Consider the following 144,179-nt stretch of genomic DNA (forward strand, 5'->3'; position numbering starts at 1 on the left):
TGTTGATCTTCTCAAAGAACCAGCTCTTGGTTTCATTGACTCTTTGAATTGTAATCTTTGTTTTCATCTTACTGATTTCAGCCTTGAGTTTATTTCTAACCCTCTACTCCTCTTGGATGTGTCTGATTCTTTTTATTCTAGAGAATTCATCTGTGCTGTTAAGTTGCTAGTATCAGATCTCTCCAATTTCTTTTTGAAGGTACTTAGTGCTATGAACTTTCCTCTTAGCACTGCATTCATTGTGTCCTGTAAGTTAGGGAAATTTTGTGCCTTCATTTTCACTGAATTCTATGCAACCTTTAATATGTTTTATATTTTTTTGTTTGTTTCTTTTTCTGTTTGTTTGATTTTGGTTTTTTTGGGTTTTTTTTTTTTTTTTTTGTCCCTGACCCAGAGTTCTTTGAGTAGGGATTTGTTCAGTTTCTATGAGTTTGTAGGCCATCTCTTGTTTTTGTTGTTGCGTTCCAGCTTTAATCCATGGAGGTCTGATTAGATGTAAGTAATTATTTCAAACTTCGTGTATCTGTTTAGGTAAGCTTTTTGACCAAGTATATGATCAATTTTGGAGAAGGTGCTAAGCATCATGAGGTGCTAAGAAGAAGGTATATTTTTTTGTTTTGGGGTAAAATATTCTGTAGACATCCATTAAATCCTTTTGATTTATGATGCCTATTGATTTTATTGTTTCTCCATTTAGAGTCTATCTTGATGATATGTCTATTGGTGAGGGTGGTGTGTTGAACACTCTCACTATTAATGTGTGGTTTTCAATAAGAATTTAAGCTTTAGTAATTTTTTTTTACGAATGTGGATGCTCGTGCCTTTAGGGCACACATGTTCAAGATTGAAACATCATCTTTGTGAATTTTTTATTGGTGTGTCTGAAATTCTGAATATAAATCAATCTCTATCACATCTTGTCATTATCAACTTAAAACATCTGTCTAGACTTAAAAATATCTTTAACCCTAAACACTTAAGTTTCATTGTAAAACTAAGCTACCTGGTCTTCAACTCCATCAGAGACTTGAGAAAGAATAAACTTGATTATCTGAGTATACTGGGAGTGCAGGTTCATACCTTTCCAAATGAAAAGATGACAGAGACAATTTTCTACCTGAATAGTCACCCAAAATTCCTTATAACTTTGGAGCATCTTCTTCAGCCTTCTGGCCCAATATATCTGACAGACATATTTGTGAAGTAGGAACTATTGAGGACTTGCTTACCCTGTCTTTGCAGAGTTTGGCCTTCGACTCTGCCTGCATCCAAGCTTGTCCTTTTTTACGCAGAATTCTGTCTGTGGTAGAAATGACGACCTTTTTCCCAGTGACTAGTTTGCCCCATTTGAAATAATCTCCATAAGAAGGTTCTTTGATGTTCATCATCATCATCATCTTTGAGGTAGGCTGAGTGTTGCCAGGAGTTAACCTGTCTCATTGTCAATGAATCTTTAAAGTAATAAAAAAACATTTTAAATGTCATATTCTGAATTTCTCTGGGGTTATTGAATGAAGACCTTATCTTTCTATAGTGTCATATATATCTGCTGCACCTAAGATGTATATTCTTGTGATAAAAGTAGACTAGCAATTGACATGACCATGATTTAATCTACTAAAATTTAATTTGTATAACTTATTTCTCCTAAACAGCTTGCTCTAGCACTTTAAAAGCATTGGAAGTAAACCTTGTATTATGATTGAGTTATATGGGCACACTAACTCATATTAGAGTAGAAATATGTATATATATGTAGTATGTGAATAATAAATAAATATATATATTGTTTGTGAAGAATAATCTTACATTTGAATTCTATACCACTATATTTAGAATTTATTTTGCATCTATATCCCAATTTCTATATCAGTGAATTAAAAATATCTTATGAGTGAGAGTTGAGGCATTAAGTTGAGGAGTAGATTCACTAATCTACTTCTTGTTTTATCTTCCCTCTACATTTCTATATTCCTCTTCTTTCTTTTCAACCACTTTCTCCAAACGGGATGTCAATGTCCAGTATGCTGCTAGGAATGCATCCTGTCAGGTCTGATCCAATGTCAGTGTATGGTTCTTTTATTCTAAAAGCATATAATTTCTCACAAGCATTATACAGTCTTAAAATCATAAGTGTATAAAAGGTGTGCGTGATGCAGGGAACAAATAAGGATGGATTTCTGCTCTTTGTATGGGCAGGAAAAGAAGACATCTGTAAATCTTGATGCCCTATGAAGAATGACACCTAATAGTAATTCAAAGAGGTTCTTTAGTCAACAAGAATCATTGTCTGCCTAGACATTCACATTTCAGCCAGGCTCAGAGCTAGTCCTATAAGCTGGGATTTGCAATATAAGTTACCTGCTTGTTCTGCAGTTTAAATCCTTCACATGCTGATTGTAGCCCTTCCCTCTTTCCCTCCTCATCCCCCCTTCCTCCCTTACACCCTCTCTCTCCCTCCCTCCCTCTCTCCCTCCCTCCCTCCCTCCCTTCCTCCCTCCCTCCCTTAACACTCAGACAGTGGAGCCCTCTTCCCTAATATCAGCATGTGTTTTGTTTATTGCTTCTAATTCCCTTTTTAGGTCTTGAATTTATTTATTTATTTATTCATTTATTTATTTATTTATTCATTTATTTATTTATCTTGTTTGACTTTATTTTTCTGAAATTGTTTATAAGATTTTTTTTACAATTCCTTTATCTGTTTAAATGTATTTTCCTGTATTTCCTTGAGATACTGTTTCCCCCTTCAATCTTTTTCATCATCTCAGATTTAAAAGCTTCTTCTTGCACTTCAGGGGTGTTAATATCTCCAGGGCATGCTATTGTAGGACCACTTGTTTCTAGTGCTGTCATATGGCTCTGAGTTTTGTTGATTGTGTTCTTACACTGGCCTCTAGCCATCTGGTTGTCTCTGGTGTTCATACACCTAGAGGTTCCTCCCATGGGGTTACTGTCTATGTTACAAGTGGTCCAGGAAGGTTGGGCACAGGCAAAAAGAGCTCCAACCTGAAGCGTGCTTGCTAGGGTTCCCCAGAGGCCTCTTTAGTATGGTGCACAATGGATGTTGGAGCCTGCACCCAGCTCATCTCTGATGGGTTCTCTGTCTCTTTCCCACTTGGGTCAGACAGGAGAAGAATAGTTCTGAGAGAGCTTCAAGACAAAAGCTGCTTGGGTGCCCTCTCAGATCTCCTCCATATGGTGAACAATGTGGGTTGTGGTCAGCACCTGACTCGCAATGCTAGTTTGCAGTCTGTGCCCCAGATGGGCCAGGCCAGTGAGGCAGAGAGATATCCAAGCCCAAAGATGTTTGGGTGTCCTACAGTCTTTCTTGGTATGGTAGTTAATGTGGGTTGTGGCTCATGTTAAACTCACCTCTGCTGGTTCAAACTGTGTGTCTCAGATGGGCCAGGCCTGAGAGGAATGGATGGAGAGAGGTCCAAGCCCCAAACTGCTCATGTGTCCCATATGTTTATTTTCTATTTGCCTTCTTTGGAAAACAGTCTATATATTTTAAGAGTTCTTAGTATGTTTTTATACTAGTCTTTACTTGGATATCTTTTTCACAAATGTATATTTCCAGTCTGTTGTCTTTCTATTCTCTTAATGTACTTGACAAAGCACAAAATTTCGCTTGAAGAAAATATAATTAATATATCCATGGATCATACTATCAGTATTGTTGTCAGAATTGTAGTTTAAATTTTATTAAGCTAAATACATGTATTTTCTTTTATATATTTTCCAAAATTTTTTATTTTGACTTTTATTTGGGTGTTTTATATTTATACATCTACCTTTATGTATGTATGTATGTATGTATGTATGTATGTATGTATGTATGTATGTATGTATCTGTACCTATATCTATATGTGCATGTTTCTCAGTGTTTGCATGTGTATGTGTGTGTATACATGCATATGGAGACCAGGGATTTATGTTGAGCATTTTTATCTCTGGCATTCATTTATTTTACTTTATTTTGTTATTTTATTTCATTCAGACTGAGTTTTTCAACTTGAAGTTCCCTACTGAGTAAGACTAGCTGTGGAGGAAACATGAAACACTTTTCTGTTTTGATTTTCTCAATGCCAAGATCAAATGGACATGATAACAGACATAGTTTTTTGGGTGTGTGCTAGGGATCTAAATGATTTGATTTGAAGCTCTCATGATTTGATGCTAACACTTTACCTACTCAGCAATCTCCTTCTTTCCTTGGGCCGCTTTTATAATTATACTTATCCTGTGATCTAATCTCTCTCTACACACTCATCCTGGGTAATAAGGACATAAGCATTTCAACATATGAACTTGTGAGAGATATAAACATTAAAATATGGAGTCTCTAGTCTATCTTGGTGATGTACTGTCTTCATTATTGCAATACCACTAGAAATCTTTAAACTGGATAGAGACGATTCTTCAGCATTTTACATTCTATCTCTATTATAATTGTTCCCCTCAAGTTTTTCATTTTGAGTTTACATTGTAATAACTTTATCAATATCTATTCAATATTTTAGTAGGGTTTTAATGAATCCATAGATGAAGCTGAAAACAATTCTCACTTAAAAATATTACATCTAAAGTCTCCATTTATTAAGATTCTTGATTTTTTTCCTACTACTTTATACTTTTCCTATTCATATATTAGATCTGTGCCCATTTCATGTTTGAATGATGCTTTTAATGTTTATGAATTGGAAATACCATTTTTTTTTGCTGATATAGTGGAAATCAATTGACTTTGTAAATTTACCTGTATCCTGTAACTTTTAAAATCTATTAGTTTTAACACCCTTTTGGTATGATTCCTTGGTATGTTCTACACGATATTCAACTGTGAAAAAAGTCTTACTTTTTTTCCTTTTATACCATCATGACTGTTCTTGTGTCTGAAAGGCTGACTCTCCATAGAGTATATAGTAGATTCTGAGAGAAGATATTCTTGTCTTGTTCTGAGTTTAGCAAATAGTTTATAATTTCTTGCTGTTAGAAAACTAAACGCAGAAGAGAGATTGCAGAGTTTAAATGTCAAATTAGAGATGTTCATATATTTATATTTATTTATATGTAGGTTTTAGTCATAAATTGATACAGTATTTTGACAAGTGAGATGATTACATGTTTTTTTTCTTTTTTTTTTAAGCTATGATGCAGTGATAGGTTAAGGTGATTCATTTTGGGATGTTTTGTGAACCTTCTGGATGTGTGCTATTCTTTACATGAAATGCTGGTTTTGACTTACTGGTATTTTAAGGATTTATATAGTATCATGGAGGAAAGTTATTGACCTATAGCTTGCATTTCCTGTATCTTCTTCCTCTGGGATCAGTGTTTCAGTGAGGTTTAGGATTAGGTTCATTACTTAAAGATGTATATTTCTGATAAAATTTGTTTATTCAAAAGTATTTATAAATAGAAAACTGAATTGAATTAAAAGCAGATTAATCAATCATTCATTAAAAACCATGAAATGATCTATGCATGTCTGACTTAGCAATCAAAACCACAGTGTTGGACTTAAGCTGACAACAAAATTTGCTGCAGCAAATCACAGAGAAGTCTGGACTTACAATAAAAAGTTTCTAATTTTCACTAATCTTTTTAGATATGTACTTTTATAAAACATATGAATAGATTTCATCTGTAGGAAAATATTATATTATTCCTTGACAAATATTAACATGTCTCCCAATATAGTCATTCTTAAGTTCTAGACAGTTAAAATATACCCAAAAGTAAATAAAACAAGGTCATTAAGTTAAGCTGATGTGCAGTAATGGAGAGTAGAGAAGCAAAATCAGGACAGTAAAGTAGCTGAGTAAGAGTACTGGAGAGAGCTGGAGTAGTAAATAATCTCAGGCAATTCTGAACTTGTTTTAAACTACACATTTTCTAAGAAGACATACAATTTCTGCCTTTAGTCCCAGTACTTGGGAGGCAGAGGCAGAGGCAGGTGGATCTCTGGGGGTTCGAAGCCAGCCTCGTCTATTAATGATCCTTTTTACAATAAAAGACATTGTAAAATTTTAAAGTTTATTACAAAGCCTCTTCCTATCAAGTATCTTATAATTTAGATATAAATCATAGTATTCAGCAACTCTTGCAGTGGTTTTTAGTATTAGAATTAGGTCATTTAATTGTGTAATGTGTAGCAGAAACATATACTCTTTTGTTGTTTGCTTGATGTTTAAATTTTAGTTTTTCAGGGTAAAAGTTTCTATAAAAATTGAAATAACTGACTCTAAGAAGAAATAAACTGATCAAATTGAGACTGAGCTAGTACCAAAAATAACAAGTTTTCTCTCACGTAGTGACTAGAAATGAAGTCATCATGCTCTCAGCTAAAGATATTTTTTTTCCCTAGCATTAACCTTTGTGAAAGTACCCGGAGGTCCAAATGTATGGAATATATTTTCTTAAAATCCTTAACCAAAACAACACACACACACACACACACACACACACACACGGCAGGGCATGGGGGAAGGGAGCACTCACAATTTCCAAATAGTAAAAACTATCCAAACTGACAGTTTAGACAGCTAGGAATTACATCCTTAACTTTCAGACTGATTCAGCATTGAAAGGTATACTATTGTCATTCCAGAAAGAATGCAGAATAGAGGGAACAAGGAGAATCAGCCACGCATCTCACCTCCTTCCTTCTCTGCTGTACATGTAACTCACAGTGAAATTATGGTTTTTTTCTTTGTTTTGCTAACATTAACTGGAAGATATTAATATAAAATTAGTATAATATTTTGGAATATAAGTGACCAACTTATTTAAAATTATGCAAATAATACTAATAGAATAGTAAATACGGCCAGGAATTCCAAGGCTACTAGTTCCCTGGTTAGTCACTGATAGCTTTCTCTTGAATATGTGCAGAAAATTCATGAATGCTAAATTTAGGAATCACCGAACTACCTCCATTTCTGTAGATTCTACACCTCACACTCTTTAAGTATGCTGTTTATCATCATCATAATGTAAGTAAGAGTTCTGAAGGCTATATGATGGTATGAAGTTAATTTTTGGAATGTCCTTTAGTAGATTATAGTTGTAATTAGGTGTGTTATGTTTTGCACAACATTAAGACCAAGAATTTTGAAAAATGGTTCTGCAATGTGACAGCTTATATTTCATCTAATCCTATTGCTTATTCTCTATAACTCTGTCCTATTAAATGTGTCATAAAATATATAACCAGAACTAAAAACAGAAAATGTAAACATGATTTAATTTCTTTCATATGCATTAATAAGAAAGTAGGCTAGGTTTTTCTCTGTTTTCCTTTTATTTTTAATATGTGAAAAGAAGAGAAAAAAATGAAGTTGAAGTTACACTAGTTCATCCATTCCTTGACATCCACTAATGTATGTTTAACTCTCCATGTTAAGGCATCATGCTGCTGATGTTTGTGAAAGTTGATTGGGAAGAGACATAATTCAGCTTCCTCTGGAAATCACATACGCTGATGCAGAAATCTAATCTTTCCCTCGGGGATCTCATCTTAATGTCATCTCTTGCCTATGATTTTTTTCCTCAGTGCCTGGCATTAAAATATATAGTTAATATTGATAATTCTGCCATATTTTAGAGTGTATTTACCACATGTAATTTGTGAACTTAATTTTTCCATTTGGATGATTTTTGGATGAAGTTTCAGTTTAACTCTGCAAGCTCAACCCAGGTCCTATGCTGGGAGTAAAAGCCAGTCATTTAACAGGTAAAAAAAGGGGGTCAAGGGCATGATTTAAGGAGAGGACAGCCTTTTAATAGGTAAACAAGGTAGGGTATGGGCATTATGTTAGCAGTTCTGGCAGCCCCAACTTCCTCATATAATAATGCAGTTTGTTAATGGCTAAAATTAAATTCCTGGATATCATAACTTTTTAAGATGAAAAAAATATGAGCTAGTAGTTAAGAAAGATCCTTAATGGCCATTTATCTTTTCTAGAAACATCCAAGCACCTTTGCAGAGAGAAACTTTCCATTCACAGTGGAATAGTTATTTGCAGCTGATAGCTATGGTGCAAGAAGACTTTATTTTCTTTCAGAGTGTGACCCTCCTAGTGATTTAATATGCTCAGGTGGATGGCTCCACACACATAATTATATGGGCAGCACTAACTGAATTTAGTGATTCATAACATAAAAGCAGGATGCAAAGCTGGAAGGGGTGGGGGGGATGGAAGGACAAATCTCCAAAGAGTTTAGGGGAGGAATATGATAAACATTATGAATATTTGCAATATTATAAAGTAATCAAATCATTAATAAAAATATTATATTTTTAGAAGCCCAAAGATAGATATAAAAGCTTTAGGAAGGATGTCAACATAAAATTATGGCTGAATATGGTCCTACACACTTGTAGTCCTATCACTTGATAAACTCAGGCGGTAGGAATGTCATGAGTTTAAGGCCAGCCAGAGATACATAGTAAGACACTGTGTCAAAATCAACAATAACAGTAACAATAGCAACAACAACAGCAAAATTAAAACCAAAAGTTTGTACTCTGGTACAGCGCTATTCACATTAGCCTACTTATGGACCCAATGTAGGTGGCAAGAATAGATTAGTGGGTAACAAGGTGTGCTGCAGATTTTTAATGAAATATCACCTGGCCACACAATAGAATTATACTCTGCTCAATTTTCTAACAAAGTGTATAAGACTGGAACATTTTTAATAAGTGAAATAAGTCAGGAACAGAAAGAAAAATATCACATAGTTCAACTTCCATATAATCTAAAAGAGATGATTCAGTTGAACCAAAGAGCAGAACAACAGTTACCAGATATTGTTGAGTGTGGACAAAGGAGGAGGAGGAGATAATGATTTCTCAGTGGCCAGTCAGCAAAAGTTTGGGAAATAAGCTCTGCTCTCTTTTACATAGCAGAGTGGCTATGCTAAAAACAAAAGAACAAACAAACAAATGAACAAACACTGGGCTGAATTTCCCATACAAATGGAAGAGAAGATTTTTGAGGTTATTACCAAAATAATTGATAAATTGATAAATTCATCTGTTGCTTTTCTCTCTCTCTCTCTGCCTTTCCCTCCTTCCCTCTGCCTCTCTCTCCTTATCCCCCACTCTTTCACTTTTCATAATACTATATATTATATAATAAATTATATATTTATATATATTAAAAATCTTATGGTGCAAAATTTTAAAAAGCATCTTATAAAACAGATAACAAACTACTTAAACGCTCTTAGAAATGTTTCAGGACACACAGCTCCTGGGTCTTATATGTTCAGCTATGGTCCTGAGCATCACTCTCTAATCAGTCCTTCTGTGCCCTGCATTTAAAGAATATAATAGGGATCAACACTCAGTGGAAATTACTTTTGTGAATGATGTAGTTCTCTTATCTGAAGGAAATCCAATGGCAAGTGCATGGTAAGGGGGAAAGCGAGAGAATATTAGTCCAACAGAAATAGCCTGTGCCATGTCAAGAAAATGCAGTAGTTATTGTCTCTAGCCTGCATAGACACAGTCACAGAAGGGCTTGTATCGTAGAAAAAAAGAAGGCTAATGTCATTTGTCATACTCTTAAAAACATAAGAATTTTTAAAAGCAAAATTCACATCCATTCTTTAGTTTTCCCAATACATAATCATGTGAGGCATTTGCTGTCTGATCAGATGTCTCCAATACTTCCTCTCTCTTTTCCCTTCCCTATCTGTTTCCCTCGCTTCCTCTCTATTTCTTCCTTTCTCTTGTTTTCCTTGCTATCTACCTTTGTACCAAGACCACAATACTTTGGTTATTTTTTTCTTACTACTATTGTCTCACAAAATACTTTTCTTCTCAGATTTTCAAGGGTATCTTTCTCTTTATCTATCTATCTATCTATCTATCTATCTATCTATCTATCTATCTACCTATCATTATCTATCTGTTTATTTATTAGTTTGTTCTAGTATAGGGTCTGATTTTTAGCCTAGGCTGTCCTAGAACTCTCTATGTAGACTAGGCTGATCTCACTTATAGAGATCCCTCTGCCTCTTCCTCCCTACTGCTGAGATTAACTACATGTGATACTATGCCTGGCTCAGCTTTATTCTTTTAAATTAAATAAAATTATTTTTAGTATTAAATATTACTATGATTTTTATTGGAATTATTTGAAATTTACACTAGGGAAAATTTATATGTGTAAAATAATTTTCTTTTCATTTTTATATGGTGTTTCTCCCTTAATTGAGTGAAGTGATTTGCAAAAGACAGTAAGGATTATTCTTGTATTCACAGTTAAGTTGCAAAATATTCTATAATAGAAACTGTTCTAGAATTGTTTTGACTATCAGCATCTAAGTGGAGAATAGATTATTAAAAATCCATTATAAACTTGTCACAAGGAAGTGCTTAAGGTATGTCTTGATCCTTCTCAATGGGCACAGTTTTATGTCCTAACTTGATAAAGGATTCAATAAAGAATCATAACAAAGTATTATCTCTTCCCAATTCTCACTTTATTTTATTTTTGTTACCAGAATGATCATTGACTCAAAATCTAATGATAGTTTGATAGCTTATCTTCAAATATTTTGTTCCTTTGAACTTCTTCATATACATTATGACTTCAATTAGGCAAAATCTGACATTTCTTCTGCCCAAATCTTCAATTGCTCTTCAGATCATATAAACTGAATGTCCCATAACACAATCTTCCAAGGGCACCATCTCTGCCCCTCTCAGTTCTAAAGTGTAGGGATGCCCACTGTTATGTATAGGGCTGTCCAGAGTGATATGTGTGGGACTATTGAAAGTGGCATGTGCAATATTATGTATAAAGACAGAACCCATAGGAAGTTTTTATACTTTATTCATGGGATGTATCATGTTAGGATGCCTTGGAAATTACCTTAAAACTATGAAAAAGAGGGTAATAAAAATTCTAGAAATTAAGTCATGTTAAAAAAAAATAAAACAAGCTGGAATTGTTTTCAAACGGACAGTAATGTGATACTGTAAACTATATTTCTCACAATTAAATCCATCTTTCAAATTTCTACCACATATATTTATGTATTTATATATTTTACCTCTTGATCGTTCTTAAAGGTTGCACAAGAAAGATACTTCATCAAAATAGAAAAACTCTCAATTAGCCCATTGGTTAACAGGTAGAATGTATGTGAATTTGTGCCACTCCCCCTCCCCACCTCACGTCCCAGGTCCAGATCCACTAGCCTTGATGGTTTTGTTACGGGGCTCTTGAACCTTCTGGGACCTTCCACCCCCCAATTCTTCCATACCACTTTCACCCTGAGTCCAGTAGAGAGTCACAGCATCTGACCCAATACCCCACTGGGTGGAGTCTCTCAGAGGACATTGCTGTTGGGCTAATACCCATGTAAAAGTGATTAAATACCAGTGTGCCTTTCTTTGTCTGGGTTACCTCACTCAGAATGATCATCACTATTTCCATCAATTTGCCTGAAATTTTAAAGATGTCCTCATTTTTAATAGGGAGTAGTATTCCATTGTGTAAATGTACCAGTTTCTTTATCCGTTCTTTGGTTGAGGGACATCTAGGTTGTTTCCAGATTCTGGCTATTATGAATAAAGCTGCTGTAAACATAGTTGAGCATATGTCCTTGTTATATGGTGGAACATCTTCTGGATATATGCCCAGGAGTGACATAGCTGGGTCTTGTGGTAGCACTGCTCTTAATTTTCTGAGAAAGCACCAGATTGATTTCCAAAGTGGTTGTCCAAGTTTGCACTCACACCAGCAATGGAGGAGAGATCCCCTTTCTACCTATCCTTGCCAGCATGTGCTGTCACCTGAGTTTTTTTATTTCAGCCATTTTGATGGGTGAACATGAGTTTATTCGCATTACTTTGCAAAAATGTATGAGGCTCAACAAAAATCATAAAATATAAAATCATAGAACATCACATAAAAAGATATACCAGGGTATTTAATTAATGTCAAATAAATTGTGATCATAGAGATAAATAGAAAACTTACATATACAACTAAAATCAATGTAGTTTGATTAATGGAACATTAAAGAAAATATTAGCTTTTACCCATTTAAACAATCAGTTAAAATAGCTTTAATCTTATAAGACTTAAAAGTTGCTCCACTTTCTTTTTATAGTTCCATTTCATAAATTCACTCAAGTTCTTGCAAGTAAGAGTTGAAGGAGAATTTTGGTCCACATTGGATTCTCACAAAGATATGTGGAAACTAAGCTTCTGGAGGCACTCAAACATCCTCAGCTGCTTTGCCTAAGTAGCAAGCATCGTCAGTCAGCAGCCATTGTGGGATATAAAGTTCAACTTTCCTTGGTGATTTCTGAAACTGTGTACACAATAAGGAAGCAACTCATTTACTTAGAGACATTGGATCACAAATGTTTAAAAACAGGAGGAAGGGCATGGTTTGCCTCTTTAACATCAGGTACTTTACAAAGGGAACATTATTTAATGAAAGCAGTATGCAGGAAATGATGTACCCTTATATTTTTTATTGTTAGCCCAGCCTTTAGTGGCTGAGCCACCGGGAGGAGAGACTCCCCTTTTCTGAGGAGAAAGGGAAGAGGGATGGGAGAAGAAGATGGAGGAAGAGAATGGAAGAAAAGGAGAGAGGGGCTTGCAATTGGAATGTAAAATGAATGAACAAATAAATTTAATAAAATAAAAACAAAAGAAATTATGTACTTTGCCAATGACTTGGAGTAGAGCATAGTAGGGAGAAAACAAAAAAATAAGATGAAACTTAGGAGAATGTCTGAGTAATTGAGATGTGATTAAAGAAAATAATTATCAGAGAGAGAAGTAAAGGAAATAGCAAGGGCAGGGGGCATATGAATAATGAACCTATGAGATATAGGGAAGAAATCAAATAGTTCTAAAATTTTTCAGTCTACAGTTAAAATATGTAAGTAAATTGATAACATTAATGAGGAGAGGAAAATTTGGTAATAAACATATTCTTCCCTAAACAGCTCCAAAAGTACAGAGAGAACCTACAAAGGCCAGCCTAGTTTACAAAGAGAGTCTAGGACAGCCAAGGCTATACAGAGAAACCCTCTCTTCAAAACCCAATAAACAAACAAACTAACTAACAAACAACATAAAATGGTTTATGTATTCCTCCCATATCCAAAACTGGCAGTATTTATATTTTGTTGATATAATTTAACAGTCTTTGCTTTAAGCACTGATATTCAAAAGAAAATGCTTAGAGTGTGCTGTTGACCTTTTAGATTTTCATTAAGTATACAAGGCATAATTTGTTATTTTCCAAGCTCCCTTGTTTTGAAGGCACTAATAGTTCAGCTATGATTAAGTGTACAAACTTATAGGAATATCATGTTTAGAATGAAAATAACAATGAATATACACAGAGGTGTGCAAGATTTTCAGAACTGATAATGATGGTAAACTTTTTTGAAAATATGACATTGAAAAATCTATATTCACCATTTAAATGTTTCATCTAAGATGTGTCAAAACTTTACCTTGTCACTTCATATTCTGTTTCTTTTCTTTCTTTTTAAATTATTATTTATTCTCTCCTACATTGCATTCCAACTGCAGTTTCCTATTCCTCCACTCCTTCTAGGCTCCTACCTCCAACTCTCCTCTTACTCAGACCTATTCCTCAGTTTTCATTCAGAAACCCTCGACAAACCTCCTAGAAATATCAACTCAGCATGGAGTAACAAGTTACAATAAGACTAGGCACAGACCCTCATAGGCATTTGTCTTTCTTAATCAGGACTCCTATTCCAGTCACCTGAGAGGCAGATATGAAGGCTGTTTATACAGTCAAGGCAGGTTGAAGACTCAGGAGGAGGACAGAGTGATAGTCCTGTAAACAGGCAATACAGAATAAGGCGTCTTTCTGCACTAAGCACACAAATTGTTCTGAAACACATCAATTGATTTGCTTTGCTTTGGAGGAATTTTTTTATGCTGAGGTTAATATCATTTTTGGTGTCCATATGCCAAGTGTCATGGTTGTTATACTACAGCCTATCCAAGAATTCTCTGCTTAGGAGAAGTTGTGTGGAAGCTAATTGATGGATGGAACAGAATGGAGTTCATTCTATAGCACCAGGGGTGCAGGTTTATAAAAACACACTATATACGGAAGATTGTAAGATTGCTAGCTCTTTTACAACAGTAACCAGTTCTTTTCATTCCTTGCCAATCCTCCTTCTAGTTTCTGGGTCCCTAACCATCTTCTCAAACAGACCATTATCCCAGTTTTCACAAAACTAGCAGCTCCAAACTATAACAGCTTTCCTATCCCATCTGTTCAGCTCAATTTCTCCTGAGTCAACTGTCTCCTGATATCTTCTCCACCAATTGTATGCTTTTCTCACTCTGCTAGCCTCCATCCTTTAACCCCCACAGCCCAAACTGGCTTTTTAGAAATGCTCTTTTTATTGGAGAATTGAGGATAGGTACTGTTTAAACCCCTACCCAGATCTAGCCAATGGACGGAACACTCTCCACAGTAGAGTGGAGAGTGGGATATTACTTTCTCACATACTCTGGTGCCTCACCTTTGACCATGTCCCCTGCAGGGGGAGACCTGATGGCACTCAGAGGAAGGACAGCAGGTTACCAAGAGGAGACTTGATACCCTATGAACATATAGAGGGGGAGGTAATCCCCCTCAGGAACAGTCATAGGGGAGGGGAGTAAGGGGAAAATGGGAGGGAGGGAATAACGGGAGGATACAAGGGAGGGGATAACCATTGAGATGTAACAAGAATAAATTAATTAAAAAAAAAAAAAAAGAAATGCTCTTATCCTTTTACCAGAAATCCAAGAGGCACCCAGCACCGAAGGTCGTAAGGTTAAGCAGTTCTAGCAGGTAAAAATTCTTGAGACAGGGTTTCTGTGTAGCCTTGGCTGTCCTGGACTCACTTTGTAGACCGGGCTGGCCTCGAACTCACATCCTTTATTCATTTAATTATAATAAGCCATATGCAGTAAGAACAGTTGTGAAACAAACAGAAAAAGCACATGTAAAGGTTACATTTAAAATGTTTAGCTCATTTGTATTTGGCAACCTTGAAGAAAACACTATCTATCATCTCTAAGTAAGTCTAAAGTTTTGTACCTAATTCATTATATCATATCTTGTATTTATCAACTTAAAAACATCTTTTCAGAACTTAAAACATTTTCCCTACAACCTAAAAATATGTAAGAATAACTGTGAAACTATAAATATTCAGTCTTGAACCTCATCAGAGGCTTGAGAAGGAATGAAATTATTATTTAAGTAAGAAGTGCAGGCAAACGGCTTCCAAAACACAGAGAAGACAGAGACAGTTTACTACCTGGTCAGTCAACCATTCATGCTCTATTATGTTGGAGATGTTTTTATTAATTTAAGGCCTTGAGACGTGTCAGCTCCTGGCAACACTCATAGAGTACCTCAATGAAGATGATGAGCATCATAAAATCTCATTTTGGAGATAGCGTCATTAATAGATGACTAGCCACTGGGCAAAAATACCCTAGCTCTCTCGACATAGGAGACAGTCTCCCTGTTCTCATTTCTAGAGGACCCACGTGAAGTCTGAGCTGATAATACCGAGACCGATCCATGGGGGCCGAGAACCAACGCACGCAGGGATCGTGATTGGTGCTTCTGTCTTAGAAAGTCGCTCTGGTTCCTGGTTAGTTGGCTCTGTTGGTAATTCTTGTGAAGATCTTGTCATCTTCACATTCTTTTCTCTGTCCCCTCACTTTTCCACAAGACTCTTGTGTCTCCCAAGTTTTGGCTGTGAGTCTCATCATCTGTGTTGCAGTGCTGCTGGGTGAAGCCTCTCAGAGGACAACTCTGCTAGGATCCTGACTGCAATCATAGCAAAGTATCTTTAATAGTTTCAGGGTATGTACTCACTTAGAAGTGGATTTTCGCCATATAGGACAGGATTAACATACTACAATGCACAGAACCAAAGAAGGTAAGTAACAGGAAAGGTACAAGGGAGGATGCTTAAATCTCACCCAGAAGGAGAAGTAGAATTGACAGAGGCAGTGGTTGAAGAGAGGGAGCAAGATAGAGGGAGCAGGGACATCTCTGTGAGAAGCTGGTGACTTAAGTCAAGGTAGGCTCTTGAGAGGATATGAGGGGGACCCTAGCAGAGACTCCAAGTAGTAGGGACCATAGAAACTGAAGAGGTAAGACTCTTAGTACAGGGAGGGGAACCCCAAACCCCCACAAAAACTTCAGCTCAAGTTTACACTGCTTACAAGATGTGCAGAGATAAAGATAGAGCAGATAGAGCAGAGACTGAAGGAACTTCCAACTAATGCTGACCAACTAAAGTTTCTTTGCAGCAGTTACTTACTGGAGATAGTAGCTTCTCAGTTAGGGGATGGAAGCTTGTGTCCCTTTCCAGCCTCAGCCTGTACCCCGTCTTCCACTGGCTTAGATCTTGCCTCTGCTTCCTGAGTGTAGGGTTCACAGGGTCACACTTCTGCATCCTGTGGGATTGATTTCCTTTCAAGTTTCTTTATTTCTTTTTATTTTTACTTTTATTTTTTTATTAATTTTTCTCCTTTATTAATTTATTCTTGTTACATCTCAATGGTTATCCCATCCCTTGTATCCTCCCATTCTTCCCTCCCTCCCATTTCCCCCTTATTCCCCTCCCCTATGACTGTGACTGAGGGAGATTACCTCCCCCTGTATATGCTCATAGGGTATCAAGTCTCTTCTTGGTCAAGTTTCTTCCTTTCTAACTTCCCTCCTCTCTTCCTTTCTTTCACTTTCTGTTTCAATATTTTTTGCATTGTTTTCTTTCTCTCTCACTTCTTACTTATTCTTCTTTTCTTCCTTCTTTCTTTCTCCCTCCTTTACCTCTCTCATTTTCTTTCTGTCATACACTTGATTACTTAGTACATTATATGTTTTCTATGGTTAATTGGCATTCCATGATGGTAGAATTATGTGAAATGAGCATTGATAATGAAAAGTGTTTTAAGCTAATTTATAGAATGGTAAGATCTGACTAATAAATAGCTGCTCCTAAAACTCCCCAGGGGTTTGGTAGGCTCACTGGGCCCTAATTCTCTTTTCACTTATGAAAGGGATGGTACTTTGCAGATTAATCAGTATTAACAGCTATATGACAGGGTATTTACTTGCCTGACACTTTTACTAATTCTTAGGCTTGATAATAGCTTTTCTCCCTTATGACACAGAACAATTTTTAAATGATTGACATTAAATGTTATTACAGTGTTAGTGGACTCAGAATTAATTTTAATCAAATGGTGATGCAAGGATTTGCATTATGAATCAAGAGCATTACTTGAATATTGAACCATATTTTGTAACACAAAAAACTAGTAATTTAAGATTCGTGGAAGAATAATCATTGTATTTAGTTACATATCACACAGAGCAAGAGATAAGCTTAAAATGTTTAAAAAACATTCCACTGAGCGTTAAGCGTGGCTATTTAAGGATGTCAAAGGGACACAATGATAGTAGAAAATTTGTGAACTTTTCCTATCCTACTGTACCCAACTTCACAGCCTTTGCTTTCTTATCCTCACCAACACAATGGGTATTTACACATGAGAAATGGTGTTCAGAGACATTGACTCCATTGTTTTTCTAGATACTGCTGTAATAGTGCCATTTTTTGAACTCTTTTGGCATGCTGGTATATATACACACAGACATGAACTAATATATAGAGACACACACACATACATGTATGAACAAATAAATGAATCTTAAAAATCTTTGCACTGTTATATTAAAAAGTGTATTTTTGCAGTTTTTAGTTTATTCTCACCTTTGATATATATTAATACCATGACAATATTTTTCATGTTTACTGTGTTTTTATATCTCCTTAGAAGCTAATTTTTATGGTACTATAAGTTATTTGACTTACTGTTTTATTTGTATTTCACAAAAAGTTTATGCTTTTATTTTTATATAGACTATCAATTATCTCATTTCTGCATAATACACCCCTTTAATATTAATGTAATTAATAGGAATAATTGGACATCCTGTAGAACTAATGATAAGTATTTCTATTTACAAAAACCCAGTCCGTACCAAAAATCCGAGTGTATATTAGATCACTAAAAACATTTAAGGAAAATAACAACTTTTATTTACTTTAAGTAAGCATTTTACTCTTATTAGCTCTTCACTTTATACATTTAGCAGTCTAGAATAAATGTGAACTTATTGTAATATTAAAAAGTAAGTACAAATTGTGTTAAAACTACTTCCATATACAAGTGAAATGAATAATAGATTTTAATTTTAAGATTCAAAATCCAATATTAATTTTTAACTCTTAATAGGAGCAGACAAAATGCAAAATTTTAAAATATTTTATTTTATGTAGATGAGTACTTGGTCTGCATGTATATCTGTGCATCATGTGGGTGCAGTGCACTTGGAGAGTGTTAAATCCCTTGGAACTCAGGTTATAGATGGTTGTAAGCTACCATATAGGTTTTTAGAATTGAACCTGGATCCTTTGAAAGAACAGCCAGTATTCTGAACTGCTGAGCCAACCCTCTAGCCCATGGAATGTAAAAAAAAAAAAAAAAAAAAAAAATTAAGGTCACCAAAAACTAAGCAACACATAAAATTTATTTACTTTGCATAACAGTATTTAACTAGAAAAATTTCCACAAGACATAACATCATTGAAGTTCATACAAAATATGCTCTCCTTTATAATGAGCCTAAAATTAATTCAAATGTGTCTTCTTGCAGATATGATGGTAGAGTACTAAACACTTGCCTCAGCTGAATTAGACTAAACATTTGGATTATTTATTGTGAGTTTCATTCTGAGTAAACAAGACAAATCACTTTTAGGATGATATGGTAGTGATAAATTAGAAGAAAGCATGGTTTGGGATTTGCAAATGAATTAAAGGCTAAGTTGAAGGCAAGATGTATAAAAAGCCTTACATTCTAATATTTAGGCACATTGGACTCTTATTAAATGCACTTGTCTGTCCTTTGTTAATGAGCTTCCTTTCACTGTGAGAAGACAACCGAGATAATTACCTTAAAGAGAGAAAGCTTTATTTTGGGTCACAGTTCCAGTGGTTTCTGTCCATGGTAAACAGACCTTTTGCCTTTGGACTGTGCTGGCATAAAACATCATGGTGGGAGCTACTTTGTCACAAGCTGGAGGTGTTTAGCACATGTGCCCATATAAGTTACAGCATAACCTATTTGAAAGTATCATTAGGAGCTAAAGACAATTTCTTCTCTGTCTGCCTCTCTTTCTCATGCTCGTTTTTTAACCCTCAAAGTATCTTACCAGTAAATGATAATTCCTTAATTTTCCTGTTTATAAATAGTAAAAATGTTTGAGCACTAAATGTTTCAGGTGCTTTGAATTAGTTATTTTATGTAGTATAAAACAAAATATAGTAAATAAAATAATGAAGCTTTGCCTGAACTATAAGCATACACTAAATAAAAAAATATGCCTCAAATTTCAGATCATTTCTCATTGTGCTTCCATAACACTTGAATTGACTTTAAATTAGTAAACATAGTTTTTTCTGTTTGTTTCTTATGTCCTCTCCATTGTTTCAGAGCTGAACTATATCTTTTTTCCCCAAGATGATCCTCTGGTGATTTGCATATGTGAACTTAAAAATGGAGTCAGAGTGATAGTGTTTCACTGACATACTGGAAAAAAATTTAACAGAATGTGTTAGAGAGGCCAGGGCGTGGGTGTGAGGTCTGAGACAAAAGAAATAGGAAGCAGAGAAAGAGAAGGAGGGTGGGAGGCAGAGGAGAGAGAGAGAGAGAGAGAGAGAGAGAGAGAGAGAGAGAGAGAGAGAGAGAGAGAGAGAGAGAGACAGAGAGAGAGAGAGAGAGAGAGAGAGAGAGAGAGAGAGAGAGAGAGGGGAGAGACAGAGACAGAAACCGAGAGACACAGAGGAGGGAATACATGTGAGCATGCCCAGAAAGTGTAAAGAAAAGGGAGTAAAAGATAAAGAAAACAGAAGATAAAAGGATAGATTTTCTGGCCTCATAGGGAGCATGCACAGATTTTCCTCCCACATTTATACCGATTTTAAGAATACTATTGATGTTCCTCTTGGTTCCATCTCAGAGAGTGAAGGTAAGTCCCTATTCCTAAAGGCACCACACACTTAGGACACAGAATTTGGAAGATTTTAATTTAATCTAAGCTGAAAGTTTTCCTCTTTTGGTCTAGATTTGCTACTAGCAGGATGTAGAATGCAACCTGCCAAGGGAGTAATAAATCAGTAATTCCACCCATCTGAGAGGCCAATGATTCACAACACTGACAAACATGGCAAAATATCCCTAAGAGTAAAATAATGGCACTCATATATTGGCGGTAACCAAAAGCTCCCTAACTAAATTTAAGGTCCACTGAGCAGGACAGAAAGCTTGGTATTAGAAATTTATCCAAATATCCAGGGCTAGTGGATCTTAGAGACAAACTTGTTACTGGTACTTATTGAAGCCTGAGTAATTCCAACTACATTCTAAAAATCCTTATATCCACAGACAACTCTAGTGTTCATTTCTCTTTACAGCAAATGGAGACTATTAAAGAGCACTGTACTGAACACAACGTGGGGATTGGTGGATTGTAGGGAGCCCAGCCAAAATAGATACATCTTCCAAAAAAAGTCCTGAACCTAAGGTTCAGGGAACAACAAAAAAGAGACAAAGGAATGATTCTAAGAGCCAGAGGAATGCAATGTCTCTCTGAGAAGGCATATGCTAGAAAAAACTACCTAAAAATGATCTGAACAATAATATCAGTGGATAGGATAATGTGGGGGCAGGGGAGATCTCAAGGAGTCTCATCCCTAGGTAATGAAGTGCATGCAACTGATGACTTTTGAGAGAGAAGAATTAACTATTCCAAGAGGGAGCTCCCTAACTGGTTGACCAATACAAAGTGATTTTCAGTAAAATTATATGTACACATGAACAGCAAAAATAGACTCAACAGAACATATGTATATACATATATTTTGTGATATACAACAATATAATATATAATATAGATTATGTTACATTATATACCATGTGTTTGTGTGTGTGTGTAATAATAAAGAAACACAAGTCATCAATTTGAGAGGGAGATGAGGACAATGGGAAGTATTGGAAGGAAGGGACATGGTGGGAGGTGTTGGAGGCAGGAACAGGGAGGAGGGAAATGATGTATATAGTAATTAAAATTTGTTAATTAAAATAAAACTAAGAAAACTAGGTAGTTTTGTGATTATGCTTGAGCCTCAAGTAATAGTTTATGTCTCTCTGTAGCAGAGTGAAGCAGCACTAGTTTGCACTGGTGATACTTTCAAGCCTGAGAGCTATGTGCAGACTGTGAATGACAACCTTGGCTTTATTCGTGGCAAGGACTTTCAAGCTTTCAGATTCTACTCCACAAGGCTCTGCTAAGCTGATGTGCCTTTTAAGAAATAACTTTTGCTCTTTTGAGGATACATGTCAAATATTTCATCTAAGGAAGGCTAATTTACCACTTCACTGATCTTGTTAGTTAATTAAATTACACTGCTTAAGCATATCCTTCACAGTGCTGGTTAATTATTAGAGATGATTTTTAAAGGATATACAAATATTTAATACCAGTAAATAAAAAACCACAGAGATGTATTTTTTCAAATTAAAGACAAACATATTTTAAAACATTTGATAACGCTAATAATAAATGTTATTAATGCATTCATTATTAATATATTTAGTATTTACAGTAGTGAGTTATACTAATAGACATTAAAAAACAAATAAAATGAAAGCCCTAGGGAACAGATAGTCAGAGAGTATATAACGAAAGACAGAACTTCAGCATGGGATTGCCTTCATGAAGAAGCTTGTTTAGGGATTGGAAAGGAAAGATTTAGGGTTTGTTTGGAACATTGAAAAAAGGGGAAGAAAACAGTGAAATAGTCACAAAGATGTCTAAAAGTCAGCATTGAGGCATTTTCCTCAAGGTTTTAATTTTAAGTGTAAAATTTTGAAAAAAACATATTTAATGTTCCCATTGATGCATCAATAAATGCCCCACTGCTTTTATTTCCATTTACTTCTACCATTGAAAAAGAAAGATAAAGAAAAGAAGAGATGTTCGGTGAAATTTTTTGTAAGTTACCTATTTCTCCTTCTCCTCCCCCCCTCTCTCCCTCCCTTCCTGTGTGTGTGTGTGTGTGTGTGTGTGTGTGTGTGTGTGTGTGTGTATGTGTGTGTGTGCATGCGTGCACACATGCACATTCGTACCTGGTGTATTTGAGAAAGTGTTTTTAATGTGCTCTTTAATTTTGCTTTGTTCTGTTTTTTCATGGAAGGTATGGTTGATATAGTAAAGAAAATTATTCAACATTTCAACATAATTCCCGTCTACTGTGAGCAGTATTTGGCAGGGAAATTGCTCACCATTTGTATATATGGAGAATTCTGTACTTACTTTTATCTGAAAGTAACAGAGGATCATAAACTCTAGAATTGGAAGGAGATTTTCAGATGATTTAGTCTCTGTATTCTAGTTCAACATTATAATTTACATAAATTAGTGAAAAGAAAACCAAAACCAAGCATGAGCAAAGTGGACTAATCTTTTTTTTTTTCCCAGATGGGAAATCTACTAATTAATGTTGTATATTTCCCCACTTTCTTTTGAGATTAGGTAGAAAAAGAAGCTATAAACCATCTCTTAGAAACACACTGTGCTTTATATTACTAAAACAAATTCTGTCATAGTGCAAACTGTCCCCTTTCCTATTTACTGGTGTTGGTATGTAGCTACACAGAGAAGTAACTAACTCTCAGGTGCTGTGGGGCACTGATCTGATGTCATCCTGTTAGAGGGACAAGTCCTACACAGCAGTGACACTTTGTCTCCTGCAGTCGTTGTGCAGTGTCCTTGCCTCTGGCCTGGATCAGGATTTCTCACCATCTCTGATAAATTCTATTTGAACAATTTTAATCGTGTACCATGTTGTACCTATTTGAGTTCCTGTCTCTGTGATCTATGTGAACGTCTAAAGAGTGCAGCTGTTCTTTAAAAAATGAAAATTGAAAAATTATAGAATCATGGCTAAAAAATCATCTTATTGAGCAATAACTATGGCCTATGTATACGTTAACGTGCAATACTGCATCAGGTCATCTCTGGCAACATGGGATTTTATTTCTGTGTGAAGAACAGTATATAGAAATGAGTATACCTGATAAACACTTATTGTCTATTATTTATTTGTATTTACCTAGGACTGAGAATATATATTTATTTTTCATCTAAATCAAATGCTTTGTGAATTTGGATGTTATTACAAATGATGAAAGATCATATCTTTTTATTTATTTTTGCTCTTAGTTAAGGAAAAAAATGTAAGAGAAAGTACCCAAGCTTTCTTAATATCATAGTTATTCTAGCCCAGAACAGATATTATCAAATGTAATAATAACATTAAATGTCAACATCTGTATTCTGATATCATGTCTATGAAGTAAATAAAAAAAACTACACAACTGTGTCTTTACTCATCATAAAACAGTATCATTATTGCAAGAGGTGGCACTGAAGGAAACATTTAGATTTAATACATATACATGCACATGTGTGCATATACATGTGTATATAGCTGAAGGTATGGGAATACATATGTGAGAACATGTATATTTACATTTATAAAGTGATTACTTAAACAACTTCACCCAATATAAAGAAGCTTCCCTCATGATTTCAACAGAATAATCTCTTTTCAATGCAACATGTTATTATGATACAAGGTATTTATGATGTTCCAAAATTATTATCCTGTTGTATAAATCATATATAGTATTAAATATTAATAGAATTACACTGAAATGATTAGGAGGTTTAGTTTCCATATTAAGCTCTGATTTATCTTGCTATTAAGTTCTAAGTAATACTTGTCTTTACAAATTTTTCTTCATGAAAATGTTAATTTTTTCTATAATATCATGGAGAAATTAGCCAATGTAGCCTCTTGTGGCTTCTGTATAAATCTGTCGCTCCTTGTCTTTCATTTCATCAGAACTGTAGAGTAGTGATGGCAAAAGACAGAAAGTATACACACATATTCCTGGAAATTATAGTTTCTGCTCAATACCTTGGCTCTTTATCTTCTGCTCTGAGACGTCAGGTTCTATCTTGATATGTAACAGGTTGGGCTATCCTGAATGCGTATGATGCATTGTTTTTTTCTTTCTTTATTGTTGTTTTATCTCCTTGTATTTCTTTTTTTTTAATTGACCAATTATTTTAGTTCCTTTCCATGCCTACTTCCCTAGAACCCACTCAGAAGGTTTACGGATTTCATATGTCACAAGTGTTTTGCAATCCTTAATGATGTCACTAATATCTTCTTTTGTTAGTTAATATCAGAATAAATAAATCATTAATTAATTAAATACAAAGGTGCAGGCTTTCATGCTACGTTTCAGGATTATCACCTCCACCAGAATAACATCCACTACTTTATATTAATCTAATTCTATTTTCTCATTTTGTATATGGTTACACATTTCATTTTTCAAGATTCTTGTATGTAATTGTTCCTTACACCACCTGAATTCCAAACTTTGCATGCTAGGGTCTTTGATGGTTGAAACTTGGCTTAATATGTAAATATTATATTTTTGAAAAATTTTATTTTTATTATTTTTTAAACATATACATTTATATTATTACACATGAGTAAAATAAATTACATATATCAGGAAGAACCATGAGATAATCACAAATTATATAAATGTTACATTTATAGTGATTTGGCTACTTGTATTTGGCAAATTTGAAACATCTTTCCTATCTTGTTGGGTTTAAATTTTCGAATGAAGATTAATATCTATTGTATCTCATTACTACTAACTTAAAACATCTTAACCACTAACCTACTAAGCTTAATTGCAAGACTAAACTATCTGGTCTTTAAGCCCATCAAAGTCTTAAATACCAGAGTGAACCTGGGGTGCAGGTTAGCAGCTTCCCAAATTAAAAAAAATGACTGAGAAAGTTTACTGCCTGAACAGTCACCCAACTCTACACACACAGAGACACACACAGACACAATACACATACATACACACACACACATTTGCATATATGAGTGCTCTGTCTACACCTACATACAAGAAGAGGGCATCAGATCACTTTATAGATGGGTGTGAGCCATCCTGTGGTTGCTGGGAATTAAACTCAGCACCCCTGGAAAAGCAGATAGTGATCTTAACTACTGAGCCATCTTTCCTGCCCCAGGAACTCAGTTGTTAGGTCAAAGCAGTGTTATCAGTGATTTCCCCTTTTTGTAATGGTTCAACAAATCCCTAATGCTCAAATAAGCTTGTGTTTGTAGTGCAGGATGTTAGGGTGACTCTATTAATGGGGAGCAGAACCTGACATTCCTTGGGTCTTCCAACTCTGTTGTTTTCTAGTGCTCCTACTCCAGGCCTTCCATGTTGAATTGCCCCCAGCAGCTTTGATCTGTCTGTTCTATTAGTTTTGTCTTTTTGTATACTTTGGCTATGTGTTCTGAAGAGAGTCCCTTCTAGCTCCAAGCTCCACTACTACTCCAAATTTCTCCTTAGCGCTTTCATATCTAAAACGTACAAGGTCAAAATACTAATTTTAGGAAATGTTTAAAAGGAGGATCTTTAAAACATTTGGGAGGAAGCAGTCAGTGAAATACTGTTCAGAAAATTGCTAGTTCCACTCAAACTGCCCACCAAACAAATATATTAGCACTGTTCTACTTTCTCCTTTTAAAATGCATCTCTTCTTCTAACTAATATGCTTTTTTTTTTTTTTACCAACTTCACATCACTCTTCTTTCAGAGAAAGAAAACATAAAATAAAATAATTTACAGTTTCCGAAATCCTAACTGCTTTTGTTTTAAGTCAAACTGTAGATAAATGTGACCTGTTTTCTTTTTTCCTAGTGTATTTGACTAGTTTCTGTTTCTTGCCATGCTGCTATATTTCCTCCTGAATTTGACCCTTCTGTAGCCTCATCAGTGTCTCACAACTGTGTGCATAGTCCCCACCTTTGCTGACCCATTTATTCAGAGATGTTTCTACTACGTCACTCAGTCTGACAGTCACTAGGAAAGTTAGTGCTGTGAAGTTTGGCTATTGGAAAGAAGTATCTGGTAGACCACAGAGGATTCTAGATGTTATGTTGTCATTATTTCTTGTTCAGAGGACACTGGAAAAATCTTGAAAAACTGGTTATCAAAGGTAACTGGTAAAAAGAGACCAAAGGGGCAAAGGCATGCAGGATCCTTTAAGTTTGCATTCTTAAGGACTTAGTGGACTGAATTCTTAGTGGAGCAATGGGAAGGACAGGAGGATCCTGAGTACAAAGAAAGGAGGGAATATTTCACAGGCTAAGCTAGACAAAGGTGCTCTGTGGCCAGAATGTTCCTGGGATTTCTCAAATGTTTCCAGCATATCAAATGTCAGTTGAACAGTTTTTCCTAGCACAGAACGTTCTGCTGATTCTGATGGTACTTACTGCAGTGTTTGGGATCTGTGCCAGGGTCACATGGCAGTCACACTATGATCATGATGGCTATGGCTGCATCAAGCTGCATTGCTTATGTATACACACAAAGAATAGCTTTCATTATTTGAAAAATAGTATTTACAAAGAGGTCTGTAGACATAAAAGGTATTACACACTCTCATTTTGACTGCCTATAAATACAGAATTTAGAAATATATAATAATCTTCATGATTGAGTTGATTTCTATGAAACTACTTACCAATTACTATCATGGATTTATGAAATACAAATGCATTACTAGTTTATAGTGATAGCTCAATATGTATGTTTAAGTATAATTGTTCTTCTGCCTATTTGCTTCTTTTCATTATTTTTTATTTTTCAAATTATGCATTTGTATAGAAGGGAATATGTGCGTATGAATGCAGGTGTCTTTGGAGGCTAGAGGCAACAAATATCTCTGAAGCTGTGATGTCCTCTGTATGAGAAATAAGATAATAAATTTGAGGGGCTTACTTATATGAAGCAGCTTTTAAATATACTATTTTGAAGTACAGGTTGCCAGCATAGAGAAAAGGCAAAATGGTTAGCGCTCTGTCTAGTACAAAGTAATACTTTAAAAAAAAAATAGGAGAAATTCCTGTGCTCTTCTCCTATATGCTTAGAGCAATGAATAATTTTGGAATTGGGACTGACCTTCTTTTCTGATGTGAGCTTACATAGCAGACTCCTTGTACTTTTCCAACTCTCAAGGTTTTGAGATAAGCAGGTGCTATCTGCTGGCTAGAGGAGAGAGAGCCTTGGCACCTCCTGCTTGTGTGCGACTATGATATACTTCATGTGAACCTCATACTGAAAATAAACCATCAAAATCTATTTCTTACTTCTGCAAAGCAGACCATGTTCTTCATCATTAAGCCAGCTCTCCAGGCCCTATACAACAATTACAGTTAAAATAAAGAAGAAAATGTATGATAATTGCCAGTGAATCAGGGTAAGGGATGTAGTTTACATTATTTACCATATAATTTCATAAAATCCCTTGATTGGCTCTTATGAAGTTTATTACATAGTCATTCATCCTACTCTTAGTTATACATCTATATTGCATTCATATATATATTCAAAACACACATATCTCATCTCTTTGTGTATTATATTTCAATTTTGTATGGGTGTGTCATTTAAACTAGTGAACTTGGCATGTGCATGTCAATTGCATAGACATTGAAGTTGGGCTCAACCAAGAGTAATAACACTTGAATCTTTTTTTGTTTTTGTTTTTTAAAAATTATTTTATTTTTGTACATATACATTTATATTGTTATACACATATACAATAGATTACCTTTGGCAAGAAGAACCATGACACAATCAGGAATTATATAAATGTTACATTATTTATTTTTTAAAATATATTTTATTAATTTATTCATATTACATCTCAATTGTTATTCCATCCCTTGTATAGTCTTATTCCTCCTTCCCTCCCATTTTCCCCTTAATCCCGTCTCCTATGACTGTGACTGAGGGGGACTGAGGGGGAGCACAGAGGTATATGCTCATAGGGTATCAAGTCTCTTATTGGTAGCCTGCTATCCTTCCTCTGAGTGCCACTAGGCCTCCCCTACCAGGGGACATGGTCAAATATGGGCACCAGAGTTCGAGTGAAAGTCATACCCCACTCTCCACTCAACTGTGGAGAATGTCCTGTCCATTGGCTAGATCTGGGTAGGGGTTCGATGTCTACTTCCCGTATTGTCCTTGGCTCGTGCCATAGTTTGAGCAGGACCCCTGGGCCCAGATCCACCCATCATAATGTTCTTCTTGTAGGTTTCTAGGACCCTCTGGACAATCTCTGTAGTTTATATTACCTTCTGTTTTTCCCTGTCTGTTTGCTGGCAAGCATTGTAAAACAAAGAAGCAGAGAAAAAGGCATTTGGCTACTGCTTAGGCCTGGAAGTGGTTCTTTCATCAACTACTACTCAAATAAATAAATAAATAAATTCCAAGAGTGCAACAAATGAAGCCAACTAAAAGTGATATTCTTGCCACTTTTAAAAACTGTCTTTATATTTATATATACATTTTTTCATCCTGTTAGTAGCAACTTCCTTTCTCTCCTCCTAGTCCAACCCTCCCACCCATTTGCTCCTATCCCTCTTCCCCTTCTCCTCAGAAAAGAGGATCATTACCTCTCCCCTACCCCAGCGGTCTATCTCAGTAATCAAGTTGCATCAGGACTGATCTCATCCGCATCCACTGAGGTCAGGCAAGGCAGCCCCATTAAGGCCAAGTGCAGGAAAACCAGGCAAAAGAGTCCTCATCATAGATATCACCAACTCAAATTCCTAGGAGACCCACATGAAGATCAGGATTCCCATCCATCATTTACATATGTGTAGGAGGCCTAGGTCCAGTCCATGATTGTTTTTTGGTTGGTGCTTCCATCTCTGTAAGCCCCTGTGGGTTTAGGTTAGTTGACCCAGTTTATCTTGTGGCAGCATTCCTGTCCATTAAGGGTCTTTCAATCCTTCACCTCCACTCTCCCACAGGATTCTCTATGCTTTGACCAAAACACTTAAAGAAATGCACTTAGTCATCAGGGAAAAGCAAATCAAAATGACTCTGAGATTCCATCTTACACTCCTCAGAATGGCTAAGATCAAAATCTCAAGTGACAGCACATGCTGGTGATGATGTGGAGAAAGGGGAGCACTCCTCTATTGATGGTGGGAGTGCAAACATGTATAACCACGTTGGAAATCAATTTGGTGCTTTCTCAGAAAATTGGAAATAATACTAACTCAAGGCCCAGCTGTACCTCTTGTGGCCATATATCCAAAAGATACTCCACCACACCACCAAGACATTTGCTCATGTATGTTCATAGCAGCTTTATTCACAATACCAAGAAACTGGAAACAACATAAATGTCCCTCAGTTTGAAGTATGGATAAAGAAATTATGTACATCTGGAGTTTCAAGATGGCAGCACCTATCATGCACTGTATCTGATCTACCTCACAGAGACCAGGGACCAGATGGGGAGCCACAGACTGCAAGACCTGGAGAACAGTAGGTAAATGAGGTCCCGCACAGTGCAGACCACATGCAGGCTTGGCACCAAGTCAAACATCAGCCCATGGAGGACCTGAACCCACACTCCATGATTTAGAACCCATTTGTGGACTGAAGCCAGCCTGTATAGCCCAGGTGCAGTGTGTATGACAGTGGAAGTCCGGAGCTCCTGACCTGGGGGAAGTCTCAGGGAAACAAGTAAATCTGTCCTTGGACATCACTATCCTCCTCACCTGTCTCCAAGGGGAGCCCTGGAGGCCTAGGCAGAGCCCACAGTGCCCAGCAACAGTGTGCACAGTCTTGGTGGGTCAAGCCATGGCCAAGCAGCCAGCCTCAGCTGACCGAGTCTGCAAAATTGGGCTGATAGAACCTGGCCAGGACAGTCCCCATGGCCAGGCAGGGACTCCCATGCTCATGGGAGAAGCTAGACTGCCTTGAGGGTCTAGAAAGGGGTCTGAATTGTGCCAAGGGTGTGCACTCTAGACTGGTCTGCAATCTAGACTAATCCAGACAGGAACCTATCTGCAGACCACAGCAATCCAGGCCTGGACAGTTGGGCAGGAGAAGCCCAGCCAGGATAGTCCTCATGGCCTGGCAGGGATTCCCATACTTGTGGGACAAGCTAGATTCTCCTAGGTGTCTGGAGGGGAGTCTGAGTTGTGGTTGTGGCTCCATGTCTCTGAGCTGCCAAAGATGCACAATGTAGATTGATCTACTATCTAGAATGATTGGAGCAAGAACCTTTCTGTGGACCACAGTGCTCCAAGCCTGGACAATTGGGTAGATAAAGCCACAGCACCCAGGGCCCAGCATGGTCTCCTACAGGTTAAGGAGAGGCTAGACTGTTCCGAGGGGTCAGGACAGAAAATTAAACAGTGGCCCCCAACACAGCTGGTCTGAATCCCCTCAGTAGTGTGAATGGCATCAGGCATAAGCCTACCTCTGCTGACCCAGTCAGGAGCTTAGAGCAAAGGTGTAGAGCAAAGTCTCGTGGAGCAGAAACCAGGTCTCCTGCCAGTTACAGAGAAGAACTCCCTGATTCCAACAGGCAGAGGCATGTGACCTATAATCACTCATTAACTACCCACTCTCAAAGACCAGTGAAGGACACCAGAAGCTACCACCCAACATTAGAGACAGCAAGATGACTAAAGGACAGCATAAGAATGCAAACAATAAAAACCAAAACAATTCGGCATCCCTAGATCCCAGCTATCCCAAAGAAAGCAACCCTGAGAACTCAAGCAAAATAGAAATACAAGAAAATGACCTCAAATCCTTAGTAATGAAGATGATAATGGAGGAAATGAATGAAATCCATAATCAAATGTAGGAAGATGCAGCCAAACAAGTGGAAGACATTAAAAAAGGCCTATAGATAGGCACTGGAAAAAATTCAGGAAAATACAAACCACCAGATGAAGGAAATCAATAAAACAGTTAAAGATCTGAAGATGAAAATGAAAACAGTGATAAAAGCACAGATAGAAGATAAACAGTAGTGAGAGACCATAGAGAAGAAAGTAAGCAACATAGAAGTGAGCTTCTCTAACAAAACCAAAGAATGGAGGAATGAATGTCGGGACTAGAAGATACAATTGTGGAACTCGAAGCAACCATCAAAGAAAAAATGCTAAATCTGAAAAAATTCCTGACACAAAATATCCAAGAAATCAAGGACACCATGAAAAGACCAAACCTGAGAATAATAGGCATCCAGAAAAGAGAAGAGGCCGATTCCAAGGCCCAGAAAATATCTTCAGCAAAATCATAGAAGAAAATTTCCCCAATTTAAAGAAGGAGATGCATATAAACATACAAGAGGCTTACAGAACACCAAATAGAATAGGACAGAAAGGAAAAGTCTTCCTGACACATAATAATAAAAACACAAAATATACAGAACAAAGAAAATATTAAAAGTGGCAAGAGAAAAAGCAAAGTAACATACTTTGGCAAACCTATCAAAATTACACTCGACACCTCAGCAGAGACCATAAAAGCCTGGACAGAGGTCCTGAAAACACTAAGAGACCACAGATGCCAGACCAGACTACTATACCAAGAGAAACTGTCAATAACCATTGATGGAGAAAACAAAATATTCCATGACAAAAATAAATTCAAACAGTACCTATCCATAAATCTGGCTTTACAGAAGTTACTAGACAGAAAATTCTACCCCAAAGTAACAAGCCACAACCAAAATTACACAGGAAAAACATAACTACAACATTACAAAAACACAATCACACAAACTCTCTACTGTAATCAACATCAAAATTAAGTGACTTAACTGTCACTTGTCATTAATATCTCTCAACATCAATGGTCTCAACTCTCCAGAAAAAAAGACACAGACTAATTGAATGGATGCATAAACAAGATCCAACATTCTTCTGCATTCAAGAAACAAATCTCACCCATAAGGACAGACATTACCTCAAGGTAAAGGCTGGAAAATATATTCCAAGCAAATGGTCACAGAAGCAAGCTGGTGTTGCCATTTTATTATCTAATAAAATAGACTTTCAACAAAAATTTGTCAAAAGGTATAAGGAAGAATACTTCATACTCATCAAAGGTAAAATCAATCAAGATAACATCACAGACAATTCTGAATGTCTATGCTCCAAACACGAGGGCACCCACATTTGTAAAAGAACTATTAAAAAGGTTAAACTACACATCAATCCCCACACATTAATAGTGGGAGACTTCAACACTCCACTTTCAGTTGAGGATAAGTCACTGAAACATAAACTAAGACGAGAAATAACATCATTAACTAACGCCATGAACCAAATGGATCTAACAGATATTTACAGAACTTTTCACCCGAACATAAAGGATTATACTGTCTTCTCAGCACCCAATGGAACCTTCTCCAAAACTGATCACATGGTAGGTCACAAAGCAAGCCTCAACAAATACAAGAAGATTCGAATAATACCTTGTATCCTATCAGATCGCCATGGCCTAAGGCTGGACTTCAACAACAACAGAAATAACAAAAAGCCTACATACACATGGAAATTAAATAACTCTTTCCTTAATGACACCTGGGTCAGAGAAGAAATAAAGAAAGAAATAAAGGACTTCCTGAAATGCAAGGAAATTGAAGGAACAACATACTCAAATTTGTGGGACATATTGAAAGCAATGCAAAGAGGAAAATTCATAGCACTAAGTGCCTTTATAAAGAAATTGGAGACATCCCACATAAGCAGCTTAATGACACATCTGGAAGCCTTAGGGGAAAAAAAGCGGAAGCATCCAAGAGGAGTAGACATCTGGAAATAATCAAATCAAGGCTGAAATCAATAAATTAGAAACAAGGAGAACAATTCAAAGAATCAACAAAACAAAGAGCTGCTTCTTTGAGAATGTCAACAAGATAGACAAACCATTAATCAAACTAACTAAAAGGCAGAGAGACACTATCCAAATCAACAAAATCAGAAATGAAAAGCGAGACATAACAAAAAAACTGAAGAAATACAGAGTCATAAGATCCTACAGTAAAGGCATATATGCCACAAAATTTGAAAATCTAAGGGAAATGAACAATTTTCTTGATTGATTCCACTTGCCAAAATTAAATCAAGATCAGATAAAAAATTAAATAGTCTTATCTCAACCAGAGAAACAAGAAGCAATCATTGATAGTCTCTCAACAACAACAACAACAAAAAAGCCTGGGGCTTGAATTCTACCAGATCTTCCAAATGCACTCTATGAAGCCACAGTCATATTGATAACTAAACCACATAAAGACCCACAAAAAAAAAAAAAAGAAAGAAATTCAGACCAATTTCTTTCATGATGCAGAAATACTCAGTAAAATACTTGCAAAATTATTACAAGTACATATAAAAGATATCATTCATCATGACCAGGTAGGTTTCATTCCAGGAATGTAGGGATGGTTTAATGTACAGAAATAGATCAATGTAACCCACCATGTAAATAAACTGAAAGAAAAAACCACATGATCATTTCCTTAGATGCAGAAAAAACATTTGACAAAATCCAACACCCATTCATGTTCAAAGTTTTGGAGACATCAGGGATACAAGGCAACTACCTAAATATAATAAAGAATATAGAGCAAGCCAATAGCCAGCATTAAATTAAATGGAGAGATACCCAAGGAAATTTCTCTAAAATCAGGGAATAGATAAGGCTGCCCATTTTCTCCGTATCTCTTCAATATAATTCTTGAAGTTCTAGCCTGGGCAATAAGACATCAAACAGAGATCAAGGGGTCCAAATAGGAAAGGAGGATGTCAAAATATCCCTATTTGTAGGTGATATGATAATGTACATAAGTGACCCCAAAAATTCCACCAGAGAACTCCTACAGCTGATAAACAACATCAGCAAATTGGTTGCATACAGAATTAACTCTGAAAAGTCAATAGCCTTCCTATATACAAATGACAAACATGCAGTGGAAGTGAAAGAAATTAGGAAAACTACACACTTCATGATAGCCACAAGCAATATAAAATATCTAGGAGTAACTCTAAACAAGTAACTGAAAGACTTGTTTGAAAAAAACTTTAAATCTCTGAACAAAGAGATTGAACATGATGTCAGAAGATGGAGGGATCTTGCTTGTTCATGGATCAAAAGAATTAACATAGTAAAAACATAGTCATCTTATCAAAAGCAATTTACAGATTTAATACAATCCCTATCAAAATACCTCACAATTTTTAAAGACATTGAAAGATCAATTCTCAACTTCACATGGAAAAACAAAAAAAAAACTCAGAGTGACTAAAACAGTCCTATACAATAAAAGATCCTCAGGAGGAATATCTATACCCAATCTCAAGCTGTGTTATATAGCAATAGTAATTAAAACAGTATGCTACTGGAACAGTAATAGGCTGATTGATCAATGGAATAGAATTGAAGACCCAGAAATGAATCCAAAACATATGGTCACTTTATTTTTGACAAAGAAGCAAATTCTATTCAATGGAAAATGATAGCATCTTCAACAAATGGTGCTGGTTTAACTGGATATCTACATGTACAAAATGCAATTAGACCCATATTTGTCACCATGCACAAAACTCAAGTCCAAGTGGATTAAAGACCTCAACATAAAACCAGAGACACTAAATCAGTTTGAAAAAAGAGTGGTGAAGAGCCTAGAACACATTGGAATAGGAGACAACTTCCTGAACAGAACACTAACAGGCCAGGCCTTAAAGTCAACAATTAATAAATGGTACCTCATGAGGCTTAGAAGCTTCTGTAAGGCAGGAGACACTGTCAACAGAACAAAGTGACAGCCTACAGACTGGGAAAAGATCTTCACCAACCCTACATCTGATATCCAAAATATATAAAGAATTCAAGAAAGTAAACACAACCAAGCCAAATAACCCAATTGAGAAATGGGGCTCAGAACTAAAGAGAGAATTCTCAAAAGAGAAATATTGAATGGCTGAGAAGCACTTAAAGAAGTGCTCAACATCTTTAGTCATTAGAGAAATGCAAATCAAAATGCCTCTGAGATTGCATCTTACATCATCAGAATGGCTAAGATCAAAAATCAAGTGACACCACATGCTGGTGAGGATGTGGAGAAAGAAAGACAGTCCTTCATTGCTCGTGTTAATGCAAACTTGTACAACCACTTTGGAAATTTATCTGGAGCTTTCTAAGAAAATTGGGAATAGGGCTTCCTCAAGACCCAGCTATTCAACTCGTTGGAATATACCCAGAAAATGTTCCACCACACTATAAGAACATATGCTCAACCAAGTTCATAGCAGCCTTATTCATAATAGCCAGAACCTGGAAACAGTCTAGATGTCCCCAAGTAGAAGAGTGGATAAAGAAACTGTGGTACATTTACACTATGGAATACTACTCAGCTGTAAAAAACAAGGAAATCCTGAAATTTGTGGACAAATGGATGGAACTAGAAGTGATCATAATGAGTAAGTTGACCTGAAGCAGAAAGACTCACATGGTATATATTCACTTATAATTGGACACTAGCCCAAAAGGCATGTCCTACAAAAGTCTTCACTTACCAGGAGCTTGGCATAGATGTGAGGACATCCTACTGAGACTCTAGGTAAGAGAAATATAGGAGATGGGGAAATAGAAGGACCCAGAGGGTCCTAGAAACCTACAAGAAGAACTTCTTGATGAGTGGATTGAGGCCCAGGGAGGTCTGTTTAAACTATTGCACTAACCAAGGACAATACAAGAAGTAAACATTGAACCCTTACTCTGATCTAGTCAATGGACAAGACATTCTCCACAGTTATGTGGAGAGCGGGAACTGACTCTTACATGAACTCTGGTGCTCTATATTTGACCACCTCCCCTTGGTGGGGAGGCCTGATGGCACTCAGAGAATGAAAAAGCAGGCTACCAAGATGAGACTTGATAGCCTATGGCCACATAGTGGAGGAGGAGGTGCCCCTCGGTCATAGAACTAGGGTAGGGGAATAGGGTGAAAGCAGGAGGGAAGGAGGAATGGGAGAATACAAGTGATGTGATAACAATTGGGTTGAAACCTGAATAAATTAATAAAAATAAAATTAAAATAAGAAATTATGTACATGTACAGAATGGAATACTACTCAGCTATTAAAAACAAGGACATCATGAAATTTGCAGGCAAATGCATGGATCTTCTTTTCACTTTTAATACTTATATATCTCATTCAGTAGTGGAGGTTTTCATCCTGTTTTCCAATGGCTTTATCCATAGACCTCAACTCAGGTGAGACAATTTGGTCTCAGGGAGGGAATTATTTTTAGAACAGAACAAGGAGGGTGTTTTCTCAATCATAGATTCAGAGGCTAAATATTAATTTGGCAGGAAAGGCAAAGCTCTCTCTCTTAGAACCACAATGTCTTATATTAATCAAGACTACTAAGGCAAAAGGTAACTGTTCATTAGTTTTGCTACATGTAACCATCCCTTTCATCAGTAAACATTCTTTGTATAACTTTGATATAACAGCTTTTTTCCCCCCAGAAAATCTAGAAATCAATGAGTTACATTGTGCAATATGATTCCTCAAACTTTTGGGTAGCAGAACACACAACTGGACATTTCATCTATTGTAGTGCTGAACTGTGGGGGTCAGGTTATTTGCAAGCAATGCATCATGTATCTGTGCAGAGCTGTCTGTGGCATAGAGTGAATTTCGTTTGTCCTCATGGTCAGAATAGGTGCACAGAAAGCTTAAATGCTAATTTTAGCTGGAAAGTTTCAAAAGTTTGAAAGTCCTTGTCTCATGGCCAGGTGAAATTGAGGAATATTAAGGACACTGTGCACTGTTAGAAAATTTTCTCTTTCCACTAAAAATTTGTCTTTTATGGTACATTTATAAAGGAAAGTTGTATAACTGAATAGCCACTCTCAACTTTGAGCTTTGTGTATCTCTTCATTTTACTTTAAGAACACTTGTATTTTCCAAAATGTGTAAGATTTTAATTTTTTGCCCTGAGCAAAAAGATGGGTAAAAAAGGAGCTCCCAGGCTTTTTCTGAGTGACTCACTGACTATTTCGGTTCATCCCTGGTGTTTGTCCTCCATAAACTTGCTTAAATTGCAGTTGGTACAGCCTTTGGTTTTGAATAGCTTAATGTTTTCCTTTGAAAATTTACTAGAAGTTTTGCAAGACCCTTTGAATTACAAAAGCCTGTTTATCAGTGGGAGAGTTTGCAAATTTGGGCCCAGTGCATTGAAACAGGTAGCAAAAGGTAAGCTCTCCACCTGCAGGGAGTTAATTTATCCTCATCAATAGGTGGTTACCTTCTTCAGTAGCAGCAGAACCATAGGACCCTAATCATGGTCCCTGCTGAAGTCAGCTTCAGGAGAATACATTCACTACTTAATGCTTGTTTGAGGAAAAACACTAAATTGTGGTTGTGCAAACTGCAAACTGCAGTCTCTTAAATTTTATTATCAGAGCCATTTTTGTTATTAAGTCAGATGGTTGGTAAATATAAATGCTATGTTGGGAGTATGTATGAAATTAATGATTAAGTGGCCATTTTTACTTATTAATGACTTACTAAAGGAAACCCTTAGAATGTATATATGTCTATAGAATTTTCCTTTCATACTTCAGTTTTTGTTCGATTTTCTTCAGTCATGCAAGTCAGCAGTTATAAGGCAACTATTTTGCTGAGTATTAATGCATGGGCAGATTTCTTTCGGTCATAAAAGAGGTGCATAATCCTCCTCTCACAGTTTTTGAAAACACTAAAAACTGCCACGTATATAAACTCATTTCCTATTTATTGAGGTTATGAAGGAAAGCTGTGTGTGAATGTATGCAAGGACGTATGTGCGTGCATTAATGTGTGTACTAAATATGTATGTGCTTGTGTATATGTGAGTGTGGGTGTAAAGGTGCATGTATTGTATGTGTATGTGTTTGTGCGTTTGTGCAGGTAGGTGTGCAGCTGCCTGGATTCCATGTGAATGTGTCTGCATCTGTGTTTGGGGGTGTACCTGTACATGAGGAAGTGGCAGGTTAGTGTGGAAACCTGAATGTCTCTATTGCTTTCCTCCTTGGTATCTTGAAACATTTTTTCTTGTTGAATCCAGGGCTCAGAGATGGATTAGACATGCTGTTCAGCCAGCTCTAGGGTTTCTCCAGTCACTGCCTTCCTAGTGCTTGGCTTACTGAAACATGTCACCATTTTCTGGATTTTTATGTGGGTTCTATCTATCTGAACTAGAGTATTCATACTTGCGCAGTAGGCATTTCACCTACTGAGACATCCTCCTCAGCCCCAGGAAAGCCATTCTTTAGGCTACAATGTAAAATCACCCCTATTTTTAACTTTCAGCAGGCATCAGTCTTCAGCCAGAGACAACTAATAGTAGCTCAATCTTTAAAATTCTAAGTTAAACCCTTTGTAAAACATGAATATTCTTGATCTGTTGTGATTTCCTGTATGGAGAAAATAAATACAGTCAATTTTAAGTAATTTTCTTTTGCTTTTATTATTTAGGAAAGAACCACTAAAAATGTCTTACTTTAGTGAGTAGAAAAGTAGATATTATACATGCTGTGATGAAGACACAATTTATCATAATGGTTCAAAATGGTTCCTAAGAATATTTGGCATATGCTGGGTGAGGCAGTCAATAGTTACAGTTCACCAAGTTAAAAAGTGACAGTTTAGAAATCACACATAGCTTCTTATATCCAAGTGTTGCATCAGAAATTGTCTTTCTTCTAACCTTAATCTAGAGATTAGAAATCTAATATGTTTGCAGATATTGTGTTTCAAGCTTAAAGCCACACACAAAGCCTTTAGTCCATGGTTTTATCCAGCTCTTAATTACTAACAAATGCAGTTTCTGTGATATTTAAAACCTATGACAATAAGATGAGTAATTCTAATTTAAAAATATTTATGTAGTGTTGCATGTAGCTGGTGAACACCTATAATCCTAGCACTTGAGAGGTAAAGAAAGGATGATCAGATGTTCAAGGTCAACTACGTCATCTTCTGTCTTTACTCTCTCTCTCTCTCTCCCCCTCCCTCTCCCTCTTCCTTTACCCCCCTCCCTCCCTCTCCCCCCCTCTCTCTCTCTGTGTGTAAAGACCATAAAACTAAAGTCTATTTTTATAATCTAATATTTTAAATCAAATATTTATTTTAAAGAATAAAAGAAGTTTTTCAAAATTTATCTAAAGATGAGCTTCATTATGTAGCCCTTGCAGACCGGAGTGACTATATAGGCCATATTGGTTTTGAATTCATAGAGATCTGCCTGCCTCTGCCTCATGAGTACTGAGATTGTAGGTGCCTACTGTCATGCCTAGCATTGACTTACTTATTAAATATTAGTGATCAGAAGTATTTTTGAAGGCGTTATTATAATTAAGCCTCACAATCAAATCAGAAAATGATTTAACTGAATATTTGGCATGAAGAAACTAAGACTTAGAATCAGTTACATTAGCTCTGTAAGATTACATACATAAAAAAGTAAATGCAGGATTTAAAGCCAAGTTTCCTTTTTTTCATTCTGTAATGTGGATTGTTGTATATGGCACAGCACTGTGCTATAGATAGACCCATAGAGATACTGCAGCCATGTGCTTTCAAGGACATACATCAGTCTTGGATACTTACGTTCTGAAACATTGCTTATAGTGTCTAATTTGCCAAATTGTTTCATTCCATCTAGCCTTATTGATGTGCATAATATCTTGGGCTAAACTTTTGGTGTATTGGATGAAAAAAAGAATTATATTAGGTATCATTTGTCATCAACAACTATTTAAATTCTAAAATTTGGGAAAGAAGAGGTAATATCCGTAATTGTTTCATCAACGACAAAAGAATGTTGTTAGTGCTGACACTGGGCAATTTGTGCTTTGTCTTTACTGAGTTTTCTCTTTGTGATTGTATTCTTTCTACTACTCCTGCCCCTCCCCCCTCTCTCTCCTTCATTACTAGAATGATTCATGTGATTTTCTTCCTTGGGTGCTGAAACGTGAGACCATGATCTTGATTATGATTCATATACTGTGTGTATAACGTCACTTAATGATCCACTGCAAGTATCCAACAGCTATTAAGTGAACATCCATATATGCCCATGAATTTAAGTGTAAAGACCAAAAACTTAAAAAAAAAAAAAAAAGGAAAGAAAAATGAAACTGATCCCACCTTATAGAGCTTTCCTTCTGTGAAGTAAGATAGTAAATAAACAACATTCATTGGAATATATGTACCACATGATCATGGAAGTCATAAAAATCATGAAAATAGGAAGGTATGCTTATGCACCAGTGATGGCAGTGAGAAGGGTTCTTATTATGGTTATTTTTATATAACTGTTTGTTTCTCTTACTTTATTTCTTAATCCTGCTATCACACAAATAATTTGGATTCTTTTTTATAATTGTTTATAAAGCTTTACAACAAAATCTTGAACAGCTTAAGGCTGTTTTTAACCCTCTGTGTTATCCTGACTACATCTTTGCCAAAATCCCCAAGTTACTTGCCTTTTAGCTTTTTCGTTTCTTTGCTCCAGCTGAATCTTCTTTATATCTCCTGTACCTCTGCTTGTGGGTGATACCCTACTTTTGTTATAACTCTTCCCCCACTGGCTGGCAGGAAGCTCAGCCTTATACTCTCTCTTGCTCAGTGATTGGCTCTAAGCTGTGTTTTTGGCATAGGAGGGACAATTGAGGAGCAGAATTTATACAATATTGAGAAAGGAGATTCTCAAAACAAGATTTTTAACCAGATATGGGAGGGGGTTAAATAAGTCAGCATTTGAATTATACAATAACCTTATTTCAACAGATTCTCTTTGTTTACTTTTGTTTTTCTGAAATAATGAATGAAACCAAAGAAAAACAGACACAAAAGTAGAGTGAATACACAGATATCTTAATAGTGAAAACAAATTAATATAATCATTAAAAAATTTAGAGTTTATTTGTAATTACATTAAATTCAAGTTGGACATTCTTTTAAACAATTGTTGACTGTTTTTATTTTTTTACTTAACATCTCAATCACAGCCCCCTCCCTCCTCACTTCCTTGTCCTGCCTCCCTATCTCTTCCCTTTACACCATCTCCCTTCTCTTCAGAAAAGAGGAGAACCCCCCTCCCTTCATACAAACCTACATGGGCACATCGAGGCCAGAAAAACCAGCCTTGCTTGGAAAAGGTGATTCAAAAGCAGGCAACAGAGCCAATGTCAGAGATAGCCCCTGTTCCTCTTGTTAGGGGACCCACATGAAGACCAAGTTAATGAATGAAACAGAAACTGGAATGAAGGAAATTAACTCATTATTTTTATTTGTGTGTGTGTGTGTGTGTGTGTGTGTGTGTGTGTGTTCGTGCATGTATTATATGAAAATGTGTGCTTAAATGAGAGGGTATATTTTGAAACCAGAGACTAATATGGGGATGTTGTCTTCAATCTTCTCTCCACCTCACTTTGTTGCATTTTCTTGAGACAGCATCTCTTCCTGAACCTTGAGCTCAACATTTGGCTAGGCTGGCTGCCTGGCCATGTCATCTGTCTGACTTTGCTACCCAGAGCTGGAATTACAGACGCTTATTGCCTTGTCTGGGAATATTTTACATGGGCAGTGGACTTCTACAGTCAGGTCCTCAGGCTCGGATAGCCTATGACTAACCACTGAACTGTCTCATCATCGAGTTATTACCTTTAGCAAATAAATAAATGTAAGCGTTATTATGATAATGCAATCCAGAATAAGATAGAGAACTAGGAACTGTAGAAATAACAAAATCAAGTTGCTGATTTGATGCAGAGCCAGAAGTATGTATGTGGAGCTGTTCTCTTTATATTTTAGATGAATGTCTAAAAAGAGACACTTAGTGTTTTAGGGCTTTTATTGACGGTTAATATGATATATTAATAAGCATCTTAAAACTGATTTGGGCTTTCATTCTTAGTATAAAACTAGATGTGATGATAGGATGTTTCAAAAATGCTGGTACGATTTAGTCTTGCTAATATGTTCTAACACACTAATACAGAATTTGAAATGTTCCTCTCATTACTTTAGTTCTTGTATCTATTGTAACTAAATTTAATTTTCATTTTAACTATGATTACAATTTTGCTTTTAGTATCCTTTCTAAAGACTGAATTATTCAGTTCTTCTGTTGATCAAATTATCATCTGTAATCCAATCCAAGTGTTCCACTTTTTCCTTTATTGGCTTACTTGTTTTGTTTGTCTTTGATTAATATGTTTATTTACCTTTTAAATTGTAAAGATGAAAAAGTAGTTCATGTCTCCATATTTAATAAAGAAAGAATCATAAGGTATCATTTTGTGACTTCAATTTATTTAATCTGGTGCAATTGGTTTATTACTTTTTTTCTAAGTCATCAACATGTGCATTCTTATATCCTCTTTGGTAGTTATTCAGGACATAGACAAAATGCTATAGCATTCTATTGTTTTGTTCTCCTTTAAACCACTACAATTGTCAGTAATGGACCAGAGTGGAGGCAATAGTGTAATATTCCAATATGCTCAGCTTTTGAAAGTATCTAGTCTTCTCCAGTCTTATTTTGCCTACATCCTCATCCTCTATGTCTCCCAAACTATTTGAAGCAAGTTTTACAAATAGTAAAATGTAAGCTTTACATTTCAAATGGTTAATTGGCTTCCTAAGTTCCTTTTAAAAGATATTCTTCTCCATATTTTTCTTTATCTTCTATACTTTCTTTATACTGATAAAGGTAGGTAAATTTTCCTAAGAAATTTTCACTGTGAATTATGTTGTGTGTTGCTATATTTCTCTGTTTTTAACCACACACTTGTTGTTGTAGCTTCTATTGCTGTTGTTTCTTTTTGCTTATTGTTTGGGAAGTAGAAGTTTGAGCAAAACTGTACATTTGTTTGACATTTCTCTAGCGGGTCATGAAGTGCAATCCTTCTCACATGTGACCATACTTCTTTTTTTTTTATTAATTTATTCTTGTTACATCTCAATGGTTATCCCTCCCTTGTATCCTCCCATTCTTCCCTCCCTCCCATTTTCCCCTTACTCCCCTCCCCTATGACTGTTCCTGAGGAGGACTACCTCCCCCTGTATATGCTCATAGGGTATCAAGTCTCTTCTTGGTAAGCTGCTGTCCTTCCTCTGAGTGCCACCAGGTCTCCCCCTCCAAGGGACATGTGACCATACTTCTTTCCTTTCTTCTTCACCATTCATTCATTAAAGTTACAAAACAATGCTAATCCAATTAACAAGTCCTTTTTTTTTCTTTTAAAAGCTATGATGCATCTACCAAAGGGAGCTTTTCTTGTCATAAGTTGTTGATATCAGGAATCATTTTATGCCAAAAACAAATAAAATACAACTTACTATATCTTTCAGTTTGTAATATTATACTGGAGTGCCTAATCCTTCAGAGATTACTGGTACTTTTAATATTTTATTCAGTTATGAAAAATTCATAGCTTGGCATTTTTAAATTTGTTAAAATTATTCTCTCTGCTGCTAACATTTTTATTGTAATAAAAATTTGAGACTATATTAACTTATGACACCATTGTTTTAAAGCAACTCTACTCCAGAATTTCTTCAGAGAGTATGTGAGAAATGTAGCAGAGATTTCTTTGTTTTTTTTGTAACCTGCGAACATTTCCCCATCAATGTTTGGTAAATGTAAAAATTGAAATCATTTGTGTCTGGCTTATAGGCAGGAGGAAAGGCAATTAGCAACTTGTAAATAGCCGTAAAGTACCCACTTTTATGACAGGTATAGCAAACTTAAACCAAGTACCAGTAATGTCAACCACCTGGCTTGATGTGCACTTGAAGAACATAGCACACTTGATATGTAGCAAAAGTCACAGATATTGCTCAGCCACCTTGACCCTTATAAGCCCATATAAGCAAGCAGGGAAGACTGGTAAAGGAAGACATAGAAACTTTGGGAAAGAAAAGGAGGCACAGAATGACTGAATGGAGATAGTATGGTCCCTACATCCTATTTGCACACTCTGGTATATTAACTTACATAGCTTTATTATTTATTTTTAATGGATTCAATACCCCATGCTCTTTTATAACACTTAGCAGACAATGAGTGATATTGTATTACTACAACAGAATATAATGGGTTGTCAAAGTGGGTGTGCTGGTTAGTTTTATGTCAATTTGACCCGAGCTAGAGGCATCAGAAACAGGGCACCTTCATTTGAGAAAATATCTGGAGAGCTGCGAGGTGCCGCGCCTTAACAAGGCGCAGGTTTCCGCCATCCTGACGGCGAGCGCTCTCTAAGATAAACAAGTCCATATATGGCAAAAGGCTGTGCAAGGGTAACTGGTGATCTGATGATGAGCAGTCCTGCTCTGACACGGACCTATGAGGAGGTGGCACCTAGCATGAGCTGATTGGCCCTTGAGTTGTACTTAAGCTTGGCCCTTCCCTTCTTTGGGGCCATTCCCACTGAGCTTAATCCTGAGTAAAGATCTCGAGAAGAAGTCTGGTTGTTGGTGTCTTATTTCCACTGGACGGTGCGGTGCCGACAAATATCTCTATAACATCCAACTGTGGGCAAGCCTTTAGGTCCCAGACCAATGTGGATGTGGCCAGGCTGATGAAGCTATGAGTAACAAACAGGTAATCAGCCCTCTCCCCTGGTTTTTGTATCATCTCTTGTCTCCAAGTTCCTACCCTGCTTGAGTTTCTGCTATCAATACTTTTGATGATGAACTGTTTTATGGAAATGTGAGTGAAATAAACCCTATCCTCTCCCAGTTTCTTTCAGTTTATGGTGTTTCATCACAGCAATAATAACTATAACCCAACTAGGAATGTGGGTAAAGATAAGTTAGTCAAGATAAGCTTGTTGTTTGTACAAGTAGGGGAAATGTTGAGGTCATGTGTAAACCAGTTTATCCCAAGTAAATCCCATTTTGTTTGTTTGTTTGTTTGTTTTTGTTTGTTTGGCATGAGGCTATATGATACATGAAGATGAAATTCATCAAATTAATGCTGCTCATGCAGCAGTAACCCAGGAGGCATGTTAGGTACCAATGTATAGCTTTCCTCCTGGCTAAGTCCCATAAGGCTGCAACCAAATTGTTAAATTATGAAAAACAAACAAACAAACAAGAAATCATCCAGGATAAACACACAGCCTGTTTCAATTCCTAGGCCAACGTATAAAAGCCCTCTTACAATATACCACTCTGGATCCTGAGACCCTTGATGGAAAATAACTCCTCATGGCCTACTTCTTCTCCCAGTTTCTCTGACAGTAGGACGAAACTTAGAGGCACAGAGAGAGGACCCCTAACTCCAGGCCAAGGTCTTAGAGATGGCTTTCAAAGTGTGTCATGGGAGATGTGAATAAACCCCCAAACAAAAATACCTTATGTTGGCTATGGCCTTTCAACAGACCATAGCATAGCAACTTTCCAGACTCCCTTACCTCCCAATCCCCAAATCAGAGGATCATTGGGCCTGGGCTTGTCCAATCCCTCAAAAACTACCTTGACCATGTCCAAAGTGACATCAGAATGGACATTAATCCATTGACTTAACCCATTCTCTTGTGGCATGGGAGCATCAGGCCAAGATCACCCTCTGGCTGACATTTTAGGCCTGGTCATGGACAACTGAGGGTCCCAGGCCCCCTTGGTCGACCACTACCATCTCCAACAGGAGCCACAGATAGTTATCATAGTATTAGAGCAACCTATCTCATTCCTTCTAGACACCAGGATTATTTACTCAGTCCAGATGGAGATTTGAGGACCTATCTCCCTTCTTGTGGCACTATTGTCAAGGACAGCCTTACTACACTTACCAAACCCTACTGCTTAGATGTATCTTTAGGGGTTTCCTCTTTACCTACTCCTACTAGTGGTACCAATCTATCTTGTTTCCTTGTTGGGGAAGGTCCTCTTAACCAAAGTTGGAGTCTGTCTTTGCTTTGTTTTCTTCATTCTCTTGACCCACAGGCTCACCAGCTATTTCCATCTTCCATCTCTAAGTTTCACAACATTACATATCTTTTCCCTTCCTGTCCTCTCCAGTATGTCCCTGGGTATGGGATACCCAAAATCTCTCTATAGCTATGCTGGTTTGACTGAAAGTGAACCTTCCCATATGCTCGTAGGGAGTAATACTATTAGGAGGTATAGCCTTTTGGAGTAGGTGTGGCCTTATGGAAGAAGTGTTTCACTGGTTGTGGGCTTTGAGGTTTCCAAAGCTCAATCTAGGCCTAGAGGCTTATTCTCTTCTGCTACCTGCTGATTCCAATGTTGAACTCTAAAGTCCTTCTCTAGTACCAAGTCTGCCTGCGTCCTAGCATGCTTCCCTCCATGATGATAGTGGGCTAAACCTTTGAACCTGAAAACCAGCCCTAGTTAAATGTTTTCCTTCTTTAAGAGTTCCTTGGGTCATGATGTCTCTTCACAGTAATAGAGAGCTTAACTAAGGCAGTAATCAAACATTATCTTCTTTTCATCATCCAATACAAAAATCTTTCGCTCCTGTCTAGAGCAAAATGTGAAATGTTGCCTACCTGCTAGTTTCTCTTCATTTGGGAACATTTCTGTCTGTGTATATTCCAATGGGTCCGTGTTTTCTGTGTATCCATAAGTCTTGTGGAAAATATGGGAGCTGAGACAAAAATGGGTCAGGCTCAGTTGAATGTCTCAATGCCTGTTCTCAGTAGTGACTACTTATATATCTGGTAAATGGTTAGATGGAAAATGTGAAAGCTTGGTAAAATCTAAAGTCTAAAAAAGTTTCAATAAATGTCTGAGGATGTTAAAGAGGGTGTAAGAAAGTAGCCATGTGAGCTCTAGAACAGCTGCTATACTTCAGTTCTTTAATTCTGCCTGAGAGCAAGATAGTCTTGAATTCTGAGCAGCACAGGCCTTGATGTACAGTGCATTTAAAAAATACTTTTTGAATGACTTGCTTACTTTCTTGACTCATTCATAACAAATTCACAAGTATTTCCAGGCATACATACTAAAAAATAGCATGATAGAGTTTTCAACCAATAGGATTATTATAGTTTAAAAGTTGGTCCTTAAAACACTATGAATATTACATTCTACAGTGTTTAATTCCTACAGTAGTATATAAGGCCACTTCTGTAATTAAACTCAGGTAACAGTGAATAAGCTGGAGAGTTCATAACAGTTTACTAATATAACTTGTCTACAAACCAAGAAAACATAAAGTGCCTTTCCTGATTCATTTACTGTTTACACCACAGAATAATAAAGCATACTTAGTAACTGTTTGTTTATTATTAAATAAAATTACATTCAAAGGAAGCAAATTCATCTACCATTTATTTTTTTTTTGATGTTAGTATAAAAAGGAGCAAAATATAAATGGTCAGTCATCACTGTATATACAAGATTTACTTGCTCATAGTGCTGAGGATATGAAATCTAGAGTTTTAAGGTATGTAAATGAAAGTTGTGAAGGTATAAGAAAGTAATAAATTTTCCTTCTGAGGTAATGAAACGTGCTTCAGACTTTTTTGCCCTTCTAGTTCGAAGATTCAGTTTTAATATTGATCGTTACAGTTCTGATAAGCCAATAAAACATTGACTACTATTATCAGTAACAAGCTCAGGAATATAAATTCCCTTTGGTTGTCTTCTAAGTATAGACTTAGAAGTACTTATCATCATGCTAAAAGCATTGGTGTCCAATCTAATTGTCCAGGTCTACAGACAAAAGAAAATATTCTTGCTTTTAAACTCAGAGCTTTGGCTATGTTATGAAGGTGAGACACTTGCTAGGTCCCTTTTCTACAATGTAGATTTTAGTTCAGATTGCAAAAAACAGGAATGCTAATATATCTAAGACTGTCATATCTTCCTCTAAACAAAAATTTATGTAAGCTTCAGGGAGTTGTGTGAGTCATAAGACTTGACCCTCACAGGTCCAATGGACCCCAGATAAATGGACCCTAAGTTCTCCCACTTGCCTATTCCTAAGTATATAATCTCTCTATCCCTTGGTCTTGGGACTCCTTTCCTTTCCCAACTACCAAGACAATGGACCTGAAAATTCCAAAAGTATGATTTTCCTTTAAGCTACTAAATTTTAACTTCTGTCCCTAGTCTTTATATGTCTCAGCAGATTTCTACTCAGCTGACAGACACCAATGCAGGAATGAGCTGAAAACTCCAAACTGTTACAAATGGCTGTGATCCCTGAACTTGCTGAAATCTGATGTGATCTCGTCCAGCTGATGTGACTGCTCCTTGTCTGTTCAGTTGGGTCAGTGAATCAGATCCTTTCTATGATTTCCCCATTACCTGAATCCCCTCCCTGACTTTGACTAGCATTCCAGCCTTCCTGAGCCTGGTCAGGATATCCCAATTTCAGAAAGAAGTAGTTGCAGAAAAGAACATATTGCTCCTTATCCTCTAGAAAAGACTGGAGTGTTAGGTCAAAGGGAAACTCCTTGGCATAGGGAACAACTGGCTATCTATAGTGCCTATTGGTATGCCAGAAAAGGTACCTGTTACACCAAAATCTATCAATAGGTCGATTCATTATCTAAAATAGTTCTACAATATTAAAGGACACTCAACCCCTGTTTTATGCAGGACATGGACATTACTGTGTGGCTTTAAGAAAATTTTTTGTTTCAAGTTTCAATGCAAACCACTAAAAACCATGAGAGAAAACTAGAGCGAATTACATCTATTAACAGCAGAGAAGGGTGGCGTTTGCTTCTTCGTCAAGGAATAATATTGATTCTATGTCAACCAATTGGGTTTAATAAAAGAGACTATCCAACAATTCTAGACAGATCTTCAAAAAAGATAAGGAACAGGTAGATGCTTCTAGCCAGTAGTAGATCATTGATAGTTCAATATGAAATTGGATATTGCACTTCTTAACAGCCTACTTCTATGTTATAGCATAATTAATCCAATTGTGAACTCTGAGACTGTGAACTGAAACAACCTGTTTCTAGTTATGGAGTGGCTCAGCCCTAACACACACCTTTAACCAAAGAGCTTTCTGTTTACTGTAAACAAGTACTTGTGGTTTGGGCTCAACCCTAGCATACACCTTTAATCCAAGAGGTAAATAAAGTCAACCCTAGGGCAAGAAGCAGAGCTAGAAACCAGATGACAGGGATTAAACAGAAAGGAAGGACATTGAGTGAATGGTATTTAATACAGTGTAGAGAAGTTTGGGCTTTTTCCTTCTGTTTCATGAGCTGAATAAGAAAGGGATATTCCTTGTGGGATGTCAGCTGACAAGGAAGGTCAGCTGTGTGCTTTCTATGCCTGTCTGAGCTAACAAATTTTCACCCCAAGATCTGGCTTCTGAGTCTTAATTGGTAAAGTAAAATGTCTGGAACTTTTCATTCTTCATAAACTTTTTGTCTATATTTCTTCAACAACAAGTTAAAAATATTCTAACCAGATATGTAATCAGTTATTATTATTATAAGATCATCATCCCTTAATTGATGTACAAGAGGACCACACTCCTGATCACACACTGATTGTGAAGATTAAGTTTCACCCAAGGACAAACAGCTACCAGTAGGAAATAATCTATCAATAACATTATCTTTATCCTGACCTCTGATAGTTATGCAAAAAGGAGAGAAATATATCCTGAAAAGCTAATGAAAAACCTTCTGCCCCTGGCCTGATCTAGAGCTCTGAGACTTGGAAATCCCCACCCTCATGATTCATTATGAATGGCCAAGCAGTATTTGGCCTGTGCTGTACTTTTCCACTAGCTTTAAAGATCCTATAAAAGCCTTCCCCTCTGCCCAGGCCACTACTGTCTCTCATCCTGTTCAGAGGTAGCTGCTGTCCTATTCTTTTCCTCCATAAATCAGTTGTGTGAGGTCTGTGGCATGGTGTGACTTTGCACTATTCCTTGGTTCTTGACAGTGAAGACCCCAATGTGCCAACTTATAATTATTATATAATGGGAAAGATAATGGCCTAACTAGATGTTTTATTGTACCAAGTACAACTTCCAGTCCCAGGAATGGATTACATCTTGGTCGTTGTTGGCTAAAGTAGTCCCATAGCTGCTCCTGAAAACATCAGACACTATTGCCAAAGTTATTGTTTACTTTGCATTATCCGATGGCAAGGATATATTGCTGAATACACAGCTTAATATGTAATGAACATGGAGAAATGGAGCTAGTGTCCAATCAGAAGAATAACCTATAATGACTAGGGTTTAGAGTACTGGAAGGTACTTTACACACTAGTGGAGGAGAAAATTAATTAGCATTTCACCCATCTACAAACCTACAACAGAGATATTCTAGCTAGGTATAATGTTACAATAACGTCACAGATGTTATAGGAATAACCAATAACTTTCAAACTGGATTTAAAGATCATTCTATAAGCTAAAACTGGTACCGGACAACACTCAATTGCCCAAGAACCTGAGACTACATAAACCATGGTTATGGGGAAAATTTATTACTACTATTTTACTAAAGAAATATATCAATATAATGACTCCAAATTGTATATTACTTCACCCAAAGGGCAGAACATCTCTCAACTCTCATCATAGAGTCTTCCTTTTATGGTAGATGGTAGCTAACAAAGAGATTCAAAACAAGACTATGTGCAGAGAATAAGAGATTTTGGAACACTCAGCCCTAAATGTGATTGATGTCTTTATCATACCTATGATCACTAATATTGGTTGTCAACTTACTACATCTAAAATTAACTGAAACCCAAGATTCTATGTATACCTTGTTGGATTTTCTTATTTTAATAATTGAAGAGAGGAAACATGATGGAAACTTACCATAGGTGTCCTCTAAAAGACTTCACCAAGCAGGGGACTGAGGCAGATGCTGAGAATCACAGACAAACTTTGGGCAGAGCTCATGGAATCTTATGGAAGAGAGTGGGGGATAGCAGGACTGGAGGGCACAAGAGCTCCACAGGAAGACCAACAGAGCCAACACATCTGGGCTCGGGAGAGGGGGCAGTGGAGACTAAAGCACATAAAAAAAAAAAAAAGACCATGCATGTGCTGCAGACTGTCTCACCTTGGGAATGAGAGTTCTCTAAGCATCAGACAAACCCAGGGGAGAGGATATGTCTGAATGCATTTTGCAGGCAAGCAAGCTAGGTTTTTGTACACATTTTTTTTTTTTGGAACAGGGCGTGTTTTTGTGGCTACATTTTTTCATACAATTGAAAACACAAGATGAAGAGTAATAATGTTGTCATCAATCTTGAATCATCATTCCTAAGTCATAAGCTTGGTATCAGAACATATGTGCCCTCTTTATCAAAGGTCAATATTTTCTCATTATGCCAAACATCTGTCAGTCAAGACAGTTTTTTCCTTAGCGCTTCGCATCACTATCTGGAGTTTTCTTAAACACTTTATTTATGAGCCATAATATAAACTATTAACTAATGATTAATTCTTAGCCATGTTTGTATTAACAAGTGGAGAGGAACTTGGTGGTAAAATTACCTCAATGGCCCTTGATTGCATTCCCAACTTGGGGCATCTCCGAGAAACACGGTTACATTTGAAAAGTTCTTATAAGAAAGTAAAAACACAGACAGAATGTTCCAAAAACAATAAGTAATAAGAAAGGGGGGCTGCAATCAGTTACTCCTGGCAGGGACATCAGGCCTATTCCAGGAGGCTCTCCCTGGGCAGGGGTCGTCGCCTCGCATTGTGCAGTATCATTTGTCATACAGACTCCACTGGAGGGATCATGACAGCATGGAGAGGACATAGGCCCTCTGCTCAGATGTAGCAGATAGGCAGCTCAGTCTCCATGTGAGTCCCCCAGCAAGAGAGCAAGTCCTCTGCCATAGACTCATTTGCCTGCTCTTTGATCACTTCTCCCTGCTTGGGTGATCTAGCCAGGCCACACAGGGAGAGGATGCAGGTATTCCTGATGAGACTTGGTAGACTGGGGTCAGTTGGTAGAGGAGGAAGGCTCCCCCCTTTTTGAAGACTAAGAAATGGGGATGGGGGAAAGATGGAGGGAGGATGGGAACAGGAAGAGATGAGGGAAGGGGCTACAATTGGGATATGAAATGAATAAATTAAAAAAATAATTGGAAAGTCCCACTTTTAATCTGGATTTGTTTGTTTGTGTGTGTGTTGTCAAAATAGTTTAATTTTATCCTATTTTCATTTTATAAGAATGGTAAAACATACTACCAACAGGATACAAATGCTATCATCTATGTCAAAGTACACATGTTTCACCAGAGATTCTAAAAATTGCTATGACTCTGAATTGGTTGTATTACTCTGTACTGCGTAGTTCTCTTAGTGTAAAAGTTCTTACAGATTGGCTTGAAGTCATTTGAGTGATAAGATCCACATCTGACCTGGTCATACTTTCTGCTGATAGTCTATAGAAAGAACACAGAGGAAGTAATCCTTTATTCTTTACCGGCTTGCCCTCACATTGCTAAGTCCATTTGCCCACTGTCATTGGACCCCATTTCTTCATGAATCCAATTCTGGCTTATTGTGAAAACAAGCTAAAACATCCAGCCTTGCTGACTGAACAACTACTGGATTTTTTTAACTTTTTCTTTGTAGACAGCCCTCCTTGAATTAGCTGGACCACAGCCTCTAAGACAGTCACAAATTAGTTCTGTTTTCTATAGAATCCTAAATAACATACTTGGATTAGGCAATGATCCTCTCAATAGTTTGTGTTATTGGAACACCAAGAGAATACTCTCATATGTGGATTTAGCTATAGGCTTCCTCTGGTTTTATGTATCACATACATTTTCTTTGGCATCTTCTCACTCAGTGAATTTAGATTTGTCCTCTAAAGGATTATGTTACCAGAAGGAAGCTTCTCAATCATTCTCATAGTAAATCCCCAAACATATGTTTAACATATTATTTCACATTATTTTTGCTTTTTATTCATAACATTAATCACCATTCTATGATATGTAGCTGCATTCAGTTAATTTATTAAATTTCATGCTGCAAAATTATGTATAAAAGTAGAGACTTGGCACACCACTGTAATCACAGCAAATCTACTGAGTGAAAAAAATGAATGAATAAAAACAAATATTACTTTTTCATTTAATTGCTGCTCTATTCTCTCAAGTGACAAGAGCAGTTATATGCATGGGATAAAACAGTATTGGGCCAATGTAAATTGAGATGAAGTCTATTTTGTCTTTTCTGCATGGTCTAGACATTTTGAAAATTACTAAAATTACTATTTATGTCTTTATTTGTAATATTTTCTACAGAGTGAATAAAGTATTTGTTATACTTTTGATTTTAGACACATTTAGGTAAGATTTTAACAAGACATTGTATACATCCATATGGCTACCCTGACTATTTCACCAGTAAGTTTGTTTAGGATAGTTTCCATTCATCTCATCCTTACTTGAGTTAGTTAGTTTTAAATTTCTCTTACCCCAGAATAATTTTGTTGGAATTAAAAATAATCTTGTTATTAAAATTATGCACTTAGTATTATTTGAGTAATAATTCTTTATTAAAATATCATATTTTTACATTCATATCACTGATCCTATCATTAATATATTTATTTAATCGCTTTTATACTGTTGTGAGTATACATCACATTTTGTCTATTCCTTTATTAGTATTTAGGTAGCGTGCATTTTCTGTATATTGTGAGATGGCTTATGAATATTGCTAGTTGAGGTTTTAGTAGACGTATGTTTTCAATTCTGATGAGTAAACACAGGTGGAGCTGGTACATTTAAGATTATGTGTATATCACATTTAATAATAAATTCTAAACATTTATCCAAGGTGCCTTGCTAATTTGCATTTCCAAGTCACAATATGTAAGGTTTCAGGAACTTCACATAAACAAATAAAATCTCTTATTAAAGAAGTATAGAAAAATGGGATTGTTCAAAAGTATTTTGATAGAATTTAAAATCCTATTCATTTGTCAGGAGAGAATTCAAAACCCACTTTCATTATAAAATTTGAAGAAGCACATATTTTCAAAACACAGAAAACATACAGATAGCTTAATATTCATAGATTTAATAGTGTTCATTAGTTTATATTGTGCTTTTACTGATTTTTATAGTTAATAAGTTCTAATAGTTTTCTACTTTGTTTCAATGGTTTGTGTACAATTGGATAAATATATAGAATAACCAGAGGTTTTAAAAATTACATGCCAGAACCTGGAAATAACCTAGATGTCCCTCAACTGAAGAAGTGATTTTAAAAAAGTGTGGTATATATACACAATGGAATATTACTCAGCTATTAAAAATGAGGAAATCTTGAAATTTGCAGATAAATCGATGGAACTAGAAAGGATCATCCTGAGTGAGGTCATCCAGACACAGAAAGACATGCATAGTATATCCTCATACTATAAGTGGCTGTTAGTCCAACATAGATGTCCTCTGAGAGACTCCACGGTGGATGGGGCAGATGCTGGGATTTGTTACTGGACTCCTGGTATAGGGCTGAGAATGGTCTGGAAGAATGGGGGATGGAAGGACACAGAAGGTTCAGGAGCCACACAAGGAGAACATCAAGGCTGGAGAATCTGGACCAAGGGGGACCTACACAAACTGTTGCACCAACCAAGGACAATGCATGCAGTGAGACTAGACCCGCTGTTCAGATCCAGCCATTGCACAGCTCATTCTCCACAGTTGTAGGGGAAGCAGGGACAGCTTCTGACATGAACTCTGGTTCCCCTGATTTGATCAGTTTCCCTTGGTAGGGAGGCCCGGCCTGAATACAGAGGAAGGGGAAGCCCGCTATCCAGATGAGACCTGGTAGGCTGTGGCCGTGTGGTAGGGGAGGAGGACCCCTTCTGCCAGAGGTCTAGTGGAAGGGAATAGGGTAGAAGAGGCAGGGAGGGTGGGAAGGGGAAGATTCAAGTGATGGGATAACCATTGGGGTGTAATCTGAATAAATTATAATATATCAAAATATCACATGCTAAGGAAACTCAAGGGGCGGGGGTAGCAGGGAGTGAAGAAGTGGCCTGTCTTTGAGCAGCAGAAACACAAACTGGCTGCCACCACAGGCTAGGGAATGAAAGTCCCTTGAAATTTCTAAGTGTTGGAAGAGCTGGAAGAAGACCAGAAAGGAATAGGCAAGGGCACACCTAGCTGGGGTCTAGAGGAGGCCACGGCCCTGACACTTACAAGATGGACAGGGATAATAATTGAACCTCCAAGAACAATTTTGAAAACCAAATATTAAGCCTTAAAATAGAATGTGGGCCCAAATACCTAGAAGCACCACCGTCTGTCAGATGAATAACATAAGTCAAATGAACACTGTGAGTAGTTGGAATGGAGTGGTAGATCCAAGAACCACAGCAGGGCAGAACTCCCACAGCATCAAAGTCATCCTGAAGGAACTTTCATGCTTGATGATGTCAAAAGAGATCATGAAACTGCCACAGCGTCCAGAAGTACAGTGTTACAGCAACTAGTCACCAGAGCTCTGGCATCCCCTCATTTTCTACAGCAGTGAATTTTCTAGATACATCTCAAAGTACGGAGAGGAAGCGCCGCTCAGACTTCCCGCTGAGACACGTTCTGATACTAATTTCTTGTCCGTGTGAAATACCTAAGCTGTGTTGTATAACATCTACTGTCCAGTGTAACTGCTGTCTACCTGGTTGAACTGAGATCAAGGTGTGTGGAAGTCAGTTTCCTCTGGGAGCAGTGGGCACAGCTAATGCAACTGTGAACAGAAGTGTCACACAATCACCTGCCGCTGGCACATCGCCTGGGTCTGCATTTGTCCCACTACAGCTGTGTAGTGGCCTTTAGAATAGATGGGACGGCTTCAGGTGGCAGCTCTGGGACTACTGCTGGGCTTGGGGATGCTTTGGCTACACCCCTGCTTTCTTAAGTCTTAAGTCATGGCCCCATCCAAGCCATTGTCCCTACTCCCACTCTTAGCCAGAGCTTAGATTGTAACCCTCCCCTCCCTCTAAAATTGGCTGTGGGTGAGGAATTCAGGGCTTCCCGTCTCCCCACCTTTATCAAGGGGTGCTGCTTCCGCTCTCCTCAACTCCCTTGTTGCCCATTACCACCCAACACTTTCTGTGACCAAAAGCCGTCAGATGAGATTGGAAGAACCTGGCCTCCCTCACTTAGCTCCGAACCACCCTCATGCACTTGCCACCAGCTTGGGAAGGGAGTGCTGCGTCCTCAGCCCCACCAACAGCAGCGTGTGAGCTTTGAGCTCAGGTCTCAAGGTGTACAGAGCTGTCATGGCGACTCAGAGCGGCCAGCGCTCAGGACCCTTGGTGGTTCCACCTAGAGAAAGGCCATGGGGAGAGTTCTGAGTGCACACTGTTCTGAGCTGGTTTCTTTTCCCATAATCGCTGTGCTTTTTATACACTGAATAGGTTTGAACAGTGCTCTCCTGTTACCCTGGCCACCCTTCGGGTCTGATGTAGAGGCTGACAGCTGGAACAAAAGGCCTGGAAGCTGCGGACTCAGATTTCAGTGCTGCTCCTCAGACCTTTGGCAGGGACCTGAAAGAGCTCTGTGTCACCGTGTTTACAGACCGGTGGGTCTGACCTCCTGGCTCACTGTGATGTTCCCCACTCTCTTCAGGACCACTAAATGTTGAATGTGGATGCATGCCGGAAGAAAGGCAATTCGTTGTGTTGAAAAAAAACTTACATGCTAAAAGTTTACCAAAGACAGCTTTCTAAAATACTTTAAATGTCTTATTTCTTTGCATTAGATAAAAATAACATATTAATTGCATTTTTATTTCCATAAAAGGACTAAGATCTTTGAAATAATAAGGCTTATTTTTCTGGTCTGATGTCGTCATTTCTTTGGCTGTCTCAGGAAATGTGTGCGTGTTCCAAAATCAGTAGAGTAAGCTGTACAGTTCACGTTTAAGCTCCCATTCAAATAGCTATTGTTCTGATTTTTTTCTTTTTCTTTTTTTTTTTTTTCTATGATTACTGCCTTTTGGGATTTTGAAATAATCTCTGATCCTGTTATTTCTGAGCCGTTAGCAGTACTTACATAAAATATTTTCTTTTCTACTGAACTCTAAAAGTAAGTTATTTCTAACTCTGAAGTCAAGTCACCTGTTTTGAAGATAAAACTAATCACATTAGGTCTTCACCAATCTCCGTTTCCTTCCACGGTTATATTTATATCTTCAAAAGGTCTAATCCAGTTCCAGCAAGTAGGCAAAAGATGTATGTAATCAGTTTGATTCCCAAAGGCAAATCCAAAGAGAACTGTATATTTAGTAAACTTATGACTGCTGTTGAAGCCAAAATTAAAAGCATAAATAACAAATAGGAACACACCAAAAAAAAAAAGTAGATAAATTGACTTCACAATTAGATTTACACATTGGATCATCAAAATTTTCCCTGGCCCAACTCTTAATTTATGAAAGCCATCTTCACTCAGGGCCTGCACCTCTCTCCTCATTGCTCTCCAGTCTTCTCTGCTGCAGTGTCTTGGTTGCCCCAATATATAAATCCTCCTCTGACAGTGACGTAATAAATAGTAAAACAGAATTTATTGCATTTCTTCTACTTTTAGCTCTTCTGTGTTCCTGTCCCGTCTTCCTGAACTTGGTGGTGTGAAAACTCGTCTGTGTAATACTGAATGAAAGAACAAGTCACAATGCATTTATGTCAAACAGGATAGAGCAATGTATTCCTAAAACTGATCAGAAAATGAAATATTACAATCAATGGATTTATAATGTTGGTATTAATTTTGTTAATAAAAATGTACCTTATCTTCACATATGAGGCCATGTTTTTGTTTACAAAAATACTTTTGATGTGCCATACATTTTGCATCCTCTAGCAGTCAACTGTAGAAAATTTTATGTTGTGATTGATATCTATGTCAACTAATCTATGTTTATTTTTGTTCTTCATCAATGTGGACTTAACACTCTCATGCTACACTCCTCCTTGTATTTCAAACAAACATGGAAGCTCAATTTCTTGATTTTCTTTATTACTGTAATTTCTTTTTTAAAATTTGTAAACCATAACCTTATTCTCTAAATTCATACAATTGGTATTCAATTTAAAAATATCTCTCTTCATTTCACAGAATTACCATCAATTCACAGTTCATTGTAGGGCATCACAGCCCATAAGTGACACTGATACAATACATTTAGGATTATAAATTCACTGATTTTCTGTCAACTACTTTGCTTATTCATAAGTTAAAATATTTAAACATTTTTACAAAATTTTCCAGCTTTGTACTTAGTTTGTTTTTTGCTTGCTGGTATATTACATGGTTTTGCCATTCCTTATTAAGTAATAAAATATTATTCATGTAATTGTTTTTAGTTGTTTTAAGAATACATTGCCTAATTTAGGTTATCTTTATAGTACTGACATCTACTTTAATTTTGTACTAAAGAGGTTAAATAAGTATATAAATGAAAAAAGACAAATTTGGATGATTTCATTTATAAATGATTATAGAATTATTTTATTTTTAACATACAGTCTATGTTAAATAATTGTATACTAGCCTTTTACCAATTAAATTAAATATATAAGCTACATAATGCCATTTAAATTCTACATTTATTTATCTTCTTTGGTTTCTCCTCACTATAGAAAGTAAGATATTTAAATCTGTAGCTATTATGGTAAAAGTGTTCATTTCCCACTTCAGTTATTGAATTATATATTTGGAACTCTATCATTAAGTCTGTGTGTTTGTAATTATTATATCTTCCCGAGGATTTGGTTTTTCTGTCTATTTGTGCTTCTCCTCTCTGTCTCTTCTAATTTTTAAAAATTTAATACCCATGTTGTCTTATGTTAGTAAAACTCCACCAATTTAATTTCAGTTACCAATTTCTTAAAATAGAGTATCTATTATTTTATTTTCTGTGTATTTATATCTGCACATGTAATGTGTGTCTCCTGTACACAGCACAGAGTTGATCATGTTATATTAACAATTCACCTAGTCTTTGATTATTAAATAGAGAGTTTTGTCAATTTACATTCAAAATCAGGACCCATAAGAAATGACTTCTGTCACTCTTTTATTATTGTTAGGTGGTCTATTTTTAATGGCTCCATAATCCCCCTATTATCATATTTTAATTTAGTTTTTGGCAATTTACCATTGAAATGTGTTCACTATCATCATCATCATCATTATGTGTATGTTTCAAGTGGTGAATCTGAGGCACTCATGTAAAAGTCAGAAAATGACTCTGTGAAGTAGACCCTATCCTTAAAAATGTATACTGGTCCTAAGAATGCCACTTGGGGTTTAAGGATTGTGCAAAAAACACTTTTAACCCAGGAGCCACCTTATTGGCCCTGCATATATGATACGTATGACGGCACATGATAGTATGTTAGATGTTTTTCTTAGAGGATACTCAGACTTTATTTTTAATTCCACCTTCGAACATATTACTTATATGTTATATCCAAAGCCATTCGATGGAAAAGGGATAGCATCTTCAACAAATGGTGCTGGTCTAACTGGATGTCTATGTGTAAAAAAATGCAACTGGACCCATATTTGTCACCTTGTACAAAACTCAAATCCAAGTGGATTAAAGACCTCAACATAAAACCAGAGACACTAAGTCACTTAGAAGAAAAAGTGGGGAAGAGCCTGGAATATATTGGCACAGGAGACAACTTCCTGAACAGAACACCAACAGCTCAGGCCTTAATGTCAACAATTAATAAATGGGACCTCTTGAGGCTGAGAAGGTTCTGTAAGGCAGAAACACTGTTAAGAGAACAAAGCGACAGCCTACAGACTGGGAAAAGATCTTCACCAACCCTACATCTGACAAAGGTCTAATATCCAAAATATATAAAGAACTCAATTAATTAAACACCACCAAACCAAATAACCCAATTGAGAAATGGGGCTTGGAGCTAAACAGAGAATTCTCAACAGAGAAATACCAAATGGCTGAGAAACACTTAAAGAAATGCTCAACCTCCTTAATCATCAGGGAAATGCAAATCAAAACAACTCTGAGATTCCATCTTACACCCATCAGAATGGCTAAGATCAAAAATTCAAGAGACACCACATGCGGGCGAGGATGTGGGGAGAGAAGAACACTCCTTCATTGCTGGTGGGGATGCAAACTAGTACAACCACTTTGGAAATCTATCTGGTGCTATCTCAGAAAAATGGGAATAGGGCTTCCTCAAGACCCAGCTATTCCACTCCTCGGAATATACCCAGAAGATGTCCCATAACACAACAAGAACATTTGATCAACCATGTTCATAGCAGCCTTATTCATAATAGCCAGAACATGGAAACAGCCTAAGTGTCCATCAGTAGAAGAATGGATAAAGAAACTGTGGTACATATACACTATGGACTACTATTCAGCTATTAAAAACAAGGAATTCCCGAAATTTGTGGATAATGGATTGAGCTAGAAATGATCATAATGAGTGAGTTAACCCAGAAGCAGAAAGACTCAAATGGTATATACTCACTTATATCTGCATATTAGCCCAAGGGGCATATCCCACGAAAGCCTTCACTTACCAGGAAACTGAGACAGAGGGGAGGATATACTAGTGGGACCCTAGATGAGAGAAGCATGGGAGAATGGCAAAGTAGAAGGATCCAGAGGGTCCTAGAAGCCTACAGGTAGAACATTGTGATAGGCAGATTTGGGCTCAGGGGTCCCGCTCAAACTAAGGCACCAGCCAAGGACAATACAGGTGGTAAACCTTAAACCACTACCCAGATCTAGCCAATGGACAGAACACTCTCCACAGTAGAGTGGAGAGTGGGATATGCCTTTCTCACATACTCTGATGCCTCACCTTTGACCATGTCCCCTGGACGGGGAGACCTGGTGGCACTCAGAGGAAGGACAGCAGGTTACCAAGAGGAGACTTGATACCCTATGATCATATAGAGGGGGAGGTAATCCCCCTCAGGAACAGTCATAGGGGAGGGGAATAAGGGGAAAATGGGAGGGAGGGAAGAATGGGAGGATACAAGGGATGGGATAACCATTGAGATGTAACAAGAATAAATTAATAAAGGAGAAAAAAATCAAAAAAGAAAGAAAATATGACTTACATAAACAGCAAAAAAAAAAAAAAATAAATGGAGAGATGATCGAGAAACTATTTCTTAATTCATTACTTCATTAAAATCATTAACAAATATCTGTGAACTCAAAGATTTCATTTCTGTTCCTGATTTTCACTTACAGATTTAAAACAATTTATAACTTTTTATTTAAAAATATGCAAATAAAGTTGTTTCAGAAAAATCTAAATCAAAATTAAAACTCTAGTTCTATATAACTCTGTTGGCAATTTGGACATTGACAACATATAAATGAATTAATGTTCTATATAAACCTTACACACAAAAGTTTTTATCTCTGTCTTTGGTCCTACACTTTTATACTGTAAGTCTAAAGTCATGCACAAAAGCAATAGCAATAAGGAGTCACTCATATTACAGTAGAATTACACATTACACAAAGATTGCTCGCGAGAACATGTATGCTCTTCTTTGAAGAAAGACGTTTTCTTTCCTCCATTAAAGTGCTTCACTCACACATAATTAGAGGAATTTATCCCCTCCTTATCCTGGAATTTTTATTTGAATACATTAAAAATCTGACGAAAAAAAACTCATAAAAATAAAAATAAAATAAAAAGCTGACCATAAGATCCTACTACCCAATGGAAGAAAGGCTAAACATATAGATTGCTGGACAAAAGAGTCTGGGCCAAGAAAATAGTCTATTGACAATTAGAAATTAAAATTGACAGAAGCCATTATGGCTCTTTTGCGCCTGAAATATGATCTCTGTACAGAACAAAATAGGCAGCAAAGCCTGTTCCATGTTCAGCTAGCATGGGACTAGGAGTTTTCTGGTGCTTAATAAGTTTACAATATTGAGTTGTGCGGTCTAGTTGTTCTTTTATCATTAATTCCACATAATCTCTTTCAAATGAAACAAATTTAGCTTTGAACCATAAGCTTCTTTGAAAAAAACTTAGAATCTAATCAACTTCTATAAAACAATATGCAATTGTATTATTAGAAATCAAATACTATAAATTTGTTAAGAACAAAAGCTTTCCAGCTATAAAAGAAAGCATCTTGATTTTAAAGGTAGGAGTAAAAATGTAAAGAAAACACAAGCTACACAGGGAAGGGAGACTCATTTTACCACTACACTACATGCAATGAAGTGTAAGTTTCTACATCTCCATAATCTGTGTATGTCTCCATATCTTTTATGAAAAATCATTTTGCATGTAGTGAATTCTCTCTATGAGTTAGAGCCTACACAGACACCTATTTCAACCATATAAGCAAATAATACTGTGGATAATTCACTGTAAAATTGTGGATAATGAATTGTAAAATTTTAAATTTCACCTTTAAATTTTATGGGTTTTCTAAAGCCTCATAAAATCTGATATTTTCTAGTGTCTTCTTTACTCCAAGTTTTCCCAAGAATACTAGTATTCTTTAGAAATAGCCTATTGTTACCATGATGGTCCTCTATGGTCCTGGATGGCAAAAAATGGGATATGATGTCACATGATGATATATGATAATGCCTGATGACACATAATGGACATGATGGTACACAGTGGTACTGGGTAGCCCATGATGGTACTGATGGTACTGGATGGCACATGCTAGTATTGATGGCATGTGATGCCTGCTCTCAAAGTCACACTTATGTCTACATCAGAATGAAATGCTTTTTTTCTTGATATAAGTTCTTAGTAGAAATAGATACAAAAACGAATACAAACTTTCAGGTAGTTATTAAGGCAATTTCTCAAGCACTTTTAAATACTTCCTTTTTGTTGTTTCTATTTAATGTCACCACTGGTCTCATTTTTCTCCTTTTTTCCCCCCTCTGTGTTTATATTTCTCTTTTTGTTTCTCACAAGGCACCAGAACCCTTGATTTCCTGTCCTTCTAAATTTATTGAATGTAGTATAATAATAAAAAATCTAGAAAATGTATGTAGTATTGTATGTGTTCACTTATAGAGTAACACACAAAGTAGATGATATCTAATGTTACTTTTAGACCTAAGATATGTGACTCAAGGACACACGAAAGGGCACTTGCCATTATATAGCATATGTATGTTAGATTTTTTCCATTGTTGTAATAAAATAATTGACAAAAAACTTAAGGAAAGTATTTTGTGTGTACAGTTGAATGAATTCTTTCTGTCACAGCAAAAAAGGTATACCAGGATCAGGAGGCAGCTGTGGACATTGCATTTTCAATTGGGAATCAGAGACTAAGTAATACCTGTGTCCAATTTGCTGTTTTTTATCCCTCAGGGTGAGACTTAGAGGACATCACTCATACATTCTGAGCTGAACACTCTGGTGCCCCAACACAGATATGACTTGAATACGTACCACATAGAATCTTCATCTTGATAATTTCTACTCCTGTTTGAGTGTGCACTCCAGATTCACAATTTTGGATTACCGGTCTCAATCTGCTTTCAAGAAATTTTCTTATCTCTGACATCCATTATCAGTCATCTAATTTGTTTTCTCTTAGTGCATATTAATGATGGTGTAACTCATAAGTCTATATCATATCTTCAAACTGAGGTTTTTTTTTTTTTAGAAGAAACAAACTTTTACCCAGTTAACACAGCAAGATTTCAGATAGGTCCAGAAAAAAAGACAGACAGAGAGAAGAACAGGAAGAGGAAGAAGTAGAATGGGAGGAAGGGAAAAAGGAAGAGAAAGAGGAGGAGGAGAGGGAAGAGGAGAAGAAGGAGAAGGAGGAGGAAGAGGAGGAAGAGGAGGAGGAGGAGGAGGAGGAGGAGGAGGAGGAGGAGGAGGAGGAAGAGAGATATCTATTTGTTAAGGCACCCATTCTGTAAAGTATGTGTCTTGCCTGCTTCAATTTGGAATAGCTATAGCCCATACAGATAACATTAAAGTTTTGATCAAACCACAATTTGAGTGTAACGTTAAAAGCAGCAACCAGCTCAGTCACTACTGAGAAGCCACTTAAATTAAAAGAAAGCCTACATCAGTGTAAGTAACAGTAAAAATGATAATGCATGAAAAGTGTTCGCAGAAATGTAGTGTTTTTCAGCTTACAAAAGCTGTAGATAAATCCTTAACTAAGGCAACCTTACAAAAATAAAAGACACAAATTAAAATTTCTACATGTTTATGCCAGATATATATCAGTGGGATACATCTTTCAATGCTTATATGAAGAGAAAGGTTACTCATAACATTTAAGCTGATGTGTTTTCAAAATTATATTTTCAAAGTCATTCATCTACTTATCACATTTCTTTATCTTTTATAGGAAAGTACAAGTTCAAAATTACAAATTTATAAATTCTGATTGACAGAAGAGGATAAACATGTTTGAAAAGAAACATGGGTTATATTGGATTCATATTCTAGAGGTGACAACTACTTCAATAGTTAAAAGTATCCATTCATAAACCAAATATTAATATAAAATAATTATTCCTAGTAGCTATTTAGCTTATAAGAGACAGTAACTAATTTTGTATCCCAGAAGGTGTCTACTATACCATCAAATGCTAAAATTGAGTTACAATTTATAACCCAACTATCTGAAGGACTTTTTAATGCATAAAGAGTATAAAGGCATTTGTTATACATCCAAACTGCCAACACAATTACAATTTTAGTAAACTATAATGACAATACTACTGTAATGTGAGTAGAATTTTAACTCAATTCTGCTTGATATGTGCACATTTAAATTTCTTGAGGTAAAGACACAATGTGTTTATACATAAATATATACTTCTATGTGCACAGGTGTATGTTCAGTATACTCACATGTATATAACTGAGGACATATAACATGAGTATAAAACACTTAAATGTAGCTTCTCTGTATGAATTTGAAATATTTTTCAGATAAGTGAATCTTCTTAATAAATAAAATATTTCCATATACATCTAATTTCTTTTTTTGTGTCACCAGATCTCCTTTCCAAGGGGAAGTGATCAAATTGGGGGCACCAGAGTTCATGTCAGAGGCAGTCCCTGCTTTCCCCACAACCATACATCCAACTGCTTTAAAAGTTTTAAAAATATATTATCGCCTTCTCCATTTGGAATCAATTACAAGAAATTTTATATTATTGATGAACCAAACACATAATTTTTACTAAAACACAAAAAACTTTCCAAAAAATTAAAATGATAGAATCTCAGAAAGACAGGGCAAAAGATATAAAATTCTGTGAATATTAGCGTGAATAAAAATAACTTTGGTCTAAGGAGGAGTGTTTTTATACTGTTGTAAAAATAATAACACAAATGTCAAACACTTTCTATTGCCAGAAATTCTTCTTTAAGTGGTGTCTGAATTAGTGTGCATCCCCAAAGAAGGTTGCAAAGTTTCTTTACTCTCAATTGTTTATAAAGATAGTGAGGAGCATAGTCAACTACCTTTCTAGTTCAGAATTACTGCTGGAATAGTTAATACAAAATCTTACCAACTCAAAAGCCTGGCCATAAAAGTAAGAAGGAAAATAGTCTATTTCATGTTGATTAAGCACCTAACCAAGCTATGATGCCCTTCACAGGCAGAAGGTTAATAGACAAGGAAATCTCACCCTTACATACTTCCAAACAGATTTATCACACACACACACACACACACACACACACACATTCCAAAAATATTCACTCATCTAGAAAGAGGACTAGACATCACTACTTATCACATACCATTATCTTAGTTTATTTGGTAGTTGTGGTGGCTATTTGTTATACTTGTGAAAGAAAAAGTAAACTAAACTTTAGTGACAGGAAGTAGATTTTCAACTTGGAACTTACTACATCCTAAAATTAAGTTTCCATCTTCCCACAGGAACTCTGTTATAGGATGATAGGTGTGCTACCTGTGTTGGTGATTACATCTCAAAGTGAAGGCACAAAGTGCTGGAGAAACACATTTCCAGGGCATGTAAAGCTCACAAGTGGGGCCATTAGTCTGGAAAAAAAAGCTATTTTTAAAAAGACAGAAAGGATATACATTTAGAACTTCTAAAGTGAATTCTCTCATGAATTGAGGAAGCTTTTTCCTTTACATTCATAGGCAGTCTTCTTTATTTTCTTTTTTTAAAAACCCAATTGATATTAACTGGAGAAATATTTCCCCAGAAGATATATAATAATGTTATTTTCATTCAAGAAAGTCTTTAAATTTCTTTTTTTCCTTTTCTACATATACATTTATATTATTACACATATTTGCAATAAACTACATACAGCAAGAAGAACTATAAAGCAGCATCTTGGTTAATAAAATTTTAGCTTTTTAAAACCATTATCTCTAAGCCAGGTATCCTGACATATCTCTGCCATCCTTGCACTTGGGAGGTAAAATCATAGAAATCAAAAGCTCTGACTGCAGCCTAGGCTGCACCAAAAGAGAAAATCCTTTCTCAAAAATCCAGATCAGACTCAAACAAATAACAATGAAAATGATCCCTTAGGAAAGAAATAATAGTCAGTTTTAGTAAATATTTTCTTAACTAGATATGCTTCGTGTATGTACTATTATTTACAACTTAAAACTTATAGTATCTTAGTGTTAAACTTAATATTTTTTCACAACAGAGTTGTTCCAAAACCCCCTTTAACTATATATATCTTCCTGATTAACAGGGTTATTCTATTAGGTAGATAAAGCTATGCCTAAAATATGTGTTATTAATAGCCACCTGTGAACCACTAGTCACTGCAGGTATCCATATTAGGTCTGAGCCACACACACCATTTCTTGTTGTATATGTAACTCCAGGAATTAATGCAGCTGTATTTGATGGAAGGATTTATAAAAATTGTAATAAAAACACCCTGTGTCCAGTGGTTCTGGAAATATTTAACTTGTACACTAAAATACATATTTTCAATAATATATTTTATACAACAGAAAAGCGGTAAAAGTTATCTTCATTTTCACAAGTTGAGAGGTCCATTTAGTGGCAACTTTACACTGCTAATAAACAACCTATTAAGTCTGATTTACTGGTGTGTTCAGGGTATATACTGCAGTTTATTGCAGTTCACTTAGCACAAAAGGCAGGCATATTGCTTTCAATTTCCTCATATTCCCAGCTGCGTATAAAACTATTCTATGTAGCATATTAGTAACAATAATAGAGAAAAGGCTAGAGGGGTTTCTGAGATATTTTTAAAAATTTATTTCTACATTTATTCTTACAACCACTCAAGGCACACAGTTCTTAATGTGCCACTTAAAGACGTCAAGGATCATTTAAAATCAAATATAAAACAATAAAACATTATCACTACTATAGAACTAAAAGTCCTGTTAAAAAATCTCCATTTCTGTATATTTAAACATTTATGTGTCAATTTCTTTCCTCTGCTATCCCATTTCCTCTTTTTTTTTTAATCAATGGGAATGCTTAATTAAAACCAGAAAAACTATAGTTAAGTATATCACTGGAATTTTATATAATTCGATTATTTTAAAGGTTTTAATTAAACAATATTCAAGTTCAAATTTAATCCTACCAGAAGAGTGGTCTAAGAGCATTATTTCCATAATAAAGGAGGATTCAATGACTATTTATCCTGTCTGTTTGGTGTTTGTGTTTTCCACAGCACCACATAGATCTATGGGAGAGAGTGCACCAGCAGATGAGGCAGGAAGTCATGAGAAGAAAGATGGTGTGTTCTTGATTGTTCTGTAATAATGTGAGGATTAGGTAATTTACTTAGGTTATCCCTGATAAATATTCTCAAAATAGTTCTCAAGGAAAAAATATAAATAACATGGTTAAAGCACTCTGAGGGTCAGGATGAGTAAGCACTTAAAGCTTTCATTTACTTGGCCACAGACAAGGACAAGATTTGGGTCAGTGTTTTCAGGCAGACCTGGTGTCTGCACCTTTCATCCCATTACAAAGACCATACGAATACAGGGCTGGAAGCAAATATAAAAGCACTGTGTCTGTCAATCCTCATGGAGGAAGCCAATGATTCTGCAGAAGAGACTGATAAGTGTCTGCATGGATACTAAAGACTTCACTTTGGAAAGGTGGTGTTACACATTAATGGAATTGTGCAAATGATTCAGCATGAGACTAGCAAAGTAGCAGTAAAGACAGAACAGCAAAGGAAAAAGTGTAGAATGAAAATTGAAGCAATTTACCTACAGTATAGACAGTCATTACTGGGAATTCTCTGCTTTTAGTTGGAGGCAAAAGGTAAACTCATGGAAGACTGAAAGTCCAAGAGATGTATTTCAGAATTAATGCATTGAGAAGGCATTTGAATGCTTTGAACAAATAAGCAATGTGATTTGATTTGCATTATTTGGTAGTAGCAGATTCAAGATAACAGCATAGTTGGAGTCTTAGTTTCTTATGACATTGAAAATAGTATTGTAAGTCTAGACTTCTGATAGAGATGGAATAAACTGCTCTGATAAAGAACAAAGGATTTAAGTCATGTTTCAAAGACTAAATACTATATGAGCAACTAAGAAAGCTATATTACAAAGAAACAACCATGTGCAGTTCTAATATTTTTCTTAAATGACAGAGCAAGAGCCATGATGGTGTCCTTCATTTACATGGAAAATAATGGAAGGGAGGAAAATAGTTGCTAGAACGGAAGTTCTAGATATTAGGAAAGCTCTCAACATCTCTAACTTTGTGATTTTTCAACAATAACTATTGTCATGAGAACAATTTCTTCATCTATGTAACTCATGGTTCATACAATATACATACTTGTTGGGACTTTCACAAGAAGGGAATGAACACAAGAAATAATATCAATATATGGCATCAGAGCCAAACCATGCCGTGTGGGATGCTAAAAATATATTCTCTTTTCCTCTAGTTTTCAGGTATTATAATATTTGGGAATTATTTCTGTAACATATCTAGAATTCTGTGTGTTTCTGTTGAGGAAATTTGAAGGCTCTCACAAGTGATAGGGAAGAAACAGAAAGATTTACTGACCAACTGTCAGAACACAATCACCTCAGTGACAAACCAATAGAATATGAGTAGCTTGATAGCTGTCGTGAACTCCAACTTGTATTTTCCATATATATGTATGTATATATATATATATATATATATATATATATATATATATATATATATATATCCTATTTTGAAACAATCTTCTCGGATAAGCAAGCAATTGCCTATTTTATGAAAAAAACGTACAATTTAACCATTGCAATTGATTCCACATTGTATAAGTGGTAACAATGCTTATTACTAGTGATATATTTAATATAATTACATATTACTTAATTTATATATTATGTATATTTAGTATACTAATTGTGCTGGATAGTTTTATGGAAACTTGACACAAGCTAATGTTATAAAAAGGAGAGAACCTCAAATAAGAAAATTCCTTCCTAAGATCTTGCTGTAGGGAATTATCTTAATTAGTGATTAACGGGTGAGACCACAGCCCTTTCATTGTGAAAGCACAGGCTGAGCAATCTATGGGGAAGAAGCCAGTAAGTAACACTTCTATTTTCTCTTCATCAGCTCCTATCTCTAGATTTATGCCTTATTTGAGGCCCTGTTTTGTCTTCCTTCAATGATGGACTAAAATACAAGACTATAAGCCGTATAAACCCTTTCCTCCACAACTTTCTTTTTGGTCATGGTGTTTTGTCACAGCAGTGGAAACTATAAGACAGGCTAGTACCAGGAATGTGGGATATTGCTGGCAGACCTGACGATGTTGTTTTGGGGAGGATTATGGAAGAATCCATGGTTTGTATAGGAATTTTTGCAAGAAAAGCAATTGAGTGTTCAATGCTTGCAGAATTGCCCATTTGGAGCTCGAAAGATAAGACTGTTCAGAAGAATGCAAAATAAAATAAAGTAAAATAAAATAAAAAGTAAAATGGAGGTTTGGCTTGTGAAATTTAGAGGGAAGTTTAAAAGATTCTATCAGAGCCATTTTTTACTTTGAGTTAATATTTTGTTGTTCTAGGTAGTTGGACCAGACGAGTGAGCTGTGATTAACAATATATCAGAACTACTAAAGCAAACATTTTTTTTTGTTAGAATAATTAAAGCTGGCTTGCTGGAGCTGAGAAATTAGTGATGACTAAGAAGAGACCAACATTATCAAAGTGAAGTCTTCTGGGAAGCGTTTCTTGAGAGTCAGCATACAGAAGCTCTATTCCAGTTGTGACCAAGGTTGTACCTCATGCTGGAAGATGAACTTCAGACTGTAAGACTCACCCAGGTGCTACTTTCTTTGAAGACATAAAAGGGTCATAGAGAGCAGCTGAGGTTTGGCACTGTGACAGGTCAGTAGAGGCCATTGGTGATAGTGTAGCCACAGTGGCAATTGAAGGCTCAAGATTGAAGGGGTCTATCCAACAGGAACCTAAAAGAGAAGCTGGGTATACTGTAAATGGCTGAGCTGGAGAAATGATACAAACCCTTTGGAGGAGCCCAGAAGATTGTGAATGAATCTTAGATATTGGACAATATAAAATTGCAACTCTCAACTTGGAAAATTTTGAAAATCACATATTTATATATAATATATAATAGATGCATTGGCTTTGGTGGTAAAACCAACTCCAATAAAATGTGAAAAATTGATGATACCAATGTGTGTGTGTGTGTGCACATATGTATACACACACACACACACACACACACACATATATATATATATATATATATATATATATATATATATATCAGGCATTTGTCATTATTAAAGTAAAATTAATGCACTTCCTCAAACATTTAGGGAGACTAAATAGACATCTAACAGTTCTGACGGCTGGTGAGGATTTACGGGGGCTAGAATTGGCCTATTTTCACAGATAAGATTGTAAAATGCTAGAATCAGTTTAATAAGGAGTTTGTGTTCTTATCAAATAGAATTAAATACAGTTGTTATGTGATTCAGCAATTTCATTGTGCAATTTATCCAGAAGAAATAAGAAATCATGTTGTAATAGCTTTATTAATTAATATTTGCCAAATCTGGAAAGTATCCAAGTACTCTTAAGCCAGTGACTATTACATCAATGGGACTCTACTTAATACTGGAAAACAACTAAGGATGCATGCAGTAACAATACTTTAGAATTATATAGGTATTGGATAAGTCCATTACTGTAACAATTATAAAAAAAAGCAAACTTTTAGGAACAAGTAAAAATACAATAGTTGACAGGTTCAGTACTGTTAAGAGTCAGTGTGAATGAATTTGTGTCTGGTTGCATTATTTTTTGCATGTAGTGTTACATAAACAGCTATATTTAATTATGCAAATTTATGAGAGTAAAAATGAACAGTGAATTTTAAAGAATTCAAGTATGAATGGAATCACCGAATCATATATATTCCCAATGAGTAAAATATATTTTATATTTAAAAATTTATTTTCTGCTTTTAAAAAATAAGCTTTTAACTGGGATAGATATAAAGGAAAGAGATGGCACCATGAGTATCATTAACTGTCAACATTATAGAACCTATAATTATTTAGTAGAAAAGCCTCCAGGCACAACTATGATGAGCTATTTCATTAGGTCAGTTGAGGTGGGAAAATAAACATTAATTCAGATTAGTCAGATGGCATAGCTCTTAGATAGAATAGAAAGAAGAAAGCCATTGGACACACTGGACACAATTTTCATCTACCTGCTTGCTGACTGTGGGTGCAGTTCCCTCAGGCTCCTGCTCCCTTAATTTCCCTGTCAAGATGGATGGCAACTGAGAAGTAAGATCCGAAATAAACCTTCTTTCTGTATCCTTTCTTCTCTGCTACCTTGTTACAACAATGAGTAACCATAACATAGAAGAATTAATACTGAGAGCTGAGACTTGTGCTGTAGTTTTTAACATTTGCATCTGGTTCTCAGGGGGAGGCATGTTGAAAAATTTGGAGCTTTGATCTAGAAATCCCCTAAAAACTGTAAGCAGAACTTAAATAGACTTTCTGTTGGGATCACGGAAGATAAGAATCTTGAGAGAATGGTGGACAGCAGAGGCCTAATGACTGAGGTTTAGGAAAGGAATAAGGACTCTCCCAGGAACTAGCTCAGGGGAAGAGTTTGTGGTATTCTTGGAAAGCACCTGGCTCTGATCTGGCCATGCTCTGCGATTTTAAGAGACACCAAATGCATAAACAGTAAACCATTTGCTTTTGTAGTGTAGGGAAATTCAATAAAACGTGGCATCCAACACAGCTCCTGATCACTTTTCTTATTCAAGTCTACAATTAAAAAGACTAAATATACTTTTAAAATGCAAAATTTAGCAAGGAGTTGTATGAACAGCTTGTAGACAAGAGTCGAGAGAACAAAATGTCTCTAATTTTTTAAAGAGAAACATTATTTTCTTTATTAAGACAATAGGACAAGGGGTAATATCTCATCTTTCAGGGTCCATAACTTGTGACAACACATATGTACTTCAAAGAAGAAACCTAAATAGAGAATGCTGCCAATGGGGTTACCTGTTGGAAAAGAAATCAACCTTAGAAAAATACCTTGGTCAACAATTTTGCAGACTCATCTGTCAAAGCATACAGAGCTGCTGTGTAGTCCAAGGAAAACAGACTACATCTCAAGTTGGCAAAATAACTTGGAATCACATTTGTTCCATTTAGAATGGGAATGCTGATTCTTATAAGTTGGAAATATGTAACTTGTTATTGATTTTGTAGGATCTTATTATTGAGAGATGCTTTGACTCTCTGAATAGACTTGGACATTGGATATTTAAGTGATTTGGAACTGTTCAAGACTATGGGGACATTTGATGTTGAACTGAATACATTTTATATTAAGAGATCACCTGAAAACAACAACAACAACAACAACAACAACAACAACAACAACAAAGAGATGGCCTGGCCTTATGAGGATAATAGGTTATGGCTTAAAGGTAGTATGTTTGAGTGTCATGTTAACAAGAGGTAGAGCTGTGATGCTTAATATAGATAGTCAATATGACAAGATATAGAATAACCTATGATACATTTCTGTACATGTCAATGAGAGATTTATCTATGTTAAGTTAATTGAGCTGTGAAGGCTTGTATTACCTCTGTGCAGTAGTATTTTGTGGGTTGGAGTCCTGGACTGAATGGAAAGGGAAAGTCGGCTGAGTTCTAGTCTCATATCATCCTCAGCTTCCTAACATAACCAACTGCCTCAAGTTCTTGCTCCCATGATTCCCACTACAATATACCACATTCTTGACCTGTGAGTAAAAGCAACTCTCTTCCTTAAGTTTCTTCTTGTCATGTTTTTTGTTGCATCAATAGGAAAAGTAGCTATTAAGCTCATAAGCACTTATTTAGGTAATAAAACTCCATGATCATATCTTATGTACAATTACATTTCAAGTTTCATCTAGTCCCCATGTTTTAGTCCCCTTTAGTCTTAGAACTCTTCAAAATAACATTTAAAAGAGTTAGATGATTTCTACCCCTCAAAATATTAATAGTGCTTTCTGTGCCCTTATTTTTAAATTTTATTAATTTGACTATTTTACGTATATGAGTGTGTTGTCTGCGTGCATTTCTATGCAGACCTGGTACTGGCATACATCAGAACATGGCATTCAATCACCTGGGGCTGGAGTTACAAATGATTGTGAGCTACCATGTGAGTTCTGGCAATTAAGTCTGTGTCCTGTACCACAGCAACAAGTGCTCTGAGCCCCTGAGCCAAATCTCTAAATCATATGCTCCTTATTTTTAATATGATTCCCTCTTCTATGTATTTGAAACTAATATCCTTTAGGCCAAACACTGATGCTTTTTTCTTAGTAAATCTCTTGGCAGTATTTTCAGTTAAATTAAGATTACCATTTATCTGGGATTGTTTTGCTGTCTTACTTAACAGCTTTTAGTTACATTTTGGCATTTGTAACAAGGATTATAAATATAAATGTACTGCCTGATATTTAGCAAACATAGTCTATAGTTATTTCAATTTTCATTATAAATTACCATGTCATTTTACCTATAAAGAGACATTAAATAGTAATTCTTAGTTTATTCTTTTTAAATTGGAAAAATTAAATAATTACTATGTATAATCTGTGAACTTGAAATATGTTTCAACTAAAGAATAGTTCAGTTGAACTAAGTAAGCATGCATATATGAGACATTTGAGACTATAATTTTTAAAATTTGGAAAACAGACATAAATATGATTTATGAGCAAAGAAGATACTACATCATATTTGTGTAATATATTGACCTTGGAGTAGTAGACTGTATCCCAGATATGTGAGACCCCGCACTCTGGCAATCCCATGCAGCTGGAGAATTGCAATCTATAGAATAAGCAAAAGTAGAAAAAAGTTGTGGACTTGCTGGACAAAGATGATGTCAGATGTCTCTGTGGAGTTCTTTCTTTTTAGGATCTTCATGATCTTATTTTTATTTTTTCTCCCTTATTAATTTATTCATATTACATCTCAATGGTTAGCCCATCCCTTGTATTCTCCCATTCTTCCCTCCCTCCCATTTTCCTCTTATTCCCCTCCCCTATGACTGTTCCTGAGGGGGACTACCTCCCCCTGTATATGCTCATAGGGTATCAAGTCTCTTCTTGGTAACCTGCTGTCCTTCCTCTGAGTGCCACCAGGTCTCCCCCTCCAAGGGACATGGTCAAGAATATGAGTAAGGAATGGGTTCCTTAAAATGTCTAAAGCAAGTCCACTGGCTATATTACACAGCTTGGTTACTTAAGAGAGAGAGTTGAACTGAACTTCAGGCAGGTCAGGAAAACAGGGATTTCTAGTCTAATACAATAAAAATATTTAGAAAGTCATAGTTCAGAAATTTATGCATTAAATACCTGTATCTCAGACCTGAGTGTGATAATACTTTCTTTTTTTTTTTTTAACTTTGCATTTTATTTTATTTATTTTTTTTCTATTTTATTTTATTTTTTTCCTCCTTTATTAATTTATTCTTGTTACATCTCAATGGTTATCCCATCCCTTGTATCCTCCCATTCTTCCCTCCCTCCCAATTTCCCCTTATTCCCCTCCCCTATGACTGTTCCTGAGGGGGATTACCTCCCCCTCTATATGCTCATAGGGTATCAAGTCTCTTCTTGGTAACTTGCTGTCCTTCCTCTGATTGCCACCAGGTCTCCCCGTCCAGGGGACATGGTCAAAGGTGAGGCACCAGAGTATGTGAGAAAGTCATATCCCACTCTCCACTCTACTGTGGGGAGTGTTCTGTCCATTGGCTAGATCTGGGTAGGGGCTTAAGGTTTACCGCCTGTATTGTCCTTGGCTGGCGCCTTAGTTTGAGTGGGACCCCTGGGCCCAAATCTGCCTATCATAATGTTCAAGTAGAAGGACCCAGAGGGTCCTAGAAGCCTACAAGTAGATAATACTTTCTTAAGGTACTGACTTTGATAAAAAAGATTGCAGTGGGGTCTGTATGTTTGGTTTCCTTTGTACTTTGGTCAGCATTACAATCAAATTCTGATTCTGATTGTCAGCTGTCATCCCTGCTATTCGTGTTAGCCACATGAGGCTTTTCTTTCTCTGCTAAGCTGCCAACTGGAAAGTTTAGTGCATTTATATTTATTTAACATATTGCTTTTAAAATTGGTAAGTATGCTTTTTTAGTTGTTTAGAATAATTTATATATTTATATAATATAGTATAAACTGCTAACACAATAGTGTTAGTAGTCATATCTCTTGTTATTTTGTTTTGTACTATAAGCTTTCAAAATTACATGATGTATCCACTACCATTATAATAGTGGTATCTTCTGAACTTGGTTCTGTATTTGATTTTTATCACTATGTTTTGAACTTCAATTCTTTATTTCTAACTGGCATCCCTTTCTTTAGTAAATAAGCCATTTTTGCTTTTCTAGCAAGATAAAGGTAGTGGTGATGAGCAATGAACTCTGTTGGCTTCATTTTTATCTAGAAAAGCCTTTATCCATTCTTCATTTGTAAAGGATAGCTATTCAGGTTTAACATTCACACTTGTCACCTGTCTTTCTTCAGGTTTTTAATCCAGCATCCTTTCCTCTCCTGGACTGTGAGGGTTCTGTAGAGAAAAATGCTGCTTGCCTTAGTATGACTCTGTTGTGTATGATTGAGAGTTTTCATTGTCACTGCAGAAGGATTCTCACTTTGTCTTTAAGTATGATGTATATTATTTATGTCTCAGTGTAGCCTTTGATTAAATGATGGGATATTTCTGTATCTGCATATCTGTATTTTCTAAATATTTGAAAGTTTTCTTCTGTTATTTATTTTTACTTTTTACATCTCTGTGAAGATTTTTTTTTAACCAGGGGAAAATAAACAAACAAAAACAAACAAGGGCCAAAGAAAGGTCATAAAACTCCAGTGAGTACCTTCTCCAAAGATTGCAGACAGCAGTGCATACACACAAGAGACAGAAAGAAGCAAGACAACAGGATGTCAGCAAAAGGAAACATCCAGAAGCAGTATAAAAACCAGTGACTGATGTCAGAGAATTGCAGAGGCACTAACTGCTTGACAAATCTAAGGGTGCTCAGAGAACTTCAAATAAACATAGAGAATAAATTCAATAGAGTCAGAAAACTAAAAATGTTCAAACTGAAATATTTAGCATAGGTTACTTTTTTTACTTAAAGAAAAAAAAATATTGAGTAAGTAAAGGAAATAATCTATGGACTCAAAGATAGATTAGTTGAAAACACCGAGGCAGAGAAAACAAAGGAAATATGTAAATAAATTAACCTCCTCATAGATTTTTTTTTTGCCATTAAAAGAAATAGAATCTGAATGTTAGCTATTGAAGAAGAATAGAAAGTAGGGGAATATCCTTTAAGTGTCATCCAATCCAGAGATTGGCAATATTTCTGTTTTTTTCCATAGACCATCTTATTTCTGGAGTCACCAAGTAAGCCTGTCTTCTGCTTTGGTTGGAAAATGTATAAGCTTGGTTTCTTGATCTGTAGAATTTTTTCTGAAACTATATCTATGGAATGAATTTATTTTGTGGATCTTTAGGAGTAGATCTTGAGATTTAATAAAAAAAAAGATGAATTAATAATCTCTATGTGCAGAGACTAAATTAAGTTAGGGTTCATAGATTCTGAGTTGGTATTGAGAAGGAAGAGGTCTCCATAGAAGAATTTCATCGGGCAACGTGGCTGCTCTGGCATGGAAACATATCCAACGACTTCTAGGTCTATATGGTCAGGCTGGAATGCATACACACTCTTAATTATATGATCAGGCTGGAATACAGAACATGCCCTTAGTATACACACTTAATGCTAAACAATGAAGATAAGGTCAGTTTATAAAACGAAGCAGCCATGTTTGAAAGGGTCGTCTAATTAAGGGGCAGACAAAGACAAAGATTTGGCAAAATAAGTCAGAGATAGGATATGCCTAACTCTCAAGAGAAAAGGACCAGAAAGAGAGGCTACTTAAGAGCAGTGCAGGGAGAGAGGGGGACCAGGTTTTTGTTTGTTTGTTTGTCATGTTTTTTTTTTTAACTGAAAGTTTTACTCGGACAGGTTTCCAGAGACTGGTTGCAGAGAAAACTAACTAGACACAGGTAAGAAAAAAATGAGCCATGACATGAGAAACAGCCAGAAGATTAGAACATATTGCCAGAATTAGTTTGAAGCCAAACTGAGCAACAACTCTGTCAGAAGCCAAAGGAAGCCAGTTTGAAACAGTCTTCTTGGTGAGGAGTTTGGGTCAGAATAGCTGAGTTGAAATAGTAGTCAGATAGATTTCAGAAAGTGCTAGAAAGGCTTGAGGTGCCTCTCATCTCATTTGAGAAAAAAAATTACAGGTCCTGGTTTGATATGGGCCAGCTGAGAGGCCATGTTCTTTAAGATACTGAGATGGACTTAGAACCTGGCATTTGGAAAGTGGTTTGGAGGGTGGTTTTAAGATATTGTTTTCTTTTCCAGTTTCCCTGGAATACCCTGAAAGAAGCAACTTATGTAGAGAAGGGTTTATATAGCTTATAGTTTCATGTTATATACAGTCATAGCACAGGAGCCATGGAAGCTGGAGCTTGGTCATATTACATCCATAATCAAAAACAGAGTAATGAATGCATACATGCTAATGCTCAGTTTACTTTTCCTGCTCTTATATCACTTAGAAATCACTGCTTATGTGGTTCCCACAGAGGACAGGTCTTAGTCACTTAATTAGCATAATCAATATTATTCCTGATAGACATGACAACAAGCCAACCTGCTGAAAATGATCCCTACTTGAAATCTATTCTCTTTTGACTCTATAACCCTTTTGAAATATTTAATGTATAAGAGTGTTTTGTCTGCATGTACCTTTAAGTACTATGTACCTAACTCCTGCCTGTGGAGGTCAGAAAAGCCAGAGGATCACATAGAACTGTAATAACAAGTTATTTTCAGCTGCCTTTTGGGTACTAGAAACCAAGCTAGTGTCCACTGCAAGGGCAACAAGTATACTTGAGTGATGAGCCATTTCTCTAGTCTCATTAGTTTTTTTTTTATACTTCTAGGGTCTTTAAACTCAAGGTCAAGACACCAGCAGTTTCTGATGATAATTATTTTCTCTGCTTCCAATATGGACCATATTTGCTGTGGTCCCCATATACATGTAAATGCTGTCTTCCTGTAATGGAAGGGAAGGGGAAATATCTAAAGTAGTTCCATTAATCCCTTTTATCAGTCACTAGTTACTCCTTAGTGCTAACCCCTCATGACTTTATCTCCTTCCCCAAAGTTTCTTCAGACCACCAGAATTGTGTCGTAACTTCAATACACATATGTATCTGCTGGGTGTTGAGATGATAACATTTTTTTTAAATGAAAGATAGATGGCTTTAAATTCTATGTTCTAAGGTTTAAATTTAGTGAGATTTGAGGCTCAGGAGTAATATAAGTGGAACAACACATCTGTATTATTAGACTATATGGTCTTTTCAGTCTTGACACATAAATTGAAGTTACTCATCTAGTTGCCCGTGCTTTCACCATTCAGAGGTCTTGAACTTATGGTAACTAAGCAGAAAGTTTTTGAGCACATATTTGCCAAAAGAGAAAAAAGTTAAACCATATATACTCAATTTTCTTCTAAAATGAAAAGAGATGCAATCTTTCTAAGTTCAGGAGTAGGAAATTAGAAACGGTAAGGTAAGTTCTTCATAGAATATGATGGCCACCTTTCTGTCATTAGAAGGAAATGATTTAGCTTACAGTTTTTTCTAATGAAAGGTTTATTATGTGTAGAAACTTGAGAGTCAAAAGTTTAAACAGTGTAGCTGTGGGTCAGTGCAGACTCACCCTTGAGCTCATCACATCAAGGTAAATGGCAGAAATCAATGTCTGAACTATGAATCAAGAGACTATGATTATATATGGATATAGAGGAACAGATTATAGGCAGTTACAATAACCCTTTCAAAGTTGTCCTTCAGTGACCAAAAGACCCTCTACAAAGACCCTAAAGACTGACAGCATTTCTCACGAGTATCCCTCTAGGGACAAACCTTTAACATGTGGACCTTGGGGACCCCACTTGTATTTAAACTATACACAAAACTTTTACCAATGTATATATAACAGGCAAAGTAGAAATACTGGGAGAAGATAGAATGGATTTCTTTCCTATCAAAATATAAATACTTTTATTTAATCCATTTAGATTTTCTTGGTTTAAAGCCTAACTGATTTCTCATAGACTTTCTTTATTCACACTTAATGGTGATTCACCTACTAGCAACTGGTGCAAGTGTAAAGCAAGAAAAACAATTTTAAATTTATTTTGTGTATCTAGAATATTTCTTTAAATATAAATCATAAAATGTATTTATGCAGCTGGAATGACTGCTCAAAGTTAAAAGGACATACTGCTCTTCCAGAGAATCCAAGTTTGTCAGTTCTGGACACCCATACCAGGCCCCTGACACTGCCAGTACTTTACCTTTGTAGGTGCCATGACCCTCTGTGTCCTCTGAGATCACCTGCATACACATATGCATACCTTCACAGACGGACATGGATAGACAAAATTAAACATGAAAGTAAATCTTCTAAAAACAGCATTTATTTCTTATTTAGAGTTCTGTTACTAAATATCTGTAATGTATCTTTTATTCTCCTGATGTAATTGTCATCTTGGAGGCTTACTGCTCACCTCCATCTAACCTAGGCCTAGCCTCCCTACAATCTAATTTAGGCCTAGAATGTTTTGAATCTCTGAGACCCTGCTGAACAACCTCACATTTACTCAGCTCTTTCTGAATACTGGATGTTCTGGTTCAAACTCCTCTCTGAACTGACAGACTCAAATTGGCATCTCTCAGCTTCTGACTAAATTTCTCTGCTTGGACTCAAACTACCTCTAGCAATCTGTTTTAATATTATGGTTACTTCTCATTCTCTGGTTTTTTCCATCTTTACCTGTGTTTCTTTTGTGCTCTCTACAACCTGTCCCTGCCAAAAAAACAAAAAACAAAACAAAAAAACAAAAAACAAAAACAAAAACAAAACAAACAAACAAAAAACCTCTCCAGGTAAAAAATGCCTCCTGTCTCTCCCTCTGTTCTGTTCTCTCTTAAATCACCTCTCCTTCCTCTCTGTTCTCATGGGAGCTAGGAATATCCTATTCTGTCAAGTCTTTCTCTGATTTCTCATTTCATCTGTCTCTTAATTAGATATCATTTTTAAACATGATAGTTTCATTCTACAAACTAACATTACCTACTGTGATCAGTGGTGGAGGTCCTAGCCCATGGTGGGTGGTGGTGCCATCCCTGGACTGGTAGTACTGGGTTCTATAAGAGTGTAGGATAAGAAGGTGGAGCAAGCCAGCAAGCAGCAGCCTTCCATGGCCTCTTCATCAGCTCCTGCCTCCTGGCTCCTTCCCTGCTTGAGTTCCTGTCCTGATTTCCCTTGGAGATTATTACCAATGTATAAGCTGAATAAACCCTTTTCTCCCTAACTTGCATTTTGATCATGGTGGTTTGTTGTTGTTGTTGTTTGTTTGGAATTTTTGTGGAAACAATAGAAACCCTCACTAAGACAAAGTTTCTGGACAAAGACAGTATGCCTGAGGACAGACCGAGGAATTAACAGACAGGCAGGGGTGGAGATATGTGGATCAGACAGAAAAGAAATGTAAGTTTGGAAAGATGAATTAGACACTTATTATAGGGAGATAACCTGTTCATTCAGTTTCTCCTGAATAATGAAACGTTAATAGTTTCCAAAAGATTAATGTTAGGCTTTTCTTAAGATCCTTGACATATTCTTGATTATTTAGACTTTGAAATGTAATGACACAATTCAGCTAATTTCACCTTAAATGTGATCAACTCCAATTTGACCTTCATCACAAGTATAAAGAACTCACAATACTCTGAAGATCTAGAAATCTGTACCTATGAGGGCAGATTTCAATTTAAAAAGATTATGCTCCCAAATGCCAGAGCTGCCAGCAGCTATCTATGGGAAGCAGTTTGGGGACCCTGTTCCTAAAATTATTGCTTCTAGCAGATGGCTTATCCACAGTAAGAGTGACTCAATACTTAAAATGATGAAAAAGATGGGACTTTGGGAGGTGTTGTTAAAGGCAGTCATAACACCCAGCTTCTTAAAAACCTTTCACTGATAATATATCAGCAGTGCCAACACTAGTCGGGAAATGCTTCTCTACCTTGTCACAAATGATTCCCCCCTCTGCTCAATTCTGGCATACATCACCAATCATTGAGGACATTGTGAGCCTTCATTGAAATAATTTTCTAAGTTTCTATCAAATATGACACTTTCTTTTCTCATATGGGTATCAATTTATTAATTTCCTGCTGTAATAGATTACATGACATATGATTTTGGATAATAGCTTGCTCCCTGCCGATGCTGGGCAGGTTATTGAGACAGAATCGCCCTAATTAAAATGCACCTAGGAAAGTCTCACTGTGGCCAGGACTTCAAAGATGGTTAAGACAAATTAATATTGTTGAACCCAGGAGATATATTATGAATTCCTCTTTATGCTTCCTTTCTTCCTTTCAAGGGCAATTTACTCCCTAAAGACAGAGTAGCTCCCTTTAGTTCCTTATTGTTTCCTCCTGAAATGTACTTTAATTCATTGTTCCAAGACCTCAGATTCATTTTTTGATATTTTAATTTCTGAACTCAATCAAAACACTATAACCTAAATTTCTAAAAATTATATTCAAACTTGGAATTAAAGTTTTAAAATGAGATAAATTTCATTTTAGAAAAAAGCGTAACATGGTAAAAAATATAGTGATTTCTTATAATTATATTTCTCACAAGCTTTAAAAAATATATTGTGGATAATCTTCTCCTTGTATTAGAAATCCTCATTTGAAATAACTCTTGGAAGAGGACAATGCAAGGTTAAGTACATGGGGTTTTATTCATGTTCTTGAATGGTTTTTGTGTTTATTGTAGTTATAAAAAAGTCATAAAGTTTTAAATACTCATTATTATTTTGAAAAAATAACAGTTCATGATAAAAAAATTTCCTAAATTCATAGCTTTTTTAGGAAGAGTTGTTCATGTCCCCAGATATAAAGACAGTATATGTTGGAAACAATGAAAGGTAATTTGAAAACAACTGATTTATAAAATCTATACTTGACTTAAAACAAGCATGGCAGTGTCATCTAGTAGTTTTGATGTCAGATCTCACTGGCTTGAGTGTCATCTAGTAGTTTTCGTGGAGTGTGGATCACACTGCCTGGCTCTATTGAGAGTAACCGGATTTCTGAACTGTACATGGCTGAAATAAACCATCTTGAAGAGTTGGTTTGCTTGTTCTTATCAGAAATTTAATATTTAAAGATTTTCATTAAGCAAATTGATGGTCAACATTATAGAAATATAAATACCTTGAAGACTAAAGGTTTTACTGTCTTAATATAAGATAAACTATATATCTGTTAAAAATGAAATATTCATGGGAAATGTTTTATAACAACTGGATATTTGCTTGATATATGAGGAAGAATGGACAGGAGAAGCTGGAGCACCTGAGGCCCATACCTGCAGCCTTGCTGGGACTCGTTTTGAGACTTTCCACAGTGATAAGTTTGTGTGTTTGTGAATTCTGTTTGCAAACCTCTTTAGAATGGACACAAACAATGCAATTAATGGTGGAAATTCTTCTTCTTGGAGTCAGTAGTCTTGATAAGTATATGATAAACTAAGCAGAGTATACATGGATCCCATAACAAACAAATAAGAACTAAAAACAACAAAATCCACTTGTTTCTTGGTTTCATTTAGGTAAATCTAAGCAGAAACACTTCCCACTGCAAACAAATAAAGGAGTAATATGTACAAAGTGGCTTTTGTCTGTTTATTTGTTTATTTGTTGCTGTTTACTTATTTATTTTTATTTTTTCCTTGCTGGTTTCTATAATAAACTATATTTATGAGTAGGTATAATTACCAAAGAGTACTGGGAATCATTTTAGAGAATTACTGAACCTTCGTTTTGGGAACAGAGACACTTAAATGTATGTCCTTAGTTCTATTAAGTAAAACATCAAGTAACTGGATTGTATGTTGAACTTTACAGGATAATGAGACTTGTGAGGACCTGATATTTTTTTCTAAGCCTGCCACAAAGATGGGGAGGCACAGATCAAGGGATTATTGGTTATGAGGTTCAAGGGGGACATTGTAATTCTTCTCCTCCCATGGGATCTTATCATGGCAGTCATATTTAGAAATGGCTTGTGTATATGATGATAAGCAGTAAAAATCTGCAATGCTAGCTGAAATGAGGTTTTAGTATTGATTTGGCAGATGACTTCATCACTAAAACTCTTATAAGTAAAACATTTGTACTATTTTCAGAGCAGTGTTACACAACTTTATTATTTTTAAGCGCTATGATTAGTAAATCATTTAGCATGATACTTGGTCCCCACTTGGTGACACTGTTCGGGAAGGTGATGAAATTTTCAGTGGGTGGGACCTTACTTACTGTTCTCTCTCTCCTCCCTGAATGAACCTGCAATTTAGTTAGTCATTCCCTGCCTTCCCTGCCTGTTACCATGTCTTTCCTTCTATGACAGACTGTAGCAACCTAGAACTTTAAAGAAAATACAATTTCTGTGTTGGTCAGGCTATTCAATCACAGCAACATAAAAGAAACTAATGCATATGCATTACTGGATTAATGATATAAACATTAGGGTTCACATTAAAAATCATTTTAGAGGAAAATATTTGTAAAATTACTTATATTTAATTCTTGGGTATGTACACTTTTCAGGAATATGAACTCAAATTTGAAGAACATGTCCTTGGTGTTTGTCAAACTCATTTTTTCCTGAAAAGAATTAAGTATCCTCTGCAAAAATGTTAGATTCTAATGTTGGAGGAAACATGCAAAGTGATTTTGCCACTTGTTTTGGTATCAGAAAATAAGGACTTATTAAGGAATGTTGCTGAACTGGTTTGAACAGATTCCTTCCAAGTCAAGAAAACATGGAGTCATGACATAAATAAGTGTCTCTTAAATTTAAATTTTTAATCAAAATAGTCTCCTAGAAGCCCAAACATACACAAATTAGAAATCTCAAAAACTTCTGAAAAGAAATTCTCAAAATATCACTACATTAAATAACTGTTTCACATTGGTTGTCAAATATAAGATTTATATTAATTTTTAAGTAGAGAACTTGACAGGTAGCCTCTTAATTTAGTAATAAAATTTAATACCAGCACTGAGACATAGCAGCATCAGATATCCTTTGATGTAATGTAATGAGAACAATATAATGGAATATCTTTGTTCTGCATGCCTAATAATGGGAATAACCTCTTCATGAAGAAAATCTAAGAAACCCTGAGAGTGTGTACAAAGTTGCAAATAAAAACATGAAAATTTCTATGATTTAAATGTGTCCTCCAAAGTATCATTGTTTAATGATATACACTAAGGGTTTTGGAAATGGATCTTAGGATGCCAGTTAGGTTAAACTGTAGTTGTTGTGAGTTTTGACATCTCATGGTGGCTTTAGTGGTTATTTTATTTAGAGACGGGTGGCTGTCTTACTCTGAAGCCCTGAATGACCTCATTGAGTGCTGAGGTTAAATACATGTACCATCATGCATGGTGTATCAGTGGCTTTTCAATTAAGAGGAAGACAGATCTAAGCTAGCATGTTTGTTCTGTCTCAACATATTAAGATGCAGCCAGAAGAGCATCAAAGCTACAAAACAGATGCTAATGATTTGCTCTTGGACTTGTTGGCATCCTGATATGTAAGCTAAGTGTCTTTATATGTTGACTGGCCTCAGATGTTGTGTTACAGTAAAACATAGATTAAAGATGGTCAAAAATAAAAATGGCTGATGAGATTTCTAGGTCTGAGGAAACTGGAGGGATATCACAGGTCAAGAAATTAAAGATTATCTCTGGCATCCAGGCAAGGAACAACTGAGGCTGCCATAGCTTATGAAAAGACGATCTTATGTTTGTTAACAGTGATGGGAGAGAACTCATGACAGATCCTTTTTCAAGCAAGCTCTTGACTGACAGAGATATTTGTGTTTGTAATCCCCATAGGAAACCTGTTCAGCATGCTTTAACATGCTAGATTTTCTTTATGAGTAATTATAAGCAAATAAACATACAAATATGACTTGTAGTCAAGAGTGATTTTCAACATGAGTTATTGGAATTCAGAGATCAAATCCTAGTTAATCACATTTTGGTAAAGGTCTACTATCAAAAATATAACACACAGATTAAGTACATAGTTAGGAAGGCACACAGAGTAAATTTAAATGAAGAAATGCGGTCTGCATGTCCATGAGTTCTGTCAATTCAAGTGAACTGCGTGACTCATTGGGGTCATTGTCCTTGTGTATTCTCTATGTTCAGATAGGGGTGATTTTTGGTTCATATGTTCTCACTGGCTTGTTGTGTGGTTCTAAGTGGTTTAATTGAAAGAAAATTACTCATCTATCTCTCTCCTGTTGGTGTGTGCATAGTTCCGTTTGCATGTTATATTTTTCCTGCTGTACCAAACAATGACAATTCTAATCCAGGCCATTTGTAATTCTCCTCATCATTTCCACACAGCAAGGTCTTTACAGGCTGATCCACCTTCCAAGTGCTAATATTTTGATTTATTTTTATTTTTAATTTGTTCACTTTACATCCCCATTATAGCCCTATCCCTTGTGGCCTCCTGGTTCCACCCTCTCTCCCTCCCTTGTCTCTCTTCCCTCAGTCCTCAGAAAGGGGAAGCCCTTCTCCCCTATCATCTGACCTCAGCCTATCAGTTCTCATCTGGAATGCCTGTATCCTCTTCCTCTTGACCTGGAAGGCTGCTCCACCAGGGGGAAGTGAGTAGGAGCTCCACAAAGAGACAATGGAGCCAACAAATCTGGGCCTGTGGAGAGTGGCATTGTGCTGCAGAGACTGGTGCACCAACCAAGGGCCATGCATGTTGAGAACCTAGACCCTCTGCTCAGATGTAGTAGATAGGAATATTTTGATTTTTAAAACTATCATATATATGTGCAGTGTACATTCCATCCATAACATTTATTGTTTCTAAGTATACTCTTCATTTTTTGTATTTTCACTGATGTGTACAATTATGATAATACCTTATTTAGATGATGTATTACTCCCAAAGGAGTTCTTTTAGATTCATATATTCTGATCATTTTCTATAAGTAAAATTATGCAAAGTATAGTATTTGTGACCCTTTTTGCTTTGTAATGTTTTCAAGATTTATTCATACTGTGGCATGCATTTATTATTCATTTCTTTTGTTGCAGAATAATATATTATTATATGCACTTGCCACATTTTATTATCCATCCATGAGTTGACAGACATTAAATCCTACTTTGTGTTACTATGAGCGGTCTTATTAACATTTGTTTTCATTTGTGATTTCATTTTCTAGAGCACTTATGCTGGGTTATAGAGTATTTCTACATTCAACACTTGAAGAATTGATAAATCATTTTCCAATGTGATTGTTCACTTTAAATCACTACCACATGGGTTTTGATTCTCCACATTCCCACCAAAGTGTAAGCCTTTAATTTTATATGCCATAGTAGGTATCAAAAGATCAAACCGTGATTTTGATTCGTATTTTTCAATAAGTAATGATACTAAACACTTTTCTAGTGTTAATTCATTTGTATATTTTCAATAGGGGATGCCTATTCAAATTCTCTTTCACTTGCATGTTCTATGCTATTTTTATTTATTGAGAAATAAAAATGTTTTATCGACTCTGAATATAAAAAAAAAAGCGTGACAGACATGCTTTTCAAATGCTTGCTGGTTCTGGAGGTTGCCATTGCCCTATGTTGAGGATGCCTGTTGTGATGCTTAGTTCTAGGTGTCAGCTGGATTGGCTCTGGGATCAACTAATAGATAATCATTTGGGCACTCCTATGAAGGGTTTTTCATTATTAGATTATTTGAGACACAGATTCACCTTAAATTTGCATCGAACCATTCAGCAGCACCCTGGACAAAGGAGATATATGAATAAAGCTTTGCGTTGGCATGCTTGCTTTTAGTCTCACTGGCAAGTTCATTTCCCTGTTCTGCTTCAGCCTCAGTTATTGTCAGAAACACACTTCTTTGGGCTTCCATTGTGGAATGGACATCTTCAGAAATACTCTAGGTTTTGTGAATCACGTCAGTAATGCTGAGACACCCAATTTTGTGAATGAAGAAACTACCAGGTTCTCAGACTCTTGAATGTGAAACAACCCTTGTTGGACTGCCCAGACCAAACTTTGTGAGCAAATATAATAAATCCTTTTTTATTATTTATTATTTTTGTTATTCCTCTAGAGAAACTTGATAATACAAGTGTAAAGCATGAAAGTACTTAAGTCTGTAATGTAGGAATTATCTGAGTTTTTTTTTCTTTTCTTTTATTTTTTTAACATTTATTTACTCAGGCATGTATGTGAGTGAGTATGAGTGTGTGTGAGTGCCTACCTGATTTTGTATATGGGCATCTAATTCCTGAGCATCTTGAATAGATGTTTAATTATAATAAACATATTACAATTATGTATGATCATGCACTCTCAAAGAATGAACACATAATTAACTAGCATTTATCAAACACTTCCGTCTTTCTTTTCTCTGATCTAATAAGCTCAACTGTTACTATTGTTTTGAGACTCACTCTCATGTGTAACATAGGACAGCAATGAACTCTTGATTCTTCTTCCAACCTCATTGTCCAATGGGCTAAGATTATCAGCATGCACTAACATGCCAAATAAGTTTTTAGCAACTCTTGCTATTATTCCCCCACTCCAAACCGTTTTGTTGGTTTTGCTGAGACAAAGAAAATCTATGAGAAAACGATTTCACGGAGTATATTTTGAGGAAATACGAGTCAAACATTTCAAGGAAGTCTTCTGCTGTGTAGAATGCTTTTCATTTACATGTTAGCTGACAGTACTATATGCTAATTGGTAGTACTTAAAAGTCAGGTGTTACTTTCAACCCTGGACAATTTCCCAGATTTTAAAGATTTTAACATTCCCTTAGTGAAGCTCTATTGATTTAAGTTATTTGAACTGAATCAAGGATTCTGTGAACTCTTAGATCCACACACTTTATTGTAGTTTTGAGTAGTTTAAGGTCATGAGGGACTGCTTAGTGTTAATCTCTTCACTTACATAAATATCAATAAAGGCCCTCCCTCTGTGGTGTGTGTGTGTGTGTGTGTGTGTGTGTGTGTGTGTTGTGTTGTGTTCTGACCCAGGAGTTCTTTTAATGTTTTTCCCCAATGCTTTCAAAGCACAATCTAAATTTAATTTTTATGCTTTATACTCTAAATCTAAACTTCATATAAGTGTGTGTACTTCTAGAGTTTGTCTTTTATTACTCAACATGTAAAATTAAGAGATAGTATAAAATTACAAAACATGCATGCCCTCTAGAAGATTATCAGAATTCTTGGAAAGGTATATAGAACTCTCCCCTCAAATCAATACCAAGTATTATTTAGTTTGCCACAAATTCCAATGGGCTATATGAACTTTTGTGTCTTATGAATTTGTGTCTAATAGAAAGGCAGGTTGCCCCTTAACATTATATATAAAATTACATACTTCCCTATGTTTTATTCAGCCACAAATATACTAGGCAGGATCTTAGAAAATAAATTATCTGGTTAATATAGGCATAAACAAAAGTTTAAAAAGATGAATGAAATTATGTGCAGTTCCTGGAATCTCTGAGATACCTGCAGAGCCAGTAGTCAGTAAGAACTCCCAATTTTATTATGAATAAAACTCATACAACCAGGCTTCTCACAGTAGTGACTCTACTTCTTGGAACAAATCCTCTGTATTAGTTACTTTCTGATAAGACAAATTACTGACAAGAAGCAGTATAAAGGACCAAGGGCCTATCTTGGTACTCAGTTGTAGGGACAGCCATGATGGCAAAGAAGAGAAGGCAGTGGGAATGCGAACCCTCTCTTCAGATTATATGTGTAGTCAGAAAGCATCCAGTGATGAAGGTCTCTGCTCCATCCACTCAATTTCTTCTTTAGTTTAGGAACCGAGATCCAGGAGGGTGTGAGGGCACATAGTCACCAACCCGGGATATAGACTCCTGAGACAAGCATCGAGGTGCAGATCTGTTTTTATTACTCAGAACCAAGCTTTTTATACACTTTCTTGACCATTGGGGTTAGGACTAATGTGATTTGAACATCAGCCCCTAGATAGCCAATCACAGTGAAGTCAAACTGGGAAAGCACTTTGCACCAAGGTACCAAAGGGGAAATGGTCACCGCCCTGTTCTGAGCCCTACAATTAGACTCTTCTGGTTTTCCAGGAGGCTCCATTTTATGCTGGGCAGTATTTTCCCAGAACCAGATGCCATCCTCTGGGTTATGACATTCTTCACCTCAGTGTTCACAGGTGTCCTGGCCTCCAATGCATTCCACACTTTGTATTCAGTCTGAGATGTTAGCTCTTTGAATTGTGCTTTCTCTTTTGGAGTGCACTTTTTCTCATTGGTTAGGCCTTTTTGTTTGTTTGTTTGTTTTGTTTTTGTTTTTTAAATTTATTTGATTTATTTTATTTTTAAACATTTATTATGATTTATTCAGGTTACATCCCGATTGTTACCCCCTTGCTTCTATCCTCCCATTTCCAGCCTTGCTCCCTCTTCTACCCTAATTCCCCATCCCTAGACTTCTATCAGAAGGGGACCTCCTCCCCCACCATATGACCACAGCCTTTTGGGTCTCATCTGGATAGCCTGTATACCCTTCCTCTCTAGAAGCACTGTCATAGGTGTTTCAAGAGGTATGACTCCCGGATGATTCTGTATCCTGTCACATCAATAAGACTCAACAGTCCACGTCTAGTTTACTAGTGCCACACCAGGAAACAATCCAGGTCTATAGGTTGAACAAGTCTTGGTGGGGGCTATTTATATATATATATATATATATATATATATATATATATATATATATATATATATATAATATATAAATATATATGCTATGAGATATTTTTAAAGGCACTTGAATCACAGATTCATATTTTCTAAATTTAATGACTCATCTAATAAACACTGAAAACTCTTCATAATCCGAAATATTAAATATGACGGACTGTAGTCTGCGGCCCTACTCTGTTCTTGTATTAAGCAGTTAGATTCTTCTAAACATATTATTTAATATATCCAATAACTAAATTAACAGTTAAAATAAATATTTAAATGCTGTTGTTCAGCTTTCCCCTTACTTCATCTCTACACACGTGCAGGCTCATGTGGATGCACGTACAGGCGCGTGCAGCGCGCGCGCGCACACACACACACACACACACACACACACACACACACACAAACAGGCACACAAGTGGAACCTCAGAAGTGTAAAATCTTTATTTCCCTGTCAATTCTCTCACATTTAATTTTTCAGAACTGTCTGCAAAATAAAATAAGTCCCAATATAATCTGACTGTGTGGCTGGGATCAAGTCCTGAGCAGTAGATAGTTGAGTTTGTAATGATTTTTAATCAGTTTTATCACTAACCAATCTAATTATAAGAAAAACAATATGTGGAAAAGAGGTAATGGATGGGTAGTGGCGAGCAGGCCACTGAAAGCAATAAACTTGTCGACTGGTATAATTTATTGTTTTATTGGGTTTTAAGAAACCATTTTAGGATCTATTGTGATAAATAAGTTATTGACTCTAGGCTCTTTAAAATTTAGTCCAAACATTTTATTTTATTTGTGCCAGCATTCCTCTTGCCTGTAAGGCATGTGTAACCTGAAGTAATAGTGACAGGTGCACCTAGAGGATCTGCAAATAACAGGATGAACCAATCTAATAGCAACAGTACCTTATGGTTTACATCACACTAACCCCACCATTCCTACCTGGTACACACATTTCTAGGCTCTAGTACAGTTTTCTTTCCATGGTCTGCTCTTACTACTAAAAAATAGAACATTGCATCATAGCACTAATATGTTTCTTTTTGAGTTTTAAGAAAATAAAGCCTAATAGCTATCAAGAGAATTTAGATCCTATTTTTCACATTCTGAAAGAATACGTCTTATAAATGATAGAATTTCTATCATCTTCAAATCCTTATAGATCATACTAATGAGAAGGACCTGCTGTCTTATGAGTGTCTGTGTGTGTGTGCCTTTGTGTGTGTGTGTATATGTGTGCGTGCGTGTGTGCGTGCGTGCGTGCGTGCGTGCGTGTGTGTGTGTGTGTGTGTATGATAGTTACTGTTGATTGTCAAGGTGACTGGATCTGGAATTACCTAGGAGGCAAGCTTCCGGTCACAACTGTTAGAGCACGCCGCCTGTGAAGGAGTACTGGGATTAGGTGAGAATGAGAGACACCCAGCCCTGAGATTGGTCCTGCATTGTATAAATGAGAAGCGCAGCACAAGTGTCTCCTGTTCTTCGCACTGAGTTTGTGGCATTTTCCATATATGACAGCAACATAACTAAGAAATATGTGATAATAGATTAATAGAAGTTGTCACAGTGAAACCTATGACAGGACTGTATCTGACTGCTTTACTACTGACTGTATCCAGTATCTTAGAGGAGCAAGGTAGAAGGAAGTATGTAGTTTTGCTCATGGTGTCTGGTTGTTGGTGTCTAGTTCCATCTCTTAAGGTCTATTATTGGATAGACCACTGTGGTGAAAGGGCATGGTGGAGGAGAGCTTCTTAGATCATGGTAGCTAGGAAGCAGACAGTATAGCACAGACATGGGTCACAGACAAAATAAAAACTTCTAGGCTGTGCTCCTGGCAACTACTTCCTTAATCTAGACCTAGTTCCTATTTCCTTTGACCTTCTAATAGTGTCATCACATCGACACTATTATGAGTTTATCAAGGAATAAAAGTTCTACTTAATCAGTCCCCTCATAGTCCAAACACCTTCTTATGGTTGAATCCTCAGCTGCTGACTATCCCATCAGTACATGGGCCTTATTGGTGGAGAAGTAGAACCAGATGTTTGTAATGAGGGAGGGCCGCAAACCAATGCAAGTGGATCTTGATGTAGATTTTTTTGTAACAGAGATAACAATAGTTTACTATTAATTTGACAAATTGATGTAGTTGCTTGTTTTCTGGCAGTATCCAAGTTTTCTTGCTGTCACTTGTTATATAAAGTCTACGACTAAAATCATCTTAGGGAAAAAGAGTTCAATTGACTTACTGAGGTCATTATTGAGAGAAGCCAAGGCAAGAACCTAAAACAGGACAAACTTGGAGGCAGGAAATTGAACAGAGGCCTTTGAGGAATGCTGCCTACTGCTTTGCTCCTCATGGCTTGCTCAGCTAGTTTTCAGTATCAACCCAGGACCAGCAGCCCAGGGGTAGCACTACCCACAGTGGGCTGGGCATGCCCACATCAATCATTCATCAAGAGAATGCCTCAGAGACAGGCCAATCTGTTGGAAGTGTTTTCACTGTTGAGGCACTTTCTTTTCATACAGCTCTAGTGAGTTTGAAATTGATGGCAAACAAGAGAGAGAGAGAGAGAGAGAGAGAGAGAGAGAGAGAGAGAGAGAGAGAGAGAGAGAGAGAACAGCCAAACAAGTATAACAAAGAACAACTAACCAGTGCAATAAGGCATCCAAGATATAGCCCGTATGTACAAATGTGGATCTACTCTGAGACTCTCACAGATTAACTGGAGAGATAAGTTTTAGGAACTTAATGACACAGTTTATTTTAATGTATGAGAATATGTTGAAAAACACATTTGTGATGTCATGAGAACACAGAAAATTTGATACATTTCAAAAACGATATTTTCAAAGAAATGGTACAGAGTATATAGATGCTTCTAGAAAATGTTTAAGTATAAATAATGTAATTAGAAAGAACAGTGTTTGTGTAAATTGGTGGCAGTCCCTACCAAGGTGGCTGTGAAAAATGAAGTAGGTTATAGAGTCTGTGTCAAAAGAATGAGGAAACTGGTTGACAAAGACTAATTTTTGTAAGTTCTGCATGGTCATACTGATGACTTCATATTCTGATATTCTATCCTAGTTAAATGAGACACTGGTATGGCCTCTATGCTATGCTATGAGTCTCTATGTATGTCATGCATACACCTGTCTTTAAAGAATATCTTTCTACTATGCATGTTGAGATACAGAGAAAAGTGGATTTAACAGCCTGGTCAGGAGGCCAGTTCATAAGCATGTAAACAGTAATACAAATTAGCAGTAGAAGAAGATGGTGCTTGGATGGTTCTTGTGGGCATAAGCAAAGAGGAATCAAATATTTTCATTTATTGAACAAGAGCCAAGCTTTTTCTTTTCTTTTCTGTTAGTCTTCTATTGGATACAAACTTTGGTAGTGACATTTCATCTAAAATCTACAAGATAAAGTCATTCTGTGCCTCTTAATTTTCCCAGTCAATCATTGCCTCAGTCCTAAACAATGAAGAGACAGATTGAGTGAAGAACCAGGCTCATCCTTAATGGAGAAATAGAAGTGTGTATTCTTTATATTCTTGTCACACAATGTAACCCCTGGATTTCTCATTTCTTGAGCAAATGAATATATTGTATACCTATTGACTCTAAAGTTACATCAGTCTCATTTGAATTCTGAGCTGCTGACTCTAGATGTTTGACTTTGGCCGAGTCAAGCAATTTTCTCTCCTCAGTGGAGTTATTAATAGCTACTACAGGGGGATGAGGAAAGGTTTACATGGATAACACTAAAAAGGCTTTGGTGTGAATGACACATACTAAGTTTGCAATAGAAGCTTGTTTTCTTCGAATAGGGTACTGTTTATTACAATAATAATTGTGATTGATTTTAATAGATATTCCCTCTTTTAGCATATCAAGCAAGTTAAGAATTTGTTCAGAAACCAGGTACTTTCACATTTGACTTTCACTTGTGTGATGGTCATAGTATAAATAATTTAAAAAGGTTAATACTCAAATAATGGAAAAATTTAGAACAGATTTTTGGTAAATTGCTTTTCATCATCCATATATGATGTTAGGTATTTTAAAGAAGTATTTTCTCCTGTCTCATCATAATTCTTTATGCCCACATTTCATCTGAACACAATTTTTGTTAATGTCATGCATGGCTATTATTTAATCCTTTTACTTTCTATAATTAAAAACTGCTTATTATGTGTCTACTGACTTTCATTTGCCTCTGCATCCTTTAGCAGCTCTTGTGAACGTGAGTTTTATTAATGTGACATTAACTGAGGTTACTCAAAACGATTTGAGCTGGTGTTTACTTTTCATTCGGGGAAGACAGCTAACTAATTTTAGTGTCAGCCTGACCTGAACTAGTGCAATTTCAGGATGCTCTGTATTCATTACTTTATATACAAAAGCAAAACAGCAGTGACACGCTGAGCCTTAAAAGAAGAAATCTTACATCTTTGAAGGTCATTTTACTATGTTAAAAGTTATTTCCACTGAATAAACTAGTTATTCTAACAACTATACCTATCATAATCTAGATAATTTTTTAAATTTAGATGTGTGTAACCATTAAAGAATCATAGTTTGTGCCAAGGTAACTCTAGATATCATTGAATATGCAATTATAGGGTCAAATAGATTGATCTAATGAGTTCGATACTTTATTTGATAAGAACTGTGAGGTTTTTTAAATTTTGTATCTTTTATTATTATAATTTATTCACATTCCATCCTGATTGCAATATCCTAGGTCTTATCTTCCTGTTCCTACCCTACCTCCCTTTTCTACTCTGTTCCCCGCCCTTAGACCTCTGATAGGTGGGGCCCCTCCTCTCCCACCATCTGACCACAGTCTATCAGGTCTCATCAGAATAGCCTGAGTCCCCCTCCTCTGTGTTCCCGCAGGGCCTCTTTACTAAGGGGCTGTTAATCAATTGTGGGCATCTGAGTGTTGTCAGAAGCCATCCTCCACTCTTCCCTCTTCCCCATGTGGAAAATGAGCTGTCCATTGGCCAAATCTGAACAGGTTTTCTGTTTCCAATGTCGTTGGTTGGCACATTGGTTTGTGCAGGCCACCCGTGTCGAGATCGACCAGCCTTGATGGCCCCCTTGAGTATTATTTCATAGAAGCATGAAGAAATTGAATTGTTAAAAAAACACAAAAAAAATGTCTCTCAGATTATTGGTACGCCAGTGGGCTTTGTGTTTGACAATGGAAAGTCTCTAATCTCAGTTTTATTTCTTCCCATATTTTAAAAGCTGGAGACTTTTTTTCCCAAGGAAACAAAGAAGTATACTATGAAGGTTAACTTAAAATATATAATCTAAAACATATTATAAAAAATAAAACAAGAGTATAAAGCATAAACAAAATATATACTAAGTTAGTAGAAATGAGTTCAATTATATCATTAGTTGGATTAACTGTATAGGAACTATATTTTCCAAATAAAAGACATATACAATATGCCTATAAAACTTGTTAAGCTTAGCTACAGAAAAGTACTTACTAAGCAGAGAAGTTAAAGTTTCAAAGATGGAACAATGTGCAGTGTGTATCAACAGACTTTCTTAGTCTAACAAAAATGAAGTTATTGTAATAGTTTGGCAAAGCAGACTTCAGCATAAAGGTTGAAAGTGGTGGAACATGCCTGCAATCCCAGTTACTTGAGAGGCTAGGGCAGGAGAAGGTGAGTTGAAGGACAGCTCAAGCTATAGAATGAAACTTAGTCACAAAATTGAAATAAAAAAAACAGAATAAGAAGTATGTTTTGGATAGTTTTGTATCAATTTGGCACAACTTATAGTCATCAGAGAGGAGAGAGCTTCTTTTCAGAAAATTTCTCCAGAAGACTGGCTTGTACACAAGCCTGTAGAATATTTTAAAAATTAGTGGTTGAAGGGATGGCCTGGCCCATTGTGGATGATGCTATCTCTGGGTTGGTGGTCCTGGGCTCTATATGACAGCTGTCTGACCAAGCCATAAGGGCAAGCCAGCAAGCAGTGCCCTTCTGTGGACTCTGCATCTGCTCCTGCCTCCAGGTTTCTGCCATGTATTAGCTCTTGCTTCCCCTGACACTGCTTTTGTCTATGAACTGCTTTTTTGTCTATGAACTGCTTTTGTCTATGAAACTGTGAGTGAAATAAGTTGATTTTGGTCATGGTGTTTCATCACAGTAATAGTAACCCTAACTAAGAGGAAGTGTGACAAAGATGTACCAAGATGACACATGATCTTAAATGAGTATTCAAACAACAACAGCTATGCCAGAAAACACAAATAGAAGTAGAGAAGAAACAAACAACATTTCCATACCCCTGTGTTCCTCTCCTAGTAATTGGTTTTTCTTGTTTCCTATTAATGTATTTTGCATATATCCTAGAGTTAGAATTTATTGAATATCTTCTCAGGATTAAAGTAAAGCATTTAGTGGGGGTTGAGCGTGACAGGAGATGATCAAAGAGACAAAACATCACTGTATCATGCCAAAGATAAATCTGGTCGATACAAATTATAAAAATCAATTCTTACCCAAGTTCACCTGTTTTGAACTCATGTTGGTGAGATCTCTTTACTCTTTTTAATTTTAATTTAATTTTAATAATTTATTCAGATTACATCTCAATTGTTATCCCCTCACTTGTATCTTCCCATTCCCCCCTCCCACCTCTTTCACCTAATTTTGCCATACCATTGTCTTTAGGAGAAAGCTTTTGCTTTCTATTTTATGTCATGGTCTATACACTTTATTTTTAGATACTATTCTTTCTTATAGTGTAAAATTATGAGCTATCTGTGCCCTTTCTAGTTCCAAAGAATGACATGGAGTCTTATTATTTTTATTACAAATTTCTGACACTATATTTAGGTAGATAATCATCTATTCTAACCTAGCTATGCTGGCTCAGACTACTTTCCAATCACATGGACTCATTACCTGCTGTCTTAGTCTCGTCCTAGCTGTCCCTTCTTCGTCTGTGTCTTCATGGAAACTTCCTCCTGGAGACTTCCTCTCTTTTCTCTGCTCTCCATCTGGGCCCTCTTCATTGGACTTGGTGATCCTTATTAACCAATCAGAGGGTGGTGGGAAAATTTTTATACAACTTTGGACAGGAGATGCTTCCTAGAAATGACAATGCCAACATTTAGACTATAATCACATCTCTGTGGAGAAATCAGCATTTGAATACACAATGCATAGAATGTCCTCCAACATTATAGCATAAGTGATTCCTGAAAAAATAATGTCATTTAATTCAAAATACATTTTAAATCTTGGGATGCCATATGTGACTCATGTTATCTACATGAGTGCCATTTTATTATCAACATTTAGTGATATTCCAGATGTATTTTATATTTATTTTTAGTTTAATTTTACAACAATCTGAAAACAAGATCTGCATAATTGTCACTCTATTAAAATCATCAAGGTGGATTTTACATCCTAAAACACAGTTTATCCTCCTGACAGTTCCAAGTGAACTTTAGAAGGATGAGTATTCAGCTTACTTTGAAGAAATGATTCTGTAGTGTCAGTTAGACTGAGAAGAATGATAGTGCTGGTTAAGTCCACTCTATCCTTATTGATTTTTCTGCTCACTTCACATACCACCTACAAATTAGGAAGTTTTAACCTACAGCTATGACTGTGCACTTACCTATTCCTCCCTTCAATTCTTTGAGTATTTGGTCATGCATTTTGATGCCCTTTTGGTAGATATACTACCCCACAATAACTCTGTGCTTCATTGAATCAATTTCCTTAGGATTTTGTTTTGTGCCCTTTTATGACTTAATTTTATATAATCTGAAGTCTTTTTTGTATGAGATTAATATTTCTCTTCTAGTTTTCTTTAGATCAAATAGTTTACTCCTGGTTTTACATATTCTCACAAGGATCTTTGTCTTTAAAATAGACATATTTTAAAATAGATGATAATGATTGGTTTTTGTTTTTGTCTATTGTGAAAATGTCTATATTGTAGTTTATATATATATATATATATATATATATATATATATATATATATATATATGTAACTTTTATTGAATATCTATGATTTACATGTCATGCACCAAAATCCCTCTCCTCCCCCCAGTAAAATAAAACAGACAAACAAAAAATCTTGACACAGAAGCTGTAGTATATCACACAGTATAGCCTTTTGTCCACATATGTTTACTTTCAAATGTTCATTGCTGTGAGTCATGAGTCTGGCTGGAGGCTTACACTATCATTACCAGATCCTCACTGGGACTTCTTTCGAATATCCTATTGTTGGTGTGTCTTAATCTTTGAATCTGCAGGTCTGGCCTCTTCATGTGTTCTAGCAGGTCATACATAAGGAAGATGTTGGGGTAAGATTCACTCAGAGCTCTGGATTAGGGCCCACTCCCTTGTCATCATGGCAGGGCCCGCTCTTTTGCTCCTGTGTCATCAGGGCAGGGCCTGTTACCCTGCTCCCCTGTCCTCACTGTAAGGCCCACTCTCCCTCTCTGGTGTTATCAGGGCAGGGCCGGCTCTCAGCTCCCATGTCCTCAGGGCAGGGCCAGCTCTCTGGCTCCCGTGTCCCCAGGGCTAGCTCACTTGCTCCTGCAACCTTAGGGCCAGCTCTCCTTTTCTTGTGTCCTCAGAACCAGTTCTCCTGCTCCCGTTCAAATTGTCAGATTTTTGCTGGCCCTCAAGGCCTGGATGGCCTCCTACTCCTGTGAGTACTGGAGCTTTAGACCATCAGGCAGCAGACAAGTGGAGGCCCCTCAAAGTCTTTGTTGAGTAGCTCACAGAAACCACTGATTTTGTTCCAGCTCAGCTTCTTGTCCTGAGGAACTTGTGGCTCTGTTGATTCATGCCTCTTGAACATTGGTTCCATAGAGTGTTCCATCTGTCATGGGCCCCACCTTGTGTGCTGTCCCTACTATCCACCTCTGCATCATCTTGGCACTGAGCATGGCCCAGGCCCATGAGACAAGGACCATGAGGCCTGTGGTGTGGGCAGGTCCATGGGAGGGCATGGACGAACCACATGACAGGATTTCTTTCTTTCTGGGAAACACCAACACTGTGTTTTGGAGTTCTCAGTATGGTCCTTTGGTGGCTGTGCAGTCACTGCTGTTCTGTGGATCAGACACAGTGTGTGATCCACACCATCTTGGATGATCTTGGCTTAGATATTTCTAAAACATTGTGCTTGGTGTTTTGTCCCAGTCAGGCCCCTCTTTGGGGTGAAAATTTCTGTGTAGCTCTGGAACACAATCATCCTCCTCAGAATGCACTGACAACCTTGTCTTTCGAACCCTGGGTACCTGCACCCACCCCACGGACCCCCACCAGCCACCAGTTAGTATATTTTTGATAGTCTCATTTAGAGATGTGATTCATAGAGTATAATTATTGTCTATCATGTTTTCTATTCTTTTATTGTTTCATGTGAGGTGCTCCTTTTTCTAGCTTCTCCCATTTTAATAATTTTAGCAATTACACTGTATGTATTAATGTTGTCTTTTAAAAATACCCTATAGTTGGCCTTAGAGTTTACAAGGTGCTATATGGATGCCAATACTTGATAACTAATTTCTTGCTTTTGGTTATTTTGTTAACCATATGTAATGATCTTCCAACATTTTTCTTACCACCTTTGTTTAACACAATGTAATTTAGGGATCCAAACTTAGGAAGAAAATATTAAACCTTCTTAATTTCAGTTATTCCCTTAGTGTTCCTCCTTTAAGTTTTTCCAATATCCCTCCCTCCCTTTTGATACAAGTTTCTGACCCAATTACATTCTTCCTAAAATGCATTGACTTTCTTGTAAGCAGTTCAATGAGGCACTATCTCTCTCTCTCTCTCCTCTCTCTCTTTCTTCAAATGTGGACCTCTTGTATTTGGTGTTCTACTTTTTGTATGTGAACACATCTATGTGTCATCTTTGGTATGGATCAGTTTGACTGTCTCTGATTTCTGATTTTGTAGATGGATGTTCATAACTCGTTTTAGAAATTTCATACCTATGCTATTTTCAAGCATTCTATAATATATTCTGCAGCATTCTCTCTCATTTCAGCGTTTTAAATAGTCTAGTAAATCTCCTGAGTTTCATTAAAAGTTCATACATTTGTATCTTTCTTTATCTTTTACTGTTGGAGATTTCTGCTGATTTTATTTTCTTTTTGTGGTACTGAGACTAAACTCTCACACAAATACTGCAAGTATTCAACCACTGCACTATAACCTCTTGATCTTTATTGCTGCTGCAGTGTCAGGTTATTGCTTGCTTGGCCACTTCAAATTTACTGTTGAACTTACTACAGTAGTCTTTCATATCAGGCTTTATTTCATTAACAATATTTCCTTTTCATCCTCCAGTTGTCACACATCTGCATTTTTTTTTGTTTTCTTGCATCCTTTCTTTTTTCCACAAGGAACATCAATGTTTTATCATCATCATTTTATATTCCCTTCCTGATACTGTCATTATGTTAGTATACCTTTAACTTTTAGGTTTTGAAGGATTCACATGTTGTTTGGGATAGCAGGAATTAAGATAATCAGGTTTCTCATGTAAAGAAGAAATCATATAGTTATATATGGAGTTATATAATCCATATTCATATAACTATGCTTTATTGTTGTCATAGTAGTGTTCTATTGCTGTGAAGGGACACTATGATCACAGCCACTCTTATAAAAGAAAGCATTTAAGCGGAACTTGCTCACAGTTCGAAAGGTCTACTTCATCATCATTATGGCAGGAAGCATGGCAGCATGCAGGCAGACATGGTGCTAGAGAAGTTAGCTGACACTTCTACATCCAGATCCCCAGGTAGCAGTAAGAGAGAGAGGAACAGGGCCTGAATTGGGCTTTTGAAACCTCAGCGTCCACCCCAGTGACACACCTTCTACAACAGAGACACACCTACTCCAACAAGAACATACCTCCTAATCCTCCTCATGTAGTGCCACTTCCTGATGACTAGGCACTCAACTACGTCTCTGGGGATCATTCTTATTAAAACCACCATAACTGTGATTACTTTACTTCTGTGTGTGTTAGATTTTTTTTTCAAATACATATATGGCCTTTGCTTTTGCCTCTCAGGATTGCTGGGTTTTATTCCTCATAGATCGCTAATATGATGCATATCTTCAATTAAAATCCATTGCCATTATGTTGGAGCCTGTTGGTATGACAATAAAGTATGAGAAAGACGAGGCATCTTATAATACTACTCTTATAATCCTAGTTTAAACCTCCCTGCTTAGTAAGCCTTTATGACTGGCCTGTGACCTTCACAAGAATTTCTCATATAAGTTCTAGTTAATGTTTCCAGTTATTCCTTCTCTTGATTATATTTCCCATAAGATACCTACACAAGTACCTGTCCTGCCTCCTAACAGTCTAGACCTTACTATACAAGGCAGTATACCACAGAACTCTTTACTATGTATCAGGAACTGGAATCAGGACTTTATAGTTATTTATTCGTTCTTCATACAGGCTTCTAAAATATAATAGCTGCAGATCATAGTTGAGGGAACAGAGAGATGGTTAAATAATTTGTCCAAGGTTAACCTTAAATAAATGTCAAACAAGGATCTAGTGATTCACAAGCCTACCTTTTGTATAATTAGTAACGTGGGTGAATAAGTATTGAATAAATGAGGCTTTCTTTTCCAAGTGCAAACAAGTTTTTAGCTTGTGAACATTTCATCATGCTCCGAGGACAGGCAGTCACAGTGCTTCCGTACACACTGAGTACAGTTGTTATCAGTTGTTTCTGTGAATGCTGCCAGCAGCAAGTCAATGCTTGTTATTTGTGAATGTTTTCCTTTATTCAGTCATCCAAAAATTTGTTGAAGTATAGTATAATTCAGGCTTAGCTCTTATCTAAATTACCTGGATGAATCTGCAAATGATTCTGATAAAATTAGGTTCCATTTTCTCTCAAGTCTAATGTAATAAGTCACAGCATTTAATTCAGTGTATTATTAGGGCCCAGTTTGAGTTTCATTGATTTATTCTGTTAGTGCTTGATTGCAAAAACATAGCTACAACTATTGTGTTACTGACAAGAGGAAAACATTGAAATTCCACTTCTTGGATAGCCTCAAAATTTTGGTTAACACTTCTACAAGTCTTTTGCATAATCCCTCAACTTAAAATTGTTTATAGATAAAGGTTTTGTGTATCTATCGACTCATATATACATACCTTATGTTTTATACTGAAAAGTTTTATTACCAAGCTGCCAAATATACTTTTAATGTGTCTGCATCATATTGCCTTTACTGTATAAATGTTAACATTTTATGGAATTTCACATGAGATATAATTTAATACTGAGGGACCATCCACAGTGAGTTTCAATTTGCACTGTGAGAATTTGTACTGTTTAAAAGTATATTTTTATACTGACCATCAGGTCACACAGTTAGTTATAGCAGCCATTGTTATTACTTTGTTAGTGTATTGTTGCTTGTAGATTTTATTAAGAATAAGGAACTAAAAATTTACACAATGACTCATGCAAAATGAACAATAAAGAATACTAATATTTCTATTTTATGTGGAAAACAGAGAATTTATGAAAATTTATAGGCTTTGTCTAAAAGTGGATAACTGGAGGCAGATCTTAAGGTCCCATTATAACAGATTCTTTGAATGGTTGCTGTACCTTGTGCTTTCCAATGTTTATTCAAATTCAGCCTGGTTCTCAGGCCCCTAACTGCGCTCTGAGTCAAGCCAAAGTCTCAGGGCCGGGACAGAGCGCCAAGCTCAGCTAGAGTCTCTGGGCCCAAACTAGCCGCCAAGCCCAGCTAAGTTCTCTGGGCCTAAACAGCGAACCAAGCTCAACTAGGGTCTCAGGGGCTGAACCAAGCTCTGAGTCCAGTTTGGGTCTCAGGGCACGAGCCGTGTACCAAGTTGAGCTTGAGTCATGTGGCCCAAACTGTATGCCGAGTTCAGCTAGGGTTGCGGGGCCCTAATCTTGCAGAATCCCCTTTCCCTCAGCAATTCCCACCAGTTACCACACCAATTGCCTCTGCTAGAGGGTTCCCAGATGCAAACCTCAGCCACCACCGCTCCTTCTGGGTTCAGGGGTACACGGGTTTTCTGTATTTTGATCCTTTCCAACTGTGAAATACTCTCGCTTTAGTGGGGGGGGGGGCTTGGTGTTCCTGGTTCAGAAATCTGTGCAATTCCCTGAATCATTTACTGGAGCTTCTAAGCACAGTCCACGCTGCTTGCCGCCATCTTGGATCTCCTCAAGTTTCCTGACTCTTAAACAGGGAGAGACAGGTAAAGCTTTACCTCTCTGATAAATGCAACAATGTTGGCTTAATGATTCATGAAATTATCTTTTTAAAAATATATTTTATTAATTTATTCATATTACATCTCAATTGTTATCCCATCCCTTGTATCCTCCCATTCCTCCTTACTTGAAATAAAGTTGCTACAGGCATGATGTAATCAGTAAAAGTGATAGAATACTAGAAATGTATATTCTAGAGAGCAAAGAATTCAGGCTGAAAACATTGAGAATTCTGTACAAAACTCACTAGTAGGCAGCTGCCTTGCAACTTCAGGGTTATTTTAGAGCATGGATAGTGCTTATGTATCCTGCTTGAGTAAAGTAAGGCTTGTCTTCAAGATCATCATATAATAAGATTAAAAATATGACTGAATTCTTTCATCATTTATTGTTTCCTTTACATCTTCTAGATTCTACTTCTTACCACAATATACTTTAATAATAAAGCAAAACAACTTCTATTTATGATAAATGTACATAATTTCAGGTAGATTTTGAGAAGGTCTGGTTACCTGCTACTTCTATTATATAGAACACAAATGCCTAGGTTTTACAATATAGGATGAAAGCATTCACTTAATTTAAAATAAAATCATTTTCATTTGTATAAATCTTAAAGAGAAATGTAAAAATATCAACATTTCTCAGATAGTACACAAAGTTTGAAACACTAGGTATCAAATTACCATTAGTTAAACATATTTGAAATATATAATCAACAAAGAAAGGAAAAAGAAAAAGGTGAAAATAAGCAAAAATTTGTCATACGAATAGAGAAGACAAATAAATATGTGCATGTGTGTGTGTGTGTGTGTGTGTGTGTGTGTGTGTGTGTGTGTCAAATAGCTTAGGGTGATCTTGGTCTTGCTATACTGGTCTAGAACAAAGATCAAAAGAAAATTTCAGAAAGAAAGTAAAAATGACATAGCTTTATTATACTTAAGACAGCATGTTAGTTCAATTTAGTATCATAAATATTAGATTTAATTCTTCAAGACACAGCCTTTATATTCCTGTTTGAAATAACATCTTGTTCAACACAATGTGCTTCAGCATCTGCTTTGTACTTCTTCATGCAGGCATTCTTTTAATAGACATCCCTTCTTTGTTTCTTTGTGTATGAAAAGCAGCCTAGCCAACCGTTGTTGTGACTCAGACGTGAGAATCTCTAGCTTACTCTGAGGTCTGGGGACTGAACTATACAATGGTTTCTTTGCTCTTTAGGATTGTTCATAGGAAAGATACTGCAATTGTCTCAGTCTGTCCTTGTTTTTGTAGTGTGTATGTGAATGGGAGGCTTGACTTTGCTCTACCTAGATCACCTTCCATTTAGCTGTAGGTGAAACAGGCACAGTGCTGAAAGGGAGCTGAAAGGAACTCCCTTAATACCACAGAAGTGTTTATGATCTGTTCCAAATGGAGTTAATCATCATGATGTAATTATTATTCTAACTATAAAACTGTTTACATTTTAATGATGATGGAATTCTAAAGTTATTATTATTTGTAAAAGACATCACAGCTATAATGAGCTCAAATTAAACTGCCTGTTTGTTAACATCTTAGCCAAAAGTCACACTTGGATGTATTTGACTCTCCTTAATGAGCATTATATGATGGAACAAACACTTTCAAAGATTATTTCTTAGTATAATTTAATGCACAGCCTGTTATAAATCATTAGCAATGGTGCTGTGATTATAGCATTTGGTTTTATAAAGCTGCTGCATTTAAATTAAAGGGAGGAGGTCTGTGGAAAGAGAAGAATGAATTTCTTATTAATACATAGGTTCCTGAGGAATAAAAGATGAAAGGAAAAAAGGAATCATTTTTCAAGTGAATTGTGGTGCTGTAGTTTCTATTATGTGGCTTTGTGAGCTGCTAATATATGGAACAAATTACAACAATTTTACATATTAGAACCTCCCCCAACACACACACATAATACAGAAATATTTTTAAAATAACACATATTTCTAATAGGCATCTAATTTAGCTCATAGCTCCATAGTGGCAAGAGCCTTTAACAAGACACCAAGGCAGCTGATCCTGCATTCTGGTTGTAGCCAACCATAGTGATACTTGCTTATAACAGCAACAAATGAATACCTCTGTTTAAAAAAGTAAAGTACAGCTTTTGTCTTTAAGAGGAACATCAAAGTTCCATGATACAATAAAACTAGAGTCTTGTGAAATCTTGGGTCCATGGTGACTGTAGAGGAATGTGTCACAGCACACTCTGTGAGCACTCTTGTGCATTTTATGAATAATAAGCATGCTATATAATATGTATCATCTATGAAAATTAAACTTGAAATTAAAGTTGTCCTTTGTGATATTCCTAATGTACAGGATGATTCAGTGTTACATGTGAAATTAAATACCAAATGAAACAAAACCAACACATGTAAATCTGGAATATATATATTTCCATTCTTCTTAAAAACGTGGGCCAATGGGTTCATATCTAGAGTCATGATCAGCATAAACAATCGGTGAAGCTTCCTTCTTTCTTCATGATAACTGGGGAAATGAGTTGAAATTAATTCTTCCCATCAAAGAAAAGTGCTAGGAACCTTAGGGCTTTGACCATGACACATAATTTTAAATAAAGTACGTTCTTTAATTTCAAACAGTATTTTTTGGGAAAAGACTGCTGACTTAAATAAGTATTGGGTAACTCTTGTGGAGAACAGCTAAAAATAATTATTTAACAATTATAAAAATAACAGTCAGCTATACTTAACATATATGATTACCACCCATTTTCCAAAATGACAAAATATTTTAAAATAATAGATAAGCATTAGAGATGTTTAAATTTTTATCTTTGTATAACTTGCTCACAGTGTTTTTATGACAGCAGGGTAAGAGGGTTCACCTCCCTATTTATATAGAGTAAACACTGACAGACAGATGGTATTATTTACTTCATAAATAGTGAGTATGACTGAATACTTAAAATAGATTGTTAATAAAAAGCTAAGTGTTTCATTAGTTAAGTCCAGCAGTATGAAACGTCTAGTTGGCAAAAGATAAGGGCAGAACATATGTGTCTATGTATGCACACATGTATGTATACAACCATACAAAATATGCATGTGTGTGTGTAGTGTGTGTGTGTATGTGTGTGTGTGTGTGTGTGTGTGTATGTGTGTGTGTGTGTGCTCTTGATCTTCCTGCCTCTACTGTCCAGGTGTAAGGTCACATTGCCATTGAGCTACATTTCTAACAGCAGTGTCTGACTTGAATACCTTCCATTTTTCATCATTCTGTTAGAATGTCCTAGGTTACACATGTAAAAGATACATTCTTGTTATTATTTAGGTTGACTATTTTTAACTCTGTTATTTAAAAACTATAAAATCACAGAAATTTTATTCATTTTTCAACTTAAATTCATAGTAACCATAATGTATTCTTACTTACGTCATCACAGGGTTTGATTGAATCCTGGATTTGCTCTCTGTCTTTCACAAATGCTTGCTTATTGGATGGCAGTTTTTTTTAAACTTGAAATATGAAATCCATCTTTCCTTTGTAATGCCCTTAATATAACCTTCATGTTAATTTAATTTTGGTGCTTTAGAATTCATAGTTGAAGATTCTAAGGTGTTAGTGTGTAACCAGTTTGATATGATAAATTAAATGGCAATTCTAAGACCTTCTGTGGAAGAGATGGTAAATTGCATTTGCTGTCAAAGCTAATAACCTGAATTCTAACTCTATAATTTAGCATGGGTTGAAAGAAGATAAATGAACATAAATTCTCTCCTAAATGTTGGCTTACAGATATTGTCACATGTCGATGGACAGTACTTTAATCCTTTGCTCTTCTTGTCCACCATTAATGACTAAATATACGTGAAGTACACAATAATAATACAGATATAAGTAATATATGATGACTAAATGAGGAATTTTCCCATCTCTTCATTATTATTTAGGAATTTCAGAATACTTTGAATCTTTCAGTTACTTGAAATATGAATTGTATTCTATGTTTACCCTAATTTTCTTGAAAACATTAGATATAATCTTGACCATGTTGCTTTTTAAATTTTTTTATTTTAATATAGATGCTCATATGTTTGAGTACTCTATAATTTAGGGGACACACACAAAATCTGTAATACTAAATTTAAGCTCACCTCAAATCTTTTACTAAGATTTCAGATAACTGCAATGATAAAGTATATTTTCAAACTTTTATGAATAATTATTCAAAATTTCATCCTGATTTCTATTATCTGTTCTGAGATTTTTAACCTTCCTCAGCTATCTAATGAATTAAATTTGACCCATTTTTATTTCTTACTAGTTATAATCAAATTCTCGTACTATTTTGAAAGATGTAAGATGTAAAGAAGGAAACTAATATTGGAAATGGACGTAATACATAGAGTAATTACTCCACCCGGATTTGTTTTATAAATTAAAGGTGCTGTCTATAACACTAAACACAAAGGTCACCTTTAATTAGAAAAAAATTGTAATTGCCATGGGCCAAGTGAGACCAAATTTAGTACTAACAACAAATAATTCATTGTAAAATCTGGATTTTAACAATTTATTTCACAGCGTGTTAACTAAAATGCTCCTCATTCCAATATATATGAATTTCAGTTTTTTCTTTAGAAGACCTTTTTATTCTTTTAGGGGTTTTACCTATTGTACTCTGGTACAGAAGCCAGATGCTGAGGGGAAAAGCTGAAGGAAGCCTATTTCCCATCTGTTTTGGGACAGTTAATCTCTAACTTTCATATTATTTGAGATAGCAACACTTAATTTCAAATGATTTAGAGTAAGTAAAGAAACCCATGACTGAGGTATCCTATTTCGGTAGAAACATGTGAGGATTGTTGAAAAGGAGAATGCTATAATGGAAAGGGAAATTGATGCTTCCAAATATCCAACTTTGCACATTACTAGGTCCCATCAGTGGAGAGTTAGTAAAATAGGAATCACTGTTAAAAAGTTGAAGAGATGAATGCAAGTGTCATTTAGTGGGAGTATTCCTTAAAAGCATAGTGCAAGCCTGTAATTCCAGCACTCCAGGAGACAGAGGCAGGCAGATCGCTGAGAGTTCCAGGCCAGCCTGGTCTACAAAGCAGATCCAGGACAGCCAAGGCTACACAGTGAAATCCTGTCTTAAAAAAAAAAAAAGAAAGAAAGAAAGCACATCCTTTATTATAGTAACTGGTTGAAGTGTAGGAAAATAATGTAACAGAATGGTGAGAGAAGAAGAAGAAAACCATAAGTGTGGTTTCATTTTCTTAGAATCAGTTCTTAAAAAATTGGGTCATCTCCTCATTTCTAGAGTCACTTTAAAAAATATTTTGCACACCTTCTGAGTGTCAAACTAGAACCCCAGAAAAATAATTCTTCTAGTTACATATTTACCAATGGTAGCAAACTTATTAATTTAAATTCTTCTGTATTTGATATCCACTTACTTATAAAAGGCTTAAAAGCTACAAGAGAAAAATATTACATCATATATAGAGGAAACAGAACAACAGCTGACTTCTCAGTTAACAAAATAAAAGCCTAAAAAGCCTGAACAAAGCATTCTAGGTCTTAAAAGACTGTGATGGCCTGCCTATATATCCATCAAAACTGTCTGCCATCATTGAAGGAGAAAGGAAACATTTATATGTCACAAATAGCCTAAAAAGTCTCCCTCCATTAAAACCAATCCCAAAGAAATTCAGGAAACACTATTTTGGGTTGAAGAACTCTCTTATGTGTTTACATCATGTACACACACACACACACACACACACACAGTCTAAAACCAAAAATAAACTGAATCCATTCAGTTCCGGTATCTGGTGAGTTGTTCTTGTTACAGAAGAAATCATCATCTTTGCCCATATGACTTTCATGTCCTTGGCCAGTTTCTCATTTTGTAATTTTCTTTCTTTCTTTAGAAGCTTCTGAAAGAACTGACTTCATGTGCTTTTCAACATGTAGCTCCCAGTAACTGAAGTTTCCCACCATCCTATTGTTCACCCAATAAGAGAAACCATGACTGAAGATCTTCATGTTCCTAGACTTTGGTAAGCCTGAGTCTTATGTCTCTCAGCATGGATGGACATGTCCTTGTCCTCATGACTCCACCTCCTATCAAGTTCTTCCAGTCAGAGCCTTCCATGAACAGCAACTTTTCTTTCTTCTTCTTTTTTCTGTTCCTTCATGCCTGTATTTTTATCAATCATTTTCTTTACTGGCAATGTTCTAGGACAAGGGGTACAGTTCAGTAGCATTAGGCCCCACAGTCCTTTTCAGTATCACAAACACAGAGGAGAGTATTTCACAGTTCCATTTGCAGTTGTTATCCAAGCTTGAAGAGTTTTGTATGTCCAGTTGGATAAGTTCATGTCCGTAAAGTAAGCTTCCATTTATTTTAACTTTTTGTGTCTATCCTAAAACACAACTTTCTTGGGCTCCTTTTTATTAAAGCAATCATATAAAATTTCCATGAATATTCAACAGCTACCTCAATATCCATGAACCCCCCAAAAATACCACATTAAAACTTTTTTTTCTAATACATTCTTTTTTGTTGTTCTTCTTCATTTTTGCACATAGCGATATTTGTTTAGCAGCCCAAATTTGTAAATTATATTAAAAGTTACCTACTTAATATTTATTCACATATATCATAAGAACAAAGCCTTCACTCCTTTCGAGTTTTGCACAGGAATTCTAGAAATCATAGTTAACCTGACTATAGTGACCATAACAAAATGTACATGTATACAAAGTTATGTTATAAACGTTCAATATATGGTTACTTTTGCTCATGAATTACATATCAATAAATGTGAGATAAATTCTCAAACAACTCTCTGTGTACTTGTTATAAATTATTTAGTCTAGCCTTAAGAAAATAAAATGAATGGAATTTATTCCAGTATGTTCATAGTTTCATCTTAGGAACACTTTCTATATTTTTGTGGCTGTTGCTATAGTATCAATGTTCTAAATACACAGGAAAGTTTTTTTGAGAGCTGGTTGATAGTCTTCTGCTTCCACCACCACATGCATGTAACTACTAACATGTTTATTTTTTTCCCTTTGGATCTTATGTCTTAGAATGATAGTGTTTATAAAACATCTCCTAAGCACTAGTACACAGAGTAGCACACCACATTGAAATTATATTCCAATAACTTAATTAAATAAGTGAGTATTTTTATATTTTAAACTGAAAGATTACTTACCAAATTTAATCAGTATCAGCTAGAATGAATGTTATTTTAATAGTATACAGAGTAGCACCCTTGTTAAGGATCTAATAACTTATATCCTTTGTTTAATCTCTAGTTGCAGGGCTTTCTCCAAAATTGAATACTTTTCCAAAGCATATGTATTACATTTAACACACACACACACACACACACACACACACACACACACACGTAATATATAACATAGTTTTTGTATGTATACATTGTGTTATGGTCATTATGTATAATATAACATGATAAATACAAAATAAATTAGTGTTTGATAAATTCTGTAGTCTCTTCTAGTTCTGACTTTCTATGTAACCCAGTTCAGTTTCCATGGTAGTGATTTAGTGAAACACATTACCTTCTCGGGCCTCTAAGGAACAATTTCCTTTGCCCTCAAACATACTGCTTCACCCACTGTCCATCCTATGCCTGAGTGTGTTTTGCCCCAGGGAAACTGAACTGTGAGTTCTGTGATGGCAGTAAGTATTTTCTCATTTCCTTGGGCTTTATATAAGGGAGAAAAGTGATATTGTAATTCCGGTGGGTTTATTTTCTTCTTATTTTAAATTCTAAGTAATGCTTAAAAATATATTCTCAATGTCAGTGATTAGAATGTCCTATGCAGACAAATTAATTTTCTCTAAATGACATTTAAAAACTTGCTAAGGGCAAAGAAAAGGAGAATGCTGCTGTCCAGTGAGTCATTTTATACTTTTAGGGCAAAATTGATAACTTGTAGAGTAGGAATTTGTGGAGCACATTGGACAAGGTGAATTGTCAATGAAGAGAATACTTGTTCCTAATTAAGAAAAGGGAGGGATAATAATCCTAAAAGTTATGGGCCCACTTGAATAACTAAATGTGCTATAAACACACATGCCAAGATTTGGATGACAAGACTGGAAAGAGTTATGGATATATTAATACATAGGGACCAAGTTGGATTTATGAGGCATGAAATAATTATGGACAGTTTGAAGAAGGGTTTTATGTTAATGCAAATTGATAATGATACTCAGACTCTAGTATTTGCAAATTCCGCTAATATCCAGGAAGTGTGAAATAGAATGGAATAGAAATAGCTAAGCAAATATTAAATCATGTAAGTAATAAGATGTCTTGGTTTTGAACATGACGTTTCCTGCCCATTGTGCCAGAGACTGAATATGGAGACTGCAGAGGGTGAATAGAATGCCTCCTCACTGAAACACAGGAATTGTATGAAGACAACTGTTTTCTGTTGCTTATAGATGGCCTACATTGTTAGTGTGTGTGTGCTCATTGCATAGATAGGACTGAAACAAAACCACGGAAGTTTGAGCACGTTAGACAAGTATTTTACCACTGAGGTATATTCATACCAGTTTTCTTCTTTTAAGATTGTTTTACTCTATAATTGAGGCTGATTTTAGTATCTGTATTTCCTCTATTGGGGTATGTGTTGGCAGTCACTATTAGACAGATTATATTTACTTTATTATTTTTAGTTTCTTTGTGATTAAGGAATAATATGTCACTGAGCTGACCTGTTTAATGCAACGTCACCTCTGTGAAATAATTTAGTAATTGTAGCTTTTAAATGGCAGAGGCAGTATATTCTTAACTTATCTAAAGGATTTTTAAATAAGATGAATGTAATCAGTTTGATAATTGAAATTAACATATTAAATTTTACAAATTAAAAATAAGAGCACTTCTCTCACAAAACAACTAAATTTAAGGCATAAAATATGTCAGTAGAATTTAAGATGTAAAGAAATTATATTTCCCACAGCCCCAGTAATAAAACAACAAAGCAATGTGGCCAAATATGTTCAAGAAATGCACAAAGGTACACTAATATGAAAGCCACATTTATCTGTGGTACAAATACTCCATTACAAACCTGGGAAGAAAAGCTGTTAAAGAAATGCTGTAAATGGTAAGGGCCAATTCACACTCCTCTCAGACAGAGCACCTTTGAGAAAGTGTTAGAACCTCTGGATTAGAGCAGAAGCAAATAATGTCCCTGTTTTACAGATCTTCACATTTAGGACCTTGTATTCCAACGATAAAATAGGAAGAAAGCAAAAAGATTGTTTTCATGCACATGCATGCATGCTCATGTGCATGTGCACACACACACATGCACACACACAGGAAGGGGAACAAAATCTCAGACTATTAGGACAAAGAAAAAGGTAACTTACAAGAAACAAAATAAACAAAGCATAAACTTATAACAAAGAAAAGTGTACTAATAAAGATTTATCACTAACAATTGTATAAAACAAATACTGAAATATAATATCTAATACATATTTTATGCATAGGAAACATTTTTAAAAATGAGATATATAAGTTCTTATCAGGTAAGTAATCAGAGTTAGTTTCTTATCTCATCTAAAGACAGAAAGAAAATAATCTTATGAATAATTAATTACAATAATTAATCATTAATACAATTATAATATCAAAATTATAAAATGTTAAAGAATGAAAGAGAGTGTTGTTTAGTAATACAGAACTCCAGTGACTGTGTTGAAGTAAAAATTTTAAATTCTGATTCCCTAAAAAGGACATCCTACATTACTTTAGATTTAATTAATTTAATAAGTGTTCTTTAAGTTTGAAAATAATCATTAAAAGAAAAGTAATATACACAATATACATAATTTCCAACTACTAAGAAAAAACTAAGAACAATATCTAGATAAAGGTAATATATTAATAGGTACAAGATAGAAGAAAAAATAATGGAGAAAATTAGAACACAGATTTATATATTATATAACAACTTTCTATTTCATTCCTTAATATTCTATAATTTTAATATAACTACCACTTTATACCTCTTCTGTTTTTATTTAGTGATAAACTATCCTGACACAAAAAAAGATAAAAGGACTTATTCTGCTGACAGTTGTAAGTTATAGTCCACCATTGAGGGAAACTCCCAGTGGCAGAAAATTAAAGTGTGAAAATATATCACATTATATCAATAAGCAAATGACAAAAATAAGTAAAATAATAATGTAACTTAAATATGAAGATAATTAAATTTCATAAAATAAAACTAACAGCAAACATAATGACCAAAAATAATTAATGGAAAATTTCTAAATAGTACAAAAATGATAACAGTATCAGGAAATGAAAGTACATTAACAGAAAACACAACTACAAAGTTATGAACAAAAAAATGATATACATTAGTAAACTAAATAGATATTTTTTATTTTTATTTGTGTGAATGTTTGGCTTGCATATATGTTGGTGCACCACACACATACAGTACCTGCAATGGCTAAAGAGACTAGAGCTGGAGTTACAGACAGTTGTGAGATTCCAAGTAGATGCTGTGAATTGAACACAGGTCTAATGTAAGAATAGCCAGTGCTCTTAACTATCCCTCCAGCACTAAAGTGAATAGATTTTTCGGGCTAAAAATATCTTTAAATATGAAAGGATTTTTAACAGGATATGACTGTACACATATATAATACCATAAATGAGGGAACTGGTGCAGAAAGTTTACTACATTAAATGCAAACTTGGTTTCACAGAAACCCTATTTAAAAAAAAAGAAAGACTGAAATTTAGCTCAATAGTAGAGTATTTATTATTTTTTATTAATTTATTCAGATTACATTTCAATTGTTATCTCTTCACTTGTATCCTCCTGTTCCTCCCTCCCTCCCTCTTTCACCCTATTTCCCTCTCCTAGCTCTGTGACAGAACGGGACATCTGCCCCCATGATATGGTCACAGCCTATCAGGTCTCATCTTGGTAGCCTCCTTATCCTTTAGCATTGGAATAACCCTGGAATTTATTCCCAAGACCTGGGAAAAAATAAATAAGATTCTCAAAATAAATATGTAACAACTTGGTAATTATAATTATTTACTAAAATATGTATAATAAAATATTTGAATCATAAATTATAATTAATATATTTTCCACATAATTAAGGACTTACTTTAAAATGAGTTAAGTAAAATAAATTTATTGTTTGTTTTTTCAGTGAAAGTATCACTGTGTGCCTCTGATATTCTAGGAATTTAATTTGTAGATAAGGTGGGTCTTAAGTTTACAGCGAGCCACCTGATTCTACTGCTTGAGTACTGAAATTACTAATTTGTTTTACCATTTCCAGTTAATATCTTCTTTTTTGAGGGAATAAAGAGGAAAAAAGAGAAACCATTTGACAAATTAGTATCAAAAACTATAATCGGTATCAAGTTTCCCTTTGAAAATTGCAAGGTGATCAACTGTTGTAAAATGGTCATCAAATTATTCACACAATAGACCAAGAAGTAGTCTAGAGGTATTTCTAAGAAATCTCTCTCTCTCTCTCTCTCTCTCTCTCTCTCTCTCTCTCTCTCTCTCTCTCTCTCTCTCTCTCTCTCTTGCATATATATATATGCAAGCTTTGGCCTTGATAGAGAAAAGGTATTATTTTGAGGGTCGGCTTTGAGGTCATATATGTCCAGGCTATGTCCAATGTAGCATAGAGTCTCTTCTGTTGTCTGAAGATCAAGATGTGGAATTCTCAGCACCTTCTCCAGCACCATATCTGCCTTTAGGCTTTCATGTTGACTGCCGTGATGATAACGGATACATCTGGAGTGTAAGCCAGCCCCAATTAAATATTTTTCTTTGTGTTACCATAGTCAAGGTGTCTCTTCACATTAAGAAAAACCCTAAGACAATTACCCTTAAACAAATATGGTAAAATTATCATTAGTTCATTTAATAAATATTAACCATATTTTTTTAGCAAAAGGAAATTTTGTTCAGATAAGTCTTCCTCACATTATTTTATCTGCATTTTTGAATGTCAATATGCCATATTTTTAATTTTATTAAATTGTATGTAACTTTTCCTTCTCTCTCCTCTTTTGGCAATGTCTGACTCTATAGCGCAGGTTAGCCTGAGCTTGTGGTCCTCCTTTATAAGTTGGGTGTGTGCACCATGTCCAGAGTTTTCCACCACCTGTGCAAGTTTCTCTTTATCAACAGTCTTCTAGAAGAGTTATCTAAACATATGTGAAGACTCCCCTTCCTTGCCACGATCAGCCTCTAGTTTGATTCTATCATAATCAAATCTCTGTGAGATTGCAGTCATTGGTTTCTAAGGTTAGTTTTGTGGTTCAGTGTGTAGCCTGTTGCAATGAGTGTTTCTCAGGACTTGAGTTTAAAAAAAACGGAAGAGGGTGTTTGTTTGTTTGTTTGTTTTTGTATATCCTTGCTGGTTTTATATCTATTGTTCCTGCAATCCCCTGAGAGAAGGATGTAGAAATCTCTGGCTAGAAGTGTCCATAAGCAGTTCTATTTTAACTCCTCCAGATTTTGGTTTATGAGTTTGGAGGCTCAGTTATTGTGACTCTCTTGTTATCTGTGATGAGCCTTTCTATCTGCAATGTGTGCATATACAAAGTGAGAAGGTTTTCATAGTAAAATTTAAAATGTGAGCCAGAGGCTGGAGAGAAAGCTGAGCAGTTAAAGGCAGCAGATCAGAATTAGTTCCTAGCACCAACATCAAGTGGTTCACAACTACCTGTAACTCCAGCTCCGGCGGAATCCAAGACCTTCTTTTGACATCTGTGGGCACTGTACACATGTGCACATATCCCACATAGACATATCCACCTACACATTATTAAAAATTAAAATAAAATCTTTACTAATACAATCTAACTGTATGTTACTTAAAAATCACTTCAAATGTAATAAAATGAGTGGATAGAAATTAAAAGGATGGGAAATACATCATGTAAACATGATGTTATTAAAGAATCTTGTATTATACTTGTATATAGACTACAGAGCAAAGCCACCAACAATTTATTATGCCAATATTGATCATGGCTATAAGCAAAGGAGATGACACAGTGATCAGAAAAAGATAAGGAATCTTATCCTCACTCAAGTGGGAAGGTATAGAATAAAAAAATGAGTAGGAAAATTTAAATTAAGAAAGAGTAAAAGTACAAAAAATAATTCAAAGCAAAGATAAAGAATTAGATAAGGATGTCATTAGGGTTTATAGTACAGGGCACCATAGATAAAGAAATATGTGATAAGACCATGTCCTTGGCATTGCAAATAGTAGGAATTAAAAGAAGGAGAGTGGCTCTTTGATAAGCATCCAAGCATTGGGAATCAGTACAGGTTTCTTAAGACAAGAGTATTTTATTTTTTATTACAACATAATATTTGTACAGCTTTATAGGGTTCACTGCAGTGATTCAAGATATGCACTTCATGTAAAAAAATCAAATCACTGTAATAAGCATTTCCATTTCTTCCAACATATATCATTTTTATATGTTGAGCACTGGATCATTTTGAAATACATTCAACTGCTTTAATCTACTGCTACCCTACTGTGCCAAAGAATAACTGAACTGATGTCACCATTCTCAATGTTTTGGTGTCTTTCATTGAAATTTACGTCCCAATCCCTGATCATCTCCTTGTCTAGTGCCTACAATTCTATTCCTTTCTTTAAAGAGCTTGATATTCTAGTTTTCAAAGAGGACTGAGTCTGTGATCTTACCATATCTATTTTTCCAGATAATTTGATGACATCCACTTTTATCCATCTTGCTGCAATGAAATAATTTATTTTATTATGGCTGAATAACATTAAATTGTGTGACTATTCAACATTTTTACTCAGAAAAGTCTGAGTTGATCTCATTTTCATGTAATTTTTAATAGTGCTACAATAAACATGGAAATAACAGTATTTTGTTGCAATAATTTTAATCTACTTTGGAGATAATCATACTAGTGAAGTTGTTAGACTGTAGGACAATTTTGCTTTTAGTATTTTGAAGAGTCACCATACTTTTACAAATAATAGTTGCAATTGTTATATTTTTATCAACAGTGTATAGAAAAATATATTTTCTACATATCTGCTGGAATTTGATAGAATCAGCTATAACTAGAATAAAATCATCTCTCATTGTTGTTATGTGTATTTAATTGATGGTTATGGACAGGTTGCTTTTTATCTCCACAAAATGTGTGACCATTAGTTTGTCTTTCAGAACTGTCTGGTTAACATTTCACCCTCAATCTCTTTATATATTTTAGATATAAAACATGTGCATAAAAACAGTTTGCAAGTGCTTTCTCCCATTTTATGTGTTGACTCAATTCTACTGATTGTTTACTTTGCCTTGCAAAAACATATTAGTCTGATATTTCCTGGAATGTTTAGAGATATATAAGGTTGTGATACTGCTTGAGAAGTTGGGTTAGAAGAGAAATAGAAATATTCATTGATATCAAGGTTTGTGGAATATGAAAAGTATATAAAATCTTGTAGCCTATTGTAAGATTTAGGGGGGTTTGGCTAAGAAATTAATTGTAATGGTTTCTAATTATTTTAAAAATCATTAAGTCACTTTATATTTTGCTTATTCAATTAAAATTTTTATATAATAATTTTATTATATTCTTTCCTTTGCCTCAACTCTCCCACATCACCGTCATTTCCATGTTCAACCAACTCTATATTATTTCTCCGTCTTTTTTTAAGAAAGGAAAACAAATAAAAAGAATGAAAAATATAAGTAACATGAATAAAAACAAAATCAAAACAAATAAATGCAAGACCAATAAGGCAAATGAAGAAAAATGCCAAAAGGAACAAAGAATATACACAAAACCATGAAGTTAGTGTTGTTTGGCCAACTACTCCTGGCTGTGGGACTGTCTTGGTTAGTATGCCCAATGATACTCCATTGTAACAAAATAATTTTTACTTTGCCAACAAGTGTCAGTTACAAATAATTCGTTGGTTATGGGTGGGGTTCTGTATTGCTTCCTTCTGTTATGTTCTAGAATCCTGTGTGACTTGAACCTGTGTAAGTTTTGTGTGTGTTGCCACAGTCTCTGTGAGTTCATATAGTTCATATTTGCCTCAGTCCTGTTGTATCTAGAAGACAGTTTTTCTTTTTTCTTTTTTGTTTTTTAGAGTCATCTATCAACTTTGGCTCCTATAATCTTTCCACATCTGACTCCTTCTCCACATCGAACTCTGACGCTCAGTGGGGAAGACTGATAACAAACAAACAAAAAACAAACAAACAGACAAAATAAGTCATTTGGGACACATAGTGTGTGACTTAAATCTAACTTTAAAAAGTGGCTGGTTCTTCACCTAACAAGAAGCATTGTCTATGCCTAGACATTCATGTCCCAGCCAGTTTGGGTTGTGAAGCCATTGTGAAAAATGTCCTCATTTCTACCACAGACAGAATTCTACCTAAAAATAGGCAATTTTTGGTGTAGGAAGAGTTGATGGCCAAACCCTGACAAGACAGGGTAAGAAAGTCCTCAATAGTTCGTGTCTTATAAATATGTCTGTCAGGTATATCGGGCCAGAAGGCTGAAGGTGAAGCTCCAATGTTATAGAGAGATTTTAGGTGACTTCAGGTAGCAAACTGTCTCTGTCATCTTCTCATTTGGAAAGCTACTAACCTGCACTCCCGGCACACTCAGGTATTCAAGTTCTCTCTTCTCAAGTCTCTGATAGAGTTGAAGGCCAGGTAGATTAGTTTTACAATGAAACTTAATTGTTTAAGGGTTAAAATGTTTTTATGTTTAAATAGATGTTTTAAGTTGATAATGACAAGATACGATGGGGATTGATTTATATTCACAATTTTAGATGCACCATGATAGGAATGATGTTTTCTTCAAGGCTGTGAAATACAAAGAGGCAAACACTAAGAATGGAACATCTATATAATTCCTAATTATTTCATGGTTCTTCTTTTTTTCCTTTTTTATTAATTTATTCAGATTACATCTCAATTTTTATCCCCTTGCCTGTCTCTTCCCATTCCTCTCTTCCTCCCTTCTTCCCTCCCTCCCATATTCCCATCCCCTAGGTCTGTGACAGAAGGGGGCCTCCTCCCCCATCCTCTCATCACAAACTATCCAGTTTCATCATGGTAGCCTTCCTATTCTTTCTCTGAGTGCTACAAGGCCTCCCTACCAAGGGAAAGTGGTCAAATATGGGGCACCATATTCCCTGTTCTCCATAGGACTATGGATACTGTCTTGCCCCTTGGCTAGATCTGAGTAGGCATTCAATATTTACTGCATGTATTATCCTCAGTTGGTGCAGTAGTTTGAGCAGACCCCCTGGATCCAGATTTGACCATCATAATGTTCTTCTTGTAGGTTTCTAGGATCATCTGGATCATTCTATTTCCCTAATCTCCCATACTTCTCTCACCTAGAGTCCCAGTAGGAGGTCCCCACAACTATCCCAATCTCTTGCTAAGTGAAGAATTTCAGGGAACATTCCTGTTGGGCTAGTGTGCAATTATAAGTGAATATATACCATGTATTTCTTTCTGAGTCTGTGTTAACTCACTCAATATGATCATTTCTACTTCTATTCATTTGCCCTCAAATTTCAGGAATTACTTGTTTTTAATAGCTGAGTAGCATTCCATAGTGTAAATATACCACAGTATCTTTATCCATTCTTCCACTGAGGGACATTTAGGTTGTTTCTAGGTTCTGGCTATAATGAATAAGGCTGCTATGAATGTGGTTGAGCATATGTCCTTGTTGTGTGGTTGAGCACCTTCTGTGTATATTCCACGGAGTGGTATAGCTATGTCTTGATGTACTCCTATTCCCAGTATTCTGAGAAAGCCCTAGATTGATTTCCAAAGGGGTTGTACAAGTTTGCACTCCCACCAGCAATGAAGAAGTGTTCCCCTTTCTCCACATGTGCTGTAACTTGAGTTTTTGATCTTGGCCATTCTGATGAGTGTAAGATGGAATCTCAGAGGCGTTTTGATTTGCATGTCTCTGATGGCTAAGGATATTGAGCATCTCTTTGTTTCTCAAGCATTTGACATTCTTCCCTTGTGAATTCTCTGTTTAGTTCTGAGCCGCATCTCTCAATTGTGTTATTTGGTTTGATGGTATTTAATTTCTTGAGCTCTTTATATTTTTTTAATGTTAGACCTTTGTCAGATGTAGGGTTGGTGAAGATCTTTTTCCAGTCTGTAGGCAGTCACTTTGTAATCTTCTGCCTTACAAAAGTGTCTCAGCCTCATAAAGTCCTACTTATTAATTATTGACCTTAAGGCCTGGGCTGTTGGAGTTCTGTTCAGGAAGTTGTCTCCTGTGGCAATGAGTCACAGGCTCTTCCCCACTTTTTCTTCAAACAGATTTAGTGTCTCTGGTTTTACGTTGAGTTTTTAATCCACTTGAACTTGAGTTTTGTGCATGGTGGCAAATATGGGTCTACTTGCATTTTTCTACATGTAGAAATCCAGTTAGACCAGCACCATTTGTTGAAGATGCTATCCTTTCTCCATTGAATAGATTTTGTTTCTTTGTCAAAAATCAAGTGTCCGTATGTATGTGGATTGGTCTCTGGGTCTTTGATTCAATTCCATTGATCAACCATCCTATTGCTATGCCAGTACCATGCTGTTTTAATTACTTTTGCTCTATAGTACAGCTTGAGATCAGGTATGGAGATTCCTCAGGAGCATCTTTTATTATACAAGATTGTTTTAGTTACTCTGGGTTTTTATGTTTTTCCATATGAAGTTGAGAAATAATCTTTCAATGTCTAAAAAATTAGGTAGGTATTTTGATAGGGATTGCATTGAATCTCTAATTGCTTTTAGTAAGATGGCCATTTTTACTGTGTTAATTCTCCTGATCCATGAACAAGGGAGATCTTTCCATCTTCTAATGTCATCTTCAATCTCCTTCTTCAGAGGTTTGAAGTTTTTGCTTGGTTAGAGTTACTCCTAGATATTTTACATTGCTTGTGGCTATTGTGAAGGGTGTAGTTTCCTAAATTTCTTCCTCTGCACTGTTGTCATTTGTACATAGGAAGGCTACTGACTTTTTTGGGTTAATTTTGTGTGCAGCCATTTTGCTGAAGGTGTTTACCAGCTGTAGGATTTCTCTGGTGGAATTTTCTGGGTCATTTATGGACATATATCATCTGCAAATAGGGATAATTTGACTTCCTCCTTTCCCATTTGGATCCCTTGATCTCCTTTTGTTGTCATATTGTTCTGGATAGTACTTCAAGAACTATTTTGAAGAGTTATGGAGAGAGTGGGTGGCTTTGTCTGGTCTCCATATAATTTGATATTGGCTATTGGTTTGCATTATATCACTTTTATTGCTGATCTCTCCAAAATTTTAAACATGAATGGGTGTTGGATTCTGTCAAGTGTTTTTTCTCCATCTAAATAGATGATCATGTGGATTTTTCCTTTCATATTGTTTATATGGTAGATTACATTGATGGATTTATGTATATTAAGCCATCCTTGCATGCCTGGAATGAAGCCTACCTAGTCATGGTGAATGATATGTTTGATGTGTTCTTGTATTCTGCTTTTGAGTATTTTATTGAGCAATTTTGTATCAATATTCATAAGAGAAATTTGTCTGAAATTCTCTTTCTTGAGTCTTTGTGAGGTTTAGGTAACAACGTGACTGTGGCCTCTTGCTATAGGTAGTTTATTGTATATATGTGAAATAATATAAATGTATATGTAGAAAATAAAAAAACTAGTCAGGTAGGATGAAACTGCTCTTTAGGTACCAGCTTCACATCTCAGTGTTTGATGATATAAGCAAATAATGGATTTAGCAACAGTGTACTACCATCAAGTTATAGAGTATAACCAATAGCCTTAGCAATTGCCTGTGATGTTTAGGGGATTTCATTGGACCCTTAGCCAAGTACTGAACAAGATATATTTTATTCCTGGCAGTATAAGTTTTGCCTGGTAGTAGAAGTTGGGACATTTTCTCTCTTGTTATATGTTGGCTTCATTTAGATTTCCTTCATAGACCTGTATATTTCAGGAAGCCTCAGAGTAGCAGGTTTCCACATAGTTTTTAAAATCACTTTCAGTGTTACTTATATTTCTAATCTTATTTCCTCTTCATCTCTCTATAACATCATATTTTATTTAACCTCTTTTGGGATATTTTCTCCATCCTGATATGTAGGTTTTGAACTTTTACAAACCTACTTTATATGGGGTTCTTTAATGCTTATACCTCCCTTCTAACCCACCTACCCTAGATAGGAGAGAAACAGAAGTAGAGCATTTTTAGACTTAGTCCCTTGGAGTGATTCCACTGGTGTAGTCAGCAGGGTTCCAATACACCATTTAAATAGCAAACCAGCAATTCAGCCAAAATAACTGCAGCTGCTGAAACCTGGAGCAGCAGCTGGAACCAGGAGCCTCAAAGCATTCAGTGGAGCAGGTCTTTCTAGGCGTTCTCTTTAGGATAGAGGTATCCAGAGTCTGTACTAGGATGTTTCTCAGTTGGCAAAGACCATTCATCTAGAAAAGGCAGTTCCTCTTCCAGTGAACAAATATCACCTGTTCTCTCACAAGCCACTTTTCAGCTGAAAAACACCACACACTCTCACACAAGTCTGTTTCACATCTCACACGTGGGATTGAAACAAAAACATGTTTACACTCACTACACTGATGTTTTCCTACTAGGTATCTAACCACTCTCGTTATTCAAATTGTAGCATAAATATCAAAATATCAAACTACATATTAGGAAAATCATGCAATATTGCTTTTTGTTTATTTGTTTTTTGTTTTTGTTTTTTGTTTGTTTTGTTTTTTGTTTTGTTTTGTTTTGCTCTGGGCTCCCTTATTTAGTATTTTTTTTCTAGTTTCATCAATTTACCAACACTTTTCATAATTTCACTCTGTAATAGTTTAATATGATTTCATTGTATAAATGTACACATTTTCATTATCCATTCTTCATTTGATGGACATTTAGGCACCTCCCTATTTTGGGGTATTATGAATAAAGCAGCAACGAACATGAATGAAAAATTATCTCTTCACTAGAATGCATAGAAAGTCCTTGGGGTATGTACTAAAGAATGGTACACCTGGAATAATTCTCAGCTTCCTAAAGAACTGTAACATATTTTCATGATTATGGTACTACCTCCTAGTAATGAATAAATGTTTCCTCTTCTTTGCAGCCTCTCCAGAATTCCAGAATGTGTTGCCTTGTTGCCAGGGTTTTAGTTTTTGTTCTTTTTTGTTTGTTTTGTTCTGTTTAATTTTGACCATTCTGACTGAAGTAAGAGGAAGTCTTAAAGGAGATTTATCTTTCCCTGATGCATAATGATATTGGATATTTCTTTAAGGGGTTTTTTTTTTTTGCCATTTGAATTTCATCTTTTGAGATATCTCTTGCAGTTACATACCCCAATTTTTCTTTTTTCTTTTCTTTTCTTTCTTTCTTAAATATATTTTCTTAATTTATTCATATTAAATCTCAGTTGTTATCCCATTCCTTGTATCCTCACATTCCTCTTTCCCTCCCATTTTCCCATTAATCCCCTCCCCTATGACTGTGACTGAGGGGGACCTTTTCCCCCTGTATATGTTCATAGGGTATTGGTACTCATTGTTTCACTTAGTTATTTATTTCCTTCATGTTCAGCTTTGTTTCATTATATATTTCAGATACTGTGTTAGATGTATGATTTGTAGAGCTCTCCTCTATTCTACGTGCCACTGATTTGCTCAAATGATGGTGTCCTTTTCTGTACAGAAGCTTTCCAGCTTCATGAAGTATAATTTATTAATTGTTGTTTTTAGTTCTGTGCTCTTGGTTACCAGGATTAACAATTTTAGGGTAAACAGTGTGGCAAAGACAAAAATAGGAGCACCAACGAGAAGCTGTCTTCAAATTTCTTTCTAAATCCAACCTTCCTTCATTATTCTGTAATACTACTTTTAATGAATTGGCATTTCAAATGCATACATTGTTTTTGAGCTTTCATGTAACTTTTATGATTAAAAAAAATCTGAAGATGTCCTAACACAGTATCATCTAAATTGCCATAGCCATTAATGTAGTAGTTAAAGATGTAAGTTCTCTCTATTTCCTTACCTTCATTAAACTCCTTCAAGGGTGTCTTGGGAGTTCTCCAATGTCTAAGACATATCCATTCTAAAGCAGTACTGACCTTTTCAACCATGTTATTTTGAATCACATTTGACAGTTAATACATACCTATTTTGTTAGTCCATATATGCAGCTATGTTCTGTTTTAAGGTTGTATCATTGAATTGGATGGCTATGGTCCTAGATTTAAGGAAGTTCACAGTCTGTCTGTATAGTTCTCTCTCCATCCTCAAGCTACCAAACAATGTTTTTTACCTGAAGGAGGAAGTGAAAGGTGAGTAAAGTAGGAACATTTTACTCTTGAATTCATGAGATACAGAGTGAGACTACAGTGTTTGTCACTGATCAGACTCCTGACTTCCAACCAATTACAAATGTAAATTTAACATGCAGACAGTGTGAAAATATGGATCCCTTATTTCATGTTGGTGAAAAGCTGTTTAGGTGATAAAAATTGGTGACTCTTAGAGTGTATATAGGAAGAGATGCTTCTGACACAGACTGTTTGCACTTTTAAAAGGTCCTATCAATGTAAACATTGTCCTGAATTGATTGCTGAACTGAAACCACTAAACATTAAAGCTTTAGGTAACAGTATTAGCTAATATAAAACATAAAACCTTGCATTACTGATACACAGAGGATATTTTAATTAGGAAAAGTAAGGCACTTTAAGAATTAAGTCATTTATCAGATGTTTCTAAAAATGTTAACTAGATAACTTTGGTTATGAAAAAGAAAAGATATGTCTGGAAAATTATTCACTCTGAAATAAGGCGGTCAATAGCAAACTTGGAAAAGGAAAGCATCAGTTGATGGAAACTACAAAGCAGGCATTCACAGCTTCTTCTAGCCCATGCCAACCATGCTATGTGGCATTTGGCTATGAATTTACAAAGTGTTTTGTTTTCAAAGAAGATTGGCAAGGTAAATGACTCTGTGCTGAAAACAGATGAAACACATAAAGTCATAAGATTTCATGTTAGATATCAGGGTTCTGTTAATAAACAGACTCATATTTTCATCACATCACAAAGAGTTTTCAAATGAGTAGTATATGACTACATAATAGCAGAGTTATTAAATTGCAGTTGAGGAAACCATTCCCAATAGAACCCTGATTCAGTTTTGCTTCCATTTAATGTGAATGAGCCCTCTGGGAAAGAAGGGATGGAGAACTGAAGAAAAGATGGCGCTAAAACAGGCATGGCCACAGTGAATTGGATGACAGTGAATTTAACCTATGTTGAGGAACTTTAGACACTCCCGGCTATGTTTTCAGTGTGGGACTATCAGCAGAGCTGGCCTCCGATGTTCTTTGAGTAACTAAAATCTCCGTATGCAGCTGATATAATTTCTAGAAATGCTTAAAAAATAATCAGAATCATCAAAGGGAAAAGAATTCAGTTATCTTTAGGTTAAGGAAACCTTATAATCAACTTCTGAGATTTGCTAATTTGCCATAAGTGATAGTTATGTAGATTTCTTAATTGACTTCCTCCACTTATCTATCTGCATAAATTCAAAAACTGCAGAAGATTCAGATTTAAGGAGTAGTAAAATGTGCTTTCCAGGAAAAAAAAGAGAAAGAAATATTAAAATTTCCTTCCTGTCAGTCTTTCAATTTCTTTCCTTTATCCTCCCCTCATTCTCATTTTCCACTCTCTCATGCTTTCTTCCATTTATCATTTTATCTCATTTCTGTCGGCCTCCTTTTTAAACTTATAACACCTACCCATAGAACATTAGAGAATCAAAGAAGAAATCAAGAATCCAAGATAGCCCAATGATACCCATCACCAAGCCAATGATTGAGACTGTGATGCATTTTAATCTTCTCTTATAAATTTTAAAGACAATTCCAACCAGGAAGAAAGTAATATTTTATGACTTCTGTATCTAACTCTCAGTTCTCATTTTTATAGTTTCTCTAAATATGTTCATGTTTCTTATGTTATTTGCTAATTTGGCATAAGTGATAATTATGTCACTAATATACCATAAGTGATAGGCATTTCATGGGATGCTCACTCAATGCTTATTCTATGTTCTTTGGAGAAGTCTAAGACAGGATGTTTTCCATTCTCTTGACCCATATTTGACTACCTCCCCTTGTTGGGGAGGCCTTATGGCACTAAAGAAAGAATATGCAGGCTACCGAGATGAGACTTGATAGCCTATGACCACATAGTGGGGAAGGAGGTCCCCCTCAGTCTTAGACCTAGGGGAGGAGAATAGGGTAATAACAGTAGGGAGGAAGGAACAGGAGGATACAAGTGATGGGATAATAAATGAGTTGAAATTTGAATAACTTAACTAAATAATAATTTAAAAAAACTACCCTGAAGCCCAACTTAAACCACCATGATTATATTGCAAATGCAATGGAAACTTTCTGACTCAGATACTGATCATTATTTTTAACATTATTTAACCAGTAAAATTTATTATTAGGGCTTTCAATGAGATAATTTTGCTTAAAAATGAAATTTTTTTTGAGTTTTAAACCACGCGTTCTGCTCTTTAGACTATTTGTAGAACATAATGATAGAGTGCTGTTTAGCACAATACAACCAAAGTATTCAGCCTGATTTTTACTCCTTCTTATGGTTTCTTTGAATAAAATAAGTGAATAAATAAGTATAATCTAATACAATTATTAATTTTCTTTGTCTAAAATAATTTTATACTATATCTTTTTTATAAAATATATGTAGAATCCTTGAGATGTTAAATTTTATTAAACATTAAATGTGTTCCACATCATTTTCACATAATTCTATTGTTTTGGAAGAAAAGGTGAGCACTGCCAATCGTTCTGGAGATGCTTAATTTTGCATAACAGTTAAACTAGATGATGTTATAATTATTTAAATAAACTAGTTATTCTCTTAGAAATTCATATTGGACATATGACCTTCATGAGTTAAAAAATTATGGAGCTGCCACAAAATAGCAAATGAATCCCAGCATGAAAGGTCATTTGTAAAGTTTCTAGAAGTTTAGAATATTATAAGGTCAAAATCAATGGCGTACTGTTCTATGCAGAAAATGTACTAGTCTAACAAACATAGTGTAGGCTTTAATAATCTAAAAGAATATATTGTATAAAATAATACATATAGATATTCAGTGATCAAGTTCACAAAACTGAATCAAAGGAAAACCATGGTACCTCTGTTTACTTAAAAACAAAGGGAACTTGACAGAAAGTAATATTTATTTTTCCTTATCATTATATTTTTACAATTGATGCTTATTTTCACCATGACCAGAATATATGTTACAAGGAATAAGAATATACAAGTGCAATAATTATAAATCTATGGATAATTTGTCATTGAAATTTAGGTTTTGTAACATTTCATCCAATGCAATTCTGAAATGATTTTCCTAATGAATTATTTTAGATTAATATAAACACATTTCCCCTAAATACCTATATTTTACTTACTACACTATTTACAGTTTTCTTGTTTTAAATAAGAAACATATTATTTTCCTTAATTTTTGTCTAACTACTGACAAGAAAAAAATTAGGAAACATTATTTACTATCCAGCTTGATAATATTAACTATATCATAGTAAGCAAAAATTATAATGGGATTTTGTAATGCATATTATATTGAAAACTGTAAAAGTAGGTGCCAATAAACATTCAAATTCAAATGCTAATAAATTTGTGTTTTGTGTGAGAAACAAATCGTCAAATTATTTCTCATTTCTCATGATGTCAGGAAATCATAATCATCATTTATGGGTGGCTTTATTGGTTTCTATATTAAAGATGGGAAAGTTATGTGAAAAAAAATAGTGGAGGTTGAGATAGTAGAGAGTACTATATAGGTCAGAGATGACATGGTAGTAACCGTCATTATGTTACCCTAGTCCTACAACCTCCAAGAATCCTATCTCTTCAGTTTCTGACTTACAATCCATTCATTAATTGTTTTCCTAGTATGATGTTTCTCTCTCTTTATTCCTTAAGTTAAAAGGCTTTACCAAAGTCATTTCATATTCACTTAACATTGTGGTATATAAATCTACATCAGTTGATGGAGAGCTTTATTTTTTTGTGATAGCATTACAGTGATCTATTGCATAACTTCATTAGATATTTAACTCTTCTCCTATGTATAAGTGTCATGTTTAGTTTTTTTAACTTGACACAAATCTAGAATCACTTGTGCAGGACTTCTTCATGAGGGATGGATTATCTAGATCAAGGTAGCCTGTAGGTTTTTCTGTGGGGGATTAATTTGACCATATTTACTGAGATGGGGAGAATTTCTTATTGTGGATGAAACCATTCCCTAGGCCAAGGATTATGAACTGGATGAGTGGAGAAAGTGATGAGCACAAGCAGACATGGATTCACCGTCATTCCGCTCCTGATCATGGATGTGAATAATTGTTCCTTCTACCTTGACTTTCCTTCAGTAAGGGACTGTAACCCAGGAGTGTGACCTAAAGCACAACCTTTATCCCCTATGTCCCTTTTGTTAGGGTAGTTTCATTAATGCAAGAAGAAGTGAAACTAGGACAAAGAAGATACACCATTTCCAGTATTTTGTACCTTCAAATAATGCTTAAGAAGCGACCTTATGCATGTGTGCTTTTCTTGGCAGAGCAGAACACCCATGTACTTTTCTCGAAAAGTCAAAGACAACTAGAAATGAGTCTCCACCACAGCTATGTCAATAAAAGAAAATATCAGAAATCATACCTCTGTTCATCTTATTTAATTTAATAAAGTTTGGAGATATTAGGGATGTTCCAATATTTGTGCTAGTAGCTAGTCACATAAATAGTTGTTTGAATCTTTGAAGTGCCCCTATCTTTTTTCCCTAATTGTGATTTTTTTCATGTTTTCATATTATGTACTTTAATATCCATTCTTGAACTGTTTAAGGTTTTAAGGTTTTTCTCTTTCTCTACATAGGTCTATCCTGCCTATTTTATGTATGGTTTAGAAAGAGATTTATGATTTTTAACTATAGTGTCTGAATAGTTTAGCTAATGGCAATTAATGGATAGTTAAATAGATAGAATAATAGGTTATCTTGGAAATTAAATTTTTAGAGTTGAAGTTAGTAGATAGGCTATTGTAGATCATTAATTTGTTTTAATAATTTTTCTTTGTATATAATTGTTGACATGTGTTGCAGATAGGTATGCAGAGGTCTGTAAATATATATGGAAGTGTATGGAAGCCAAAAGAAAACCTCAACTGTCATTACTCAGTGTTGTATGATACTACTCCTGGGGAAACAAGAACAAATGTATGCTAATCCAGATAAGACAAACAAAAGGATAGTACTAAATTCGAGTTTTGTGAGCCAATAAGTTTATTGGGACTACTAACAGTGTTATGGCTGGAGAATTACCTACAATAAGTAGAAATGACTCAAAGTATTACTGAAAGCCTACTCCAGCACGGTTGACAGCTAATGAAACCTGAAACCATGCAGTTCACTTTATGAACTGAAGGTAGCTCAATGTTTCAGAAAGCCTCAAAATTGCCTTAAGATTCTTCAAGGCATCTTGGTAGACTTGTATCTCTTATAGGCAGTTTGGCCAATCTGAAAGTATCTCTCAGCATTACTCACTGCTTACAAACCCCTAACTAGTGCTAGTCAGTTTCATCAACTTCATGAAACCTTTAAGATGTTTATTTCTTGAGTTTTAATAAGCCTTTCAAAATTTTTTGCTTCCTAACATTTTAAAGTTTATGGTGTTTTCCTCTAAGATAGGAAGATATGAACTCAGAAGAAAATCCTGTATCTCACTACATTAGTGTTCTGGTTCTTTTACGAGACCGGATCTCTCTGTAGCTGGCTTGCAAATCATCCTGTAAGCTATCATGGCTAGACAGTAAGCTCCAAGGACAGTCTATCTTTACTCCCTCCAACTTTGGGATTTTGGACCAATGCCAGGTGCACAGTGGAGTCTATTTCAGGTTCTTGTGATGCTGAGACAAGATTTACTTTCTGAACTATTACACATATTGATTTTTTTGTTCTTTTTTCATATATACTTTGTTTTACTTTTGAATCTGACAATTCTCTATTAAATAATCAAAGGATTAATATCATACAGGCAGAGAGTCTACTAGTATGGAACACAGAGAAAAAGATGATTCATATAAAATTAAATTTCATTAGCCTGTAAAAAGGAAAACCCAACAAGACTATAATGAAATCTCATAGTAGATCTTATCAACATTTTTAAACATGGGTCGGGAAGTATTCTAGACAAAAGAAAAATAGATATTGAAAATTAAGCTCTGGAAATCTGAGATTCAGCAATCAGCAAAAGGAAATAGCCACACAGAAATCTAAAGGTGCAGAAAATCCTTAAGGAAGAGAATGTTGGCGTGATAAGCGAGGAAGATATTTCTAGAGTAAGTTATAGTCTGTAGAATTATCTGAAGATGTGAAGAAAATTAATACTGGCCTACAGTTAGGAGTTCAGGAGTTAATGGTACAGATGTCTTTATTAGGGCATCTAGGTTTGCACTCTAACACCCAGTTAGGTCACAAATCCAGTAGCTTAGACACAAGGGATACAATAGCCTCTTCTGCCCTTTGTGGGTGCATGTGCACACACACACTCACACTTACATACACACAAATACATATTTTAAAAGACTGAAATCCTTATATCATGGTATAACTCCTTGAGAAGAGAGTACTTCTCTAGACACCACTGCCCAAGTGGGTTTAGCCACTTGCATCTCAACTGTTTCAGGTGAGCCTAACTTTAACTCTGCTAACCGTTAAATAATCACAGATTAATGTTTCTGTCTTAGAATAGGAAAGAATTTATCTCAAAACTTTAGCTGCAGTTTCACTGATCAAATTTCACAGCTGTAACTTCATGTTATAGAATTATTCTTCTCTGAATATAAATCAAAATGAAGAAACTGAGCAATGGCCGTTTGCAAAAAAAGGATGTCAAATGCAAGGGGGTAAGTGTCAGGTGGTTCAACACCTGTTTGCCACATATGCAGTATATAATTAGAACAAATTGAATGCAGTCAGCAATGCCATATCAAAAAGGCTATTGAAATTCTAAAATAAAGATATATTTAGATAAAAAAACAGCTGTTCTGGACTCACTTTGTAGACCAGGCTGGCCTCAAACTAACAGATTTGCCTGTCTCTGCCTCTTGAATTCTGGGATCAAAGGTGTGTGAAACCGTGCCCAGCTCAACCTCTGGTTTTAAATGTAGACATTTTCTGCCAAAACGAGCAATAAACAAAAACCAGAAGACTTCAAGTGAGAAACAAACAAACAAACAAACAAAAAAAAACAGTCACCTGAACTATTCATGAAATTAAATAAATTATGTCCTTTTTAAGAGTCTACATTTATGAATGTATAAGCTTATTTTTTATACCTGAATATTTAGGCTCCAGAATATTAGAAATTTGACATAAGCCGAATCTTTTTTTAGAGCATTAGGAATTCTAAGCCGCATGCTGCTAATTATATAGATATTTTATTTGGACAGGTTCTGTTCTATTTGGAAAGAATTTATAGACTCAACACTGTAGATGTATAAACATGACTCTTAGTTAAAACATCCTCAAGGTTATTTCTTGTTGTTTATTGTTCAATATCCCATTTAGACTTGGGAACAATTTTTAATACTTGCAAAACTGTTTTTTGTTATTGAATTAACATCTCTTTGCATAAAGTGACAAGTCTTTTCTATAAAACATAATTATTTATCAAAATGCTCCTTTTTAATTACAATTCAACTCAAACGAACAAATTTCATCGTACAACAAAACTTATTTGTCTTTTTGAAAGTACATCCTTAAGAATTAACTTTCCCATTTGTTATAGTATATTTGGTCTATAAGCAAATGAGAATGAGTCAGTTAATAATTTAATTAAATATGACTTGAGTAATTGATGCATAGTTCATTTCTTACTAAAGGTAAAACTCAAATGATTAAAGTTGACCTTTAATCAAATCACACATGCTGTTCTGTTTAATTTTATTAATATCATTTTCATCAGAGCTCTTTGCTCTTGAGTTATGTCTAATTTACTCTTAACACTATAGAACATGATCATGAATATGATAACAAAAACAATCAGAATATCACTATTGTGTTTAAAATAATTTTAAAGTCAATCTTTTCATATTATTTTCATGTTATTAGTAAATGTCAAATTCCTTTTCAATCTGTATGAGTGTGTGCACAGCCTCTAGGCCCTCACTGATATTCTTTTATAAACTGCAGTTCTTATTTTTTAAGAAAACATATCTTCTTAGTTATTGAACATTTGCCTTCATTTGTGAGAAACTTCTTTTCTTAGTCTTTATAGTGTGTACTTTCTCTTTTGTGATGTATATATTTTACTTGGTTCTTTGTAAACATTTATATATTTTTAGTTATAGCTGTTTTGTAATATTTTGTGCCATGAATACTTTCTTACCTTGTTATCATATGGTGCTTTTGATAAGTAAAATTTCTTTATTTCTAGTGTAATAAAATTTGTCAAAATTGTAGTATCTTTTTTTATTTATTATTATTATTTTTGTGTGTGTGTATGTGTTCTGTTATTTTCAAATTTTGGTTCCTTTAATAAATATGTTTTTAATACATTATATCATATATTTACTTTTAAACCAGTTAAAGTTGTATGTTCACATTTAAGACTAATCCATTGGGAAGAGATTTTTGTTTCTAAAAATGAGGCTTATCTCCCAGCCATTGATTGATATGGTGGGCCCAACTGTTTGTTAAGGATGAGGAGTTGTAGCCTTTGGGGGTGGTATGTCACTGGGAATAGGGGCTGACCTTTGTGATTTCAAAATACTATAACAATTCCAGTGTCTCTTTGTGTCTCATAGTTAGGTATTAAGATGTGAGCCCTCAGCTGTTATTTTCCTCCACCATAATGGACTTTAGCCCTCTGAAACTGTAAGCACAATTAAATGCTTCCCTTCATAATTTGCTTTGGTCATGCTATTTTGTCAGAGCAATATGAAAGTAAATAAGATAAAAGTTGGTATCAGGGAGTGGAGTATTTCTATGACCATGTGATACTTTTTTGAAGAATGTGAAAGACTTATATTTTAGACAAGGAAAATGGTTGAATGCTGTATGCAAATCTTAATGGTCCATTGTAGTAGAAGCTAGAAGAAAGTAGTGCTGAAATGAAATTCAGATTATGAAGGCTCATCTCCAGAGATTTTGAGAGACAATAATTCTATCAATTGGTCTATAGACCATTCTTGCAGCATTTTGTAAATTTGTAAGAATTTGTCTGCTTTCTATCCTTATCCTGGTCATTTGCCTAAGACTAAATATTAAGCAGTACTGGACTAATTTCTTTGGTGGTGGAGACTTTACAACCACTAACATGGAAGTATTAGGTGGTCTGGCCTTGGAGGAGGTATGTCGCCCTAGGAGCAGGTTTTGAGGTTTCAGAATTCTTGTGTGATTCCCAGTGTGTTTCTCTGCTTCAGGATCAAGATGTGAGTCATCATCTGTTTCCTTTCCTGCCATTATAGTTTCTAACCATCTGAAACAGTAACTCAATGTAATGTTTCTTTTATACACTGTGTTGGTCATGGTGTTCTGTCTCATAAAGGGAACAATGACTAAGGAATAAATACTTGGTGTATATTGTTTCTAAAAATGTGATTGACAAGGCTGGTCTTTCATTATATTCACATTTGGAAACAGAAACTGTCCTACATTGGAAGCAGAGAACATAGGGGTTTAATAATGAGTGTGTCTTTTTTAAAGCAGAAAAATAACACAATTTGTTTTCACAACAACCTATAAATGTCAGATGTCTGCAATGAAAATGATAATAGTATAATTTAGCTACTGGCCATAAAGGAAAGATGAATGCTTGTTGCAACATGGAGATCTCAGTTAATGCTGTAAGAATTTGCACACAATCTGCATCTATGTGTCTTCAGAACAGAATTATTAATTATTTATATTGATATATTTTGAAGAAATCAATAAGTATTTTCTAAAAAAAATCATCTTTATTGTATTGAAATGTGTAAAATGTGTAATCTGGAATAGATTATGATGTTGGGTGATCAACCATAACTTAGGGTGTGCTTTGACTTTGAATGTAACTACTGACATACAATTACTTGTCATCTTTATGTGCAGGGTATGTGGTAGAGTTATAAAAATATACTGATATAAAGTCAATCCATGAGAACAAGATTGCAGGTGTACAATTGAACATGTTGCTATACTTCTAAAAGCATTTTATTTTCAGAAATAAATGGTGAATTTCTAATATCACCACCCTCATGGACTCCTAGTTTTCCTGAGAAGCACTAATAGGTCATTTGCAATTACATTGTGTTTGTAGCCTAATAAATGATATTGAAGTTGTAGTATAAATTTGCTTAAATGTAAAATTATTTTCTTTTAATCTAATATATACCAAATTTCTCAAGATGCTTTAAATTGCTAACATTATATTGTCTGTGTTGAGTATATGTTGAATTTCTCTTTTATAGTAATACAGTCATCTGGATTGGGAAGAAGACACTAAATTAAAGAGAATCATGCACTTTTTCTGTCACAGGCACAATTACAAATATTAAGGGAAGTGTGGGAATATATCAGAGTGAGAGCTACTTTTCTAATATGAAATGGACAAGCTCTGAATGCAACAGCATATCCTATCTCAATCTCTTGTTTCAAAGCAGTTCTTCCCAACCTACTTCAGCTCTCAGACTATTCATCTTTAGTCATCCTTAACATTGCCCTCTCATGGCATCTCTTAGATACAGTCAATTGGCAGTCGTATTGACTTCACTTTTTTCTTCTTTTCTTTTTTTCCTTAGTATAACTTATTCACATTACATCCTGATTGCAATCCCCTTGCTAGCCTCCTCTTCACACCCTCCATACCTTTTCTGCTCTATTCCCCTCCTCTATACCTGTGACAAGTGGAGTCCTCTTCACCCACTTTCAGACCACAGTCTATCTGTCTCATCTGGATAGCCTGCATCCCTTTTCTCTGTATTTCCATGGACTGCGCTGTGCTGCCAAGGGGGCAGAGATTAAATCACAGGCACCAGAGTTCTTGTCAGAGGCAGTCCCTCACTCTCCCACCTCCCCATGTGGAGAATAAACTGTCCATTGGCTACATCTAAAAAGGGGATCTAGGTCCTCTGCTCCCAATGACCTTGGTTGGTGCATCAGTTTGTGTAGATCTGCCAGACTTGATAGTCTCCTTGTGAATCCCTGGACAACACCCAGTCTCCATCCCCACCGTTCTTCCCTCCTCCAACTCTTCCATACAACTCACAGCTCTTCACCTAGTGTCTAGCTGCAAGTCCTAGTATCTATATAGATCCCACACTGGGTGTAGTTTCTCAGAGAACCTCCATGTTGGGCTAATATCCACTTATAAGTGAGGTTATACCATGTGTGTCTTTCTGGGTCTGGATTACCTCACTCAGGATGATAGTTTCCAGTTACATCCACTTGCCTGCAAATTTCAAGACATCTTTGTTTTTGATAGCTGAATCACATTCCATTGTGTAAATGTACCAGAAATTATTTATCCATTCTTTGGTATAGGGACATCTAGGTCATTTCCAGTGGCTGGTTATTCTGCTATGAATAGGCTGGTTGATCAATGGAATCAAATCAAAGACCCATAAATAAACCCATATACTTGTGGACACTTGATTTTTGGCAAAGAAGTCAAGCCATGCAATGGAAAAAAATAGCATCTTCAATAAATGGTGCTGGTCTAACTGTTTGTCTACATGTAGAAAAATGCAAATAGGTCCACATTTGTCACCTTGCAAAAAACTAAAGCCCAAATGGATTTAAAGACCTCAACATAAAACCAGACACACTAAATTAGTTAGAAGAAAAAGTAGGGAGAGCCTTGAACTCATTGACACAGGAGACAACTTCCTGACTTCGCTTTTTAAATATTTCTGTACTCTACTATCTCCCTAATTCGACATCACTCCCAAGTCCACATCACAGATCTTTCTAATGTCTGAGAGCAGTCAAAACTTTTGAACCTATGTCAATTCAATTTCACTGGTCTATAGTCCCTTTTTCCATCATGCCCACAACACTTTCTATTTTTCTTTCTTTTTAAAAGTATGTTTATTTTAAGTTTCTTCACTTTACATCCTGTTGTAGCCCCCTCCCTCACCTCCTCCATGTCCCATGATCCCGTCCTCTTCTCCCCTCCCCCCTTCCCCAGTCTCAGAACAGTGGTGTCCTCCTCTTCTATCATTTGACCCTAGCCTATCAAATCTTATCAGTGCTGTCTGCATCCTCTTACTCTGTGGGATGGCACATCTTCCCCACCAGGGGAAATTGATCAATGTGTGGGCAACAGGGTCTGGATCTGAGGGAACCCCTACTCCCTATATGATGGGACTTATATGGAGACTGTGCTGCTTATCAACTACTTATGAGCAGTGGGGTCAAGGTCCTATCCATGCACAGTCCTTGGTACATGCATCAGTGTCTGTAGGTCCACCTGGCCCAGATTTGTTGGCTCTGTTGTTTTCCTTCTATTCTCCAACTCTTCCCTAAGTCTCCCTTCGCTCTGCCACAAAGTCTGCCTGTGAGTCTCAGCATCTGCTTCAATACCATGCTGGGTGGAATCTTCCAGAGGATCTCTATGATAGGCTTCCATCCTATTGCCTCTCTTCAAGCATTTCTGATGTCTATTCTAGTTGCCCTCCTCAGAAAATTAGGAGTACCTCAAGACCTGGCTATACCACTCCTGGGCATATACCCGAGAGATGTTCCACCATTTCAACTATGTTCACAGCAGTTCTTTTACTAATAGCCAGAATCTGGAAACAACCTAGGTGTCCCTTAACTGAAGAATAGATAAAGAAATTGTGGTACATTTATGCAATGTAATACTACTCAGCTATTAAAAACAAGGATATCTTGAAATTTGCAGACAAATGGATCGAACTAAAAATGATTTTCCAGGTGAGGCACCTCAGACCCAGAAAGACATAGATTGTATATACACACTTATAAGTGGATATTAGCTATATAATATAGGTTAACCACACTACAATCCAAAGTCCTAAAGAAGTTAAATAACAAGGAAGACCCTAGAAGGGATGCTTAATTCTATTTTTATTTTTTAATAGCACTATGAATCTCAGACTAATCCCCTGATTAAAAACCTGTGTACATATAGTACTCAGGAACATTATCTTATCTTTTCTCAATTTTTCTTCTTCCTGGAGTAGGAGACTGAGTCATCTACAGATTTCAAATTAAATGATGTATCCATTCTTCAACTTTCTAACCAATGTATCTCCTGGTAATTTTCCCTTCCATCATGAAATGATAACAGTTTCACATTTGGGTAATTACTTGGCTAATATCTATGTCTATCATTAGACTGTAGTTCTGTGTGGGCAGATCTGGGTTAATAAGCTCATTATTTTACTCCCCTTCTTTAACAAAGTGTCTCCTATCTAGCTGAATATTGATTGTATGAGTGATTATATGAATAAAAAAGTGAGAAGATAAAATCACTTTAAAGAAATTGGAAAGAATTAGAAGGTGACTTTAGAGATAGAGCACTTTAGTAAATAAATGGAACAGGCCAGGTAGAGTTTGAAGGTTTCATGTCTCAGGAGGAAAATCTTACTAAAAATAATGGTAATCCCAACTTTATAGGAATAACAAAACAGGACAAAGCTCATGTGCTAAACATTGGTTTTCTCTTAGCCACTGAACCATGTATTTTCCTTGTGTTCTAAGAAATTCGACTCATAATTTCAAAAGCACCTGGCTTCTAAGGAGATGCCAGTTTTCCCAGTTTCTGTGACATATTTGTTTCCCATGAACATAGATACTGAAGAAGAAGATCTCTTTGCTGTAGCAGAAAACACAAATTTGAATAAGTATGTGAGGAAAATATTTTCAGATGCAGGCAGATGGAAACTTCTTGCTTGATGCTTCCACTGGTCTCACATGGCAGAAGAATTAGATATTTTTTTCCAACAGTCGGCCTCAGCTTTTTTCACCCCCTGAGAGTAAAATTTCTAGGATGAGAGAGCAGAATGAATTGGAGTGTGGACCTGCTAGGCTTGCATTCTTTGGAGTTCCCCGGAAAGAGATGAGAAGAGCCTCATGTCTACCAGATCAGAAGATCTCTGCCACTGCTGTCTGGTGTGCATGCAGGATCACAGGAAGAATCATTGGTACTCTTGTCTGATGGACTCATGAATGCAGCAGGGTCCCAGGACTCTACTCTCTTACTGCAGGATGAAAAGAAATGACTGTGCTAGCTATCTCGTCATGCAATGTTTATATCAAGTCAGCAAGTGGTACTCCCAAGATCTAACAAGTGAGGTGCCAATTGTCTGAGTGATATACATTTAACCCCTAACCTGAGGAAAATAAGATATTGGCAATTTACTTCTGCAAGGAAAATTAGGAAGCTAATATTTATCATATTATAACCTTTTTAAAGTGAAAATCTAGCTCTCAGTTGTTACAAAAATTTATCATATCATATGTAAAGATGTCTTTTCTGTAGCAACTGGTAGGATCATCCTCTGGGGCTGTGCTCACTTTATCTCAGACTTAGAAAGCCACAGTAGAATACATCTCAGTCAGTTGGACCTGTGAGTGGTTGTGTCCCTATTAACTCTCCGCCATAAATTCATGATTAATGTACTGGTTAGTTTTACGTCAACTCAACACAAACTTGAGTCATTTGGAAAGAGAAACAAACTGATTCAATGCCTCACCAAGATGACCTTAGGCAAGCTGACAGCACATTTTCTTAATTAGTGATTATGTGGGAAGGGCTTGTCAGCTATAGGTGATGCTTCCTCTGGGCAGGAGGTTCTGGGTTATGAAAACAGGTTGAGCAAGCCTTGGAAAGCAAGCTAGTGAATACCATTCCTCCATGGTTTCTGCTTCAACTCCTGCCTCTAGGCTTTTGCCCTGACATCCCTTTGTGAAGGAAGGTGACCTGAGAATTTAAAATGAAACAAACTCTTTCCTCTCTAAGTTACTTTTGGTCATAGTGTCTTATCACAGTAATAGAAACCCAACTAAGACAGTTACTCTCAAGACATTAAATTTTCCCTATTTCAGGTTTCTTTCTGTCCAGTGTTTAGAAACTTTCCTATGTCACCACTGTAAGCAACTCCTTTGGCAGAGTGGCAGGTGTTGAGACAAGAATCTATCTTTGTATAAAAATTTCCTTCTATCCTTTTTATCCTTTTAGCTTATAGGCCAAGGAGAATTGGAGCAGTGTAACAGCAATGGGTACTGTACATCTTTGTGGCTATGTCCCATTAGGTTCAGAGACTCAGGTTCCTGCTGTAGTTTCTTCTCTTTTCCCAAGGTTACATCCTATTAGCTTATGTGTAGAAATTATATGTAAGGATAGGCTGTGCTTGCAGTTGAAACAGATCATTTAAATTTCCCCTGGGATATTTCAAATGCTAAAAGTTTTAGTATATTAAGCATTTATATGCAATAATTATGATTCAAAATAGTCTTATTTGTTTGTATGGTAAATAAATTAATAAGAAAAGTATTCAAATTATGTTTACTATGAATAATACTCTGAGTATCTTATCATAGCATCAAGATGAAGAATATTACCTTAAATTCAATTACTAAGTACAACTACACTGGAAAGTTCTTGCTACATGCACAAAATGAAATATCTGGCCGACTATATGTTTGTACAGTTCCTTGCTGGGTATAATTTTAGAATTCAAACAGATCAGATGAATATATTATAAATATAATTTGTGGTTACTATTTGACTTGTCTCTTATTCTGAAATTACTGTGAGATAAACCGTAAAGACCAATAAAATTAACCCTGCATTTTTCTCAACTATTTTCCACTGCATTTCCTGTATCTCTGATATTCTGAAATTTGAAATGATGCTGAATGAATACCACAAGGTATGCCACTCATTGAGTTACTAAAATTTACTTCTTATGAATCATAAGGAGAAAGTAAAGAATAAAAAGTAAAGAAAGGGAAGATGGACAATTTAGGAGAGCTGTCAACCAGAGGTTCTCTTATACAGGTAAGAGTGTGAGTATTGAGTGACAAATGCTTTCCAGTATCATAGAAGTAAGGTATTTGTATGAATGCAAGTAGTGGGTGAACTACATTACTCACATGCAATCAGAGATGAACAAAATTCCACAGAATAAGCAGGCATGTTTCTTAAAAAGAACTAGATATATTGCATGTTCTTGGGAAAACTGCAATCCTACTGATTATATGAGAGCAAAAGCTTCCTGCAACCTTATATTTTATGGATATTTTCAGAGGAAATAAAAGCTATATACATCTTTTGAAAAATAGAAGTAAAAACAATCCTTTTAGATAACTTTATATTTTTCTGTTTTGTAGAGAACAAATTTTCCATGCAAGCATTTCATAGAGGGAAAGTAATAGTTTCATAGCTCACAAGGATTTATTAGACTTACACGTAATATGGTTTTGTTCTCGACCTCCAGGTTCAGAGACATTTTTAAACTCTACATTAGTGACTTACACGATTACTAAATTCCATGATGTGTTTCTGAAATGAAATGTTTGTCAAAATTAACTTTTCGATGTGCATTTCTATCATCTTCATCAATTCCTGAGTAATAAAAATGTTCTTTGTATCAAAATCTCACTGGTTTTCTCAGTAATTAAGCAATGTGTTCCATGTTTCACAACTATATTTGGTGAATTCTAGTGAACAGTTCATCATATTCAGGTTTAAGCACCAATGTCTAAGTTATTGGGAGGTTAGTAGGCCCTAAGATCCATTTTCCTAAGAGATACTTACTAATAAGTACATAGTTTACTTTCAAAAGTAACAAAATGCTATGTAATTCTTGCTAAGGTATGCTGCACTTAACCATGGTTTATAAGTTTGTTTTTCTTTTTTGGATGTAAAGAGGACATTTAGTTGGGAATGGCAGTAAGCAAATGGATGATACACTTCACTTCTTGTAGCTGTGTGGTGGTCCATGAATGTGTGATGCATATGCTTCTTTTTTAAAAAATTTATTTATTCTTATTACATCTCAATGGTTATCCCATCCCTTGTATCCTCCCATTCTTCCCTCCCTCCCATTTTCCCCTTATTCCCCTCCCCTATGACTGTGCCTGAGGGGGACTTCCTCCCCCTTTATATGTTCATAGGATATCAAGTCTCTTCTTGGTAACCTGCTATCCTTCCTCTGAGTGCCACCAGGTCTCCCCATCCAGTGGTCAAATATGAGGCACCAGAGTATGTGAGAAAGTCAGATCCCACTCTCCACTCAACTGTGGAGAATGTCATGTACATTGGCTAGATCTGGGTAGGGGTTTGAAGTTTATGGCCTGTGTTGTCCTTGGCTGGTGCCATAGTTTGAGTGAGACCCATGAGCCCAAATCTGCCTATCATAATGCTTCTAATCTCATACTTCATGAGGCAGAAAAAGAAAATCAGAAGTTTGAGGATAGTTTCATCTGTATTCTCTGTCTGGAAAGAAGGAGAGAACAATAAAAGGGAAAGGAAAAAGAAGTACAAATCTGAGGGACAGAATCCTGGAACTGACATGATATGCAAAAAAAAATGGTTTAACATACAATGCACACATCATATGTTATTATGATAAATTTTAAATTGTAGTCTTTAAAACTGCTACAATGAATTTCCTATATTGATTACTATAGCATCAATTATTTTGTCATTAATTGATAAACCCATTGGTAAGTTAGAGGCTTCCTTGCTTATGAAGCAATCAAGAATGAAATAGAACTTTATTTAAAATAAAACTGATTTTTCATCCTCTCATCATTAGTGACTGTAAGTTGCAGTGGTCATCCAGAGAGCATCCATCCACTCACTCACCCATTCATTTGTTGATTAATTTATTCAATCTTCCATTCATTCCACAAAATATTTTTGGGCATCATAAATTTATAGAGTACAAAAAATTGATATTATCCCTAAATATATCTGGGGAATGGGACACATAAGCAGGTTTAACATACCAACATGTCATTGAGACTTTATGCAAGAGTTGATGAAATGCACCTAGCCAAGCATGGGAAAGAATAGAGAAGGCTTGTTGAAGAGCATTTACTGAACCCAAAGTTAAAGGGTAAGTAGCTATCAGACAGGTGAAGTGAGGGCAGTTTATAGTGATTATATTCTAGTATGATGGAGCACTTTTATCAAAGACAGTGGGAAGACAGAGGACTGAGTGTTGGTACTCTGTAGTGCTGCATATTTTAGTGAGACAGTGTGAAAAGGAGAAGGGATGGAGAAGGGGCCACATCAAGTTGGCCTTGGTGTAGCTGAAGAACAGGGATGCAACCAAAGAAGTGAGTACAGGACAAGGCAGTTTTTATGCTTCCGAAACAACTTGTGACATATTTTCTCTGTACCAGAACATTTTAATTCTCTGCCATGATTGACATTTTTTTTTTGTCTCTCTGACTACAAGCAAGGAAGATGTACTGCCTGCAGCTTACCAGGAGTGTTATGCCAGTTAGAGTTCTTGAAATAAGGTTACTTTTCACGTTTCCTGAAATAAATATATGACCACTGGTGATGGGCAGCACTAGAAGTCAATTTCTTTTGGTTGTCAACCAAGTGATATTTTTATTATCTATTTCATGTACTGTCTCATGATGTATATAGTCACACACCAATGGATTAACCATACAAATCAGAGGCAGTTCTCAGTGGTAGAGTCTAAACCATCAATTATACTTTTAGATAATTAGTATCATGTGTTATAGAAAAAGATTTTTGTAGTACCTAGAGGCAATCTTCCTTTTATTTCCTCACTATAAAGAGTCAGAAAACTGTAGTTAACTTTAAAATAATTTGACTGCGAAAGTCCTGAGGGTAAGAGGAAAATACCAATACTAGTTCGCATCTTAATTACAGAGGATATCCCTACAATAAAATCAGG

At 35.7% G+C, this 144,179-nt stretch overlaps 1 pseudogene across 1 annotated transcript; it reads left to right on the plus strand.

The window, feature by feature from the left end:
- Nucleotides 1-54,595: 54,595 nt before the first annotated feature.
- Nucleotides 54,596-55,625, plus strand: LOC311604117 (ubiquitin-conjugating enzyme E2 variant 1-like; annotated as a pseudogene). Its single transcript has 2 exons — nt 54,596-54,631; nt 55,366-55,625. The product of its transcript is annotated as a ubiquitin-conjugating enzyme E2 variant 1-like (transcript).
- The last annotated feature ends 88,554 nt before the right edge of the window (nt 55,626-144,179 follow it).

Source organism: Acomys minous (genome assembly GCF_964271855.1).
Source record: "Acomys minous genome assembly, chromosome: 8".
Taxonomy (NCBI): domain Eukaryota; kingdom Metazoa; phylum Chordata; class Mammalia; order Rodentia; family Muridae; genus Acomys; species Acomys minous.